This window comes from Rhinolophus ferrumequinum, chromosome 3, assembly GCF_004115265.2.
Source record: "Rhinolophus ferrumequinum isolate MPI-CBG mRhiFer1 chromosome 3, mRhiFer1_v1.p, whole genome shotgun sequence".
Taxonomy (NCBI): domain Eukaryota; kingdom Metazoa; phylum Chordata; class Mammalia; order Chiroptera; family Rhinolophidae; genus Rhinolophus; species Rhinolophus ferrumequinum.
The window spans coordinates 31,793,818-31,920,017 of NC_046286.1; the positions used below are offsets into that span (position 1 = coordinate 31,793,818).

A 126,200-nucleotide genomic window follows, 5' to 3' on the forward strand; every position below is an offset into this window, starting at 1 on the left:
CACATGGTCTGTTCTCTGATGTCTCTTTCTCTTCATATGAGGGTACCAGTCGTATCAGGCCCCACCTGATCGCCTCATATTACCTTAACTCTTTAACAGCCCTATCTCAAATGTAGTCATATTCTCCATTACTGGGGAGTTTGGACATCAACATAAGAATTCTGGGGGACACCATTTGGTCCATAACAAAGTGAGTGGCAGTAAGAATGGAGAAGAGGGGACAAACGGAAGGATAGTTCAGAAATAGAAATCAACCTGACCTGACCGGTGGATGAGTCAGGTATACACAGGACATAAGGAGGTCTGTTTGATTTTCGGTATAGGCAATCCAGTATGTGCTGGTGCCATTTGTCGAAAAACAAATACAGGAGGCCTAGTATGCCCAGAAAAATGAGAAGTTAAATTTTCAGCATGTTGGTAATTGAAGTAGTAATTTCTAGTTAATAGGTAAATCAAAGTTTGGAACTTAGGAAAGAATAATATAGATGAGAACCAAGGGTATATAAGATTGTCCAGAAAGAAAACTTAGAACAAAACAGAAGGGAAGGTAATCTTGGTAAATAACAGTAAAGGGCACACGGAGAAGCCAACATTGAAGGTTGTGAAGGTATATGTAGACAGACACAGAGGCAGAACAGAGCAATGTGGCACACAAATTAAGGGAGAGAAGAACGAAGTGGGACACGGTTGTCAATTCCTAAGTCTTTTTCAAAAACTTAATGATATTTTATTTCAAGGGTCACGACATGTGCTTTTTACGAGGTCTAAATTCTTATGTTAGTTAGTAAACTAGGATATCATTTGTGATATTTCTCACTATCCTGTTGATACTATACAGCTTTCCTTGTACCTTTTGCAAATTCTAAATCTTTAGAATACAAAAAATCTGTAAAGCCAATATATGATGGCATATACCTTAACCTGATTTTTTTCAAGATTAATTATCCTTGACAATACTCCTATTTATGGTGGAATACAAATTTTGAGGTTAGCTACCTATAATTACATATATGCCTTAAGTACTATAGAGGTAGTAAGATATCCATATTCAGATATAGATTAATATCTGAATAATATAACACATCTTGAAATGCCACGGTAGCTTGAAATCCGTCCATGAAATCTATTTGAATGGCACTAATGATTTAATGTGGACAACAGAAAATAAGTTGTATAGGGGAGTAACATTTATTCATCAGCTTTATTGAGAATGTTATTTTTATGCAATCAGATATAGACACTGTACAATTCCACATTACTCTAGAGATCCAAAGGCACAGATACAAGTGACTTATGTTTTTAAAAAGTGACAAAATGAAATATTAATTCTGGAAGATTTTTAATCAATTCAACACTAATATACACTAGAGAAGAAAATTTTCCACAAACATTCTCTCACAAAGCCGGTAGTTTTATATTTACATAGTATTACAGCAATTTTAAATATTAATCTGTGATACAATAATGTTACTTCAGAAAACATAAAAAATATATTTTTAATAGTCATGCTCCCATTTTTGATGAAAGCTACTCCATTCATCCTAATGTAGTTTAACACTTTAAAAATGCATGAGATATTTCAGTGAGCTTTATAAAACCTTTAAGGCAGAAGGCTGTCAAATGGAATAGACAGAGGGCTCATCATCACTTATGTCTGAATCATCTTCATCGATTCCTTCAATGACTGATTTCTTCCCTTTACAACAGGATACAATTAATCCAATCAAGAATACCTGTAAATTTAAATAATCTATATGTTATTTCTCAAATCTAAAATCTTTCAGAAAGCAATGAATTTAAAATCCAGTGGCATTTCTGTGATAAAAAACAGACCAAGAAGGGTCAAATCACCCCTGGGATTTACATACTTACCACAAGAAAGGCCCAGTTACCAAAATAGTACGCAGCACTAAAGAACCAGAACTTGTGAAGAAATAGGTATGTCCGGGTAACGGTACACTGATCTATTAAAGCAAAGAAAAAACTATTGTGAGATAATTTCTCTCTTGAAATGGACTATTAACTCTATACCTAAAAAGTTATCAAAACTAATGACCAAAGTCAGTCAGTAAGTGTTAGAAATTAGGACTGAAATCAAGCTCTGTCTTCAAAGGCCACTCTTTCAATCACTTAACTATAGTTTAGATCACCAACTAATATGACATATTTTTAAAAATGAATGCCACCAATTTAATCGTGACTCTTAAGTATAAAAAAATTTATACTGACTAGTTCAATTTATTTAAACTAGAAGAGCATTTTAACCAGGAGTGCCAGACATGTTTTAGAACAGATCAAGTTTTGCAGATGAACACTAAAAAGACCCAAAGTAATCAGATGTGGCTAATATTAAGCTGCATTTTCCTAAGAATCCAATTCTCAGGACAGCTCAAAGTTGAGAAGGTTTCTGAGCTTTTTTATCTTTGTAACAATGCTTTTGAAAAGATGGCTGCTGCTTCTTAAAAATATAAATATCATTATTTATTGATATGCTTACTATTTGAACTTGAGGTAGCATTGCAGCTTGAATTAAAAATAAATCATGTATTTTTCTCCTTCCAAAAAAATGTAGCAGGCTGGTTCTTTGATATTTGTGTCAGACCCCATACTAGTTTCATCCGAAGTACATTATTTCTATTAGGTTACAAAGTCCTCTTTATATCTTGACATATATCTTGTAAATGATGTCTAAGGACATACTTGCTTATTAAAACCATTCAGAAAGGTCTGGGCAGCACAATATAATTTGATTGAAAAATTATATATGCTGCAGCTAATATAGGATTCCAACCTCACACATTTCAAAGGGTCTTTATTCATTACAGAAGAAAATCAGTATCTTACAAAGCAACTTATTTTCAGTCTATTAATTACAAACGATTATGATTTCTGCATATTTTTATCCAAAATGGATAGTGGCAAAAAATTCTACACTCAATTAGGAGACCCATATCACATCCTATTACTGATTAAGAAAATGCACGCTTGATTTCTAATTTTATGAACTCTCTTGCAGCTTCAATAAATAAGTGTTATTTTCTCTTAAAACATAAAATGGAGCTGGAAATTTTGTAGTACAGTTTATTACACCAGGGATCTAAAATTATGTCACATGGTTTTCTGAAACGTGGGATTAGGTTTTATGTTATCCAAATATAAGACCTGTTATATAAAGCTTTAGGTATGTTATGTAAATATTTACGTAATCTAAATCTTATCTACTCTTACCCCTTCACTGTACTTCAACATTGACTTCTAATGCTCAATACCAAACTGTACAAACCAGTCTCTTTTCCTGGCAGGAAACCATGCAGTTAGTAGAGAAGAAACCTCTTCTAGTCATAACCAAGGAGCACAGAGAATATAGATCTAATGCTGATCTATATTCTTTGTTCTCTTTCTCAACAGAGAAGTCTACAAGGAATATTCAAAGCTCCCTAAGCAAAATCAAGAAGGCTCCAAGCAGCACCGGCTGACCAAATGCTTCCCTTCTGTCCTGTAGTTATTAGCACCCCAGATTATAGCTTTACACTAGGCACTGGGAGTTCAGCCTAGCACAGGAGACTCCTAGACAGGAAATTCATTAGTCCTTTACTCTGCTCCCACAACATTTTATTCTCACCTCTATTTTAGAACTTTCTTCATAGTAATATATTCAATGTGTCATTTTTCCAGTTAGATTGGCCTGAGTATTCCAAAGAACCTATCAGAGCACCTGGCATTCATATCCAATGATTGTTGAAGTAAACCAAATTTTTAAAAAAAGGTATTTTATTTTAAAATCATATTGCTAAATAATATATTTTCTAATTTCTTTTGACTAAAATCTGTCAAGATTTCAAGAATGTCAAAACAAGTCACATGAATGTGTTTTGAAAATTAAAGCATAATTAAAATGTCCACAACAGTAAATGAAGAGCGCAGACTCTGGTCTTTGACAGACTTGGTATCAAATATCATTTGACTACTTGTCTGCCATGTGAATGGGCAAATTGGAACTGTTGAAACTCTATTATTATAAAATAAGGATATTATCATTATTTCCTTACAGGGTCGTTCTAAAGACTAAATGAAGTACAGTCGTCCTGAACTTCAGTCGTTACTGAAGTACAGTAAACATGGAGGATTGGTTCCAGGACCCCTTTGATACCAAAATCTGGGATGCTCAAATCTGTTATAAAAAAATGGCACAATATTTGCATATCACCTACATTCGCATATAGGTTACAGCAGGGTATGCCTATATATCACTGCATTGGCATGGATTCAGTGTAGTGCTCACTGCCTGGCAAGTTCAAGCTTTGCTTTTTAGAACTTTCTGGAATTTTTTCTTTTCTCAAATATTTTCGATCCACGGTTGTTGAATCTGTAGATGTAAAACCCATGAATATGGAGGGCTGACTGTAAATCAAAATCCCCATGCAAAGTGACAGTTATTAATTTTCTTTTTCCATTTTCAAGGTATAACTGAACCAATGATAAAAAAATATACAGTTCTCAAGAGCTGCTCAAACGGTAGCAAGAAAAGCAACTAATCTTAAGATTTTTAGAAGTATATGTCCAATAAATAGTAGTATGGAAAATAAATGGTTAGGCATTAGCATCATGACTGCTCTGTTCATTATTTTTCTGTCTCTATAGTTAAAATGGATATAAATGGATTTGGTGAAATTCAAAAGTATATAATTTAGTAACAAGGCACCTGATAGTTATATACCTTTAAATAAAAATAACCAATGTGAATGTTCAAAAATGAAGAGATGGGCAGGCTTGGACTTATGCTAAAATGCCTGTTCACAATTATTTTAAAAACAAGAACAGCATTTTCCATGGCTTTAGTATTACATGAGATACACTATACAAATATAAATCTATCTGAAAGTCATTCAAACTTCTCAATGCTCTAAACTTTAAAAATAAAAAGTTTTATTACTCATTTCCATACTTAAAGATATTTTGGGAGTCAGAACTTGGCTGAATTAGCAATTTCAGGGCCAGAACAGGGATTACAAGACAGAGGCTGAGCTAGTAGAAGCATGTAAAATCAAATCATCTTCCCCAGAGGTCTAATAAACCACTCAGTGACATTTTAAATTGGCTTATACCCACTGATTCTTTTGCCTGACACACAAAACATATCTTAAATATTTTTCCTATCACACTGTTTTATATGTTTACCATTTTCAAAGGTTGCAGATTTGATACAAGCCTTCTAAAATAAGATAAAAAGGTAAAATTATTGTTAGTGTTTGGCTCTGTTGTTGAAAAATGACACTAGACCACAAATCCACACACCCAGTGAGTAAGTAACAGCCCTTTATAGTTATCTTTATATATACATCTATTTATATAAAGTGGCACATGTCCACAGAAGAATTTTGGTTCACAAGCCCCATGCATATTTTTATATTCCAGTGATAATTACACACTGAATACATGGAGGGGGGATCTTCTCCTCACCATCTGCCATCTTCCAGGTGCTCACCTGAATCACACGTATCCATGAGATCTATAGATATTTTTCTACAGTTAGCATAAAAATTATAAATAAGCATTTTAAACTTGGTTTGACCTTCAAAGTAAATTTAAGTTGCTGGATGTTTCATTTAGGGATTGTGTTTTAAAATCACAACTGTTCAGGAGGCTTCTGATTGCTGCTCCTCAAAAGGACATATAAAAGCTCCAATTAAACTAAAAAGTAATGTTAACAATGAAAAACCAAAAATAGGGACTCATACAAATTTTCTTTTCTGATGACAAGGTGGCCATACAAAAAAGATATAAATTTTAAGAGCTTACAAAGGGCATCTGGAGTACATGAATAAAATCAAAGACTTTTGAATCCTGCTCTCACCCTTCCTCCTCTCTTTCCATCTAAGTAGATAAATAATGGTAAGTGCAATTAGACCATTGTTTTTCGTGTAATAGCAGCCTTTATAAATATACCTGATAAATTTTATGTATTTCCTTTTTCATTTTAGACTACTTGTATGTCATGGTTGATGTACAATGACTGCCACTAAGATAATTTTGGTTATTGATATGATAAATAGCACCTTCTATTTTAAATATATTTTTTAAAAAATAACACAGTATTGATTTAAGCCACAATTAAGTCATCATCATGTTATATCTTCACTTGAAATCAATTTAGAATCACACTACATATTTGTGCTTTATTTATAAAAGGAATCCTTATATTGCATATGCATATACCAGAGAGGGCATTTGAGAAAACGCATGTACCATGGCGGATGAAGTTTAAAGCAAATATTTTGTTTGATTAGTGACAAACTGGCAGAAGATTGGACTATTTGCAATACCACTGCATTTCTCATGGTTTTTCATGATTATGCTAACTCTGCTTTCTGATTAGAGTCTTGCTACTACTGAATATTTATAATAGACATATAAATCTTAATTGTATACAGGCTAAAGAACTTGGACTTTATTGTGACATAATTAGAAATTATTTACTAAATGGTTTTAAGAAAGGAAATTACATGAGTTGAGTTTAGATTGGCAGTGGGAATTGAGAGCAGAAAGAGATTCACCAAGTCAGGAGACAATCCAAGTGAAAACATGAGCTGTCAAGATATAAAGGAAGATTGGATCTGACAGGTGTTTAGAAGTAAAATCTCAGTTAATCATTGTTTTACTGTCAGATGGATTTATAGCATATGAAATATATACACATAAAAGCTTAAGCAACTAGCAACATACATACATCCAAGTAAGAAAACGGAGGGCAGAAAAAAATTAAAATGTGTCATAAAAACCAAAGTTATATATTTATCTTAAAATTTAACAAATGGTATACAGTTAAATTGATGTTTTGTTAAATCTCAGTGGGGGAGCTGGGTAACGAATTGGTGAACATCAAAAACCATGGAAATTGTTTTATTATATTTTATGAATTCCCCAACTGTATGAGGCCAATAAATATGGCACTTGCCAGATTTTTCTGCACTGAAGAATGAGTTTTACAGTGACTATTTTTAAGAACCAGTATAATTTGTGTTGAGCTCTGATTACACTTAAGTAAATTCAAGGTGTCTCAAAGGTGCTAAAATATGTATTGCTCCTTTAAGAAAGAATGCTCCTAATTACATTTGTATTACATAAAACTGTTAAAAAGGAGTTACAAAGATAACTGTCCTCATAACATGTTTCTAGTGAACAACGGCTTCCCAAAGGGAAAATGGAGAAAAGAGAAAACTATAAGTTAGCTTCAAAAGCAGATACAGACTGGCATTAGATTTCTCAACAGTTAAAAATGGAAGACAGATGATGCAATACCGTTACAGTTCTAAAGGAAATTATTTCTTATGTAGAATCTAAGAACAATCAAACTACTCACCAACTGTATCAATTGTGAGAACAAAATACGTTACAGATAAAAGAGGACTTTTCAGATATGTATTTCATGCAAGCATTCCTTTGTTTTTGTTTTTTTTTTTTACTCTAGTAAAACTAGGGGCTTGGTGGAAGAAATCAAGAGTGAAGAAGATATGGTTTACAATGCATAAGAAACCCAACGAAGAGAAATTATAACATTATAGCTGAGCAGCAGAATTAGAAAGCAATCGATCCAAATAAGAAAAAGAAGCCAGTAGGTACTTAAAAGTAATTAAAATGGGCTTCATCCCACAAATAAAGTGAGCAAGACGCTACAAAATATTAGGTATATTAATAGCTTATGTTACCTTAATAAGTTTTTCAAAAGGAGAAAGAAAAAAAAGAACAAATTAAAAAACAAAACAAAACATGGTTTAATTTTACAAATGTTATTTGAGGGAGACAGATAAACAGACTTATATGTATTTTTTTACACTCAACGAGCTTATATCCCTATAAAAGAGTAGGATAAAGATATATAAATGACTATAAATTAAAACAGAGTAAGGTAAAATAAGAAGTATAAATGCTATGGGAATTCAAAGGAAAAAAGAGACTGTATATATGTTTGAAGGTTCAAAAGAGGGTCGGGTTTGAAATAAACTTAGTAGGATGGTCAGGATTCTGACTGATGAAAATAGGAGGAATGGGGTAGAAATGCTGTGCCATTTCAAGAACAAATAGTTGTAAAGCAAAGGTGGAAAAGATAGCCATGTTCAGAATGTGTATGAAAAAAAAGCTATAAATGTGTAGGATGGGTTAAATAGCAGTAATCCTCCAATCCTAGACGGAATTAATCAGATGATGGTGCGGGGTCACTTCAGGTTTCTGTTGGAGGAATGCCATTATCAGAGTACTTTAGAACCATGGTTTTCCATGGTGAGCCTCCCAGACGACAACCATCAGAAAATTCCAGAGTCATACTTCAGATCCACTGAATCAAAAATTCTGCAATCTGTTTAACAAGCCTTCCAAGTGATTCTGATGCATGCAACAGTTTGATAACCTTCAGACCAATTAATTGAATATCACTATGTAGTGTGGATTAAGAGTGGAGCACTAGGTAGAAGATACACCAATTCATGTGAGACGTAATTCAGATGAGGTGTGGGCGTCATTATGACAACAGACTCCGCATCCCTTAGCTGATTAGGTGTCGAGAAAGAGTGAATGAAGATATCTGTGCTTTGAACAGTAGTTAATAATATAAGAAAGAGTGAAGTCAGTAAATATAGTCCAAAGTCCTTATCTAATAGTTTGTGCTGTCCTCCCCAAGAATTACACATTTTAAACCCTTTTCTAAACACATTACCAAAATAAGGCAAGGCTCTATATATTATTTTCACAGGACTGATGAGTCTCAGAGCTACCCACAGATAGCTAACAGGCTATTTTGCTTTCATCCTTGACCATGAGGTAAAGTCCTAACCCTACATACCACATTATGACACACATGCCATAAGGGGAATTTACTGAGAAAATGTGCAAGGACCAATGGTGGGACTGAGAAGTTATTAGGTTATCTTATTAGTTCTCAATTTATGAAGGAATACCAAGAACAAAAAAAACAGGCTCAAAGTAAAAAAAAAAAAAAAAATTACATACACTATATAAAACCTTAATAGCTACAAATAGATTTTAAAGACAATTAGTCTAGATAAAAAAGTAGAATATAAAAAATTAAGGAACATTTTCTAATCAAAACTCTAAAACATAGATAGGCATCACCCCTGACTCCTTTCTCTCTCATTCTCTATTCTAGACTCCTCAGTACATCCTTTGGTTCGACCTTCAAACTATATCCAGAATCTGACCACCTCTTGCCACTTCCACCACTACTATAAGCTCTCCCCAGGATTACTGCAAAAGCCTCCTGTCAACTTGCCTTTGCCCCTGGTTTATTACGGTCTCTCTCAGGGGTTGTCAAGCTATAACCCAAAAGGGTAAACTGAACCCATCAATTGCTTTTGTAAGTTATACTGGAACAAGGCCACAGCCGTCTATAATGTGTTGGCTATTGCAGCTTTTGTGTGGCAATAGCAGGATGGAACAGTGTGAGAGACGACTGCATACCCCACAAAAAAATAAAATATTTATTATCTGGTCCTTTCAGAAAAAGTGTGCCAACCCCTGGTCTCTACGTAACATAGTAGTCAAAGTGATCCCCTGAGAACATTAAGTCAAATCACGTGATTCTGCTCAGGATCTTCCAGATGCTTGCAATCTGAAAGTAAAAGCTGAAGTCCTTAAACTTGACTGTTTACTATTCCTCTACCTCCTCCAGCAGACTCCCACTCCGCACTTGCTGTTACTTGGATCTGGAATGCTTTCCCACAGGTCTCTGCCTTCCCTCCTGAATTCCTTAAGGTCATTTTGCTCAAATGTCAGCTTCTCAGTAAGAATGTCCTTTCTACTCTCCTTAAAATTTCAAACTATCCCTCCTTCTGGGCAACATTTACCTTCCTTCGGCACTTTGTTTTTTTTCCACAACACTTACTAACTGACATACTTATCTTTCTCCTTCTACTATGTAAACTCCATGGGGAATGGAATATTGGACGGTTTTGTTCGCTGCTGTATCACTAGTACCTAGAATAGTGCCTGACAAATAGGAGACATCAAAAAACATTTGTTAAATGAGAAGGCACAGAAATAATAGGTAAGTAAAATTAAATGATCATGTGGATTACTGGAAATTAAGACATTTATTAAGTTTATCTTCGAATTGCAAGATTCTAAGGGCTGTGATTCTCAGTATTACTAAAAATGTATGTCAGTATCTTTTAAATGGCTATTACAATTCAAGCACTGTCAATGCAGCCATTACTTACTGTTGTATTACTCAAACAGGGTAACTTTCTAAATAAAATTATCACAATCTAATGCAGTTGATTTATCTTCATCTTATAGACTAAATCTAACTATCTTTAACTTTCCCATCCCCACCACCAAATTTGCAGACTATAAAACCAAAAGACCATACAGTATTTTTTAAAGGCCACTGCTCCATGTGCTTGAGTTTGAGGGGGAAAAAATGATGTATATTCTTCAGAACTGGATCTTCTTATTACAAAATTCCAGAAACCTAAAATTATTAGCTTCATTTAATATGGGGTAGGAGGTGTTAAAATGGTAGTCCATCTTCAAGCCTGTCTTTTAAACAAACACAGTATGAGTCTAGTACCATTTTCCTTTCAAATTATATTTATGGACCATCCACTTGGGCATATAGTACCACAAGAGACATCAACAAATACTGTCATCACAAAGCATCATTGTCCCTTTTTAACCTCATCCCTTCAGGCTTAGTTTCTAATTAAATCCCTTGACCAACTTAATTTTCAGCCTATTAAAGTTGGATTTCATTAAAACAAACATTTTATTTATAACTGTATAAATCAAACATCAAGTGTCAACTACTGCAATAAAACACTGGTTTTAAACAGAAGTAGGCTGCTCCTACAAAACACATTTTTTTTTCCTTACAGGTCAAAGTATGGGTGGGAAGGTTAAAAAAAAAACAAAAACCCTGAATTCATTGTTAGTGATAATGTAAGTGCTTGAGCAATATTGCTTAGTTCCCTACACTTCTAAATAAAATTTCCTGGAACCTCAGAATTTCAAGTAGAAACAAACAGTCCATATTCTAGGAAAAATGATACCAAGGATTTAAGAATTCAAATATTTTCAGTCTCGGTAACTATCCTCCACTCCCACTTTTCAACAAACTAGAAGGAAAAAAGTCCTCTCTAAAATCAGTATCTCCTTGGAAGATGCATGCTATTATCTTGTCTCTCATTGTTTTCATCCTTAAAAAGGCTTACCAGTATTTTTTAAAATTTAATTATGCAATAAAAGCTATTTATTAACAACAAAAGAGTAAATATTTATACTTGTCTTTACTCCAAATTTCATTTCCCTGATACAGCCAGACTTTCAGACTGTTTATGCACAAAGGCATAAAAAATGAGATATTACACTCTTTCACCTACCATCATATGATGTGTATATATATACATATGTATATATATACACATATATATATATACATATATGTGTGTATGTATGTTTATATATATACATATGTGTGTGTATATATATATACACATATATACATGTAACTAAGGTAATAGCCTATTACAAACTGTTAAAATGTCAGTTCTCCACATTTTATGGGATTATATACATATATATGTGTGTGTGTATATATATATATATATATATAAAATAAGAACAGAAATTTAAGATTCTGAATTTCTTGATTAAATTATTAAATCCCCCTTATTCAGCATGGTTAGGCTTATTTACTGTCAACTGTCAATTATCCAAAACACCACTAGGAAACCTCAATGACCTAGAAAGGTAAGTTTATTAGACTCACCACAGTAAGAAAGAACAAAAAGGGAAAAGATGGCATATTTACAAGGTTTATGGGGTTGGGGTGGGCTGGATCACTTTAATCAAGATCTTGCAAGGTGAGAAACTGGTTACAATTGGGCTTAATTTATGATACAAGTTTTGGATTGATGGACAATGAAATGAGAAGTCTTGAGCAAGTAATCCTGATAAGTAAGCTATTTCAGTTGTTTCATAGTCAGGAGTAAATATTTCCTCACATAAGTAGGTAATTTTTGTTTGTTCTCAGTTTACTTAACATAGGGACAGGGGATGTCTACATCTAGAATTGTTGAACATTAGCAGCATTATGTTGGTGTCAGTTCTCCACATTTTATGGGATTAAAACACTTCTAAAATGTATTGATCAGCCTTTGGGAACGGTTTAGACTTTAGAGAGCCTATTACAAACTGTTAAAAGGCAAGGCTGCTGACACCATCACAAGAAACTACTCTGATCAGAAAATCTGCCTGTTTCAGCTCATAGCTTTCAAAGCAAAAGTTTCACCTGAGAAAATGTACAAAGTGATCTATTATTAAAAACAGGTGAAAAATTTATAGAAAAATCATCAATTGTTTAAGAAAGTTGGATTATATCACCAAATATAAAATTCCATCTTTGCATTTAAATTGGTGGGTTCTTTATTTAAAAATATAAAATAAATTCTTCAGCAAGTTTTAAAGTACTGTGTGCTTTAAAGAGGCTTGAATTCTGAAAAGTTTTAAATATATTCTTTGTGGATATAAAGTGTCCTGCATAGGGTCTCAAAAGGAACAGATTCTGTAAATCTAGTCAAAGAATGACTCGTTTTACATGATTGAATATGTCTATAATTAAATCAAGATTTATCTGACGCTAGATATTTATACCAGAAGTGAAGGGAAAACATGAGATGAATTATTTTGTAGCAGATTTAAGATTAAAAATAAGATTAACACCCTTTCATAAAAAGTTATACCTTTTAATCCAAATTGCTTAGGGAATTAAGAAATAGCATTGTATTCACTAATTTTTATGTTCAAAATATGTTGTCATTTTGTAGGGCAAAATATATCATGTTAAACCACTGTGGATATAAATTTAAAGGTACAGAGCTTGGGGAAAAAGAACATATGTACATGTAAATTTTTAAAGTATATAAATAACGTATAATTATGCAAATCATACAATGTATAATACCCCGCAAATGATAATTAGAAATGGTTATCTTTAGTAGTTCCATATCTTGGCCTGTACTTCGTACTGTCCGTTTTTAAGGGTAGCCATTAGCCAAATAGTAGCCATTTGGTGGTATCCAATGCTTCTCATGTGTTTTGTTTTTTTTCTCTTTTAACATTCTCTCAATATATACATACACATTTATGTCTTCTGAACCACATAGTATATGACTTAACCTCTTAACATTGCTCTTACATAACTGGAATTTAAATGCAGGAATTTTAATATTGATAATACATTTTAAAAAATTTAATCCACAGTCCATATTCCAACTTTGTCATTCATCGCAGTATATTCTTTATAGTACTTTTATCCTCCAGTACAGGATCCAATCCAGGATCATGTATTCCATTTGGATATTAGTCTCTTTATATTTTTAATCTATAACAGTTCCTCAGCCCTTTTGTCTTTTATGACATTGACATTTTTTTTTTTTAAGTGTGTTTTTACCAGGACTCATCAGCTCCAAGTCAAGTAGTTTCAATCTAGTTGTGGAGGGTGCAGCTCACTGTGGCCCAAGTGGGAATTGAACCGGCAACCTTGTTAAGAGCATCGCACTCTAACCAACTGAGCTGACTGGCCGCCCCGACATTGACATTTTTGAAGTATACAAGGCAGTTACTTTAACCGTTTGTCAATTGTCAATTTGGATTTGTCTGATATTAATTCATGATTTGATTCATGTTATATATTTTTCTCAGGGTGTAGTATCTTGAGGCACCCGGTGCACTGCCCCTCAATGATGTTAATTTTGTTCACTGATGTTAATTTTGTTCACGTGGTGCAGATGTTGCCTTGTTTCCCTGATATGTAGCTAAGATACATACTACCTTTCCTCTTACAACGAATAATCTGTGGAGAGATGTCATTGTGGCTTTAATCTGTAGTTTCCTAAACTGAGGTTAATTTCAATTATTCTATGTTCATTTCTAAGTATTGTGTTTGGTTTATTTACAAATCTGCTAGAATTTCGTTCATTCATTCTTTAGTATTTTGTTGTTCCTTGTCAATATTGATCTGGTCATATTCTTTTTACCTTAGTTAGCTGTTCTAAAATCCATGCTGATAATTCCTATATCAGGTCTTTGCAAGTCTCTTTCTGATGTCGCTATTTCTGCTAGCTCTCTTTCATGGTGCTTTGTTTCCTTGTGTGCTTGAATATTTGACTCTGATGTCTTTATGCTCCTTTGTGGGAATTTGAAGCCTAGAAGTAAGGTACATTCCTCTACTGAGGATTTTTTATATTTACTTGGGCCATGTGCCTACAGCACTACCAGTCTGAAATCCCAATGAAACAAATTCACTCTGGTTATGTGTATTTGGAAGGCAAATCTGCGAAAAGCTAGTCTGTGGTTACAGTTTCTTGTGGATGTGATTGCTCCTGCCACAATTTACTGTTACTATAAAATGTCAAATATTTTTATGTCTTACTGATGCAGGTTTCTTCTCTGCTTGGAATATCCTCCAGTTTTGTTTGTTTGTTTGTTTAGATTTACCTTATGCTTTTGGCCCAGCTGAAATGTTACACTACCCCCTGGGCAGAATAAATCATTATCCCTTTTTGCCTTCCCACCACATTTTGTTTATAATTTCAACATTGTTTGCTATTTACTTTTCCTTGTATTACAACTATTTATTTTGATATCCAACTCCATTAGGCTGTATGCTTTTTGAATGTACGGACTGTATATGTGTTTCCTCTGACATTTTCTCTCTTTTCACAAAATCTGTCCCTGTACTCTAATACTATCCCAGTACAACATCTATCGTGTTTGTCCATTAAAGAATACTGATCTTCCCTCTTCCTATTTTGACTCAAATATTTATGTGTAGTTATGGTACTTTAATAATCCAGTATATTAAACTATTTTATTTACATTAATACACAAATTACGCATTGATGCTAATTAGATCAGGTGGCAATTAAAGAATATAAAACCAGGAATGTAAAGGTCCTTTTGCTACAATGCCATATAAATTTAAAACTTGATTTCTAATATTCTCAGTTGACTCACTTTGAATATATAAACTATGTATTGCCTGTCAAAATAATGTTGTGATTTTAAGAGAACATTAGCATAGTATGAAGCATTCTTTATAAATATGCTAAACTATTCTATTCTTTAATATTTTAAACACAAAGAACCTAAACTATTTTTAGATGAATGACTTTCTTTTGAATCTTAAACATTATGTACACTTAATATTAGAGCTTCAGTAATATTTTCTATGTTTAATAAATGTCATAGCACTCATATATAAACAATGTTACTTAATAAAGTCACTAAAATGTACTTAAAACCTATCATATATATATATATATATGTGTATATATATATATACATACATACATATATATAGAAATTGTTGCTTTAACATTTTCCAAAAATAATTTTAAATATAAAACTGTAAATTATAATTTTTGTTTCTAAATCTAAAAATCACTCTCCAAAGTTCTGTTACTTGCAATACACATGTAACAAAGGTGCTATCAAATGCCTTATAAGGTACATATACAAACATGTACTCTAGTCATCAAATGTTCCCACCTAAATGTCACAAATAATAGTGTTGATTTTTTTCTCTGTACGCTGAGATTTCCTACTTCGTGTCTAAATGATCCCTGCCATACCAATCCATCACCATACATTCCACCCCATCCCCACCCCACGTGTCAACTCTCATGCCCTAATTTGCTTTTTCATCTTTCGCTATCAATTTTATTTAAATATTCTCTTAAAAAATCTACCCTGCTACTCCAAATTCAATGATCATAATTCTACCATTCTCTTCCAAGTATGCACTATTAAATTTAACATTTGGAGATTAGCAAGAAAACAGAAAAAAGTGGGGAAAATAAACGAAATCCACAAAACTAAAGGGTATGTTTTTGTACTGCAAAGTAACATTTCAAAGGATAAGTCAACTAATACGTTAAGGAACAATATTCAGTAGCTCAGAGGGAGTCATTTTAACCACTATAAATTTGATTAGACTGATTCATAAAACAGTTATGGTCAAGTATATCATTTAACTAAAGCTCACTGATCTATAATAAACAAATTCACTCAGTTCAACAATATAGAGGCATTTTAAAGCCCTGTTTACTAGTCCAAATCTTGATTTGTTTCTATTTGTTTTGTTTTGTTTTCTAAAGTTTCAATACTACTATAAAAATTTAAGAAACAGAATCTATTTTACATTTTCAGGATCATTGCCTTCTTAAAAAAAAATTATAAATCAACTCAACAGTAATTTTTCAATCTATTTGCATTTAGCTAAAAAGGACAGCCAAAGCATTTCAACTATCACCCTTATTTGTGATGTGTGTATGTATACATTTTAAAGTAAAACATCTACTCATCAAAAAATAGAATTGAAAAATCTAGTCATATTTATTTATACTAGAAACATTTTACTGTTATTTCTCCAGGCAAAAAGAGGTATCCCTAACACATATGTTTTCCTATCTCATCTCGATTTTATTCTTTTCTCCCAGTTTTAGTTTCTTCCCTACTTCGCTATGCATCCCGGACTCTGTGATCAGTCATTTTATTCTCTCCCTCTCAACTTGTCCTTTGCTTTCTATCCTACCTCAATCCTTCAATCACCTTCCCCAAACAATCTAAGCACTGATGGAAAAGAATCATATCAGTTGTCCAGATTTATTTTACAAAAATACAAATTGATAACTTCACCTATGACCCTTGACATATTTATGTATCACTAATTTATGTGCAGTCAGATTCCTCTTCTATTCACCTTCTGCCACTTTCTTCAATTTTATGTCCTATGGCCCATTCAATTCTCAGCAGATAACCCAAACTTACAATTCACAGCAAACTGAGACTTAGAATCTCTCTCAATCTCCATTAAGAATTACATGAAGGCTAATGTAAACTCAGCCGCTGCTTTATATTCCTTTTTATTCCACGCAACTGGTTATTTCCATCAAGATTTCTCTCAATTCTTTTCAGTCCTTTCCTCTGTACCTTTTTTATCTGCTTTGCCTTTAGATAATGGTTTTCCTCAAAGTTCTAGTCTCCACGCTCTTCTTACTCTCTACCCTCTGAAGTCCTTATACATCCAACTACCTATGAAATCTCCACCTGAATCCCTGAGACATCTCAAGTCAACTAACCATTTCTTACATTTTCCCTAATGTTAGCCTGAATTTTTGCCTCAGCTTGGTGATACCAAAATTTACCAAATTACTGAGTAACTGGAGGGCCATTCTAGAATCTTCTACTTCCCTCGCCACACTGCTCTGGATCCAAGCAATAAGATTCTTTAAATTAACCCCCTATATTTCTTTCTTCATTTCATACCCTCATGACCACTGTTTAGTTCAGACTTTCAGTATCTCTCTTGGATTACTGTAAATAGCTCCTCCTGGCAACCCTTCCCAACTGACTGCTTTGCTCTGGTCTCAATTTCTCAAATCAATTCTCTATATAACTGTTATAATTAAGTTTCTGAAAATAAATCAGATCATAACTTTCACTTTACTGTTTAAAACTCTTTATTGGCCTTTTATTTACTTTCCAAGACCTTTTGTGATCAGACTCCTAATTCTACAATCTCATTTCCTTCCTCTCTCCAAAACCCTACCCCCATAATTAAAACAAACCAAAACAATAACAGTGTCTTAAATTCTCTTGAACACATACCCATATAATTTAAGGTCACTGTATTTGTGCATTCTGTCCCTCTGCCTAGCACAGCCTTCTACTGATGCACACACCTGACACATTCTTCTTTAACCTTGAAATACTGCTGTGGTATCCCTTTTCTAAAGCCTTTCCTTTTGACTATCACTCCACAATCACCTTTTCCAGGTATAGTTAATCACTTCTTGCTCTGGGCTATCCCTGTATTATGTACCTATTCCTGTTACTCCATCAAATTCTATAGTTGGCCCTGCTAAAAAAAAAAAAAATCAGAATTTATCTTTTTCATAATGATACCCATGAATGATTTATGAAGAAATGTACTATAGTTGACATTTACTTTACCCTGAAATAAAAGCATTTTGAAGGCAGGAATAGAAAAAAATTGCAAATTTTGAAAGAATGAATCTGGAATCCTTAATCAGGACAGAATAGTATAATATACTAAGAAAATAACTACCTTAATGCCCAGAAAACAGGGGAAACAGTGATTCTCTAAAAATACACAAATGTTAAGAGCACAGGATCACAGAGTTTTTGTCAGAATATGCATAAAGCACTTAGCATAGTGCCTGGAACACAATTATATGCTTTTAAAAGTTACTACTATCATTCACATTATTATTGTTATTAACTAAATTGACTAGATTTGGATGAATTAAAAGTAGTTCTACGTCACAGGTACTTTTTGGTCTTGGTCCTAAGAATTGTAGATTCCTCCAAAACTCTCTTGAAGTTTTCAAGAAAAAAAAAAGTCATTTAAGAGTGACTTTTAATTACACTAGTAAATATGATACATTTATTTCATGTTATTTCATAAGTAACTAATTTATAATGGTCCTTTCCCTCATGAAAATAATTATATCACGAAGAAATTCTACTGAATGGACTTATCAATTTCTTCTTGCTAAAAGTTCCTTTGCTACCACATATTAAAACAAATGCATTAAATGATTAACACAGCAAAATGCAAGATAATTCCTTTCTTATAGAGTTATAAATTCTAAAACAGTTAGTAAGAGTTGCTTTACCTTCAGGGGCATCTGCATCACATCTCTTTGGCACAGAAGGGGTTGAATTGCCTTTATGGTAATCATAAGTTATATTGCTCTGAAAGATGAAAATATGGTTAAAAAGTAAATATTAAAAAATTATATTTTGATTCAAAAGTAATCGCATTAAGAACTTTATAATCTGTTTTCTACTAAATTATATCTAACTAATATTCTAAGGGTCAATTTTAAGATAAATTTAACATGAGGGCTGTTTTGCAACAATCTTTAGGTCTTGTGTTGAACAATAGAGCTTCTTCCCAGAGAAAGAGTCGACTTATTTTTCCACAGTGGAACAAGAAAAGATTATCTTTTGTCCATGAAAAACATGATCTTCCTTCATTCACTCATAGAATGAATGGTTAATAAGCATGACCTAGTGAACTAGGCACAGGGGATGAGGCAAGAAGAGAATAAAAAGGTATAAGAAGTGAGAAATATGATTCAGGTGATATTCTGGTAGTGTTTTCCAAACCCAGGAGATTCATGTACCTTCATCATTGTTCCTGCCTTATCTTATCTTTGTTCTACTCACATAACAACGTTTTTCAGTGAATTCAGTGAACTAACTTTTCAACACTTAGCAACGTTATGGATAGTATTGATTGAGGGTTTGATGTGACAGTTAGATGAGTTTTGTTCCTAATTACATGATAAAGTTAAGAAAGAATGGAACAAGTACCAGATAAAAAAGAAGTGATCTGGGCAGACTAGGTTAATAATGAAGACTCTATTACAGGAAGGCTTGAACAGCTCATGAAACATGGATTTGATTGGAATTGTTAGGAAGTAGAGCAAAAGGTATTTTAGGAAAAGGAAACAAACTAAACAAAGGTTGAATCACATATGGTCAAAATATTTAAAAATTGTCAAAAAAAAACCCCAAATTAGCTGTCCAATTACAAGTTGGAACCACAGTTGGCTTTTCAAAGATCAACATTAAGAAATCAGTTACAGATAAGAAAATAGTCATCATGTTAAAAGAAAGACCACTTACTCACAAATAAAACATTTATAAAGTATCTCCTGTAGAATTCATAGTACTGATGAGCAGACATATTTTGCTGACCAAAACTTTTTGGGGAGCCATATTATTAAAATTACTTAAAGTATTACTTTAGAAGAAACACCATGTTTCCCCGAAAATAAGACCTAGCAGGACAATCAGCTCTAATGTGTCTTTTGGAGCAAAAATTAATATAAGACCCAGTCTTATATTATATTATATTATGTTATGCTATATTATATTATATTAGACCTGGTATTATTTTATATTAATAATATATATAAATAATTTATACTAATAAAATGATATATAATTATATTATATTATTATTTATATATTATTCATACTATATTATTTATGTTATATTACCCGGTCTTGTATTATATTATGGAAGACCCGTTCTTATAGTAAAATAAGAATGAGTCTTATATTAATTTTTGCTCCAAAAGACTCATTAGAGCTGATTGTCCAGCGAGGTCTTATTTTCAGGGAAACACGGTATTATGAGTTTTAATAAAGGGCTGAGATAAAGGTCAGTAGCTCAGCACCACAGGAACCATTTAAGGAACTATTATAAAGAAATTGTGTTATTTTAAAAAAGAACTTGTGTGTAACAAATATAAATATGCTCAAAAATGGAATGAAAAACCAGTTTTAGCAATATTAAATTTAATCTGATGAGCTAATATCTTATGCCAGTCTTCACAAATTAAAATTTGCTTTTAAATATCAGTATCTTTAAAATATTAAAATAATGAAGTTTTAAATTTTGCACTTACCTCTATTAAGTAATTTTGGCTTCCATACATAACGTACTGGGGAGCAAGACTATAAATCATGTAGCTAGTGTGAAGGACAATGAGCAGAAGTATCATACAGAGAAATAAGAGTGCCTGGGGCCTAGTTCTACCTCTTCTGATTTTATATAACTGGAAGAAAAAAAAAGACAGTAACAACATTTCAGCAATATGTTTTATTTGTGAGGCACTAAGTCCTGCTCATGTGTTAGGGGTAATGAACACAGTTCAATCAACCTCTTTTTTTTCCCCCAAAAAATGAATACTAAGTATTGATTTTTTCAAAATAAATACTAAGAATTCTTAATCATACCAAATAGTTATAAGAATGATAAAGACTATTTTCTCCCTGCAAAGCTTTTAAATTTAGATTTGTTTATTTTAAAATCATGGTAAAGTATCTATATCCAAAGGATCCTATAAATGATCCATTAAAAACTCAGGACCTAGAGCATATATCAGTATTCACATGATCTGTTTCCAGACAAACCTTCTAAATTTATTACATAATAACATCTGTTAAAAGTTCATACAGCTAAGAACTGTGAACTACTTCTAATTTTATCTAAAGACTATAGGAATTAGTTTAAACTACAAATTATTAGTAATATATCTGTGGTTTTATATTACTGCACAAGAACAGACACGTCACGTTTATACTAATTTCTATGCAATAGTCATGACATCCTCATATACTCTGCCATAAAATCTAGATTATAATAATTTATGATAATCTAACTATAGATATTTTTGTATGTATCTGTACTAGAGGGAAACTAAAACATATGCTAACAAATACAATGAACCAGGTGACTTGCTTCATTTCAATGGCAGAGCACACTTTTAGCAACTAAAATATCACCTACCTATTTCATTACTAGATTGTAGTACAATATAGAGTAACAGAACTCCAATTCTGGATGAGATGGTGATAGGATCACCTAAAAGTTCACATTTCCCAGCTTCCCTTACAACCTATTAGTGACTAGCAGTGATAAAATATTAAATTTCGAAAGGAAAGTTGAAATCTGCTGGGGATTTCTGGGACAGTCTTGCTTGATTGATATAGGTGGCACCCCTTCCTCCTATCCACTTTTGCCTTGTAGAACATGGACAGGATAACTGGAGGTGCAGCAGACAAATTACAATAACGAGGGAGAATCCAAAAGGATTTACAGAGATATTGTACTCGACATTTTTGAGCTAGTAAAGCAATGCTAGGTTTTGTCGGTTTTTTTTCATAGTGAAAAGTCATTCATTAGTTCAAGCCACTATTTAAATGAGTTTTCGTTTACTCACAGCTGGAAGTAATCTCTACCTATACAGCTCCATTTTAAAATTCTTACTTTATCTCACATTGAGTGTAAGAAGAAAATAACCCTTTCTTCAATCATATCAAGTGATCTTTTGACTCCTAGTAGGAAAGACCATCTTTTGAGCTACAGTGTACTCATTTGTGCTTCAATGTGTTTTCATGCAGCCAAACATTAAGAAAATAATACAACTTCTAGACCAGGGTTTCTCAACCTTGACAGTATTGGTTGGATAAGTCTTTGTTGTAGGAGGCTGCCTTGTGCACTGAAGCATGTTTAGCAGAAAACTGACCTCTACCCACTAGGTGCCAGTGGCACCCCCTAGTCGTAGCAACTGAAAATGTCTCCAGATATTGCCATATGTATCCAGGGTGGACAAAATCACTCACTCCTGTTTAATAACGATTACTTTAGACAAAAGCACTTTTAAGTTAACATGAAGTGAAAAACCTAATTTTCCATCTCTTTTAGTATCAACATATTTATAACTTCAATATTATCAAAGATAATTTGCAATAACAAACATTACACATAAACTGAAAAAAAATAAAAACAATACTGTAAAATATACTCACTCGAATCCAAAAGAACCATATACCAATATTTCGAATCCCCGCCATTGAAGTGAAAATAAAGTACATAATAATAATAGTTATAAGAATATAATCAAGAGGAAAAACCTGAAAAATAATAAAAGATAAAATTCAATTCAACTCAATACACAAACAGGGCTCTAGAAGTCAAACAAAATTAACTAAAATTTCATTATTCATATTTGGCAAATGTTTAAATAGCAACCAATTTAGATCAGTCTACTATGAAAATACAAAAACTAAGACTCTTCCAAAAAACAATTACGAAACTTTTACCAAATTGTTTAGTAACATTATCCTAAGAAAAATCTTATAACAAATTAAGCTAAAAATTACATTTAAATATGGAATAAAAAACTTCATCAAAAATTAGAAACAGGAATTGCTTGGGAAAGTTCAGTTTAAGTTTTATCCCAAATCAAATGATGCAAATTGAAGAGTTCAGCAATATATCAATATAATAATCTTTAAAGCAATAAATCAATGTAGAAGTTAGATATAATAAAAAGCCCCATCAGCAGAGGGCACAAGCATATACTGCCAAGTATTAGTAGGTTTTTCAACATAATAATTTGACAGAGTGTGAGAAAATTTGCTAGAGTATAAAATTACTTTTTACTTACTGTTTGTAGTAAAGGTAAAAGCATATTCAGGGGATTACTCAGGTTAGCTCCAAATATTATGAAGCCAGAATCGATTCCAGCTGAATGAAGAGCTTTATCCAAACTATAACAAAAAAAGTATGAAGGGTGATTTTTTTTTAATATTATATGACAACATTTTCAGTTAATTTATAACGTAAGCATGCAAATTGAACTGACTCAAAGAAAACCTCAGATAACAAATTAAAACCTCACTTGAATATCTTACAGACATTGTTCAATAAATAAAGTATAAAGAAATACTACTGTGTTTCCCCTAAAATAAGACCGGGTCTTATACTAATTTTTGCACCAAAAGACACATTAGGGCTTATGTTCAGGGGATGTCATCCTGAAAAATCATACTAGGGGTTATTTTCTGGTTAGGTCTTATTTTTGGGGAAACGCGGTATCTATTATTGGAACTTTTTAGTCATTCTTTGAGTTAATGCTGTAGAACACTTCAAGTAAAAGAGCTACTTAAGATGAATAGGCTACACTAATGGAATTCAGCATGGAAAATGTATAACATCACAGGAATTGTGTAAGTGCTTTAGAAAATGTGTGTAGTGTACTTACTTTGACAGGAAGAGAGAAATTACAAATAGCAATGCAACTAAGATGAAAAATATTCCCCAAATGATCTAAAAGCAAAACAAAACACAAAAAAGTATCAAAATATAGTTCTAAAAGTTGACATTAAAAGCATAAAACCATTATGTTTAATATGAGATGCTATTAATAGTATATGACAATGATCTAATTAAAATGATCCTCCAAGATATATTTTAATTTAGTATACAAGGTGTGATCAAAAGATACGGTGAATGTTTAAATACAAAAAAATTTATTACAGTAAAAATCACATTGCCATTAATCAATTCAAAACATTTACCCTTCATGGTCATTTTGACTTTCAGGAAGAGCCAGCCGGAAGTCGCACAGTGCCAGATCTGGTGAATAAGGTAGATGAGGAGTCTTTCTGTTGTGATCAACAAATATGGTGAATGCTGCTGCCAAGTGACATCCAATGTAAAGACAGGAATCTTCAATACGGGAAGCAACACACTGAACTTTAGTAACAGTGTGTGACAAGTTTCAACTTGTTTGGTACAGTCAGCAGGTGTGAGCTATGGTTGAGAGAAGGCGTGTTTTCAAGTGTGCTGTAAATCACCCTCCATCATGACAATGCTCCATGTCACACATCGCTTCTAGCATAGGGCAATTTCTGTCAGTAAAAACATTAAGGTTTGTTCTCACTCACCAGATCTGGCACCGTGCGACTTCTGGCTCTTCCTCCAAATCAAAATGACTCAGGACATCGAGAAAGCCATGACAGCACAACTAAAGACACTAATGAAAGAGGACTTCCAGAACTGCTTTAGGAAGTGGCAAGAACAATGGAATAAGTGTGTTCGAAGCAAGGGGGAGTATTTTGAGGAGGATTAAAGGCAATGTGTCTTTTACTGTAATCTACATATATTTTTAATTTAAACATTCACCATATTTTTTTATCACACCTCGTATCATCTTAGGCATTTGTCATCTAAATTTTCATTATGATTATTTGAGAAAACATACACAAAACAAAGAAAACATTTAAAAGTCTTCATTAGTAACTAAACAAATGAGGCTCTTGGCTAGGTCAAATAAAAGGTTTATATTCAGTTACACTCACATATAAACTTCAAAATTAACTGAAAAGTACACACACAAATCAAAACCAAGAAATTCATCAGGTTATATTAACATGTTGTTAAAATACAGAATTTTTAAATTTTCCCATAGAAGTAATGATGTGTGTATATATGTACGTGTGTGTATACATTATATACACCCATATATGGAATATACAGAGGATACCAAAAAATGTATACACATTTTAAGACAGGAAAAAACTGTATTAAAATTGTAATAATATATACCGATAACAAAAGATGAATACAAGTCATTTGTACACATATTTTTGGCACCTCCAGTATATACTATATATGTCAATTATATATATGCATATAAAACATTATATAACAGCCCAGAAAAGACTATATAACTGATAATATTCCTGAAATAGAGTATTAGCAGCATGAAAAGAACTGTCATGTAAAATAATATTTCTTGGAGAAATATGTTAAGCATTGTAATAAGTGGAACACATTTCCTTCTACTGTAAAACTTTGTATTAGAGATAGTAGATAAAAAGCAAAAGAAATTACTGGAACTGGGTCTCTTAAGGAATAAAATTTCAGAATAAAAAAGGGGTGAAACATGTTACCAATGACGTAGGCTCTTTATTCCCCTGACATCTTCCCTAAGATCAAGGGACAACTAGGCTGAAGAGGCCATATAGCCAACGCCACGATTACTGAGAAACTACATGTGTTAGGTAAGCTTTGTTCAGGCATGAGTTATACTGCCGTTGGGCATAAATTCAACGTTGATGAATCAACAGTATGTATTAAATAAGTTGTTCTTAAACACAAACACAAAAAAGAAGGTTACGTATTGATCAGCCACTGATTTCCAAGTCTGAATCCAAGCTTTTCTATGTACCTGAGCTTCACTGCTATACTAATGTAAAGATGGCTTAGATCACTTACGAGTGGATTTACTCTTATATAAACTTCAGTATCCATACCATAACGCTACTGGTAATCTACAAAAGACCCTGCAAGTTTCAGAAACTCTAATACTCAATTACTACCAACATAACACCCCAAAACACATCAATGTTAGCTTAAATTAAAAAGCACCTACACTAAAACCCCAAATGTACCTCTCAAATGAAGAGTGACCAAGTGAAAAATTGGAATGCACACTTACACTTCCAATAAAATATTTAATAAACCTACTTTAAAGTTAGAAAGAATTAGTCTTTGCCTTTAGGCATTTTCACATAGTGTGTCCTAAAACAAACGAAAACCATATGTGCTTTAAATATTACTGACGAAGGAAATCTGTTACATCTTTAAACATAACTCATACTCAGTTTCAGAGGATTCTACGATGACAAAAATATGGGTAAAGTAAAATTAAAATATGTCTGTAGACCTTCAAAACCACTAAGCACTGTCAGTGTGTAATAAAATTATATGTCACTGCTTGCTTACCTCATGAAATTTAGTTGTGTTTAGTTTGCTTATTTGATGAGGGGTTGGGAGTGAAATGAGACAATCAGAAACATAAATTTTCCTAGTTCTTTATTATGAGTCTGATTCAAATAAACATTTTCTTAAGTATGTGCACACTGACAATGAGTAATCTGAAGAGGAAATTAAGAAAACAATTACATTTATATAACATGAAAAAGAATAAAATATCTAGCAATAAATTTAAACAAGGAGGCGAATGACACACACTAATAACTACAAAATATTGTTTAAAGAAATTAAGACATAAATAAATGGAAAGGCATCCCATCTTCATGGACTGGAAAGCTTAATATCGTTAAATGACAATAGTACTGGAAGTGATCTACAGAGTCATTGCAATCCCTATCAAAATCCCAATGGTGTTTTTGCAGAAACATAAAAATCCATCATTACATGACTCACAGGTCCCGATTTCAAAACTCACCACATTACCACAGTAATCAAAACAATTTGGTACTGGCATATATTCAGAATTATAACTAAGGGAACAGACCCCAAAAGTAAACCTTTACACATATGGTCAAATGATTTTTGACAAGGGCGCTGAGCCCATTCAATGGGGAAAGCAAAGGACAGTCTTTTCAACAAGTGGTGCTGAGAACAGGACATCCACAGGCAAAATAATGAAGTTTGACGCTTATCCTTCACCATTCATAAAAATTAACTCCAAATATATCAAAGACCTAAATCTATTAAAGTCTTAGAAGAACATTCTTCATAGCATTGGATTCGGCAATGTGGAGGAGAGATTGTTCTGTGACCTCGCGCTGGACCTGGGCCAAAACGGAGGTTGCTTTCGACAAACTTCTAATTAAGAGACTGTTCATAATTGATGTTCACTCTGACATCCATCAGCACCCCTCCCCGTCCTCCCGCTATGTGCTGGTTCCTGTAACAGGCTGTTGTCCTAACCTGGTCATGCATGTAATTTCCCGTACCTGGTAGCGTTCACGTACTAGTACCGGTGACTAGTCCCCTCTTTTACCCTATGTAATAATTTTTTGGTGACTGCCAAGGGACACAGAGATCCATTTCATTTTGTAGCTGCCCAACACATGCCTCGTAGGTAAGTTTCCCTTAATAAACTCTATTAATTACCAGACTAGAGTGGCTAGCCTCTTCCTTCAGTCTTTTCCTGCTCTCTGCTTAAGAAAGTACATTTTTGGTCTCTGGGCTTTTCCCTGGATAGGCCTGTACTAATAAGTATTATTTTCTGGATATGACCAAAATCTCAGGCAACAACAACAGAAAAATAGATAAACTGGACTTCATCAAAATTAAAACCTTTTGTGCATCAAAGGATACTACCAACAAAATGAAAAGACAACCTAAGAATGGGAAAAATATTTGCGAATCATGTATCTAACAAGGGGTTAATATTCAGAGTATTAAAAAAATTACAACAGCAATAAAACAAACAATTTTAAAATGGGCAAAGGAAATGAATAAACATTTCTCTAAAGAAAATGTACAAATGATGAATAATTGAATGAAAACATGCTCAACATCACTAATCATCAGTGAAAATGGGAAGTGAAAATCAAAATCATGGGACATCACTTCACAAACCATAAGGTTGGCTATTATCAAAACAATGGAAAATAAGTGTTGGCAAGGATCTGGAGAAAACGGAACACTGGTGGGAATGTAAACCTGTGCTGCTGCTGTGAAAACATTTGTAGTTTCTTCAAAAAATTAAAACACAGAATTGCCATATGATCTAGCAATTCCATTTCTAGAGATATACTCAAAAGAACTGAAAGTGTGGACTCAAACAGATACCTGTACACCAATTATAGCAGCATTATTCACAATAGCCAAAAGTTGAAAACAACTCAAATTTCCACCAATAGATGAATAAACGAAATGTGTTATATACATACAGGGAACATTATTCAGCCTTAAAAAGGAGTGAAATTTTGATACATCTACAAATAGACAAACCTTGAAGACATTATGCAAAGTAAAATAAGCCAGACACAAAAGGACATATCCAGTATGATTCCAGTTATATGAGGTTCCTAGACTGAGCAAGTTCCAAGAGACTGAATGCAGAATAGAAATCATTAGAGGTTATGGGTATGGGTAGAGGGGAGAAATGAGGAGTTATTAATGAGTACAGTGTTTCTGTTTAGGATGACAAAAAAGTTCTGGAAATTGATAGTGGTGATGGTTGCACAATATTCTGAATATATTTAATGCCACTTAATGTACCTATAAATAGTTAAAATGATAAATAAATTTTGTGTTATGTATATTTTACCAAAATAAAAAAGTATGGAAAATTATGTGATGTAATTATGGATGTGAATTTATAAGTTTCTATGGAAATATAAGAGGTATGTATACTAAGAGGTGTATATATAGTAAAATCTCAAGTTATATTTAAAACCTAATGGATCTATAGGTTACCAGGGCCAATTAGTTATACAAGCTCAAAGTATGTCCTTCTGTGAGGGGAGAGTTTAATCAAGTATTTAATGAACATTAGACTGTATGCTTAGAAATGTGTTTAGTAGTACATATAAATGCTGTTTTAAGGAGCCATTAACGTATTCTAATTAGATATTTATTTTTACAAGAGTCTTCAATGCAAAACCAATTTTCTCCCTTGAGTTCATGGCACTGTTCTTAAGAAGTTGAAAAACCCTATATATAGAACTATAACAATAGCAGCTGTAATTTTCTGAGCTGTTTACATCAAAAGGCAACGCACTGCATACATTATTCATTTAATTCCTATAACAAAAATAAGATTAAGCTCATAACTCCATTTTAAGGATGAGAAAAGTGGGGTTTGGAAATGTGAAGTTAAAAGAGGTTATGTAGCTGGTGAGGATCAGAGTAAGGACTCAACACCAGATGTGTATGACAGCACAGTCCATGCTGTGAACCCTTCTGCTTCGGAAAGGAGAGAGCCCCATGCTAGGGAATGTGTGGCCCTGTGCATTCTCATGGCCACGTGCAATCACAAGACCAATAAGCATCTCATGGGAATCTACTCTTATGGGAAAAAGACTGCAGAACTTTGAACTTTTGCATTAGCAAAATTTTAAATTTAATACATTTTATAATAAAACAAACATGGATTACAGCACAGAGTAAAGGCAATAATACTACCACAAAATTTTGAGATAGAACATAACTTCAAAGAAATTTTGTATCAGGAGCCTCTCACCAGTCTTCAGTCCCTTCAGCACATAGTGCACACTGCCGAGAGCTGAGTGGACCTGTCTCTCCCTTCCTCTACTAGGACTACTTGGACGCTAATGTTTAGGAACCACTAACAGTCTTTGGCTTCCTATTTCTGAATTATATCAACTGTGGAAAAACACAGGAGTGATGAAAAATAATTTTCATATTTCATTTGAGCCAAACAAAAAAAAGCAGTGTTTATCCCGTGGCATTCATGTTGAACCTTCAAGTACATAACAGTAAGTTTGTATCCCCAGATGTCTCCTTCAGGCATGCCTATTACTGATTATTCCTAACTAATTATTACTAACTTAGGACTAGATAATGGGAAGATAGGTAAGAATTTAGATCAATATTGTGGAATAACACATTTATATAGTAAAAGGAATAAATAATAACCTGATTGTACTGGAGGTTACAGCCAGTACAGTAAGAAAAAGAAAACATTTGAAAATGTCGTACCTGAAAGGAAGAAGTAAAACTGTCTTTTAGCAGCTGACATGATCATGTACATAAAAATCTCTTAGGAATCTGTAATAAAAGCTACTAGAACTAATAATTTAGCCAGGTTTCATAATACAATGTCAATGTACAAAAACAAATTTCTACATACTGGCAACAAATACTTGAGAATTAAAATAAACAAAATCATTTCTAATAATATACTTACAGATAAATTTATTAAAATATTATCAAGACCTTGTCACTTAACACTACGAACGAGAGCTGAGAGAAATTTACGATAACATAAATAAACGGAAAGATATGTTCTTGGATTGGAAGATTCAATATAAAGATTATCAATTCTCCCCAAGTTTATCTTTAGATTCAAAGTGATTTCAATAGAAATCCCCATGGGTGTTTTGTGGAATTATGAGTTGATTCTAAAGTTTATATGGAAATGCAAAGGTTGTAGCACAGCTGAAATAATTTTGCAAAAGAAAACAAAACTGAAGAACCTACACTACTTGATTTCATGACTGATTTTAAAGCTCCAGTAATCACGTTTTAGCATAAGGACACATATATGTAGATCAATGATGCAGAAGAAAGAGTCCAAAAATGGAACCTCACACACATTATGCTCAATTGATTTGACAAAAGTGCCAAAGAATTTCAATGAGCAAAGGGTAGTCCTGACAAAAATCGGTGCTGACACCTACATGAAACATAAAATAAACCTTGACCCTTAAGTCATACCACCCCACAAAACTAACTTAAAATGGACCACAAACCTAAATACAAGACCTAAAACTATAAAACTTCTAGAAGAAAATATTTGCTATAAGAGCTCTTTGAATGACAGTGTTAAGAAAACATAAAAGCAAGCCATAAACTAGGCGGCAACATTCACAATACATATTATTTGACAAAGTACTTGATCCAGAATATATGAAGAATTCTTGTAACTCATTCATAAAAACAAAAACCTAATTTTAAAAATTGTCAAAAGATGGGGTAGCTGCTAGCTCAGTTGGTTAGAGCACCGTGCTCTTAACAACAAGGCTGCCGGTTTGATCCCCACATGGGCCACTGTGAGCTGTGCCCTCCACAACAAGATTGAATCAACTACTGGACTTGGAGCTGATGGGTCCTGGAAAACCACACTTAAAATAATCAATTTAAAAAATTAAAAAAAAAATGGTCAAAGATTTCAATAGGCATTTTAGAGAAGGCATACAAATGGCTAATAAAAATACAAGATGATGTTCAATATCATTAGCCACCAGGAAAATGCAAATCATAACCATAATGAGATTCTATTACACACCCAGTAGGATAACTATTACAAACAGTTATAACTTAAGAGTTGACAAGGATATGAAGAAATTGGAAATCTTATATTGCTGTGGAATGAAAAATGGCACAACCCCTTTGGAAAACACTTTGGAAGGTTCTTATAAATTTAAACGTATATTAAACATTAGACCCAGCTATTCTACTCCTGGAAGTATTCACCCAAGAAAAATGAATGAAAGAAAACACATATTTACACAAGGATTTATGCACAAATGTTCACACCAGTACTATTCATAATAGTCTCAAACTGGAAACAACTCAGATCTCCACCAACAGGTAATTGGATAAACAAACAGTGATATTGACACATTGGAATGCTACTTAGAAATAAAACTGAATGAACCACTGAAAAAGAATGTAACAACATGGATGAATCTCAAAAACATCGGGCTGGGCCAAAGAAGCCAGACAAAATATTATGCACTCTATGATTCCATTTATATAAAAGCATAGAACACATAAAACTAAAGTATAATGTACATTACATTATACTTTAATGTAATGTACATTAGTGGTTGTCTGGGGTCTGAGAACAAGGGGTCAAGGGGAGACATACAGTAGCTTTTCGGGGTAGCGTGGATATTCGATATTTAAACACCTATATTTGTCAACATCAATCTGCACACTTAATAGGTTGATTTAAAAATCCCTCTAAGTATATGTTCAGTGAAGTGGAACAGAACGTGTTTAAAACAAGGCAGTTAATGCTACAGACCAGGTTGTAAATACTTGTAAGAAGCTATAAACAATTTAGTATTAAGAAGATAAGCTTGGGAGGGTTTCATCGTAACTTTGGTGCTATGAAGAAAAATCACCTTGGGAAAAAGGACTAGGGTGAATGTCTAAAAAAATTTATTCTAACAAAAGATACATAAAACTAATCGATTATGGTATATTTTTGAAGAACTCTGCCAAAAGAGGAACTTTTGAGGTGAGCACTCAGTGCATTTCCTCATTTCCTTTCTAAGTATAAGAAGAAGACAAAGCAGCATTAGAACTCAACCTGGCTGATCTTTGTTGGGGTTCTATAAACACTTTTTTTTAATTTAGCCAAAACCCACTTCCTGCCTTCATCTTGCCTAACTTTCCCCAAACCAGTCTATTTACTGCACTTTCTGAATTACACTGTATACTTGTGGTATACAAAACTCTGGTGTTTGAAATGCCAGATATAGAAACGGCACATTTGGAAGTCTGTAGCCAGCAGTTCTAGACTCAGGGTCATATTATGGTGACCTTAATTCAACTCAGGGACTTAACATTTAGGTGCCACAGTACCAAGAATTCAAGGCTAGCAAATGATGGTTTCAAAAACAAAAAGTAATGATTTTTCCGTCTCAAAAATACCTTTTTACATACTTTTAGCCACATATCGCCTAACAATAAAATAAATCCTATTACTTTCAGTTAGGGCTCCTAAGTTCTATCATGAATCCCAAATCTATTTATAGAAAACTACAATTTAGCAAAATACGACATCAGCATATTACATTACTTACCTATATTTTAATTTAAACTTCCCACCTCTGTTCATATAATACTTACATTACACATGAGTAAATGAAATTCAGACAAGTTACATACCTTGCCCCAAACTACCAAACGACAGAGTTATGACTCAAAACCAGATTATTTTAATTCCAAAATCCATGCTCTGAAGTACCTCAAAACGAGAACTCAAACTCTCTAAGAGGTCCTTATAAACTTGGAAGGGGAATGACAGCATAATGTTTAAAACTCCATTTACCTTCAGGGGCCGCAGAGCGCCACAAAATTTTGTCCAACAGCTGTTTTCAATGAATTCTAAGTGCCTCTCTCTTTTCCTAAGTGTTCGTAACCTTTCTTCAAATTGTTTTAAGGCGCGTTTATCCCTTGCTGGCAAAGGTCGACCGTCTTTGCTCTGCAAATAACAGAACAAAATAAAAACAGTTTTTTACGATTAGGGTGTTAATAAAGTACCCATCAGATTTAGCAAATCAGGCAATGAAAATTTTTTTTGGTTGGATTTGACTCCTTAGGCAGATTTACAAATAGGCAATTTTAACATAATGTGTCTTAGAGAAGTTCTCTTCGCATTGAGATAATTAGGTGTTTTATTAGCTTCTTGTACTTGTATAAATACACATATAAGCCAGTTCTTTCCCCAAGTTTGGAAATTTCTAATATATATATATATATATATATATATATATATATTTTTTTTTTCAGGTAGAAAATGACTGTTTAATGACAGTTCTCCGTAAAAAAAAAAAAAAAAGAAGAAGAAAATGCTTTGTACACACTGTACACACATTTACATGGCTTTGGAGGGCCTCAGTGCTGGGATGAGGGCTGGAGAGGATTTGGCCCATGACAGGACTGAGGGATTTTTCTTTAAATAGTCTCTCTACCCCCTTCTCCCTCTCTTCTCCTTCTAGGATACCCATTTTCCTGATGTTGCCCTTTCTAATGGAGTTGGACAGTACTCGTAGTTTTTTTCGTTTGTTTGCTTGTTTTGTTTGTTTGTTTTTATCTTAGTTCTCTCTCCTCTTTCACCTGAATCATTTGTAGATTTCTATTTTGTACCTCGCTAATTCTCTCTTCTGTATGGTCTGCTCTATTTCCAATGCTTCCTAATGCGTTCTTCATCTCATTTAGCTCCAGAATTTGGTTGGTTCTTTTTTTGGTAAAGTACTTCAGCTCATTAATTTACTCCTGAGCTCACTGAACTGCCTTTCCGACTCTTCTTGTATCTCAAGTTTCTTCATGAAAGCTATTTTTATTTCTCTTATCACTTAGACTACAATTTTCCATGACTTTTAATTTTGGTTTCTGGAGAATTATCATTTTCTTTTCATGATACTGTGTTACCATGATGATTCACAGTCCTTGATGGATTTTTCCCCTGCCAGTGCATCTGAAACAGTGAACATGTTTTTTATTTAGGTACAACTATAATTTTAACAATTCAACAGCCTGGTTCAAGTCCATTCTCTTCTTTTCCAGTAGGTGGCAATACAGCACACACTTTTGGCTTCTCTTGACTGCTCTAGTTGTATCTGAGAGCCAGTCATTCTCACCTTCCACTGCATCTACCAGAGATGTCGCAAGTGCCCTCTTCATCACTGCTTGTGCCTCTGGGGTCACTGGTGATTTATGCTACAAGTATCACTGTGATTATGGGTTTTGCTACAGTCAGAAGCATCACCGTCGAGTCACCAGGATGGCCTGTGCCCCTGCTGCATCCAGAGCTGTCTGGGACTTGGGCACCACCACCTTGGTGAGCGGATAAAGTGGGGTGGGGAACTGGGGTAGCAAGCCCCACCACCACTACTGCCCAGTTCCCTGCGGCTGCTGGCACCACTGTGTCCAGGAGGCTGAGGTCGGACACATTGCTTCTGCAGCTGCTGCTACCGAGCTTTCTGATGGAGCCAGTACTGCAGTAGCCCAGGGGGAAGGGAGCAAAAGTCACAATGCAAACGCGTTGCTGCCCTTTTCCTTTGCTGGGACTGTGGTGAGGGGCCAGAGTTGCGGGCTCAGCTGCCATGGCAGGAGAACCAGGGTCTCAAGCACGGTCTCTGCCATTTCTCCAGTTCCGCCTCCCCTATGCATTCCAATCCACCTGCCTTCAGATGTACAGATATGTGGATCTCTCAGGCATCTTAGTGTGTTAAGCAGAGGAATTTTTCTTGAGTCATAGATGTCCCACTAGTTGCAGATTGAAGGGAAGAGCCAAAGGGGGCATCTCACTCCACCATGATGCTAACCTCAGTTTTCCTTTTTATGCGCTCTTATTGTCTGGTTTCAGGACTATGCTAGTTTCATAAAATTATTTACAAAAATTTCCATTTTTCTTATGTTCTATAACTAAGGTTTATCTGTTACTTAAAGGTGATGGAAGAAGAAAAACCTTTATTTTGTTTTTAGAAGTACAATTAATGGCAAATGGTTACACATAATCTTTAGCTTATTCGACTAGTACTTAAAGTGACACAATAGAATCTGATGTTACACATGGAATCATCATACCTGAAACTAGCAAAGTTTTGATCACACGTGGAATTTTTGTGTTTTAGAAATTAGAACACTAATAGGAATTCTCAAATGGACAGTTTCCTATATTTCACAGAAGACAATTTCTTTTTTAAATATGGGCATGGTTCTTGAAGGATATGTCACAAAAATTCAGTGTCAAAAATATGTGTTTCCCAATGTCTAAGTCACATCAGAAACCAGCTCAAAGACAAAGTAATTGTACACTTCCTCATTACAATAAAATAGCAACTCACTTTTGATTTAATTGTTTGAATGTGTTGTTCCACTTCTTCAATGTCTTCGGTGTTTTCTAAACGTTCATAAGCAGCGCTTCTAGTGCCTTTTATCAGATTTAAAGGTAATGCTGACATGCCATAGGCCTAAAAGAAACAAAATTAAACTGTGATTTAGAATGCTATTTTAAACATATTATACACAATTCTCAGGTAAAAATGTTTTTTAAAGTAATTACAAAAAGAGTAAGCAGTTGTAAAGGGGTATAATCACTGAAGAACATGGTACATGAGAGTGAATCATGATTATAATGTATCATAATTGTCCTGTTTACTTCACACTTACACTTGAATAGTTATATACATAATATTAACTATTCCCAGAATAGATAATATCTATTCCTCAAAGGGCAAACTACAAAATTAATATAAATATAATAATTTATTAAAGAAATAAATTGCAACTTCAGGATAACCAGAGATTAAGATAGTGTGCACTCCTAAAAACAATTTACAAAATTATTTCTATAGGAAAAAAAACAATTTTCTCCAAGAACACGTAGTAAATCTTTAGTAAAATGTAAGTATTTTAATATACATGTTATTTGATTAGCAGATCAATTATCTGTATATAGTTTATTTACAAGTTCTAAATATTTATAATCACTTTTCTTGCTAAGTTTTTAAAATATTCCCTACAAATAACTTTTGAACTATTCATCAACACTAAGAATATATTATTTTATATTACCCATTCTATATTAGCCAGTCCCAAATGATGACTTTTTATTGTACAAATTAAAAACATTAATGACAATTGCCATGCGACTATTATCCAAATCATTATTGACCTTAAATCCTTAGCAGCAAAATTGACAACTATCATCTCCTAGTTGTAGCAAAAGGCTCTAAAGCAAATACAACATTATGTAGTTAAATATTTTTCATTTTCCTCCTGAGCATAGAGCCAAAGTAGTTTAGCCAGTTTCATCTGCTGTTAGGGAGGGCCATGAGATTGAGTTCAGGACAATGAATGGGGACACAAGTGATAAATTCTATTGCTTGGGCTTTACCCCAAACTCCAAAATATCCTGGGTGATCCTGCATGTTTTCTCTAAAGCTCTCTGCTACCTGGTTGTCAACTCCCAGGATGACTTCAAATACTTTTAGTGTCCTTTTTAATTACTTTAATATTCTTCACTTAGACTCCTTTAAACATTGGTTAAAACACAACTCAAATCATAAAGCATAAATTCTGATATATCAGGGTTTTTTTGTTTTGTTTTGTTTTGAACTATGGGAGAATATGAACCAAGAACATGACTACAAAGAAATACCACAAATGAATTAATTCTTTCAAGTAATTCCAACTCTATAGTTTGTTGCATTTAGATAATTAACTAGTTGAAATTATTATCCAATATGCAAATCCTTGTATTTGCTAAAGGAAAAATACTTTAAAATTTTGCATTTTAAATAAATTTAAAATATAAATTAATGCTTTCCCAAATTCCCTATAATACAAACAGGAAAGATTCTGTTTGGATTAGAAGAAAATGTAATTTGGACAGACAGAGTGACTTTCTTCTAATTAACTCAATTCTTGTCAAATTTATACTTGTAATGACCTTGGTAAAATATAAGAAAAATATAATCAGGTTTAAATTTTATATTTTAACATTAAATTTTATATCCTGAAAGGTAAAGATAAAAAGCCTGTAGAAGCCAAAGTATCCCTCAGCTACTTTAACCTTTCAAGATTCTCTTATCCTTAATTATCATTTTTGACCTATTTGGTGGTTATAGTAGTTCTACATCGTTTAAACATTACTTTTTAAAAAAGGTAACACAAAACTTTAAAAGTCTGATGAATATGTAGTATTTTATAATGATTATTTACCAATTGTCCACTCACATATCATTTGAACACAAGTCCAATATATTGCTTTTTATAACCAAATGCCAAGGCAAAAATATCTTGCTAAACCCAGTTTATGCCCAAGTATATTATTTCCCTGTCCTCCCAAATGCCTCCAAACTAGGCTTATTTTACCCCACTACTTTTATTTCTGTTTTGGATGAATCGGGGTCCCCACGTATATTAACCTCAGTATTCCATACTGTTTCCCAAGGAATTTGTTGCTGTAGTCAGTATTAATAATGTGGCCCTATTTAGAGTCCATCATCAAATGCAAGGTCATCTAAATTCTCTACACTGGTCTGCTGGTCTCACTTTCTACAGGTCCATCTTCTACACTGTTTCCGAAGTGCTCTCTCTCAAACACCCAAGTCAGATTATGCCATTCCTCTAATTAACATCCTTTACGATTCTACAGGACTAATAAGAACAGTTTTCAAAGTGCTCTGGAAGAGTTCCTTGGATTCTGTGGAGGTGTGTTTGGGCCACTACAGGAGACAAGAAGGCAGGTAGTGATGCAGGCACCTGCTGTTACTTTTCCAGGGCAATTCTACTTTGTTCATCTACTTTTTTACATATCATCATTTCATGTAAGATTGTTTGAAAAGTTATTCGGTATTATTTTTCAATGAGAAGTAAAATTACTGACCTTGTGAATAGACCCCAATTATCTAATCCTCGCATACAAAGCTCTTCATGACCTCTTCCCTACCAACCTTATTCTATGCCCTATCGTTTCCTCTTCTTAAAACACTCCGATTTTATATGACTTCAGGCTTTGTCCAGCATCCACACTTTAGTACGTGCAGTGAACTCATTGAGAATGCCTACCTTCTCACCCTACTTCATTAGCAAATTTCAATGCCCTTCAGGTGTCAGCTTAATTACATGTCTGAGAAACCTCCCTTTGGCTTGTACGTGTGCCTTCCTTACAACTCAATTACAACACATAACATTTTACATTAACTTTATTGATCTGCACATTTGTTTTATCACTAGATCTGTCAAACTTGGCTAATCAGAATCACTTGGAAAGTTCTTAAAAACACAGGTTCCTTAGCCATGCTAGAAACAACTGCAGTAGACTATTTGGTATGTAAGGACTAGGTCTTTTTTCTCCTACTTTTATTCCAAGAATATTTGTTAAATAAAGTAGTTTCTCTAAGAAGATAATATTTAACCAAAAATCATTTAAAAAGAAAGCTCTTTATTCATATGAACTCATTTCCTTACATGAAATTTATATATTTATTAGAAGAGCTGAACTGAATTCCTAAATAAACGTAAAAGATTTTAGAAAATAAACATATGTCCTTAGTAATAACTTATGGTAACATGGACCAGAATACAATCTCTTTTTGTGAATTTTCAATTGTCTAAAGAGAGCAAATAATAGAAAGCAGTCATTATTTTGGTTATCTAGCTTTTAGCTTGTTTTAGTATTGCATGTTTAAGTTACAGTTTTCATCAGGAACTTTAATATTTAGATTATGATAAGCATGAAAAAACACATTATACAAAACATTTCATCACAACTTTAAGATCTTTAGACAACAATCTTTTGAAATTAACCTCACACTTCTTTGAAAAAGATGTATGAAGACTATCCTTTTCAGAAACATAACTTTTATTGCTTACTACTGCCCTCTAGTGAATTACTAGAGAATCAACAAGACTAAAGACTTAAAATGCTTTTAGGTCATCATAACTGCTTCCAATTTTATGTTTCAACATCCAGAAATAAATCACAATCTTTGTTTTAAAACCCAGAATGTTTTGAAAGAATGTATACAAACTACAAACCTTTGTAATACCTTCTTACACTGCCCAGTTTAAAACACCTTTTCCCTACATATCTCTCCTATGACTAGGATGACAGTTTCCAATCTGTGAGCCTTGGATTACTGCCAAAGATCGACACCAAGCACTGCCTTTAAACTGAATACACGTCTTGCATACATTTGTAACACCTATTATTCAAGGACATGTATGCTATTATGACTAATGAAACAATTCCTTGAACATGTACTCAATAAATATTTCCTTTTTAAATAATCATTGATTCTAAGATCCATGTATTTTCTCACATCTCACATCAGTGAAGTCTGGATGCATCTTATAATCATTGGCTAGACAGAAGTCACGACACAGTTGTCATTACCTGCACATTCACATATTTGGTCCTAGCTGGTAACAATGTAGTCACTTTTTTAGTTGAGTTACATGCATTCTTGGTATAGCTATTGAGTTTAATTGCCACTTAAAAGGTCTTATAAGATAGCACTATGATTTGACATTGAAACAGAAAGTTAATGTATATGGACAAATGGAAAAAAGGAGTAAATAATGAAGCAAATATTCACTGGAACAAACAAGCATAATTCTGTATTATTTTTGCAAAGCAATAGTCAAGTAAGTGGTTTATAAGCTTAAGAAAGGAATATACTCAAGGTGACGTCAGAAACATGATGGCATGAGGGGTCCCTCTTGATCTCTCCCCTGGAAGTTACAACAAGTTGAAAAGCTGTAATTCAACAAAGGATTCCCTACACAACACAGACAGATCCATGTATCAGAACACCTGAAGGTGGGTGAATTGAGGCGAACAGGGGAAGAGGGAAGGGAGAAGTGCAGAGACGGGGGCTGCAGGACGCAGCCTGGGGCTCACTGTGGTCCTGGGAGAGGGGAGGATTGAGACTGCAGGTACACTCTCTGTGGCCTCAGCAATCCTGCAATCCTGCCTGAGTGATCAGCATATGATCAGCTGAACCCATCAATTGGGCAGAGACCTCAGGGCAAAGACTGAATACAGAGGTGCTACAACTATGGTCTAACAGCCTTCATTGCCAGAAAACAGAGCCACAGAGCTGGCTGCCTCCCTCCACCATCCCAGTGTTACCAGCAGACCCAGAAAATATGTAGCAGTGTCAGATTAAAGAGCAGAATATGTACAGCCCTGAGAAATGGAGAGAAAGTTCCTGAGCGGCAGACACACACTGCAGCCAATAATGACAGAGGAGGAGATATAAGGATGAGGCACCTGTGGTCTGCCAGTTGCTATTACTCAGAGAACACAGCCACAAACACACCAGCCACCTCTCCCAGCCCAGCCCAAGCCCACCTTCCAAGGCTGATCCCAGTGGGAGCACCCAGGGTTGATGAGGCGCACAGCTCTGCACCTGGCTACAGGGATCTCAGGGGTTCAGAACCTCATCGCCCACCACATCCTCCCACAGGGGTGGTGCCCTGAGACTCAGGCAATTTGGTCACAGACGAGAAATACACCTCCCCAAGAAATCTTCCACCGGGACAACCAGGAACAGGGAAAGAAAAAATAAAACACTCCAGGGCTACCTAATGGAAAACAAAAGAAAGCCTTTTTCCTATCAACCTGCTGTAGAATTCACTCGCCTAAATGCCCAAAAAAAGAAATAATTCATCATTTACCATGAATAACCAAGGTTACACGACAGCTTGGAAAGAAAATTTTAAAATCTCCAGATAATAAACTTGAAGACATAAAAATATGTGACTTAAATGACAGAGAATTCAAGATTGCAGTTCTGAAAAAACTCAACGAGGTGCAAGAAAACTCAGATAGGCAGTTTAATGAACTCAGAAATAAAATCAAATAACAAAATGAATACCAAAGATGTTGAAATTTTAAAAGAGAATCAAATAGAAATTCTGGAGCTAAAGAATTCAATAAAATTTAGGTGAAGAATGAAATAGAGAGGTTAAGAAATAGAGCTGACCAAATGAAGGAAAGGATTAGTGATATTGAAGACAGAAATCCAGAAATGATGCAGACAGAAAAGGAAAGAGACTTGAGAGTTAAATAAATGAAAGAACTCTATAGGAACTATCTGACTCCATCAGAAAGAGCAATTAATAACAATGGGTATACCAGAAGAAGGTATACCAGAAGAAGAAAGGGAGAAGGGAACAGAGTCTATTCAAATAAATAGTCAATGAGAACTTACCAAACCTATGGAAAGAACTGGATCCTCGAATCCAAGAAGTAAATATAACACCTAATTACCTCAATCCTAGCAGGCCTTCTCCAAGGCACATTATATTGAAGCTTTCAAAAATTAATGACAAAGAAAGAATTCTCAAGGTAGCCAGGGAAAAGAAGACAGTAACCTACAAAGGAAAGCCTATTAGATTATTATCAGGTTTCTTGGCAGAAACTCTGTAAGTCAGGAGGGAGTGGAATTAAATATGCAAACTATTGAAACAGAGAAAGTACCAGCCAAAAGTAATATATCCAGCAAAGTTATCCTTTAGCTATGAAGGAGGAATAAAGACCTTTCCAGATATACAAAGCTTAGGGAATTTTCCACAACAAGGCCTTCATTGCAGGAAATACTGAAGGAGGTTACTCCACCTGAAATCAAAAGGCAAAAGGATACAAATCTATGAGTAAGATGACTAACAGGAACAGGAAATGGTAATTCCTACACAGAATAGGGCACTATACATTTAAACATAACATAAAAGGTAAAGGAGATAAAAACATAAAAAAAGAAAAAGAGAAGAAGACAATGTGCTACTGCAACTCAGAAATAAACTCACAGCATAAATAGGATAACTAGTGATAACAAAAACATAAAAAGGGAAAGAGAAGAAGACTATTTGCTATTGCAACTCAGAAATAAACTCATAGCATAAACAAGATAACTTGTGATAATGAGAACATAAAAGGGGAGGGGAAAAAGGTCTGAATTTGCAAAGGGAAATGGAAATGGACATTATTAACCAATGTCACCCCAATAAATTAAAAAAAAACTGTGTATATATAGAAAAAAGACAACTGTGTATATGAAACTTTCTTTTACAAATACTTAAAGGTAACTACTAAAAAAAAAAAGTTAAAAAAAAAATCCAGACACACTAAGTTACCAGAAAACAAAAGATAAAATGGCTATAGGAAATCCTCATATATCAATAATCACCCTAAATATAAATGGAATGAACTCACCAATAAAAAGGCACAGAGTAGCAGATTAGATCAGAAAACAACACCCAACTATATGATGCCTACGAGAGAGACATCTCAGCTCCAAGGACAAATAGTCAATGTAAAAGAGTGGAAAACAATACTCCAAGCCAATGGCATCCAGAGAAAAGCGGTGTAGCCATAAGTATGGCTACATGTAAGTACGGCTGACAAACCAGACTTCAGGATAAAATAACAAGAGACAAAGATGGACATTTTATAATGATAAGGGGACAATATAACAAGAAGACATAACAATTATCAATATATATGCTCCCAACCAGAGAACTCCAAAATATACAAAGCAACTACTAACAGAACTAATGAGAGAAACTGAAAAAAACACTGTTATAGCAGGGGACTTAAATGCTCATTGACAGCGATGGATAGATCATCCAAACAGAAAAATCAATAAAGAAATATCAGCCTTAAATAACATATCAGACCAAATGGACATAATTAATATTTACAGAGCCTTTCAACCTGGAACACTAGACTATACATTCTTTTTCTAGAGCACATAGAAAATTCTCAAGGATAGATCATATGTTGGGAAACAAAACTAGCCTCAGTAAGTTTAAGAAGACTGAATTCATACCAAGCATATTATCCAACCACAATGCTTAGAAATTGGAGATTTCCAAAAAGAAAGTGGGAAAAAACACAAATATGTGGACATTAAACAACATGCTATTAAAGAATGACTGGGTCAAATAAGAAATAAATTGAGAGATCAAAAAATACACAGAAACAAATGAGAAAGAAAATGCACTGCATCAAAACTATTAAAAGGGAAATAGTAATAACAAGCCTATCTCAACAAACAAGAAAAATCCCAAATAAATAACCTAACATTACATCTTAAGAACTAGAAAAAAACAAATGAAACCTAAAGTCAGTAGAAGGAAGGAAATAATAAAAAATTACAGCAGAATTAAATGAAATAGAGAACAAAAAGACAACAGAAAAATTAATGCAACAAAGAGCTGATTCTTTGAAAAGATTAATAAAATTGAGAAACCCCTGACCAGACTTACTAACAAAATCAGAAATGAAAGAGGAGAAGTAACAATGGACACCACAGAAATACAAAGGATCGTAAGAGAATACAGTGAAGGACTATATGCCACCAAATTCAATAACCTAGAAGAAATGGACAAGTTCTTAGAAATACATAACCCACCTAGACTGAATCACAAGGAACTGGAAAATCTAAACAGACCAATCAACAGAAAGGTAATTGAAACAATCATCCAAAACTTCCCCAAAAGCAAAAGCCCAGGACCAGATGGCTTCACTAGTGAATTCTACCAAACATTCAAAGATGATTTAAAACCTCTCCTCTTCAAATTCTTCCAAAAAACTGAAGAAGAGCCAATGCTTCCTAACTCATTTTATGAGGGCAAGATACCCTGATACCAAAACACAGTAAGGACAGCACAAGAAAAGAAAACTACCAACCAATATCTCTGATGAATACGGATGCAAAAATTCTAAATACAATACTAGCAAATTGAATACAACAATACATTAAAAAGTTTATACATCACAATCAAGTAGGGTTCATTCCAGGGGCATATATGGTTCAATATACACAAATCGATCTATATGATACACCACATAAACAAAATAAAGGATAAAAATTATATATCAATAGATGCAAATACTACATATCAATAGATGCATTTGACAAGATACAACATCCATTTATGATTAAAACACTTAATAAAATGGGTATAGAAGGAAAAGTACCTCAACATTAAAGGCCATATACTACAAACCCTCAACCAGTATTGAGTTCACACTTAATGGCGAAAAACTGAAAGCTTTTCCCCTACAATCAGGAGCAAAACAGGCATGCCCCCTGTCACCACTGCTATTCAACATAGTATTGGAAGTCCTAGGCAGAGCAATCAGGCAAGAGAAAGAAATAAAAGGCATCCAAATTGCAAATGAAGAAGTTCAATTGTCACAAGAGGAAAAACTGAGGGTTGCTAGATGGGCGGGAGGGGTGGGGGGTGGGGGGGAGGGTGAGGGGATTGGAGGGCAGTTGGTGACCACAGGATGGCCACGGGTTTGAAAATTAATCTGGGGAACGTAATTTGGTGGTTACCAGAGGGTAAGGAGGTTGGGGGGTGGGGGATGAGGGTGAGGGGGATCAAATGTATGGTGATGGAAGGGAAGCTGACTCTGGGTGGTGAACACACAGTGTGATTTATGGATGATGTGATACAGAATTGCACACCTGAAATCTATGTAATTTTACTAACAATTGTCACCCCAATAAATTAAAAAAAATAAAATAATAAAAAAAATAAATAAAATAATAAAAAAGAAGTTCAATTGTCACTTTCTGCAGATTTTTTATATAGAGAACCCTAAAGACTCTCCACCAAAAAAAAACAAGCAAAAAAAACTATTAGAAACAATACAGTAAAGTCGCAAGAATCAAAATCAATGTACAAAAATCCATTCCATTCTTATATATTAACAATGAAATTTCAGAAAAACAAAAAAAAAATTTTTGCAATTGCAACAAAAAGAATAAAATACTTAGGAATAAACTTAACAAAGGATGTGAAGGACCTCTGCACTGAAAATTATAAAACATTAAAAGAAATTGAAGAAGGAAATGGAAAGATTTTCCATGTTCATGGATTGGAGGAATCAATACAGTTAAAAAGGCTATACTACCGAAAGCGATATAGAGATTTAATGTAATCCCCATCAAAATCCCAATGACATTTTTTTTCAAGAAATAGAACAATAACTCAAAATGGATCAAAGACCTAAACATAAGACCTGAAACAATAAACTTCATAGAAGGACAACATAGGTACTAAACTTATGGACCTTGGGTTCAGGGGAGGATTTTATGAATTTGACCTCAAAGATAAGGGAAATAAAAGCAAAACTGTATCAAACTAAAAAGCTTCAGCACCACAGAGAAACCATCAACAAAACAAAGAGGCAACCAACCAAATGAAAGAAGATATTTGCAAACAACACCTGATAAAGGACTAATATCCAAAATATGTAAAAAACTCATACAACTCAACAACAACAAAAATAAACAATCCAATTTAAAAAGGGCAGAGGACATAGACACTTCTTCCAAGAAGACATAAAAACAGCAAACAGATATATGAAAAAATGCTCAACTTCACTGGCTATTAGGGAAATGCAACTCAAAACCACAATGAGGTACCACCTCACATCTGTTAAAATGGCTATTATCAACAAAACAAGTAATAACAAGTGTTAGAGAGGCTGTAGAGAAAAAGGCACCCTCATACACTGCTGGTGGGAATGTACTGGTACAGCCACTATGGAAAACAGTATAGAAGGTCTCAAAAATTTAAGAATGTAATTACCATATGACTCAGCAATCCCTCTTTTGGGTATTTACCCAAAAAAACCTGAAAACATTTATCCATAAGGATATATGTACTTCTATGTTTACTGCAGCATTATTCATGGTGGCTAAGAAATGAAAACAACCAAAGTGTCCTTTGATAGCTGATGGGATTAAGATGTGGTACATATATACAATGGAATGTTACTCGGCCATAAGAAACGATGAAATACTGCCATTTGCGACAACATGGATAGATCTTGAGATTATCATGCTCAGTGAAGTAAGTCAGACAGAAAAAGTCGAGAACCATATGACTTCACTCATATGTGGAATATAAAACTGAAATCAACAAATGAACAGGACAAACAAAGAAAAAAAATTCCTAACTCCAGACAACAGTTTCGTGGTTACCATAGAGTAAGGGTGGAAGAGGGAAGTAGAAGAGGGTAAAAAGTGTCAAATATATGACGATGGAAGGAGAACTGACTCTGGCGGGTAAATAAACAATGCAATATATCGATGATGTACTACAGATACATACGCTTGAAACCTATGTAATTTTATTAACCAATGTCAACCCAATAAATTAAAAAAAAAAGGAACATACTCAAAGTAGAAAGCCATTTTGCTACTTAAATAAATGCAAAACTATATAGCTTTTCACATGGCAAAATAAGAAACCACAGCAAAACAAACAACAACAAAACAACTTAAATTTACACAATGGGTGTGTTAGCAGCTTCAAAGAAAATCCAAAAGATAAGAGTGGAGCTCTCAAGGAAAGCTCTGTCATTAATTCTCTTAATATCATGCGAGTAAAAGACAATCTTGTATAGTAAAACATGTACATGAATAACCAATCAAAAACAGTGATTCAGAAGACTTACATCCCAAATGTGAAGTTTTAGGAATACCTTTCCAATTTATTTCACTTGTATTTTCCTTGTTTTGTATGCAGACGAGTGATATGATTTTTTGAAGTACTTATGTAAAAAAACTTCTTTCACTAATATAAAACAAAAATTATAAATGATATAAAAGCATGGGCAGGGATCTTTTCCTTATAGTGGTACATAAAATAGAGGTGCATCTTACAATCAGTGTCACAGACTCAACGAAACATGGAAAGCTGAGAAATTTTACTTTTAAAGAGGATGTCTGTCTTCAAAGATTACTGGGAACCACTGCTTGATTTATTTCTACTTTTGAATCCTTAATTTATTACTTAAATTTTCTTTAATCCATTAGTTTATATTTTATATCACATGTATATACATTAACATACACACACACACACACACACACACACACACACACACAAATAAAATGCATAAACATCCTGAAGGACATGTTCGATTTTTCACTATGAGTGCATATAATAAAAAGTCTAGTAGTCACTGCTTCTATAGGCACTTCAGTAGTCCATATAGTATTATTATATTTTTATGAAAATCTCATTATTCAACATTTCCCCACTTGATGGCACCAAAAAATTAAAATATCTACATAAATATCTCAGCCTAGAGGCTTCTTTTTTTCCTTTAACTTAAAAAGTATCAGATTCTCTTTCAATTTAAGCTGGAAACAAAAGGCAAGCTGATAATGTTGTTTGACATTGTTCTTCTCCTAAAATTGAGCGCCCAATTATTTGGCTATTCCTTAAGACGTGGTACAGTGGATATAATCTTGGTAAAATTTAAATAAGCAACTGGTTTCTAAAGTAAACAATAACGCATATCTAAGAAATTCATTGTATTAAAATATACATTACAAAACTTCTAGTTTCAATACTATCAGTTACAGATTCTATAACAGGCATGTTTTTACCTTTAATAATTCTTTGTACTCAGGGTCAAAGTACACTAAGTATTAACTTCCCACTTGGGGTACTCTAATTAAAGTTAAACCTCTTCTACTTCCCTTGAATATGTACTATACCCTCCCTCTCCCATGCTCCACCATGAAAAGCCCGTAACAAGTTAGGAGAAAAATTTGCATCTGCAAGCAAATATGATAAATAGTATTATTAACCACATATCTATAATAAAACCACCTATCTACAGTTGATTTTCAAGCACTTTTTAATAAAATTTGAGCATCATTGGCCCATTTTTACAGATGGGGAAGTTAGGGTTCAGATATTGTATTTTACATAAAGACTCACACTCATGACTACTCTCAGCTATACACACCATGCTGCCCCCTTAAACAAGGTCTCCTCTATCCTACCCTTCTTCCTCTCTTTATACATTCAGTAGCAAAACTGGCCAGACTGTGCTTTGGCAGCAAAAATTCGCCCACTGAGTTTTGAGCATATCTTGTAGTGCTATTTAAATGATGTTTATCTGTCTACACACATCCAAGTAACCACCAACCGTGAATGCCTTTTTGACTTACTTATCTTTTCACAATACACATTCTCATTGATGGTGATACAATTGCTGTTAGCATCTAATTTACTGTCCCTGCAAGAGGAAAGATTGGGAACTATAATTTGAACCACATGGAACAGTGAATATTTAACAATTTGAGCTATTAGTGACTATTGAGTGGCCAATAGATTCCAAGATTTGGTGAATGCTTTAATTAAATCTTCACAACCTTATAAAATATTATTCCCACTTTAGAGATGACTAAATTTAGATGGTAAAATAGTTCAAGGGACCCATGGACTTAAGAGGGATCACATTTAAGCATCTCCACCAAGGATCATAATTTTATTGCTTATGCTACTTAAAGAAAATAGGTACTATAACTCCTGGGTAGTTTGATCTTGATATCCTGTTACACTGGACCCTCTGCCTCGGTCTTACACCTTAAGTGGCACCTCTCTATTCAATATATCTTCTATATCTTTCTGCTTTCCAGTCTCATCCTCATCATAAGGTTCTTTGATTGTTTTCTCAATGTCCTTCAGCCCAGCCCAACCAGAGTTCTAGAAAAGTAAAGCTCTTCTAAGGATATCTTAACTAAGTCAGTTTGATTATTTGGTTTAATTGATTGCTTAAATGATAATTTTCAGTTTCAATTTGAATATAAAATATTATATTTTGAAATATGTATCTTTACAATACTATTGTTCCTACAGGAAGATCTCTTTCAAAGATTTTAAATAATGTCACACATTTTTCCCACTCCCACTTAACATCCCAGTTTTTTTCAGTGCCACCACAGTAATACTGTTAAAACGTTAGTCAGTCTCTATTATGTTTCCATTTAAAACTTTCCAGTGCTTTCTAATCTCAATCAAAGTAAAATTCAAAATCCCAACTATGGTCCATTAAGGCTCTAGGTAACATGGCCCCTGGCTATTTCTCGTCTAAACTTCGGCCATTCTTTCTGGTCAACTGGGCTCCAGCACACTGGCTTTGCCTCCTTGCTATTATCCGATACTGCATACAAGTGCTTATCTCAGGATTTTGCACTTACTCTTTCTTCCCTCATGTCTGGCTCTGTCAGTTCACTCAGCTCTCTGCTCAGATGTTAGAGAAGCCACTCTTGACCTTTACAGAAAAATCAGCCTCCATTATTGTCTATCCCCTTACACTGCCTTATTTTATTCATAGCATCTATCACTTGACCGTAGGGAGGTAATTTTCCATGAGTCTCATTTCTGTACATCTTGCAAGCCAAGCACTGATTGCCTCCTCTCCCCCTTTTTCTGTACTATCTTTTCAAGGATGTTTGCACAGCAAATTACCTTAGAAGACAAAAACACCATCTTCCTCTGGAGCAAAGGGCAGGCACGCTTACTGTCCATTACAAAAGACTCAGCTTCCCTAACTCAAGGTTCCTCTGCTATGTGAAAGTCTCATCTGGTGCTGTTCACGTTGCCCCATGGCAACTGGGATTCAGGGAACTGGCACACGAAAATGCTCATGCTATGGCTACTGCTATGGTTCTAAGTTATATAAAGTTCTTTGTTTCTAACCCAGAAGTCTTGCTTCGACATCCATGAAACTGCAGCAGGCTGCAAGTAGGGTAAAACCTTAGACCTTTCATAATTCTTGATATTGCCTTACTTACATATCAGTATCCTGTTTTCCATTTTTTTCTCATGCCTGATCTTTCATTGACTGGTACATATTTATTTCCCTTATAGTTTTCAAAGCAATTTTACAAACAATATTATTTGACCTTCAAAAATCCCTAAGAGGCATTTTCTATTACCATTTAATGGGGCAGACACTGACCCAGCGAGGCTAAAACACAAACCCAAGATCAGTATAACAAATGTGTCACAGAATAGCAATTAGAGTGCCGTTCTAACTCTTAATTCATTACTAACTGATGATTGCTTCTTAAAAGACAAATAACTCATATGCTATACATATGTTTTGTAAGATGGGAAGATAATTACCCACTGATATCAGATGGCAAATTGCTCGTGTAGTAATGCATGACAAAAACAAAAATGATAATAATAAAACTGAGTATCCAAATAAGCACCAGAAACATATCAAAATGCATGTATTTTAGATTTCTTTCATTATACATTATGACACAAATGATTATATAACAAAACTAGATTCTATCATACTAATAGCCCATTTCTTTTATGTCTTAGGGAAAACATATTGAAACAACAAAAAAGGTTTTCTTTATAACCAGCATTTTCCATCACTGCAAGAATCAAGAATGTTCTAAATATAAACTCCATTAATCTGAAAAGATTCCAGATAATTTAAAGCTTCATGCACAACTCTTTCGGAAAATAGGTAAAGAAGCATTTATTACTAGCTGTTTCTCTGTAATTTGAGTGAAAAACTCAAAAAGTACTCTGTACACAAGTTTGTCAGGTTATTATAATTCATAGCTTACCATTTCCAGAAAGATGGGAAAAAAATCAAAGTCTCTAAGATTGGATTACATATACTAGAGAATATCAAGTTACATAAAATATCTGATTTTAAAAGCCCTGTACCCCTAAGTAAGATAAATTTACTGAATCAGTAACTGATATTGACCTATGGTTTAGAGTTCTAGTATGCTTATAAATCACTAAATCTATTATTGCTTGGTTATAACCACCTTCAAGGTTAACAATGTTTGTTGTAATATTTGTTTCTGAATATTAAATTTCACAAATACAGATTAAAATGATTGTGACTAAGTAGTTAAAAATTAACCCTCTTCTAAGTAAAGAAAACTCAAGAAAAAAAATGAAAGCACTAAAATATTAAAGAGGAAAATAGAATAAAGTTGAATATATGACTAAGTATTTTTTAAAAAATTGCTTCATAAAGTGATTCTCTAATTTTAACTTAATGATCACCATTATACTTACTGTGTAAGTTATAGCTGCCAACATTCCAATCAAGGTCAAAGAACTAATGGAAAATGACAAGGCAGCTAAACCATCTGCAAAGGAAGAAAAACACTATTAAAAATGCACATATATACTATTCAAATGTATTCCTTCGTCCTTGAAGTGCTAACTCCAAGTGGAGCAAAGAGTTTTTAAATGGCTCTTTACAAATTGATTTGTAAAAAATCTTTCAGACTAAGATGTTCTTTCCTTCACCTCTTAAAATTAAAGAGGAAAATTACTGCCTCATTATTGAGCCTAAAACAATATCAGCAAAATACTAGATGCTCAAAAGGTAGCAAAAAATTTTCCTGGCCTTTCTCAATGGCAGACCTTGAGCAATAGCATTACATAGGAAAAGCCACTGACCTTGAGGCTTCCTTGCCTCTCTCCTCAATCTTGATACTCTTCGTTTATTCTTAATTTTCAAATAAATTTTTAATACACATCCTAAAACTAAAATCTTAAAGGGTTTATTTCACTCATTGAAAGGAGCTAGCTTACCCATTTGGCAGGAAAAAAAAGAAAAAAATACAGCAAACAGGAATAGATTCAAACATAACCAAAAGAGAAAAACTATGTTAACAAGTTAGATTTCAGAAATTATTTAAAAGACACCAATGAGCAAGGAGCACAGGTGACACTTTCAAATAAATATACCAGCTTATGCAATGAAATACTATGCAAATTATAATATTCTTAAATGAGAGTAATATTAATTTTTCTAGTTTTCATATAGGTCCTATTGGACCTGTAGTGATGTAGTTTAAATGCAGGTCCTGTGGAATTAAATATATTTTTTTCATTAACTTAATGTATCAATATTAATTTCTCATAAATAATAAAATTAGAATAATCAATCTTCTTAAAAACGACATCTCAGTTTTACTTAACATTTGAAGAGATCATATTATTAACAAATTCACAAATTAAACAAGGCAAATTTTATACTATTTTTATCAAAGACGTTGAAGCTATTACTAGAAGTATCAACATAAGGTGTACATATGACTGACTAGGAGAGGTCTGGCATTTAGCTGATACCAATTTTAAGGTACTATCACTTATAAAATACATCCCAAAATTAGAGATAATAAAAATATGAAAAAATATGCATCTTAGAATTGATAAAAATGGAGTATTATGCTAACATATGTAGCCAATTAAAAAAGTTAATATTACTAATAGTGATAAGCAAAATGTACTCTAGGATATAATGTTTAAGATTTGAAATTAAAAAAACATTAAGACTAAAGAGAATGAAATTACAGAAATTAGAATAATGCTACCTACACAATCAGTGATTCAAGTTACACTAATACTCAAAGACTAGCATGACTTATAGAATAGGCAGAAGAGTACCTACTCAAGAGACCTGGACGAGTTAACTGCAAGAGAAGAAGCAATTTATTTCTCGGCAATAGGATCAGGTGCATAAAACCTGACAATTCAGTATTAGTAGATGCCAGGCCTGCTATCTTTATTCTTGCTAGTATCAGCAAGATATTAATGGACCACAATTTACAAGATGAAAACTTAAGTGGAAAGCAAGAAAATTAAGAAGTTGTACAGCAAAGATTCCAAGACTTAATTTAATCATCGTTTAATATTGTATCTGGGTAAAGAGAAAAAACTGCTGATCAAAGGATGTATAGGACCTATTAAAAAGAATAAATACAAAAGCAATAAAAATTTTCAGCATAATGTTTATAAGTATGCTAGTTTTCTTTGAAAATAAAGTTACTATGCTCAAATTCACATAAAATTCTGAGTAATAAGAACACATTCTTATTTGATATCAATTTCTAATGCTAACTATATTTTTCAATGATTAAACAATTTTCTTAACCTAAGCTGCTAAGCCTGACTATTTTCTTTTCCTTCAAAAACCAAGGTCATGTTGATTAGGTTCAAGAAAGCTCTGAAAAAGTAATCCCAATATGTTTTGGTGAGATGAATTTATAATATTATTTCATCCACACAAAACCATTGCAATTTATATTTTCCACATAAAAGATTACATAACCACAATCAAACAGCAATATAAGATTCTCTCATTAGTTAAAATTTAAAAACCCAATATATCTAGCACATTTCATTAACATATTATTCTATATAATCCAAAGTGAATTAGAGGCCACATAGAAACAGTAAGACCTTCACTGCTAAAATACTTGGAAGATTTTCTTTTCAACAAAGTAATTTTATGAAGAAGTCAAAGGACTAGCTACATAATAACTAGATGACTAAAAGTGAGTCTTAACAGCACAAAGCTTCTAATTTGTGTAGCATATTTTTAACCACAAGTTAAAACAATTGTGCAGTTAAATTCTTAACAGCATAAAAACAGGCTACTCAAAAAAGTCCTGAGGATCATATGATATAATTATGGACTTTGATTTTTTTTTTCAAAGAATACTTACGACTACTTCCAAGTTCTTCAAACAGGAACTTCACTTTTTCCCACTCTGTAGAATTTTTATTATTGGGAACATTCAATGGAACAAAAGCACTATAAAGGAGAAAATAACTCTGTTAAATGGTTTTAAAGATAAAAAGTTGAATAGAAGAAGACGGTCTGAAACTCAATTTTTAGTAATTTTTTAAACAAAGATCATCTTCCCCCCCAAAAAAATTAGCAAATAAAATTTGCACCACGCACAGAGGGTATATAAGAAGTTTCCTACCTATGTGTTTATTATATCACAAATTTGTTTCAATACTTTTATTACTGCTTTCAGTATAATTAGTTTCCTTTGTAATCCTATTTATTTTTTGAATTCAAAAATGTTTTGAGGAGCCATAGGCTAAAAATGGTCAAAAAGGTCCACGGCATAGAAAAGGTTAAGAATCTCCTATGTTAATCAGGGGAACAGAATATAAATATATGTAATGATTTCATATATTTATATGCATAGAAAAAGATTGAAAGGGAATATGCCAGAATAAACTTTAGTAAATATCTCGTTGTAGGACTAGGGCTGATTTTTACTTTCTTCTTAGTATTTTTCTATATCTTGCAAGATTCTACCAAATACACATAATGAAAATAGTTTCTACTTTATTTTTCAATCCACAGTTGAAGGGGGACCCTGGAAGTAACAGTGATAGCTAAGCTTCCCAAGAGCTTAGGCTGGAAGAAAATGGAGGGAGGGAGAGAAGGAAGGAGGGGATAGCCATTTGTTATCTAGCTCAGAAACAAGGACACAATCAAGAGTTTAAGGTAAAGTGCTGAGTATTCCTTAGATTGTAAATGTAGAGAATCAAAATATATAGGAAGTAACTCTATCACTACCTTTTCCCCAACTGTATTTTAATTATAAGCAAAGCAGTAATATCTATCTTCTTTTGTAAAGAGAAAATACTGAATGAGTTTAACAATATGTTAAGGTATCTGCTCTGATAATGTTTGCATGTAAAACAAAGCAATTATTCAATTTTTTTTTTAATTTTAGAAACCTTTACTCTTTGGTACTACTGATCCTTTTTATTCTTATAAAAAGATGAATGCATCAAAGCATGTCAGGCGGTTATTTAAACTTCTATTTGCATTTATGTCAATTTACTACAACTCTTCTTAATCTTGGGGACTTGACTTATTTCTTACCAACTTTTAGAGAGAAAAGTGATTACCCAGAGGGATACAGCAATAAATGCAAAAAGTTGGTTATTTGTTGCCCTGACTATAAAATCAAAAACAATTCAACAAACGCAGTAGGGTGGAATCAAAAAATGCATATTACACTTCTATAATGATATTAACTATTTTATTAGCATTTGAACAAAAACATAAACCAAGCAAGAAAAAATTATCTACATAATGTCCCTCTATATTTTTTGAACAGAGATTTTTCCAGATATATTTATATTTTGAACTTGTGAGCTAGGAATAACCAATTTTGTGATACGGGAGAAAACTACGTTGTACAAAATATCACCTATAGTACTATTAAAACAGAAATAGATATTACAAATATCTAAAAATAGCATTCATACCTAGAATATTAAATATCTATGTCAGTTTTAAGTAATCAAAGTTTCTGTCCAGTGGTAGAAATAAATTTGTTAAGTCTTGCTCTTGATGATACTTTCGTGTTCAAAACTCCTGAGCTGGTTCTCTAGCAGTTCAAATATTTAACAGAGAATAACACCAGAGAAAACTTTATAGGAGTATTTAAAAAAAAAGTTAAATCCCCCACCACACACACAAAAAATCAGTTAAATGGTTCAAACTGCTGTCAGAATGACATCGGGAAAATGTTTATTTATAAGAGGTTCAGCAGAGAGTTAACATTTTAGTACTTATTGTTATTTTAGGTAGGAACTAGAGGGAGTAAAAAAAGCAGAAACCAAAGCAGATTCCTTAGCAACCTTGCCAATAGTTTTGTACAATCTAAGAAACAGACGTAAAGTATTTTCACATAAACTAAGACAAACATCCATAAGCAGAATTCACAAAAATTACAACTAAATGTCTAGATACCCTGAGCAGTAATACTTAAAACATTTAACAACCAATATGGCAAAGGCAGTGATGAATCAACCTTAATTCTGGAAGACCCTGTTGAATCAGGCTTTATTCTTCAAATGGGCCCAGGATGGGGAAAGAAGACTCAGGAAGGCAGAGCAGCAGCTGAAGGATACGGAAGCATTTCAACCTTCTAACAACCAGAAGGGGCAAACCAGTATTCACTGACAAAATACCAGCCCTACAGACAAAGGTCTATAAAACAAAAAGGAATACCTCCTAACAGATGCAAAGGCAATTGAGGTCAGATGAGTCTGGAATACATACATCAATTTTGATGAGAAGATAGCAGTTAAGATTATCAGGCATTTGCTAAATGGTGATGACATAAAAAAAATGGTGATCAACTTTTGGTTAAGGGTTCTTGCTATAATTAGATTTGTGTGGTGGAAAGGTATACTTTCCTAATCTCTGTCCCTCTCAAAAAAAAAAAAAAAACGACACATGGTATTAGATCAAGATAAGAACTCGAGCCTTGTAAGATCAAAAATTTCCCTCACACTCTTGAAAACAGTAAAACTGAAAAACTACTTAGTAAAAATATTTTATACCCAATCTGACTCACTGAATAAGATAAATACAGATGATTATCCCTTCAGGAAAAGACAAAGGAAAGGCTAATGAATTTCAATAGATTTAAAATTAATTTAGCAGATTTGAAAATAGAGAATTCATCTATGGAAGCCCTAACCACCAACATAAGGATATTTGGATACTGGGCCTTCAGGGAGGTAATTAAAGTTAAATGAGGTCCTAAGGGACCACCTTCCACCTTCCTGATGGAATTGGTGTCCTGATAAGAGGAAGAGATACCAGAGAGCACTCTCTCTCCCCCAGTGAGAACAAACAGGAAAAAGCATATGAGGACAAGTGAGAAGGTGGCTGTCCAAGAGCCAGGAAGAAAAACTTGCCAGCACCTTGATCATGGACTTCTAGCATCTAGAACTGTGAGAAAACACATGTCTGTTGTTTACGGCATTCTGATCAGACCAATGCACTATACATGTCATTCATCTTTTTTTTTTTTTAATTCTAGTCTGCTGACTAATTTCTACTCTTTCAAATTTCAATTCAAATATTACTTCCTCTTAGGTCTTCCCTGATTCTGCAAGGTAGAATTCCTACAGCAAGGGTAGACACTTACTATTCCACCATCGACACCTCTTATTAGAGCACTTAAATACTGCAATTCAAGTTATTTGCATCTCTAACCATTGTGAACACTGAGGACAGAGACCACGACCCTCCCTCTTTCTCTCTAGTATCCTGCACACTACCCAACATGCCAACGCTCCAAAAATGTTAGCTGCATTAATTAATCAAACCTAGATCACATTTGTGCCATAAAATTATCTCTTTGATCAAAAGTAAATCACTTAACAAAAACTAGTAATATGTCACTTTCAAGAAAATTTCAGGAAATTTAGTCGATCACTTAACCTAAATGTGTACCTCAATTCAAATATTTACATATGGTAATAAGAACACGATCCTGTATAACAAAAATACTACTAGTGTTTTATTCCCAAACTTCAGACTTGGGAAATATAAGAATGCACATACTCGCCTTTATGTCTATGCCCTCAGCTGACAGATGACTCTGTTTCAAACATCAATGAGAAAATGGAAACCAATCAGAGAGGAACTCTTTCAATTGCATACCAAACTTAGGAACCTACCTGAATCTCTTTTCATTTTTTTATCCCTCTTATAACAACAAAGGAAATATCATTCCACCTGAATCAAAGCCTTTCACCTATATCGGTGCGTTGGATGCCATTCCTTCTGGCCTGTTATCCACCTGATAGCCAACATTAGCAACTCAACTACAAAAGGATCCTAGTAATGAGAAAGGCAAAGGGAGGCACAGGGAGCAGTATTTAGCAATCAGTCTTCTCTCTCACATTTTACAAAGGATAAAACTCATTTTCTCATTGGAGTTAGGTATTGCTACTGGAAGACCAGCGACTAAAATCTGAGTTTCCTAATGCCTGATCTAGTGGCTTACTCAGTATCTCTTCCTGAATGCCTGTGAAACTTACCGTGAACCAAACTGAGCTTCTGATATTCCCCCACCAAACCTGCTCCTCCTTCAGATTTGCCTGTCTCAGTTGATGGCAACGTCACCCTTCCTGTGTAGTAAAGAATTTGGTCTTGCCCAAAAAGAGGTCTAAATTTTGCCAATGGCTCTGAGAGGGAATTATGTCACACCTGATAGGAGTGTCTTCGTTTAGGGAAGAGGCTGGCACTCCCAATCTTAGGTGGTGGGCCAGAGAGACCAACCCTGGGATTTAAGGTGGGGGCTTCTGATCATGTGGCATCAGTTAACCTGGAGGCTGAGATAACTACATGGGCAATCCACCAGGGATGCCTACATAAAAACTCAGCACCAAGGTTCTTGTGAGCTTCTCTGGTTAGCATTACTCTATGCACAATGTCAGAGGTCGATGCCAGAAAGGTAACATGTCCTGAGGACAACAGAAGCTTCATATTTGGAATCCTCCCAGACTGTCCCATGCATATTATTTTGGTTGATTTTACCCTGTATTTGTATCTGTAATAAATGGTAACCATGAATATAATTGCTTTTAGTGGGTTGTGTGATTCCTTCTAGAGAATTATCAAACCTGAGGGTGGATTCAGGAAGCCCCCAAAATTAGTTGGCATCAAAAGTGAGAGAAGCATTCCTCAGATGTTTTAGTCTAACTCTGACTACGTACATTCCCAATTCCTCTTTCTCTCATACCCCAACTATCTGACCTGTCAGAAAATCCCACTGGCTCCCTCTTCACATGATAGGCAGAAATAACTCACTACTGCTACCATCATACCTTGCATAGGTTATTTCAATAACTTCCCAACAGATCTCATGTTTCTACCTTTACATCCATAAAGTCAAATCTCAAAACACCATCCAGAGTTGCTTTTAAAGTGTCAGTTGTTCACTCAATGACAAAAAGCCCTCTGATAGCTTCTCATCTCCCTCAGAATAAATGTCCAAGTCCTTACATGGTCTATGATGCCCTACTAAATCAGGCCTCTCTAGTTACCTCTGACCGTATCTTCAGCTACTCCATGTTTCATTCACTCCACACCAGCCACACTAGTTTCCTCACTCTGTCTGGAACATGCAGACACTTTCCTGCCTCAGGGCTTGTCACTTGCTCTTGGCTCTGACTGTAATGCACTACCCCCACATATATTCATAGCTCCCTCTTCCTTCAAGTGCCTTCTCAGCATTGCCTTTGCTAAAATTTCACACCTCTAACACACCTATTTTTATTTTCTTTCCCTGTCCCCCTAACGCCTCCTAAATGTATGCTCCACGAGAAGGACAAGTTGTCTTTTCTATTAATTGCTGTTTTACCAGCATCTTGTACTGTATCTGGAACATAACAAGTACACAATAAATATTTGAAAAATAAGTGAATATTATATTGTTAAAGATGGCTAGTCAAACTGTTGCTTCTCGTTATTATTTTCAAGGAACCGTCTGCTTCATTTTTATATACTGCTTTTAAATAAATAAATATCATCTAGAGAATCAGCTAAAGCTTATTAAAATTGTGCAAAATGTAAACTCTCTAAATGAGGACTGAACGTGACTTTCCATGAAAAAAAAAAAGTATATTTTAGAATAAACTTCAGGATCCCTCTGCCTGGGACAGATGTTCTGGCAGTTACAAAGATTTGTGGTTTTATGGATGGTTCTCAATCATGCTCTAAATCAGGAGCTGGCAAACTACTGACTGCCTGTGTTTGCAAGTAACAACTACTTTAGAGCTAGTACAAGAGGAAAGGTGAGTAGTTGAGTACCCACCAGAGACCATATGGACCTCTAACTTAAAATACTTACGACCCACCCTTTAACAAATGTTTGCTAATCTGTTCTAGACAGTTTAGGTTTACAGATAAGGGACCTACACATTTACAAAGCAAATTCACGTAACTAGATTTATCTTTCTTTAAAAGGTCAAGAGACACTTTAGGAAATTTATTCAATAGCTAAAATAAGTAGCAAAACCATTAAAAAATGTCCTTTCAACAAGTATTATCTTTCATGACACATCAAGGCGGGCACACAAAGGAACTGGAAATATGCCTTGACTGTAGAACATTTGCGTTCTAACAACTCCTAGGACTACAAAAAGTTATTTATCAGTTTTATTCTCATCACAAATTGTATTCGATAAATGAAATTTTTCATTTATTTAAATTTCTGAGACCAAATTTTAAACAGAAACTTTAAAAAACGTATTAGCACCTCACATATTTCCTAAAAAAAAAAAAAAGCAAGACTTTAACAAGAATGCCTCCCATTAAGAAGGACAAATGTTTTCGAAAGAGAAAAATCAAATGTATAAAAACTGTGCAAAACTTTATTGATATTAGTATAAAAATTTAAGGAAGAATTAAAGAAGAACTCATTGGTAAAGATTAAATTCAAAGATTTAAAGATTGATGCATCAAATCTTAAAAGATACACCGACAAGGGTTTTCATTAAAGTATTATTTATAAGAATGGAAAAAAAATATCATAAATAGCCAAGTAGTCATCACTAGAAGATCAGTCAAATAAATTGTTGTATCTTAAGTGGAATGCAATACAGAATAATTGATGGATCTACATGTATTATACTGAAGAGATGCCTACAATGTCAGTAAGTAGATTTTGAAGAATTACATAAAACATAATCACATTTATGTAACGTTACCACATAGAGGGTATATGTGTAGAGGAGGCTGCATTCTGCATGTATTTGAGCACATAAAAAATGTCTAGATAGAACAACATAGTCAAAAAGGTTAACTGTGGTTATTACTTTGTGGTAATATAAAATCTGGTTTGTTCTTTATTTTTAAATTTCGTTTTATTCTTTCCTAGACTTTTCTGAATTATTATTATTAAAATAATGCTATTTCAATTTTCAGGGGAAAAAAATCAATACTTACCCAACTAAAAGCAGAAGTGCACAAATCACAGCAAATCCCAAAGTATACTTAAGTGCCGTTTTAATTTGCTAGATGTCAAAGGGGGAAAAGTATACCATTTAGTAATAACTTTAAACTATAAAATATTCTTGCTACAGTGTACCAGTATTTTCACATCAAATGTATGTTTATATTCAACTGTGTAAAGTTTCCCTTGTTGAAAAAAAATCTTAAAATTTAAAGAAAAACAATGTGTATGCCACATCTTAAATATCTTTGCAAACTACACTAGCTTTTAAAATCTTTTCAATGGTTAGACCTTGTGAAAAGGAGTACACTTAAAGCATAATTAATTCTCCAATGGGCATCTTTAGTAAAATTATCTTAATATTTAATAAAATATTACCCCAAACAGGGAGCAATCAGAATCTACAATGCCCCTACTCCAATTTACCAAAATGGGTTATAATTATAATATTTAATATACATACATCTGTATAAGTATATATGTATGTATGTATTATATATGAAACATGTAATATATATAAAATATATCTAAAACATATTTAAATAGACAAAACATATACCATACAAGGACTGTTCTATGAACCTTACATATGTTAACTCATTTCATTCTCACAACAACTCTGAAGTACGTGTTCTCATCCCTGCTTTAGAGATAAAGAAGATGAAGCCCAGAGAGGTTAAATAATTTGCTCTAAGTCTCTCAGGTGGTAAGTGATTAAACAGGAACCTGAAGCCAGGAACTCAGGTGTTTCAAGTCTGTGTTTTGCTTGGTGCCCACAATGTAATCCAAATATAAAAAAAAAAAACACAAAGCTGGATATTCTAAATATGGAAAGAAAAGTTCATCTCAAAGAAAAAGTTAAATTACTGAGAAAAAACATTATCTGTCTCTCAGTTTAATGAAGTCTCAAAATGACCTTCCAAAAGTTAAATTCATACTGCATATTAGTTCTTGTTTGCAAAGAAGTTAAGATAGTCTTTAGGGGGAAAAAAAACCTAAAGTAAAGGTAAAGACGATCTTCAGATCAACCGAAGTGCTAAAGAAGATGCACTTTAGAAAAGTGAATAAAGAAAGCTTATTTCTCATTCGGTTTTTAACATTAAAGTTGTAACCAGCCACTTTATCTTACATACCTTAGATTTTCAAATATAGAGTTATATAGTATCTGCAAATAGTAATTTTGACATTCTTTATAATATTTAAACATCTTATTTTATTCTCTAACAAACTATACTGATTGCCACTCTGGGAATCATTTAAAATACTTACTCCTTTGTTGATGTACTTACTCCTGATCTCAGTGCAAATGCTTTAAGGTTTTAATTAGCATGGTTAAGCATAGGCTGGACTTTTGAATCAATATATTTGTTTTTGTACTTAAATACAAAACATAAACAAAGCATAAAACAAATTTTCGTAACTCAATAAAAAGACAAAAGACGTATTCTTTTAAAGCTGTTTTTTCCCTTTAAATCAAAATGTTCAATTTTGACAAATACCTTTCCACAAATTCTTCTTCAACCTATTAAATTGTTATATATTAATAGATATGCTGATTCTAAACTAGTCATGCACTCTAGAGATAAGTCTAACTCAATTATTCTATATTAATGTATTTTTAAGATACCCCTGCATTCGATTTACTAATATTTTAATTAATATTTTTATACCAATACTTAAGTAACACTGGTCTGCAGTTTCAGACATGCATATGTGTTACATTTATCAGGTTTTTGTATCAATGTTATCCTGGATTAGTAAGAACAGTCTGCAAGTGTTCCCTTACGCCCTAGAACAGGGATCAGCAAATTATACCTTGTGGGCCACAGGTAGCCCACCTCCTATTCTATTGCATCATATCATGCTCATTGTCTGGCTGTATTCACACTACAACAGCAGAGTTGAGTAGTTGAGACAGAGACTATATGGCTCTTAAAGCCTAAAATACTTACTAATACTTACAGAAAAGTTTACTAATCCCCACTCTGCAATTGATCTGTCTAAAACAATAGTCACAAGTTACGTGTGGCTAATGAGCACCTGAAATCTGGCTAGTTTGAACTGAGATGGCTGTAAGTGTAAAATACACTCTAAATTTAAAATAGTGTGGAAAAAAAGACTATTTCACTAATAATATGATTTGACAATTTTGAAATGATAATACTTGAAACATATGACATTAAATGTAACATATTAAAATAATTTCAACTATTCCTTTTTACTTATTTTAATGTGGCAACTAGAAAATTTAAAATTTCACATGTGGCTCACGTTATGCTTCTATTAGAAAACACTGCTCGACAATAAATTCAGTCACACCATTCTTTGAAAAAGGAGGAAATAATCTTTCCCTCCCTAAAGTGAGACCTCTAAAATAAGGACACTTACAGTGCATTTACCAGTATCATCATCATCCTTTTCTTCGTAGTAGAAGTAGACAAAAGGGATCCAGAGGAACACACAGAATAATATAACGGAATATAAGGCTGTGGAAAGAAATAATAAACTGAGTTCTACTAAACACATATAAACTTAATAACTATTATATGTATATTTATGAATTTTATCTATATACATGTATATAATCACATACCAAATTCACTCCCCCATCTGGTCCTTATACTGATAACTCTATGTTTACATGTAAAAAATTAAATCAACCTTTGTTGACCTGTCCCAAGAAATCGGTAACACTATTAGATAACAAATCATAATTCAGGTAAACCACACAGCAATTTTTAACAATAATAATGATAACTATGCCAATAACACTTGTGGCAGCTAACATCTGAGCTCTTACTATGCACTCAACAACACAGTGCTAAGAATTTCTTGTGAACCATCTATCTCATTTAAATGAACATTAACTTTTATATTTCTTCCAACTTAAAATCCAGTCCAGTTGATACAACTGTTACAGTTGCCAGTAACTCAAGTTAAAGAAACAGCTATAATTATAATGTCCTTTTGATACCAATAATTTCCCAAATCTAAGTTTAAAATATGGAGTATTATGAAAAAGCTCCTATACAAATCAAGTTAGAGAAAAGGTAAGAACAGTAAAATAGTAAAATCAAAGTTAATTGACATGAATTACTATTTACCTGTTTTTAAAATAATGTTGGATTTGAGATACTGTCAACCAGCAGTAAATCAAAATATTTCTTTTAATTCATATGGAACTTAAAATTTGAACAGCCAAAAATAGAGTACAGTTAACAATAAAAACAGCATAAACAACTTTTCGAAGAGTTAAACCTACCTCAGAACTTTCTTTTCAAATCTTCCATGTATTTAAATTTATCTGCATACACATAAGTTCATGGAAATAATAGTAACAATATAATTATATAAAGCAATCACAGTATGATAATCATCATACTCCTTTGTAAAGCATCTGTTAATAATGTACAATAAAACCTCTATGACTTATTATATTGGAAGGAATGACTGTCTGAGTTATAGAATTTTTAAACATGATCTTAATACTTCCTAGCACTACCTCATTTATCTGGAGGCCTCTTATGATACGGCCCCCACTAAACCCAACATAGCTGAAAAATCTCAGCGTAAAAAGAGCCCTAAATAACCAACAGAAAGGTCAGAGTTAATTTATACTGAGCAATTACAAAATGACTGTCAGCATACTAAATTTTGGCACTACAGATATTTAGTGAAATTTATGCCGTCTTTAAATGTTATGAGAAACTAATAAAGACAGTACATTATTAAGCGTAATGAGTATTGTGTTTCTACTACAAACCAGGGAGTATTTAGTACTAACATGTCTATTACAAATCTAAGAGCCAGTGGAAATAAACATATTTTAAAAAGTAAACAAATAAGTACGTATTCTAAAAGCTTTAAAAAAATTAAACATAAAAGGGACAGGACTATAAATCAGCCTAAATACCGTAACATTATTATGATTTAAATAATCAAATAATTTCTATAGAACAGGAAAAAACCCTGAATTAGTATAATGAAGTTCAGTGGACTGATAGCCACATGCCAAAAACTGCTAACTGAACAGATGCAGTACGGTCTGGGTGCAACCTCAGTATGTCGCTTGTGTCTACTACCTGGTTGCCTTGGCCTTTACACCGGGGGTGCCAAAAAAGTTGTATACACATGACTTGTATTCATCTTTTCGTATCGGTATATATTGAGTATTACACTTTTAATACAGTGTTTTCCTTTCTTAAAATGTGTATATATATTTTTTGGCACCCTCTGTATAGCCAAAGAGCCTAATTTTTCATAAACATTCCTAGTATTCCTGGACTAGAGTGATAGATGATCTTATAATTATGTAAATTACCATTATATTCAATTAGCAAAATAAGATAAAATAATTCCTATAACTCAATAAAATACAAACTTTCTTTTAATGGACAAAAGACCAACAGATACTTCACCATAGAATATGAAAAAAATGGCCAATAAGCACATTTTAAAAGGTGCGCAGTGTCATTAGTCATCAGGAAGATGCAAACTAAACCCACAATGAGATACTGCAGACCCTTTAGAATGGCTAAAATTAAACTGATAATACCAAATGTTGACAAGAATGTAGAACAATTGACATTCCCACACTTTGCTGGAGAGACTATAAAACAGCACGACACTGTAGAAAACTGTTTAGTAGTTTTCTTACCAAGTTCAACATACACCTACCATATGACCCAACAATTCTATTCCTCTAGCACTGAAGTACAATAACAGACGCAAAGTGTTTCTGCCCAGAGAAGCCTGCCTGAGTTGCAGGGTCGAGGGCTTTTATTGGGGACTGTAATACAGGCACGTATGCCCAAGTGACAAGCTAGGATTTCCAAAACTACAGACCTTGCCAACAAGCAAAGCAAGTATTCACCATAGATCATGTTTTGCACAATCTAAGCAAGCTTCTACACATGGTTCGTATTCACTTGTATAAAACCACCTTATCAATTACTAACACAAGGAACATCCCAAGGGCTGGGTTCCCACGAGTTGGTCAAGGGTCAGCCATACAAGCAGGCCCTCCTGAAGATATGTGAGAGTTGAACATTGGGTAAGCGGCATTAACACTTTCACAAGAATGTGCACAGCAATATTATGCACAGTGACAAACACTGGAAATGATCCAAATGTCCATCAACAGATGAATGGATAAGCAAACTGAGTGTTACATTCATACAAAAGGCTATTATACAGCAATAAAATGAGAATTTACAGATACATGAGATAAGAATGAGTCTTACAGACCTTATGCAGAATAAAACAAGCCTAGACACCAGAATACATTTTTTATGATTGTATTTAAGGAAATTCTAAAACTAGCAAAACTATTATGACGCAAGTCAAAAGAGTGGCTGGGGCAGCTGCTGACGATACAGAGACATGAGGATGTACAATAAACAAAACTCTCATATGTTGCTGTTTGGCATATCCAAAAAAAGACAGTTTTTAGAAATCAACACCTAGAGGAAAGAGGTGGAAAAAACACACTATTATGGAGAGACTGACTATATTATCCCCTCAGCAGTCTGTGACCCAAAATAGGTGTAGAACAACTGCTCTCAATCTTTGTTTCCTGACACCGCATTCTAAGCTCCTGGTTCAGTGTTACTTACTACACTGTTCTTTCTCAGTGTCCTTCATATAGATTTCTTCCTTTAGCTCGTAAATGTTAAACTGTAAAGACAGAATTAAGTTAACATTTTTATGTGTTTCAGATCAATTCTAATGTCAAGTTGGGCTTATAGATCTGTAAATGAAAACTAAAATTGCAGCTACCACTATCATGAAACAGAGAAATTGCTTCTTTTCATGTTCTACTTTAAACTAATAGCTATTTTCAAAGGAAAATTATTCTTAACTCGAACAGTGACGACACTCTCATATCCTGACATCTTTATAAAGTAAGCTTTTACTTGTAAATGTTTTGTTCAAAGATTGCTAGTAGCAAGTAAAAGATAAACAGACTATTGGTTTAACAGTCCCACTAACATCAAAGAAAATATATTAAGAAAATATTTTAAAACCTCAAGTCCACAGAAATTGGCAAAAATTAAACTCATAAAACAAGTTCTCTTTTAAAATAACTTATCAAGAACTAGCATAAACAAGTTAACAGAGAACCATGAACAAAAAGGCCATGGACAAAATCTGTGGCAAAGATTGCATGACAATTCTTGTGATTTTTTTTAAATTACACAAAGCAAACAACCTATCTTTTAAAAACTGTTTGTCATTAAATTATAACTCCCATGAAAATTAATTTCGATACATTAGCCTTTCGAATTTTTAGACATTCTTTATTCCTCCCAGCTACCAATGAAAACACTAAGACAAAGAGTAATTTAGTCAATATTGTGATAGTACAATTAATCATTACACAGCTTTTTGTTTTAGATGGTCAAAGTATAAAGATATTTTGGGAACTCTAATAAAAGCCTTCTAAAATTATCCCATTTGCTCAGCTTAAGAAATCTGGGGGTAAGACTGGTAGAAACATATCCAGTACCCATTTTCCTTTCAGCTGGCATTCCCTTTTGTCTTTCCCTTTTCCTCCTGCTTCCTGCCTGAAATGAATGTGTGACACCTTAAACCCCAACAACCATTTTGGATTCTGTGGTAACCTTCAGATGGAAGTCATGTACTAAGGGTAGAAGGCAGAGAAGAAACAAGCATAGGACCCTCATGATGCCATGACGCTGCCATAGCAGTCCCAGAGAGCCCATCTCCAAACTTATTTGAAGTGACACTGAAAAACCACTGTACTAGTTAAGCAATGTATTTCCAACCTGTTAATAGCAGCCAAGTGTAATTCCTGAAACAGAATCTGGTACAAGAAATGGAGGAGCCCAAACATTCACTCCTGAGCTATCCTGAGCCCTTGGTGATCCTGCCTGTGAGGGTAAGTGTAATAGATCTCAGTTAACTTTTGCCATTGAACATGGTAGCATGTTCCACAGAAGTGCCACAGCATCCTCTGGTTTCAAGATATACTTGTCTTCACTGTGCAGCAGCAACCCTACTAGTGATTCAATAATCAGCATGAATCACTCCAACTGATCTGATAACTAGTATTGCCCTGTTCATTCAATGAGGTAAGGAGACAAAAATGGTCAAGTAGAAATCTCACCTCCTAATTCAGTGAAACTACTGTTTCACCCTTGCTGGAAGTACTCCCAGATGGCTATTAAAGAATTCTAAACTAGCAGAGCTCAGCTGCAAGGTAAGAAGCAAAACGTTTGTGAGTAGTTCACTAGGAATAATAGTACAAACTGCCATGCTCACTAAGTTATCGGTAACACGTACACAAAGTATGGGAGAAAGAGAACCATATAGTGCCCTCTGGTCCACAGCATTCTCTAAGAGAGAGCAATTCTCAATTCACTGTATGAAGCTTAGCAGAGCTTTGATACTCCAACCTGACAAGAAAAAGATGAAAGAAAATTACAGACCAGTCTCACCTATGAATCAATTTTTAAAAGAATCCTAAACAAGACAGCAAATCAACTCCACCAGATTTAAAACCAAACCAAAAAAGGCACCCTTAAGACCAATCTAGGATCTTCCGAGGAATGCAAAGTTAAAGAATAATCTACCCATGTAAACATATCAGTTGAATTTTGAAAACAAATCTCACGATTATCTCCTCTGATAATATGTATTCAATTCAACAAATAGCCACTGAGTATGTTCTCGGCATCATTCTAAGGGTCATGTATACAGCTAAATCAAAATTCAGAAGATCCTATCGTGTTTCCCTTTAAATAAGACCTAGCCAGACAATCAATTTTAATGCGACTTTTGGAGCAAAAATTAATATAAGACCTGGTATTTATTATGTTATATATAACACTCATATTATTATTATTTATATATTATATCATTTATATTATATTGTTATATATTATATTGTATATTATACCCGGTCTTCTAAAACAGTAAAATAAGACCGGGTCTTATATTAATTTTTGCTCCAAAACACGCATTAGAGATGTTTGTCCGGCTAGGTCTTATTTTCGGGGAAACACGGTTGTACCTCCCAGTCTCCAGAACTGTGAGAAATAAATGTTTGTTGCTTAAGTCACCTAGTGTATGGTATAGTGTTGTAGCAGCATGAACTAAAACATAGCCAGTCTCATGGATGCGCAGTAGCATCTCATTGGGGATTTCATTTGCATTTCCCTAATGATTAACAACGTTGAACACCTTTTTATGTGCTTATAAGCAATTTATATATTCTTATTGGTGAAATGTCTATTCAAATATTTTGCCCATTTTTTAAAGTTGTTTGTGTAATTAAATTGTCTGTGGTTTACCTTCATTCTTTAAATTGTTTTTTAAAGGCAAGATTTTTCATTTTTATAAAATAGAATTCACCAGGTTTCTCATGCACAAAGCTGCTGGTGTCGCATCGGAGAACTGTGTCCATGTGAACAGCATGAAGTTATGTCTTTTGACTTCTCAAAGTTTTATACTTTAGTTTAGCTCTATGATTGATTTTAAGTTAATTTTTGTGTATTTCTTTTAAATGAATTGAATGGCTACAGCTGTTGAAAATCAACTGACCATTTAATGTAAGGGTCTGCTTTTAGTCTCTGAATACTATGGCTCTATATACTTATATCCATCTGCAGTATTATAATGCCTTGTTTGTTGTGTTTTATAGTACGTTTTAAAATTCAGGATGTAATTCTGTTATTCTTTTACAAAATTGTTTATGGCTACTCTAGATCCTTTGCATTTCTACATAAATTTTAGGATCCACTTGTCAATTTCTTTAAAAAAATAAATGACAAGGCTGTGGGTCAATTTGAACGAACACAGCCACAATTACCACTTTTACAATATTATGTCATCTAATCAATTAACATGAAATATTGCTTTATTTATTTTGATATTCTTTAATTTCTAACAACAATTTCTTGTAGTTTTCAGTGTCTTACATTTCTTTCGTTAACTGTATTCTCAGGTTTTTTTTTTCCTTTTGATGCTTTGTGAGTGGAATCATTTTATTCATTTCATTTGCACTGTCAGTTTCTAGTTTTCATATTAATCTTGCATCCTATGACCCGGCTAAAGTTGTTTATCGGTTCTATTTGTCTTTATATATAATTCCTTGAGATTTTCTACAAATAGGATCACATGTCAGCTGAGAAAATAAGTATTAATTCTTCCTCTCCAGTTTGAATGCCTGCCTGATGCCTTCCTCCTTCCCTCCCTCCTGTTCTTCCTTTTGATTTATTGCACTAGTTAGAACCCCCCTTACAATGTTCAACAGCAATTTTGAACAAGACATTCTTGCCTTGTTCTTAATCTTAGAGAAAAAGCGTGCAGTCTGTCACCACTATTAGTGGTAGGTTACTCAGAGATGATCTTTCTCAGACTGAGGAATTTCCCTTCTGCAACTAATTAGCCGAGTTTCTATTAGCAATGGATACTGGATTTTGTAAAAATAGATGTTTTTTTTCATGTCTTTTGAAATGATCATGTGGTTTTTGTCCTTTATTTTATAAATATGGTATGTTACATGAATTGATATTTGGATATCAAACCAACCTTGCATTCTTAGGATGAATCTCACTTTGTAGTGGCATTGCACATAATATGTAATGCTGAATTTAGTTACCTAAAATTTTGTTACGGATTTTGTATCTATATTCATGAGGAATATTAGCCCATAGTCTCCTTTTCTTGTAATATCTTTGTTTGACTTTGGGATCTAAGTAATAATGGCCTCCAGAAGGGATTGGAAAGTGTTCCCCCCTCTATATGTAAAGGATTTGTATTTGTAAAGGGTTTGTGAAGGATTGGTATAATTTGTTTAAATATATGATAAAATTCATCAGTGAAAAAATCTGGATATGGGGTTATCTTTGTGGGAATTAGTTTAAATAACTAATTCAATTTCTTTACTCACTATAGGGCTATTTTTTCATGAGTAACTTTTGGTAATTTATGTCTTTCTAGGAATTTGCCCACTTCATCTAACTGTCTGATTAACTGATACAAAATTCTTCATAATATTCCTTTATAATTCTTTTAATTTCTGTAATGTTGGCAGTAATGTCCCCCTTTCATTCCTTATTTTGATAACTTGTATCTTCCCTCTCTCACTCCCTGTTCCCATTTTCCCCTCTCGCCCTGGCTCTTTTCCCCCTCTCTTCCCTCTCTTTTCTCTCTCTCCCTTCCTCCTCCCTCTCCATCTCTCTCCTCCCTCTCCCTTCTCCCCTCCTTCCTCTCCCGTCTTCTCCCTTATCTTTGTCCCTGCCCTCTCTCTCTCCCTTTTTCCTTTCCCTTTCCATCAAGCAAAAGAATTAACCAATTTTATTATTTTTCAGAGAACCTACTTTTCATTAAAATGGTTTTTTTCTCTATTGTTTTCCTGTTTTCTATTTCATTGATTTCTACTCTAACCATTACTGTCTTTCTTCTGCTTCCTCAGAATTCATTTTGCTTTGCTTTTTCTATTTTCCTGATATAGAAGTTTAGGCACTTGAAACTTAGTTTCTAATGGGGGAATTTGAAGCCAAAAAATATCCTCTAAGCACTACTTTAGCAGCATCTCAGAAATTTCCAGATGTTGCATTTTAATTTTTATTCAGGTCAAAACATAACCATGCTGGGGAGGTAGGGGTAAGGAGAGAGGTAATAGACCTAGTCTAAAATACTACCAACTATCACTGTCCTTACCAGTTTTCACATATAAATACTTCTCAGGCTGTTGTATACTTTTGGTTGATTTCTAAAACACTAAGTTGTTCTTTGTGAATTTTCTTATGCTTTTGGAGAAGATGATCTAGCAACTTTCTTATTTGGCCATGTATAAAATCACACCATCAGATCATTCCATTTTAACAACATGGAAGTAATATTTATAAGAAGAGACATGAGAGATCTTGTTTTCTCTCTCTCTGATCTCTGCCATGTAAAAACAGAACAAGAAGGCAACCATCTCCAAACAGGAAACAGGTCCTCATCAGGCACTAGATCTATCAGCACCTTGCTCTTAGACTTCCCAGCCACCAGAACTGAGAGAAACTGACTAAGACAGCAGTGAGAAGTGGTCAGATTCTGGAAAGATTGTGAAAAATCAAACAAGAAAATGTTCTGCCATATTTGATACAAAATGTGAAAAAATAGACTCAAGGATGACTCCAAGGTTTTTGGCCTCAGCAACTCTATCCTTCTAGATGCTATTTACTGAAACAAAGAAATTTATGCAGTATAACAGAATGTGGGTCACTTGTTGAAACGTTAAATTTCAGATGTCTTTAACTTCTTGGTAGAAATTGTCATCGACAATTGGCCACAGGAATATCATGCTCAAGAGAGCTCTGCACAAAGATTTGAATCCACGAGTTTGGCATAAAGATGGTATTTAGAATCAAGCAACAGTATAAGATCACCAAGGGATTAACTGAGACGGAGAATAGGTGTAAAGGTTGAAGCCTGGGGCACGTACACATTAAAGAGGCCAGGAAGAAGAGAAAGAACCAGCAAAGGCACTCAAAAAGCACGAGTAATGTAAAAAGGAAAATCAAGAACCTGTATCTCTCTTTCTCTCCTGGAGTGCTAAGGATATTAATTTGACAAATTAATTGACATTAATTTGACAAATTAGTAGTTTGTTTAGAGACAGAATGTGTAAGTCACACTAGCTGTAAGTCCAAGAAAGCACTTGTTTTAATATTTCCTCTTGGAAACAAATTTTTAGGCCACTAAATCTCAAGGAGTCATTATCTAGCGACTCTCTGGAGCAAACCTAAACAGAAAACACTTGGAAAACTCCCCTGTGATTAAGCACATTCTTTTAAAAAGGGAAAGCAGGAGATAGGATATAACTGTTATCTCATCAAAAACAACTTTTCAGACCCAAACCAAAAAACAACCCCAAAATTAGCCCCGATCTTTCTATCTTGTCTGGGAAAGCAATGAAATATATCAGAGATGTTTTCAAGACAATGGCGTCAAAAGCTGTAAATCTAATGAGATGCGAGGTCAATTCTTTCAATATTAATTTTCCCATATCATTGCACTGAGGTTTATTTCTCATGTTCTTTTAGCTGATTTGAAATTAAAATAGCAGATAACACCTATTTAGCACTAACCACATGTTTCACATTCTGAATACTGTGAAGTAGGTACAACTATTATATTGCCATTTCACAGGTGGAGAAATCATAGAAAAGATAAGTGACTTCAAAGTCCCATGGTACTCTCTCAAATTAGACACTAGAAGGTTGTAAACTTTAAGTTCAAAATACAAAGTAAAGACTTCAGGTATATTTTTTCAGCAATTAGCCAATAGGGAGTGTGGAGAAACTTCCTAAAGACTCTTTTAGGTCCTCTAAAAGGCTAGCATAGAAATAAACATGCATACACTTTGACACACTTCTATTTTCACAGTAGAATTGCTTCATAGAAAAAAGTAAAAATTATTAAACACATAATAATCTGGGATTGTTTCAATAAGTGCATCCATACAATAGAAAACAATGCAGTAAAGCTTTTTTTTTTAACTGTCTTTGTACAAGATCCTCATAGCAGCAGTATTTGAAATAGCCAAAAACTGAACAACCCAACTGATCATCAGTATTAGAATGGATAAACAAACTATGCTATGTTATTACAATGGAATGTTATACAGCAATGAGAATCAACATTGTACTGTTACCTGCAACAATATTAAAGAAGCCTAACAGAAAACCATACATACTATATGATTCAATTTATATCTACACAAAAATAGCAGCCTGAGAACTGATGTCAAGAGGAGAAAGTGTCCCAGAGAAGGTGACAGGACAACTGCAGATGGCTTTATGCGACAGCCTTAAATAATTTCTGCTTATGGTTTGGGCTCTCCCCATTTCTACAACCCCTGCATTCAAGAAAACTCAAAATATGAAGTTAGGAAAAATATTAGGTAAAAGAAAAATTCACTTAAAAGAAATTAAAGTAGATGGCCAAAGAACTAAAACTAAAAATGTCGAGAACGGTTAGAAAAAACATTAGACTGAAGTAAACACTTATAATAAATTATAATAAATAAAAGGTAAGAATTAAGGCAAAAATAATTTTGAAACGAAAATAGAATTCAGATAAAAGGTTAAACATACATAAAAGATAAGAGCTAGCATAAGAGGCTCAAACATGAGATTAAAACAGAACTGAAAATGAAAGAGTCAGACAAAAGCAGTTTTTTACAAGAAAATATCAGAGAAGTTTGAAGACACAGATGATTAGGGAGTCTCCTTCTGAGAACAGTGTCCCCATGAGTATAGGGCAAAGGGACAGAAATAAACAACTTTACCCTCTCTTCCTTCAACAAGTTCCAGGAAACTATCTCCTTTGCAGGCAGCTTCAGTTAACTGAGAACTGTTAAGCAATCAACAGCTGGGACGTACCCAGTGGGTACAAGCAGCCATCCGCCTAATTTCTGAGAACTTTCCAGAAAACAGCACCCAAAATTCCATTATTGAAACATCAGGTTCTCAAAAATGTAGCTTCCAGAACTTAGGATTAACAGAGACCCTTTCAGCATGTCCACAGCATGAAAATTATTTTCATACTAATATTAAGACATTGTTTGCCCTTCCACTAGCAGTTATTGTATTCTTCACCACCAAGCACTCACCAGCGGGGGCAGTTTGATTCAGGGTTTTAATATTTTGTGTGAAGGAAAGTACATATAAAGCATATTTCTGAGAAGCATTTCTGCTATTTCAGTTGTGAGCTACACTAGTCACTTTTCCCCCCAAAGAACTCCATTTTTACTTGAAAAAACAACTGAGAGACCAGCAATAGTTCCCGGACTTGAGTATTAGGCAGACTTTCTCAAAAATGAATAAAGTGAACCTGCCACTTCAAAGAAAGGGAGAGTATTTTTTGCCAATGATAAAACTTGAACTTTCAAGAAAAAATTAGAAGTTTTGGAAAACTTGAATCCACCAAACTTAGAGCCTTACATCTTTCCAATATACAACATTTTCCTGATGAGAACAGTGGTGATGTTAACAGGATGCCACAGGAAATCAGAAGCCCTCAGGGTGCAGTCTAGTATTAATACTAAAGGTTCCCAGATGATTTTTGAAGCGGCCCTGGGGCTTCAGCCCTGCTAAGCGTTCCCACAGATAACATCCTCAGAATTATTTATCAAAAGGCGCTCATTAAACGGCAAGCAGCTCCAGCCTAGGAAATAACATCCAAGTTGGACTATGTCACTCGTTAATGAGGTGATCTTTAACATCTCTTAAATATCAATATCCTCATCTGCAAAATGTAAGAAAATACATCCAAAAACTGACACTAATGAAAATCAAACAAAATGTTCAATGTGAGAGTCTTGCACAGTGCCTGGCAAGGTTAGACAATGCCAATGCGTTGGTGTATTAGGAGAGATTAGATGAACCATAGCATCTCACAGAGGGGATGGATTAAAACCGCATTTTACATTGTTTGAATTTTGTGTAGTCTTCAGGATCCAGGAGAAAACGTCTAATAAGTAGTCAGATACTAACTAGCATTTCTGGAGCAACAGCTAAGCTTCAAGATAGTGGCTGTCTTAGAAGCTATACAATCCTTTCAGGCTCCTAGCTGTAGGCCACCATCTGAGTCAAAGTCAAAAGCCTATTAGCAATGGCGAAAATAAATATGACCAATTTTATGACAACAACCATCAATATTATCAAATTAAATCTTCTTGCTTTGGTTCCATGGTCATCAAGAAATCTATTCATAATTTGGCTTATGCAAATTTCTTCCCTAGCTCAATGTCTCAACTATTCCATCACAAGGTAGTTATACCTCCCACTACAACCAAAGTTCTACAGGGAATCAAACCCAAAATCCCTAAGTCATCTACTGTTTATAATGATTAACTCAGCTCCCATGCATTTAAAACAATACTGGGGACACACTATCCTGGGACAATTGAGAAAGACACTCACTAAAATCATTTCCTGTAGGCTTAACTCTCTTCAGGAAACCAACTGAAAAGGCTGCATGAATTAACATTCCAGCTTAGAAGTTTCTGTAACCTTGGTTATAATAGATTAATCCACTAGCCTCTAGGTTCAATAATAAGATATGCTCTATACACCTGGACTGCACTAATGTAAAATTTGACTTATCTTGTCACATGTCCTACAGCATAAATACACTTTAATGTCACATAGGAGACAAACCCCTTACCCCAAAATTGTTTTTGAAGATGTGATTTATATCCTTCCAATAAATTTATATTGAAAACACAACATTCTACTTAATACAGCACTATTTCAAAAGTTTTAACCTAACTGGTCAAATTTAAATTTTATAATATATATTTAATTTATTCATCAGAAACAAACATTCTGTATTAAAATACCATAAAAACATTTCTAAAATCTACACCAAAGGGATAGAATTTTATGGGTCTTACAGATTTTAGATCAAGAGAAAAGGCAAAGGTTAGCACCAAAAAAAATCCAATAAAACCCTTTAAGAATTATCCCATCAATAGAAATTTCTGCAGGCGCTTTTTCAGTTTTCAATTTAGTGTCCTGAAATCTTATTCAACATCTTGATTTAATGCGGGGAAAAAAAAAATGACAGCCATTTCCTAACACATTTTTATAAAAACTCAAGTCATATGTTTATTCAAAGAAAAAATTTTGGAAACATTTAGGTGGTTATTATAAAGCTTTTATAATCCAACATTAGGGAAGGAAAAGGAAGAGAAGGAGTGAAGGACCAATCAACCATAATCCCCTGAATTAAACTAACTCTGTATAGTACAGTAAACTTGATGTTACATACTCCCCAGAGGGAACACTCTACATGTCAATAATTAGAAAAAATTTCTAGGAATCTGAGATTTTTTTTTTTTAATCAAGAGCACAAGTGGGAAATTGGTAAGGATAACAAAGGAAGAGACCTGAGATTTAAAGTAACTTGATTGAAACTCTACAAAGAAGTGCTAAAAGTGAACCTAAATGAAGCAAAGTAGGTAAAAGAAATTTCAGGATTATGAGAATGAATGCTATATTATTTCTGATGTTGAACAGTAATCTCAAATGAGACATCAAAATTAAAAATGTTGATGTAGCTTTATTCTACATTTTGATTAGCAGCCCAGATAGGAAATGAAACTGAAAGATACTTACTGTAGTAACCATATAACACAGTGTCCTCAATCTGTCTGCTGACATTAGCATTAGCCCAGTCCTAGAACAAAAAGCAAACAATAGCAAATTAGTAAAACATTCATTTGTTTAACGATTATAATTAAGTATTAATATGACTGAGTATCACTTATAAATTCGTCAACTCAAGCAGGTCTATGCCTTCAAGAAGTGACAGACAAGTAAACACACAAAATTCAACAGGCAAATGCTGAGATAAGATGATAACATAATTGTGGGGAAACACATATCAACAGGAGGCACCTAACTCAGATTTGAGATCAAGGACTGCTTCCCAAAACAACTGTAAACATGAAACCTAAAGGAAGACAGGTTGTTCTCAGGAAAAAAGAGGAAAAAAAATAGTAGGAAGGAGGGAAGAAAGGAACATACATGGAGAGTTTGAAAAATTGCAAAACACTGAACAGGTCACTAGAACATCTGGAAAGGTAAGAGAAAGCAGGGGAGTGAGGGAGGGGAAAGACATAGGTTTGGGGGACATGCTAAGTATTTTGGACTTTCTCCTAAGGGCACTGGAAAACAGCGATGACTTTTTATGCAGAGTGACAAATAATGATTTGTATTCTAGAAAGAAGATATTTGAGCACAATACATATTTTTTAAAAAATACCTAAAAGAACAATCAATGTAAGTTCCTTTTAATTCATTTCTCACAATGTTCTTCAAATTAGTTTAAATTGAGCAATTTAACTTAGAAAATTCATTCAAATTAATCTTTTCAAATAAAAAAATCTCTACATTAATGAATTAGAATTGAGGTATAATGGCAAGTCTTCTGAATATCTTCAATTTTATGTATATAGAAAATTAAACCTGGAGAGTCTAAGTGACTTGGTCACTGCTATTAAGTAGCAAGACTCAAATCGGTATCTAGGTCAATTTTTTTCTATATATTTTAAGAGCTCAAGTCAGTATCAACATCCCACTACAAGCACTCTTAAGGAAGGGTATCAATATTTAATTCTAAAATAATTTATTATTTTTTTTTTTTTACTGATAAACACCTGAAAGAACAAAAAATGTAGAAAATACACATTTAGCACTACCAATACAAAACCATGACACACAATGCATAATAAAAGACAGGATTTTTCCAGTAACAATTAAGACTATAAAAAATTTAATAAGCTAAATAAAAATTTATGTTAACAATATAAAGAAAACTAGCAATTATGGACTACAAAAAATATCAAAATAAATAGAAAGTCACATGTTCCCACGTGAAAAGATTGTAAATATCAAATCCCTCCTAATTAGTCTATAAAAACTATAATATTGTCACCGAAAAATCCAGTATACTAGGGGATATTTTGACATGCTGATTCTGAAAATCATCTGAAAAACACAGGCAAGAGCTAGGAAATTTTCTGAATAAGACCAACAATGAGGAATTTACTCAATTACTAAACTTTATTAAGAAAACATAAAAATCTATTACTATAGTAAACTTTCATTTACCTAAGTGACAAAAATTTAACTATGAATAATATCCCGTAGTGGCAAATGTGGAGGAAAAGCCATCTACTACACAGTGACAGTAAGAAAGCGAGTCTATGACCTAGACATTCTGGGATGGAATCTATCCTAGCAACAAGCAGCCCAAGGGGGCCTCCCCTTCCCACACAGGAGGAGGAGCTGCACCCCATCACAGTCATCACATACTCATGGGACCCCGGGGCCCAAAGTTTCCAGGTGTTCAGCAACTGGAGGGTCCTGTGCCCGTGAACAGCGTGTATCTGAGCTCACACTACTTGGTACCCAGGTCCACAGTGTTTATCTACCTGTAAGGCCACTCTTCTGCTTGCACTGTAAGAAGAGAGAACAAAAGGAGGTAGAGGTACCTCTGCTGAAAAGCTCACCTCTTCGCAGAATGTCAAACATACAAGAGCTTGTGTACTTACTGATCCTTATCCCCATAAATTCCAACCTGCACCAAGTAATGTTTATTGATTTTTTTTACCCAAGAACCCTATATCCAAAACTATTCAGGGTAACATTGTTTAAAATATTTTAAAAAATAATAATAAAATAACCACAACGGAAAAAAAAAAAAAAAACTGAAGACAATTTAAATGCCTGGAGAGAAACCGTGAAATGTATTGCTATACATTGATAACATGTATACCATACAGACATTAAAAACAGTGAAATCTATAGAAACTGGCATAGATGGATATCCATGAAGCACTTTTGAGTAGGGGGAAACAGAACAAGTTGCAACCAACAGTTTTAATACATGCAGTCTTTGTCTAAAATATGTACTGGAAGAAACACCCATACATATACAGAAAAATGGAAAGAAAGTGTAAATATTAGTAGTACTCACCACATGGGAATGGAAAAACACTGCGGAGAATTCTATGCAATGATTAGAAATTTTTTCATGGATGACTCAAGTACCCAAATGAATACGTACATGATCAAAGCTTCAGCTCCTAATAGCTGTATTTCTTTAGTGATTGTTTATACATCAAACAGAAGTTTAAAAAGATTTTTGAAAGTTGAACATTTTTTGAAATAGGATAATTACATCTATCCCTATGCAAGCTCCTTACCAATTTCCAAGACAACCCCATGAGGTATTTATTACTGTACCCATTGAGAATCTGTTAAAAGTTAAACTTTGAAACTGAACAAGACCCCAACCTCAGGGAAAAAAAAATAGAAAGTCTGAGGGTAACTTAAAGCCAAAGATTCACTGAAATTTAGTGTATTTTACTCTGCAGGGTTCTTTTGTTTAAACAAATCTTGTGGCAATAAGAGAGTATTACTGTTACTATTTTAAAGCTAAAAATATGTATAAAATATACAACATCACTCAAGTACTATTAGTGTATTTGGCTTTTATACACTGTCTTGCCTCCAAAGTATCTGATGTACTGTCAAAAGAGGTTTATGAAACCTTCTGTCTTCTACATTTTGAGAACCACTATGCCCTTGATACATTTTATAAACTACTGCCTCCCACAGTAGAGAGCAAAAAGAACTTCAATCATTTAAGACCCAAAGCCATGCAAGACAATCAAGAACTAATACTAAATGGAGGATATTAGAGAACATTTCAGAAGAAAGGAAAAGGATATAAATTCCACAGAACAAAGATGTCATGAGTCACAAAATAAAATTCTCTTCCCCATTCGTCAAGATGACTTTTTGAAACACCCAGCCCAACCCAAAACTACTGTTGACTCTCTTCAATTTTACCTGATAACCTCTCTTAGATGAGTGCTCTTACTCGGGGGTGATTTTGTCCCCCATGGGCCATTTGGCAATGTCTGGAGACACGGGGTGCGAGGGAGATCAGGATGCTACCAGCATCTAGTGGGTAGAGACAAGGGTCTGCTAAAGATCTACACTGCACAGGACAGTCCCTCACAACAAAGGATTAACCAGCACAAAATGTCAATGGTTGAAAAACACTGACTTAAAGGTATCTAAAATAATTTGAAGCCAAAAGATGAGCTCACTCAATTTACTAATCTAAAATCTAGAATCTAGATTCCATCTGTATTCAAATGTTAGTTCTTCCTTCTGCTAAGTGCCCATACTATTTACAGCCAACCCTTTCCCGGTGAGACTCCCCCACCCCCCAAATCCCATAGCCTTCTCAAGGACATTGAACCTGCAATAATAACCTCTCTTCCCTCTCAAAAATTCCTCTGACTCTAAGGAATGCTTAAGTATACAAACTCCAGTAATTTCCATTAAACAACAAAGGGATCCACAAACTACCACCACAAATAAAAACACCTCCTCCACCTGGAGGACAACTCTCACTGACAAACTGTCAGCATTCCTAGCACTACTTCCTCACCTCACTGTCAACATTTAACCCAGTCCAACTTGACCCACCGCACTGCCCCCACTGAAATTACTCTCCATGCCCTTTAGTTACCACCCACCAAAGCCAACACTCACTTTCCTACCTCTCTCACTACACCTCTCAACATACTGGAAAAAGTTATTATTCTCTCTTCTTGAAACACATTCTTCTCCAGGTTTTCATCAGCCTCCCTCTTCTGTTTTTCTTCCTACCTCTCAGGTTGCAGTCTCTCCCCTTCACTGGTCTTTACATGATGGAGCACCCTAATCATGCTCCAATGCCAACCCTTCTCTGACTACTCAGTCTCCAAGCTACTAGGCAGCCCATAGCTCTACACACCATCCATGTGCTGAAGACCTCCAAATACTTCACCCCAACCCTGAAGCTTCAACTCCCCACTTGACACCTCCACTTGAATATATACAATAGGTACTTTGAAGGGAACTTACCCAAAATACAGCTCTTCCTTCTACATTCTCTCACCCGCCCATGTGCATGCATATGCCCTATTAGTCTTCTAGGCTATTTCTCTAAGGGGTACATCAGTGCTCCAATTTTGTTTTCCCTTCGCAGTCTCACATTTAATCCATCAGCAAATACAAGCAACTCTATCTCTAAAATACATACCACTTGTACTCATTGTCCTCTACTAGCATGACTCTAATCCAATTCACCTTTCTGTTTTACCTTCATTAACTTCACATTGCAGTTAGAAGAAAATCTAAACTCATTAACATGACTTAATAGTCATAAACAATCTGGTCCCCACCTTCTTCTTGATCTCAGCTAGTATCAAAGCACAAGGCCAAACACTGCCCCACAGCCAACACGCCGAACTCATCCCTACGCAAGGGCCTCTCCATCTGCTGCTCCTTTCTCCCTAAAGGCTCTCCCTCCCGCTCTTCACCCGCTGGCTCCTCCTCATTCAGGTCTTAAGTAACCTCAGCAATCTGGCCTTCCCATCCTCCTTTCTAAATTACCCACAACTAATTACACTCTTACATCAATCTATTTCCTCATAGAATTTATCACCATGAAGTTAGCTTCTTTTGTTGTTTACAGAATGTAAGCTCCATGAGAACAGCAGCCTCATTTGTTTAAATAGCTCATCTCCAGCACCTACATTTGTCAGATACATATTACGAGCTTAATAGATATTAAGCAAATGAATATATTTTTAAGGTGCAATGACAAGTACAAAGTTCTAAGATATAATTACCACCATTTGAGAGTACAATTGAACCAGTAGCACGAAGTTCAATGCTGACATCTAGTAACAGGCCATAAAGAGATTCATCATTGGGGGGAAAAAGATATGAACATTTTAGCTATCAAAACATTAAATGTTTTGATGCCATATCTTAACTACTAATTTTAATTTTACATTGTATAAAATAAAGAGTATTTGTTCAGGTGTCAATTTGATTTTCTCTGATTAGTACACTGTGTATATATATCACTATATATATATGTGTGTGTATATATATATATCACTAAGTTACTGACCAACTATACAAGACATTGTGATAGACTACTTCTAGCTATTCTTTAAAGTTGTTTTTTTTAATAAAGTTAATTATTTCGTACATAAAAAAGAACTAGAAACAAAGAAATTCTCTTTGTATGGAAAAAATATATACATAGTGCCATAGTTGAAAAAAAGTCAAAGGAAACAGTTCAAACAATATTACAACATAACGCTGCCAAAAGAAGGCAGAGATGGCTAGGAAGATAACTAAGACAAAATGGAGAAAACATTGTTGAGTGCCTGCTGACAGAAAAGCCCGGGCACCCTCAGTCCCTCAGCCAAACATTAGCCATCATTGATACCTGGAGTTTTCAAATAATTATACCTTATAAGCAAGTCCTTAGTCAGTCTAGAGGCTTCAATATTTGTGGGGAAATGGAGAAAGTTAGAGAATACATACACTCATTTAGGATTAAGAAATGCACATTGTAAAAATTAGGATACAACATAATTCATCATGGAAAACAACATCAATTTGTACATTTATCCTAAAGGTGAGACACATTAAAGCCACGGTGGCATACTTTTTACTCTAACATGGTTACATTTACAATTGTGGCATAAAGTCTGAAAAACTAATTCTTAAATACTTGTATTTGTCTTTCACTAAGTACCTCAAGTGAATTCATCAATAACTTTTTGGAGAAAATAACGTTCTACAGTTTATTGGGAAAAAGTTCTTCAAAAATCTTCCCAGTTCTACTTTTGAGCACTAGTATAGTATAGGCCAGCTTCAAATGAATAATACTCTCGTGAATGTCACTAGCCCCACATCCCCCCAAAAAAAGAAAAACACAAAGAGAAACGGAAACACAGCGTGTCTTAAATATCAAAAAGAAAGATACCAAAGTATTAGGGGAAAGAGCCAAGACTACAACTTAGTCCTTGTAATTCCCAGCCTAGTGGTCTTTTCACTGTATCATACTGACTCAAAGACTCAATGTGAAATACAGATCAAGATTCTGATCTGCCACTAACAAAAGCCCTTCTAAATTATTTATTTCGTGCATTAATGCAAGTCAAGTCAAATAAATCTCAAGCTATGAGAGGCACAAAAATAAAACCTACAATTACTTAATATAATTTTCAGATTAACAAAAGGCATTCTTCACATTTGGTGGGTTGTCAAGTTAATCGTTCTTATGTCAGTTACAGTCTGTTTCTACTCTTCATGTTAGTTGCCACATTCTCAGCCCCTATGCTGCATTTCCATTCTCATTTATTCCCAGAGACAACAATAAAGCACAATATATTGGACTGGACTGCTACGCTTAAACACTTAATTGCCAAGAATTTTAAAGGAATAACATCATATAGTATGATAACAGTTACCTTAAAAGTACCATTTTGATTTTTCATGTAAGAAACCAAAAATATATCCACTGGTAGAAGTGCTGATGTGATAAGTGCAATTGCCAGAGAAAAAATTGCTGTTATAGTGGAGACAACTTCACTTTCCCGCTGACTTTGGTATTTACGAACATATATCCAGCAGAATGCCAAAATAGCCTGAAATAGAACAAAAAGAAATGTTTTGTTATTGCCCTATGTATTCTCTAAAACTGATTTTAGCATGTTTTTGAAATTTTCCAATGGGAAACTCTGTGTCAAGTAAAGATTCTTTTAGATGTGTACAGTAGGTCCACTACCCCTTATAAACTTGTTCAAGATCGATAATTTCAAAGCCTACTTCATAAATGCAGTACAACCTCACTTAGATGCAAGGACACAAAACCAAGTAAAAGTTATTCTTAACAAAGTTCAGTTACATATATCCTCACCGAACACGGTGCAACCATTAATGGTTTCACAAAATGTCAGTTATAACAAGCTTTGAATACTTATCCCCTTTAGATCTCTCCACCCTAAAGGAGACATAACTAGATGTTCTATCCTAAGCTTACTACTGAAACATCATAGAATACAACGTGAACTGAACTTAACTTCTGCCCCATTATGACGGTTTAAGAGTACCATTCAGCTAGATTAACTGCCAATAATCACTATGCAATTGACACATTATACTATCATTCAAATTTTAAAGGGCATTAAACAAAGAAAAGTGAACTCTAAAAATGGATAAATGTACATTGCAAGGAACTTTCCGGTGAAAAAGTACACTCAGGTACTAAGGTTGACATCTCTAACCCACCTGGTACTCTTAAAAGTTACCAATTCCTTTCTAGTGATTAACACACAGTATCGGACTTCAGTCTAGAGATTCCTTAACTTGAGGTGACATCAGAATCACCAGGGATAACTTATTAAAGCACAGACTGCTGGGCCCCAGTCCCAGAGTTTCAGATTCAAGAGGTCTGGAATGGAGCCAGAAAATCTGCATTTGGAACAATTGCCCAGGTCAAGGCTACTGCTGGTCCAAGGATCACATTTTGAGAACTTCTGTTCTACCCAACAATAGGGGATTGTAGAAAGACTAACTCAGTGATTTGCAACCTTGGCTGTGTGTTAGAATCACCTGCGCTGTTTCTAAATACCCTTATGCCCTCCCCACAAATAAATTAAATCAGAGAGTGAGGCTCCTCCAGGCATTAGCGCTCTAAATGCCTGAGGAGTCCAGTCTGAGCCAAACTTAAGAAGTCCTGTTTTACTAGTAAGTAAACTTTGTAAGAGCTCTGGAACAAAAGCATTCTTTTGTTATTTCACTCTTTTCAACAGATTTAACTGTTACTTCCTTTCTGGGTATCCTACTTCAGGAGCCTGAACTGAACCAATACCACCACCTAACTAGTTTCACAGCTTCCAAATTCCCCCACCACAATCAAGATATACGAACACTTCCATCACCACAGCAAAATCCCGTTTGTCATTAACCCCTCTTCATTCCCCATCCCTTGACAACCATTGTTTGTTATCTGTTCCTACAGCTCTAGCTTTTTCTAGAATGTCATAAAGTACTACATGCAATATGTCATCTTTTGAGCCTGGTTTCTTTCACTTAGCATAATGCACACGAAATCCATCCAAGTTATTGCATGTAAATTCCTTCATATTAATAACATTTCAGTTGGTGTCAGAACAGCAGGAAAAAATAAAATGAGAAGAGAATATAGACTTTGGAAGCTGGATGTTGGAGGAAAAAAAAAAACCTAGGCTCAAATTCTGTCTTAACTATTTAGTAGTTTTTGTTTTTGGAAAACTATTTTTCATAAAATGCTATTTATATTAATATTTTAATGACTGGTTTTTAAAAACATTCACACGTTTATTTTATTATTTATTTTAAAGTCATTGGAAACTGAGCCTTATCTTTCTATACTTTGCGGTACCTGACACAAAGTATTCAATAAATTTTTTGTTGGATTTCAGGGTCTGCACTTTTACAGCATTCAAAGTGATAGACATTACTGCAGAGGAGGGAGTTTGCCTGCCAATAGCAGAGAGACATGACAAGGAAAGAGAAACACCAGCAAAATAGTTAAGCCAGAGATTCCTAAATTTTTTGGTCTCAGGATCCCTTTAGTTTTAAACTGAGAACCACAAAGAGCTTTTGGTTTATGTGGGTTAAGTCTATCAGTAGTTACTATGTTATAAAATAAACCAAAGTTCTCCTCTATAGAATAGGAATAAGAATACTTCTTTCACAGCAGGTTAAAAGAATTAAATGAGATGTAAAGAGTTCAGCACCCGTGCCTGGCCATTCTAACTTGTTAACAAATAGCAACAATTATTATTAAATGTCATATAAAATAACATCTTAGAACCGTTCGTGAAAGGGAATAATATATAATTTGCTAACAATTACAAGGAAAGGTTAAGAGCAGGCCCTAACCCCTCTCAAGAGATTCTGATTTAACTGGTCTGGGCTTTAGGATTTTTAAAAACTCCCAAGGTGGTTTTAATGAGCAGTAAAGGTTGAGAACCTCTGGGGCAGAGGTAGGAATGAGAATAGATAAACGTTTGTTAAACTAATAAGCACACATACTGCCTGGAATCTTGTTAAACTGCAGCTTTTCATTCAGTAGGTGTGGGCTCTTACCATTTGTAATTCTAACAAGTTCCCAGGTGATACCCTCACTTTTGAGTGACAAGAGTAAACTTGCTTTACAGAAACGGAGACTATCTTGTAGAGTAACAGGAAATGCAATTTGAAAGGTGGTGCAAGCCAAATTATTGAGTACCTTGGGAGGGGAGAGGGAAAGACAGACTAGGTTTACATTTACAGTCTTGGAGTAACCAGATCTAACCATTCCTTGTGTGGCAGAAGAAACTGAAGTCCATTCTGTTTGCCCAAGATCACAAAAGTCATTAATCTTAGTGTTCTGACTCTTTGTAGATGACTGGCAGCTGTTCTCAAAGTATGAAGTCCCCAGACCCCTGGCAGTCCCAAAACAATTCCTGAAGATTTGCAATTTGAAAATTATTCTCATAATACTAAAATGTCATTTGTCTTTTTCACTACGCTGGTATCTGCATTGGTAAAACTGCTAGCAAATTAAGCATGAATCAAGACAATGGCACCAAACTGTGCCAGTAGTTACTGTATTCTTCACCATCACACACACACACACACACACACACACACACACACACGGAAGAAAAAATTTTTTAAAAATACAATTTAACTTAAGACTGTGCTTGATGAAGCAATAAAAATTAACTTTATTAAACTTCAACGCTTGAGTCTTTTTAATACTCTGTGGAGGGAAATATGAAGTATGCATTTAAGTTCTGCTGCAAATCAAGGTGTGATGGCCGTCTCCAGGAAAGGCAGTACCTCAATACTTGAGCTGGAAACCAAACGAGACAGTGTTTGCAAGGAACATCACTGTTACTTGAAAGCACAGCTCACTGTGGTTATTCAGACTTAGATATTTGGCAGATTTTGTCGAAATTAACAAAGGGAACCTATCACTTCAAGGAAAACAACTGAGTATTTGTTACCAATGATAAACTTCAAGCTTTATAATGAAAAATTAGAATTCTGGAAAACATATCCAAAACTATGAGCTTGACGGTTTCTCAATACTTATTTCTAAGATTTCTTCTGATAAGGTCAGTGGTGATATTAATGAATGTGGAATTGTGATATCATGTAATGAAATATATACGTATTTGGAAGATTTGCATAACTCAATGAAGCAATATTTTCTAAATGACCAAATGCGTGTTATAAAACCATGCACGATGAAAAGATCCATTAAAAGTACAACATGGATCTTAATGAAACAGAATGAAAAGTTCATTGATAGGATTTCTGATTCCATATTGCAACTAACCTTTAAGAAGTTTCTACTTATTGAGTTTTGGTGTAGTATTAAAGAACAACATCCACAATTATCTAAAACACCCCTCTGTTTCCCACTACATATCACTAAAACTGGATTTTCTTCATATACTTTAACCAAAATAACATATCTCAAAAGACTGAATGCAGCAGACATGAGAATCCAGATCTGTCCTAGTAAGTCAGGAATTAAAGAGATTTGCAGAAAATTAAATAATGGCCCTTATTACTAGTTTTTTTCTATTCCAACATTCAGTTTCAAACTCCTTAATTCCCCTCTCATTTCATGTTTTTCCTTCTGTAACACCACCAACTCAAATGCCTTCCCTTCCTTCTTCATCTTTCCAAAGTCTACCTCAATTCCACTTTCTTCCAATATAGTTCTCTATTCTCTGAAGTCCTATTTCCTTATAAAACCATACTTTGTGATTTTCAGTACTTAAAATACCTGTTTCAATAATGTTTGGTTCCCCACCTATATTCAGATACTCTTAAAGGCCCCATTTTGTTTTGTTTGCATTTTCCTATTATTTAAAGCACAACTGCTGTACCTGAAATAGTTATTAATTGACAACTGCCCAGACAGTCCCACTAGACTTTGATACTGGTTACATGCTTGCTTGTTCTCTTCTAAACCAAATGAATATGAGTCTGGAAAAAGCCAATGAACTCTCCAAGTACAGGGCTGCATGGGGCTGTAGAGACCACAGCCTATCTTTAGGGTTTCCATTTTCTCCCTCCACAGGAGTAACGCATGTTCCCGTGTAAAGGCAGTATTATCTTCTGGGAAAGTGAAGGTATCATAGCAAGAGATGCCTTTTCTTAAGTTTTCACATTTTATTTTCTTGGTAGAGTTTCTACTGTAACATTTACTAGCAAAACATACTACATAAGTTGCAGACACGTAGTGGCATCTAGTAAGTAAAATTAAACAAGTCTTGATTTCCAGAACTAAAGTTAAAGGTTTTTTTTTGGTTTGATTTTTGTTTTTGTAATACAAAGTGGTCAAAATAATTTGGGAAACGAAGCAACAACAGGACCGAATGAAGACAAAGAGAAAAGAGTGGAAATAGGGAAGGGTATGACGAGAAACAAATTGACTCCCCCACCAAAAAAAAAAAAAATCCAACCCAAGAGTTTTAACATAAGGTAGGGAAGTAAAAACTAGGCCATCCGGGCCATCACTGGGTAAGCAGAAACAAGAAGGCACCTACATATAGATGGTAGTATACACGCCTTGATACGGGCAGTGAAGAGGGCTGCAGCTGGCCCTACACAGGGTTCTACACCTGTCAAGACTGGAAAGGAATGTGGAACTTCTAAGTCGGAACGAACTCACGTCATCAAGACAATCACAAAATGGACAGAGAGAGGGTTGGAGATAACCACCCTAAGGATAAGGGCTGGGGGGCAGGGAGCGGACAGGCAGCGCTGGGAGAAGCAGAGTGGCCCTCTCCCTAGTCAACTACGCCAGCACCCACTGAACTTGCAAAGATCAGGCGCTGCTGCCCCACCACCGTGCGCTCCCCGCTGACAAGGTGCCAGAGGCCATTACACCCTTCTCTCAACCCCGAGGGTCTCCCCCGTCCCCAAACTCCACCCGCCCCAGGGCTCAAGTCAGGGATGAAGGTGAGTTTCGAGAAAGGAAACCTGCGATGTTAAACGTCATCAGGCAAAAGACTGCAAAGGCAGCCGGAAATCAGCGTCTCCTCCACCCACCCCCCAGCGCCGCCCCCTTTCCGGCGCCGAGGAGACCCCGAGTCCGAGCTAAGAGCGGGGCGGGGCGCGGAGGGTCTCCCCGGCCCGGAGAGGCCAGCTGCAGGGCAGGCCCCTCCCTCTCTCCCACCGGTCTAAACATTGGGTAAACTCCAAGCGCCTCCCCTACCAGTAGTAAGAGGCCGAAAATGCACCAGCCGATCACCAGCTCCGCGGAAGCAGCGCCAGCTCCCACCGCCGCCATCTTCGCTTCCGGCCCGGCCGGCCCACAGCCGAGGGGGTGGGGAAAGGGGAGGGGGAAAGGGGAGAGAGTGCTAGGGCCGCGGCGCCCGCTCACCCTAAAGGTTAAGAGGACGAAATGGGTGGAGCAAGTGGTTGCCAAGGAAACCCAGCCCACGAGCGTCCCCTGGCGATGGGCTGGGCGAGGGGTGGGTCGGCCAGGAACGCGCAGGGCTGGCGCGCGCCGGGAACGCCGTGACGTCACCCCGCTGACAGCTACAGAGATGATGCTATGGTCTAAGTGAGTGTGTTGTCTCAAAGCCACACAGCCTCTTTGAAATGCTATTTGATTCGGCTAAGCTGATGGGACTGGATCGCCACGGGGCTGGGCTAGGTGTTTATGGAGATCCAAGCCAACTTTATCCACTTCCTCCCGGAAAGGAAGTTTGCCCCTAGTGTCCCAGTCTGAATGGGCAGTGTGATATGCAGAACTCCTCACCAGGTTGCAGAAGAAAAAGTTTACAGCTGCCCAAGTGACTTTCTAATTTGCTGGCGTTGGGGCCCGGCCTTAGAAACTGCTCAGCTGGACACTGCGTTATCATGTGACGTGATGTTACGACCTTTCTGTTTTGATCTATACATGTCTGAATTTCCATGATGACATTATATCCCAAAGGTGTTTGAGTTTGTAAACATATATAATGAAATCGCAGATTTCTGTAATGTTCATAAGTGAACAAAACAGATACTGCCAGAGGTCCATAGTGAAGCAAAGGGAAATAGTTTCTGGGATGGCTTGCCTGGGTGGGTCCACTGGAGTGTGGATACATACTTAACCACTGAACTGAATGTAATTTATAATATAATCAAAACACAACTTTATGAGTGAATGCCACCATCTCTTTACAATGTACTATTTGGTGATAAGTATATACCTAGGACCTATTTAAGGCTGGACTTTTCCAGTAGGGAAGAAATGAAGTGATCTCCCTGCAAGGACAAAATAAGGAGGCAAGAAACAAATAGAAAAGACAGTTTTAATATGAATTGGTACCGTTATAGGTTGGCTTCATGCTCTTTGGACCTGCAAATGTTTGAACCTGGTTCTTTTGCAGAGTAGTCACTTTTCTGTAGACCTCTCTCCTATAGCTGCCATAAAGTGAATAGAGACATCTGTTCCAGGTCATTTTAGAATTCCTTCACCAGCTGCAGGGCATACTGTGGTACACGTCTGCCTCTTCCTGCCAAGGTCTTCTGATCCTCTTCTAGAGGCCCACTTGGCTTGGAGGAGAGGTCTAAGACAACCCCAGTCCAGTTTTCCCGTTCCCCCACACAACCCAAATTCCCTCTATAGGAAATGATCGTCATACCTTGCACCAACAACCTTGGGAGTACAGGCCAATCTCAATATATCTGCACTCTCCTAGATCTACCATCAAAGCAAGCAGCCCTTCTTCCCAAAAGGAGTCAGCTTGCCCTTCCCATCCTGCTGTAGTACTTCCAGGCCTGAGTTGGACACCAATCCTCTGTATTTCTCAATTGCAAGGAGCATATTTCAGAAAAATTCTCCAAGTAGCTGCCTTGAGGCTACCTCTACTAGGCTGAGGGGGTTAGATGGTAACATCCCACCCCAACACATTCCTTGGGGTTAGACGTGGGGATCCACAGACCAGCAACAATTCTGAAAGAAACCTCTTCAATTTGTATTCTCCTATTCCAATCCATTTATTGATAATTTATTTGGTTGAAGTGTTCAAGAGTTACAGAATAAATTCCTCTTACATCCATTTTTCATTCTGTATATAAAGGAGAATTCATGGTTGGGGGGGGAGACAAAGAACTAGACCATAATCTTCCCCACCATTTTAAATTTTATATGAAATTGGAGCTTTTACCAAAACTAAACTGAACCCTTTCCATATCTGATGTACTCTTCATTGAAGTAAGTCCATTTCATAAACTGAGTTCACCCTTTTGCTGTCTCTGAACACCTACCTATTGGAGTAATATTGGGCAGTTGCTTGATTATCGGCTTGGAAAAGCCTTATAAACCTGAGTTGTTGATAAGCGTGACGAGTTACAAGGATAGTGGGAGTTTGAATCAGGAAATGTGGGAAAGAGGGAAAAGACAAAGTGACGCACCTGAGCAGGTAGAGATGTGCATATCAATCATGTTTCCATCTAGTCGGGATGTACTATTCTTTCAACATACAACAGACCAGTAAGGACTGGATAAAGTCTCTGTCTTTTTTATTTTTTTAATTTTATTGGGGAACAGTGTGTTCCAGAACCCATCAGCTCCAAGTCAAGTCATTGTTTTCAATCTAGTTGTGGAGGGCGCAGCTCACTGGCCCACATGGGAATAGAACTGGCAACCTTGGTGTTAACGAACACTGTGCTCTAAACCACTGAGCCTACCGGCGACCCTGGATACAATCTCTTGAATGAAGTTCTTAAATGGAAGAAGCCTCCAATTACAGACCAAAGTTATTTAAAAATGATAATCTTTATTTATTGTTTATGATTACAAAACATGACTAATTTAGAAACTGAAAAGGTCCTAATAAGTTGACACAATTTTCCTCACCCCAAGATACTTTAAGAGCTTCACGGTTTGTGTGTGTGTGTGTTTGTGTGTGCATGAGGATGTGTCCCATGAGGATGTAGGAAACCAAAAAATACATAGCCCTTTCCTGCTCCCCTGATGCTATAGACTATATGTATTTTATGTGACCCCTCCCAACCACCACCAAATTCATATATATAAAATTCTAAAGACCACAGGATGGTATTTGGAGGTAGGGCCTTTGGGAGGTGCTTAGTTCACAAGGGTAGAACCCTCATGAATAGTTAGTGCCCTTATAGAAAAGACCCAAAAGACCTCCCTAGCCCCTTCCCCTATGAGAATTTACAATGAGAAGACAGCCAACTATCAACCAAGTAGCGGGCCTTAACCAAACACCAAATCTTTCGGCGCTTTGATCTTGAAATCCCTAGCCTCCAGAACTTTTAGAAACAAACTTGTGCTGATTAAAAGCCACCTAGTTTATGATGTTTTTCTTAGAGCAGCCCAAACAGACTAAGACACCAAGAGTTACTGTAAGGTGCCCTTGCCCTGCCCCCTACCCTACAATTCATGGGAAGGTACAAGGATTTCTATGGACTCTGTTCCATTTTAAGTTCAAAGAAATGGCTATGAATAGCCCATAATTCCCAAGGGGTTAAATAAAGGAGACATTGCAGAAAAACCCCATCAAAACATAGACCCCTTTGAGGATATTAAGAAGGCTAGAAGCCTTTGGAGGAAAGCAAAGTTTATAAAGGAGCAACTATCCTCCCTTCATTCCTCTGTCCCTCAGCTTTTCAATAGAGCTCTGTAAGCCAGTGGGGGGAGCACAAGAGAGGGGGGAGCACCCATAATGTCGGAGTATATGACCTGAATTTGGGGAGAGGCTCAGCATTTTGCTGCAAGTGTTGCAGATGGCAGACTCACAGAGGTGCCTGGTTCTGAGCTCGCATAAAGACATATGCTGAGGAGTATCTTGTTACAAAAAGGGTATGGATTAGCTCCTCCCCATCCTGCCTCCCTACCCCCCAACTAACCCATAAACTCACCCTAGAGGCTTTAGTGGACTGCCCGTGAGAACCGCCCTATCCTTATGCTTGTTCCTGTGAAGGGTGAAGGAGAGATGCAACAACCTCTACTGGAGGAGGGCTTCCTGAGAATTCGCTTGGCCTAGACCAGGAACGCACAGACAGCAGGAAGTTGGGGAAGCAGCCCTAAATGGGAAACAGATCAGGCAGTGATAACCTACAGCAAGGTCATCTTGACACCAAAACCAGACAAAGAACAAAAAAAGAAAAAAGAAAGCTACAATTAACATAGATGCCAAAACTCTCAACAAAGAATTCATGAATCAAGGACAATCACTCCTCTCACTACAATCCTAGTGGCACTCAAGAGGTGACTCTCCATGACCTTGGGCCTGGGAGCGGGTTTGGGGAATTGGAGAGGTGTGAGAATGGTTTCTCACTTCTGGTATGAGGTGATTTGGAAAAACCAAAGGTAGGATTATGATCAAATAACATAAGCTGGGAGGTAACATTTTTAAAAATAGTCTTACATAGGAACTGGTAGGAAGAATAAAAAGAAAACTAAGTTTTAATGAAGAGAAAAGAACAGGCTGGAAAAAAATTTTCTGTCAATGGGACATTAAGGAGGTAAAGAGAATAAAGAAAGGAAGTAGGACATAGAGGCCTAACTAGCCCTAGAACTAGAGAGTAGAAGGGTGGATGAGTCAGGAACAGCTAAATGTCAGGGCACAGTGGAGGGGTCAGAAATCTAAAAGAGCCCCACAGAAATGACTTCAGAATTTAGTCCCAGAAAGCAGTCAAACTAACCACAGAATGGGAACCATACTGGTAAATATGACTTATACCCTGACATTGCATTTATATCATAGCAAAGTATAGTTGATGCATGCAAATGAACTGTGTATATTGCTGCTAGATGTTAATTTTTTTTTTAAGTAGCTGATTTTTATACATCATTTTTTTTCTTTTTTATTTTACCTTGTTGAAATTTTAAAATATTGGACTGTCCGTCCAATTAAGATATTTGAAAATCCTCAAAATTTCTCTGTCATTTTGTCTGTGCTTCTATTGCTAACCCATAATCCTCCTTTTGATCAACAAATTCTTTCTTTAGCTATTTTAATACCTCAGGTTACAGTTAAGCCTTGCTGGCCTCAGATCCTAGTGACGTTGCACATGTCTGTCCTGATCCATTATGTGTTGATTTAGAATTTAGCTCTCTGTTGTGCTCCGTATACCACCTACATCTTCTGTCAAAAGGATTTAACAGTGATCTGGGTGAAAATAACTATGGGCCTGAGGAAGTTGGAGCATGCCTTTTTCCCCCAATACTACATTATCTCCTTCTCTCCTCTAATCCTTCTGCTGTCATCCAACTAAATTGTTCATCACAACCCTAAGAGGTTTCTTCTTTTCTTTATAACAGGACTTAAAGTGTATTTATAAGGTAATTGACACATATGGTTTGAGAGGCGTATTTGGTTCTGCTAGAACATTTGCTCATTTGTATATAACCCAGGAGGGAGCCAGAGGTGTTTGTATAAAAGCCAATCCATGAAAAATGAAATGTTTATGGTCTACGTTTTTCATTTAAAATCAAAATAGCTTTTTGGGATGCCCCAAAGTATAAGGTATATTTTTTAAATGTACTTCATCGATTTTGTTGTAGAAAAATGCATGTTTTTGATTTGTGGACACAGAGGCAACTTTCTAATTTCTGATCCTAAAATTAGATTCCACACAGTATCATAATGTGAATTGTCAAATTCACATTTCCATATTTTTGCAATTATAAACTCTTAATGGATATTGTTTGTGTACTTCTCCTAATGGAACAAACATTTCCACATGAACTGGTGATATATGTTAGTTTTCTTTCCTTAATATTTTCTTCTGGCTATAAGAGATGATTTATTCATAGTCTAGACGTGTTTAAATATCATTTGATACCTCCAAGTGTTTTTCATTGTGTCAATTCCTAAACTTGGTGTTTATGTACTTTAAGGTATAAAAAATATTTTTTTTTATACAACTTCAACACCGGAAGTAATTACTGGTTATCTCCATGTGCTGTTTCCTGTTGGTACCACCGACGAGGCATGAGTCTGGGATCAGGAGGTAAAGCTGGAGGGGATGCTAAGTGCCCTCCGCCCAGGGTGCGAACCGCTGTGCCCAAGGGGCTGGCCTGGGTGCCAGCATGCTGCTCTTCCTGAACGCTGCAGAGGGCCAGGGCCGCCATCACCACGCCCTGACCACTGATTTATTTCATGCAATGCACGGAAGCATCTCTTAACGCTTTCAGTCACAGCCTCAACACTCTGTCACATTGAACCTGTGGGAAGATGGTTTAAAGTTTTTAAGAGAAGAAACAGAAATGCTTCTGCCTCTTTTCAGGAACTAGAGGAGAAGACAGAGTTATCAGAGGAATCAGAAGATGAAGAATTGCAGTTACAAGAATTTCCCATGCTGAAAACACTTGATCCCAAGGACTGGAAGACCCAAGATCATTATGCAGTACTTGGACTTGGTAATGTAAGATACAAAGCTACACAGAGACAGATCAAAGCAGCTCGTTCTACATTTGCAGATTCAACCAATCTGGGGATCAAAAATGTTCAGGAAAAAATTATGTTATTGCTGAAGTGTACAATGTAGTTAGACCTACAATGGTTGTGTCTGCGCTGAACATGTACAGACATTTTTTCTTGTCATTATTTCCTGAACAATACAGTATGACAGATATTTACATAGCATTTGCTTTGTATTAGTATTGTAAGTAATCTAGAGATGATTTAAGTATAGGGGAGGATGTGTGTAGATTATATGCAAATGCACCATTTTATATAAGAAACTTGAGCATCCTCAGATTTTTGTATGGGGGTGGTGGTCCTGGAACCAATTCCCTGCAGGTATCAAGGGATGACTATACTTAAAACCTGAGCATTTTGTTCTATGTAAATTTTATCTCAGTTCAGTAAGATACGTATGATTAAACCAAAAAAACAATCACTTGGGAAATTGAATATATATTGTTTTGAGCCTAGACATATATAAAAATTGTATTAGTGGATTCTTTTTGCAAAAGTAAGATCATTACCTATCAAAACTTAAAGGATAGTAATTAGAACTGTACCATAAGTAAGTTCATTGCTTTAAACTATTATGTTACTTTTTTAAAACGGGAAAATAAAGTAGGCATTTGATTCAAATGTTTAAAAAAATAGCACTAAGGAACATGGACGAAAAAACTGAAGAGACAAAACAGTATCCCAAAATCAATTTATAAGGCAAAAAAACAAATAGTGAAATATAGACAGAAAACCACTATAGAAGAGATTTTTAATTGACAACACTATTAAATGCAATGAATTTGAAAATTGTAATACAATTAACTTTTTTTTTCATAGAGGAAGAAAATTTAATAGTTACAAAAGAATTACCTCCTGAAAAAACGTTTTTAGGCCCAGGTCATAATCTCAGGTGAATTATTTCAAAAGTTAAAGGGATTGAAAATTCTCATGCTAAATATAAACTGTTTTGAAACAGTTCATTTTATGAAGTTAATATAAACCTAGTATGAAAACCTGGCATAGTCAGAGAAAACTATGGGTCAATAAGAAGATCATGATTGCCAGGGGTTGGGGGATGTGGGTCAGAAGGGGTGAATAGGCATGGAGCACAGAAGATTTTTAGGAAAATGAATATATTCTGTATATTATAATGATGGATACATGTCATTATACCTTTCCCCAAACGCATACAATGCACTGTACCAAGAGTGAACCATAATGTAAACTATGGACTTTGAGTGATTATAATGGGGGAGGGGTGCTGCACGTGTATGTGGACAGAGATTATATTGGAAATCTCTCTACTGTCCTCTCAATTTTGCTGTAAAACTATTTTTTTTAAAAAAATTGTCTTAATAATGATTGTTTAAAACCTGAAAAATTAAATAATGTCAAGCTCAGTTTATAATATGAGTAGAAATTACAATTAAAACTAATTTTACATTTATAATATTTAAAAATGATCCATAGCAAACTCAATAATTTTAACAAAGGATGCATTTTTTAAAACTTTGTAACGTATGTTGCTCCTTTCTCCAACAACAGGCGTCCTCTCCTGACTCCATCTTTCTTTTTTTCATAGTGCTGGTCCATTTGCCTCATTTCTGGACAGTTTCTCAACTTATATTTGAAATCAAAGTGTAGCTTTTAGTGTTCAATTCCCACATGTTAATGAGTTATTGGTCATAAAATTTTGTAAAATAAACTAGTCTTAGAATTTATAGGGATAAAGTACCTCAGGTCTAGATAGCTGTATCTGTTGCACAATGTGAAAGAATCTAAAACTGATCTTTAAGTTTTTAAACAATTGATAGACTGAAAATATTTATCCTTATGTTTTCATCTGTAGCCAAATATATACTGCAAAATTTTGTGTTGATTTTTAATGATATGAAGTAGGGAATTTTGACTATTATATCCAAATTCTATTTTTTTTAAATATTTTAATTAACTACATGAAATATATTCATTGAGGTTTAGAAATGACTCCAAGAGGACATAACATTGGGCTAGGTTTTAAAGGATGAAAAAGTTTATCAAGCTAAACTTTTTTAGGAGAAAAAAGTAAGCAAACTACTAGGAGAAAAGTAAGCAAACACTCTATCAAGGAGATAGTACGCGTAAAGACATAGAGCATGAGATACCATGTTCAGTATTGATTAAGCAATGTGTGAGAGTGGGAGGAATTAGCGAACTAAGAGACTAACTAGGTCATGAATGGATGTATATTCCCCACTAAGAAATTGGACTTTATCCTGTAGGTAATGAGTACCAGGGAAGTGTAAGTAAGGGAGAGCTATAATAGGACTTGCATTTTTACAAAGGTTGGAGATGAGGAAAATTTGAAGCAGGGATTTATTTCAGATAAGATGTTGCTACAGTCAAGGCAAGAGATGATAAAAGCTAAACTGAGTCTGCCAACATGAAAAGAGGAGATACATTTCTGAGATATTAATATTCATTTTGACGACATGGTGACTACATGTAGAGGGGAGAGATAGGCAAGTCTGAAATCCAAAGAGCAGGCCATCAGAAGAGCAGTCTGGAAACTCTCAGGCAGGAACTGACATTTATAGACCACAGGCAGAATTTAATTTTTCTCAAGGAACCTCAACTCTGCTCTTAGGGCCTTTCAGCTGATTGATCAGACTCATATAGATTATCTAAAATAATGTCTTATGACTTAGTCAACTGATTGTAGATATTAATCACATCTACAAAATACTTTCACAGCAAAACCTAGTTAGTGCTTGATTGAATAATTAAGTATTCTAGCCCAGCCTGTTGCCACAGAAAAATGATGGTTACAGATTCTTTTTAAGATTCTGAGTTGAGAAATGTGGAGAGTGTGCCACTAATTAAGATAGGGAATACATGAGGAAGAGTAGATTGGAAGTGAGGCATGACAGAGAAATCTACTGTTTCAGAGATTCTAATATGTGCCTTTTTTTTCTTTACATTTTAACATCTCTGAAGTTAGGATGCACCTTATAATGGATGAGCTCTTGACTAAGTGGAGGGAATAAGGTCAAAGGCGGTTTTGTTAGCAGTGATTCTGATTTGAACTTATTTCTAAGACAAATACAAAAGTCGCGGACCACGGTTAGCAAATCCGTCTAAGTGTAGTTATTAGGTTGTCGTATTCACAACTTGAACTCTGAAGAAATGAGGTAATCAAATGAGAAGGAGGAGATGAGTCAATCAGCCAGGATTCTGGCAGAAAACAGAGTATACCCAAAAGGAGTGATTCAAGACAGTTTAATGACTGGACTATTTACAAGGTGTGAGCAGGATCAAGGGACACTAATCCTAGGGCTCTCAACAGCAGGAAGCCACTACCGCTCCTAAAAGGACAAGGACAAGAAGTTACTGGAATCTGGAAAGACCAAAAGCTTAGGAAAGAGCTGCCTAGCAGGCATTGTTAAACCACAGTCCCCATGGAGAGAGCCATGGGAATATATACGCTGACCTCTCTCTCATTCCACCCTTTTATTCCCTGCAGTGCTCCTTTTACATGAACTTAACAGGAAGCCAAAGAGCAAGGGAGTCAATTTGATACAAAGCATAATATCAGCCTCCTGGGGTGCAGAGCAGTGGCGAAATGGAGAATGGATCTGAAGGAGCAAATGAAGACATTCAGTAGAAGAGGAAAGATGTGTTCAAATGGGAGTCAGATCCGGGACAATGGTAGCCGAAGAAAAAGACGGCATTTTCCACAGGTTCTATGATGTATTCTAGCAGTAATGACAAAATATACTATTCTAATTTTTGCCTAGATGATGAGAAACCAATATTTTTAAATAAGAAAATGCTGAATAGCCTTTTCTTAGTTAAGTTTCATTGTTCATTTGTATTGTATATGATGAAAACAATCACTAATATCTATGGTTTTAAAAAAGATTCTAATTCTCTGCAGAATAACTAAACTACTCACATAATATTTCATCTTTGTATTAAGATACAGCTTTCCATTAAGAGGACGATTCTCATTTTGAAAATCTGAACAAATTGATGTTTTTTAAAAAAATAACTGCCTATTAGATTTAGCCCTGAAAAAAATGAACAATGTTAAGCCTTTCTATATGTCTTACAGACCAATGACTTCTTTATGGTTAATTACATATCTATTTTATTTTTTATCATCAATTATAGATACTTTTTAGATAGCAGACAGCTTAAAGATTGTATCAAATAAAAAGTCAATGCTATTTCTACAAATATGAGACCTTAGAGAAAAAGAACCTAAAACCAAAAGATATCAAATTTTGATTTTTAAAATTGCTCTCAGCAATGCATGAACATGTGTCCACGCGCACACTTTTTGGATTGATAGCTCATTGTCCTTCAGAGAAGCCCCTGATATTAAAGCAGAAGGCAGCTTTGGTAATAAATTTGATAGAAAATGCTCAAAACGTTTCCTTTTCTTAACTCTTAACAAACTCAAAAATACACACTACTTTTTTTTTTGTGCTAAGTCATTATACCAATTAGTGTCTGACCAATTCTAGAATATGCTTAATTTTGAAGGGAAGATGGAAGTTTATAGAAGATAAGGAATTGTCCCATACCTTCTGTTTACAACTCATTTTTTCCTCAGGCCAGATTTGTTTTCTGATAAACATCTGCAAATGCAAGTTTCCACAACTTTTTTTTTAAAAACCATTTTGTTTTCACCTTTACTTATCTACCCAAGTCAATTATCTGTTTGCTATTATCTAATTATCTTGTAACCTGTACGATTCTTGGGCTACGCATAACCCAGACTCATGGACTCACATCAAAGTATTACCAGTTGGGTATAAAATATAATTAGAAGCACGTGAAATCTTTACTCAGTCTCTAGAGAAATCACCAATGTATAGTTAGGATAATTAAACTTCTTTAAAGTCCTCTTTAGACCCTACTCTCATTTTCTCTTACATGTCTGCAGGGGCAGATTTACAATGATGCTAATAAGCTTAAATTTCAATGACCCACTTGCACAGGCATTTTCCATGGTCCCTGAAAGAGTCCCTAGCAATGTGTTCACACAATCTCTTGTTTTTGTTTTTAATTTTTGAAAGTAATGTATTTTCATTTCAGTCTTTTGACAGCAGTGTCTCTTTCCATTTATCACTTCAGCTACAGACAAAAAAAAATGTTGTGAGTGGAAAGTCAGTTATGGGAGGTTTACAGGAAAAGAACAGGATAAATGATACGATTGTTATGCAGATTTAAGTATAGGCCTTCTCCTTTGATAGTGAACTCAGGCCTGGTACAGTGAAGGAAACACCCCTAAAATGGAGATTTCCCTTACAAATATAAGTGTTCTTTACAAAGTATAATTTCTACATGGTTTTCTAAACTTCCCCCATGTCTTCTGTTTCTTAAAAGTAACCAGCCTAAAATAATCAATATCCCAAAGAGGTGTATTTTGGGATGGCAAACTCTGCTCCTCTTCCGGTGTCTTTTGAGTGGCCACAGCCATTCTGAGGATCTAGTTCTGGGTAAGTAGGGTTACGGTTCCATTTAGTTTGGGTTATATGGAATATGTTTTTGTGGATCATACTTATTTTCATGTGTAGTTAATTTATTGCTAGGTATCTAGGTGTAGGAATAGCTTCCAGGAATACTATTATTGCCCACTATAGAGTTTTTATAGAACTTAATCTCCAGAGCGCCCCCCTCCCCCCAGTCCATCTTCTCAAGGTCAGTGAGTGGAGCTGAAATTTCCAACCCTTTAATCACTGGGTCTTTCTAGTGACTGTGCTATCCTGAGGCTATCTAGGCGCCCCACTCTAAGTTACCTCATTAACATGAACTTTTGAACAAGGTTTGATGAGCTTCCAGGTAGGTGATCACCTTGAGGTGCTGAAAAGGTGGTGTGCTCAGAGACAGCATGATGCCCCTCCCCCATACTTTGTTCTACGCTCCTCTTCCATTTAGCGGCTCCTGAGTTGTGTCCTTTATAATAGACGGGTAACCGTAAATAAAGTGCCTTTATGAGTTCTGTGAACCATTCTATCAAATTATCAAGGGAGTTGTAGGAAATCCTGGTTTATAGCCAGTTTATCAGAAGTATGGTGACCCAGTACTTGAGACTGGTGCTGTGGGGGAGGGAGAAACTGTTCTGTACCCTCAAGTTTCTTTTGGCTGACATAATAATCTGTTGACATAAGAAATGTTCAAACCTATAGAGAATTTTCATAAGAGTTTATTTGTACCAAAGCGGACAATTGCCAGGAAGCAAGATCTATCTTCTGGAAGGAAAGTAAATGAATCCCCAAGCCCTGTTCCCTGAGACATGACATTGGGAAACTCAGCTGTGTGAAACAGCATATTGGTTTCCATTAGGTCTCAGGGTTCAAGGAAAAGCAAGAAGCCTTTCAAAGAAAACCATCTGGGGAAAATTTGGTCCCTGAAGTAACATCGCCAAAGTTGGTTTGTAAGCTGTATGTGAGAATTTATGCTGACTAGGTCTGAAAGGTGCCTCCTGACCCTGGTATAATGGTTAGGCTTTGGAGAATAGGAGCTGATCAAGGGAAAGTTAATTAAAAAGACAGGCCACTTTGGCTCCCAGTGTGGGGCACCACCGTGACCTTGTGCATAGCCCTGAACCAGCAAGAGCATTTTTGAGGCAATGGACAAGGCCCTGCAGCTAAACCAAACCAGTCTCCAAAGACAACACTACACGACAGGAATAAGCAGTGGAGTGGTGTGTGGCACTAGCTCTCTGGGCCTGGCTCTCCATGATTAGAAGTAGTATTGAACCCTCTCAGAATGAGTGTGCCTCTCGGGTTATTGGATGATTGGTGTATGGGATAGATGGGGAATGCCTCATGAGGGTGAGATTAAGCTTCTTTCAAATAATTACATTGGAGATTTAATTACTCATTTTAACAATAAAATAAACACGAGTATATTGTACCCCAGTATCATGGAGCAGTTTATTTAGATAGATTTCTATGTACAGTTTTTGCCTATTTATGACTGTTTGTTTTTTTCATTACCCCATAGTCTCTTCTCTTTTTGCTCTTTTCTTTCTGAACCTATGTGTAAAAAGGAATGTTATCTCTCTTGCTTGTGATATGCTCTACAGATTGTTACTCTCACACATCCTGGACCTGGGCCTGCAGCCTTGCTGCCCATTTTCCATTATTCCTTCCTACTTCTGTCACATGCCCATCTGCTCCATTTTGCCTTTTCTGGGGGTACCCCAGTTGCTACTTTGTTTATTCTCTGAGCCATATGCTGTCTTCCAATCACCCTTGCCTGGCCTCCCTGCTTTATCCAGTGGCCATAAAGGACAGGATGTAAGTCTCCAAATTCCAAACTCCAAGGCATTTCAATCACCGACTTTTATTCGGAGCTATGTCTATCCATACCATTATTCCACCTTTGACCATGGCACAAGTGATGTTTGCCTCCGACCATGTCAAAAGGTTATAGTCTCCATTTCATATGTACAGGTTTTCCTTCATAGTACATCTTAGATGTATTAATATTCTATAGTTCAACCCTGTAAACAAACCATTTTGCTAAATGAAAAGCACTTACTACTTTATGACAACATAAGTTTACTACTGACCCTTAACTGTTGATATTAATGTTAACACATACTTCAAATATCTATTTCATTTATTTTGGAGATGGTTAGCTTCATGTTACTACTTTACAATGAACTGGGTGCATACTTTGCAGGACCCAGGGAAAAATAAAAATGAGGGACCCCTTGTTCTAAAAGCAGGGAAAAAAATACTACTAAAGTTATTAAAATATAAAGCTTTTTCGTTTCTTTCACTTACCACCTTTGCTCTTGCATACGCTTCTTTTCCCCACTGGGCCTCACTTACAAAATTCAAAAATACGATTTTTGAATTCAAACACAAACAGGTTAAAAATACAATTATTGAGAATTTCAAGACAATGACAGTAGAGCATTAAACCAAGCATGGGGTCTTTCTGAATGTGGGCCTATGTGATCACGTTCTCAGAAAGCTGACCCTGACTATACCCTTTAGTAGCATTTGTCTGTCTATTCATCTGCCTTTGCTAAAGTGTTCATTTCCCAAACAATTACAAGTCTTTCTATATCAAAGCAGATTAACAGATAAAATATGTTGTCATCTGGAAACCCTGTCCATCCAAATACTGAAGAACAAGTAGTTAACTCCATGAGTGGCTTCCCTGTGCCAACAATGTTTGGGGATCATTTCACTATATGCCTGCTATGATCTGAAGGTTTGTGTCCCCACAAACTGCACATGTTGGAGCCCTAAAGCCCAATGTGATAGTGTTAGGAGGCGGGGCTTTGGGGGGGTCATCAGGTCATGACGGTGGAGCTCTCAAGAATGGGATAAGTGTTCTTATAAAAAAGCTCCCAGAGAGCTCTCTAGCTTCTTCTGCCATGTAAGGACACAACCAAAAGACTGTGGAATAGATCCCTCTCCTAACCATGATGGTCCATAATCTTGGACTTCCAGGCTCCAGAATAGTGAGAAATAAATTTATATAATTTAGTAAGCTACCCAGTCTGTGGTATTTTGTGATAGTGGCCCAAACAGACTAAAACAGTATTTCACCTTTATATCTCAATGGTGGCTCCAGGAACAAAGAGCAAAATGGCACCAAGTTTCCCTCCTGTTTGAGCAGCAATTAGCTTCCCAGCATTCTAATGGGCAGCATTTCCAACCACATATGTCATCTATTTTGCTAAGTGTCTAGCTACATGAATGGCATGGAATCACAAGCAATATATGCATTTTATGTGTGTGCGTGACTGTACACAGAGAAAGTGTACAATCCTCCATTTACAGGTCTTTTTCCCCCCAACCATATAGAGCCGGTCCTGGGTAAAAATTCGTGTGTAATGTGCGGGAAAGGACACCAGCTGTAGAATCAAATAGCATACAGCCCACTTGCAGTGACCAACTAAAACCTTCAGAGTTGCAAACCTTTAGTTGCATAACCAACTAAAACCCTCAGAGGCTCAGTTTACCATCTTGGGTTGACTATGTTAGACTGGAATTACATCTCCTGGAATCCCCTAACCTTTATAGTTCCAAGTTAGTGTCGGCCACAAAAGAAATTTTGCATAAGATTTGGAAGGCAGAAGTAAAGTAGCAGCCATATTTGTTACTCTCAGAAGTTCAGTGCCAGGCACCAAGCATTGTGGCAGTTGATTTCAATCTTCTCAAGAGTTTCCATGGCCTTCTAGACATATACAATGGATATTCTATTTGGATCATTTCAAGATTACATATTTGAATCTGAACTCATAATTTTCTCTCAGAAATCTGCTTCTTAATTCTCAATGAGTTAATGGCATTGCTAATCACTCATTCACAAATAATGCTATGATATATATATATATATATATATATATATATATATATAGTTTTATGTTTGTAGGAGTTAATTAATCTTCATAATAGGTTCCAAAAACAAGACTTTGTGTTCAAAAAATAATTTCTTATGCATTTTTCATTAAATAGTAACAAATTCTCCTCCAGAAGGAATGTACCCTTTTGCACTCCCACCAGCAATTAATGGGTTCTTCATTTAAAAAATAAGTAATCAAGTTTTGAATGGTTTCCAGTCTCATATATAAGAAATACATATATCAATACAATTTTTTTAAGCATTTCTCTTAATATGACTGAGGTTGAGCCTTCTTTTCCTATATTCAGAGCCATTGTAATTTTTTTCTGAGATCTGAGTTTCGTTTTGCTTTGTTTAGTACCTATTTTCTATTGAGTTTTATCTTTTCTACCCCAGTGATTTTTTTTATATGTAATTGACATCTAATATTGTATTCGCTTTGGTTGTACAACAGAATGATTTGATATATGGATATAATGTGAAATGGTTACCACAATATATTTAATTAACACTCGTTGATTTTTAAAAGCTCCTTATATATTTAGGAAATTAACCAAACTGTAAATATGTGCAATAATTTTCTCCCAGTCTGTTGTCTTTTGACCTTGTTTGTTGTCCTTTTTGGCCAAGTATATTTTATAAAGTGTTATGTAGTTGAATTAATCAGTGTTTTCTTTTTTTTTTCCTTTTTTTAAATTTAAAGTTAAGTCAATTAGGCATTCCCCCTACCCTGGTTATGAAAGAATTCACCCAGGTTTTCCTCTAGTATTTGTATGTTTTTTTTGTTTTTTATTTGTTTTTTTTTTACGTTTAGATCTTAGATCTTTTTGTAGTTTATTCTGATATATGGTGTAAGATACAAGTCCAATTTTATCAGCTGTTCCAGCATCATTTATTAAAAAGACCATTTTTCCTTTGTAATTTGAGTTGCCATATTTTATTATTCACTAAATTTTCTTATGTAGTTGAGTCTATTTCTGTAGTTACTATTCTGTTGCATAGGTCTTTCTATTCATATTAGTGTTACACCGACTTTCAGGTATATTTTAATAACATGCAATGGTAGTTCCCACTAGTTATGGATTGAATTGTGTCTCCCCCAAAATTCGTATGTTGAAATCCTAACCCCCAGGACCTCATAACATGGCCCTATTTAGAGAGAGGGTCTTTATAGAGGTGTTAAGCTAAAATGAAATCATTAGCGTGGGTCCTACTCCACTATGACTGGTGTCCATAGAGAAACAGGAAATTGGCCACAGGGGCATGCATAGAAGGAAGGCAGTGTGTACAGACATAGGAATAAGAGCCATTTACAACCCAAGGAGAAATGCCTGGAACAGATGTTTCCCTCATAGGCCTCAGGAAGAACTAACTGTGCTGACACCTTGATTTTGGACTTCTAACCTCCACAACTGTATGCCAATAAATTTCTATCATTTAAGCTACCCAATTTGTGCTACTTTGTTATGGCTGTTTTAGCAAATTATACAGCCTCTATTGACCATCTTTTGCAGGATTATTCTAGATATTCTTGCATGTTTTGTTTTTTATGTAAATTTTAAAATTGATGACTTAAAATTAACTTCAGAAAATAAAATTTGCTGGTAATTATATAGACATGTTTCTATGTGTTCAAGTTTCAAATCTACTTTTACATATTTTAAAGATGTTTTAAGTTTTACTCATATGGAGTTTTGTATATTTCTTGTTGAGTTTACTCCTAAATATTTATTACAATACATATAATATAATTACTAACATATATTCAAATAAAACATAGACTAATATAGACTTTATTTCCAAAATATTTACTAAGGATAAAGAGAGACACTTTATACAGGTAAATGTTCAATTTCTAAACGAGATATCAAATATTGTTTGTATATACTTAATAATAGAATTTAAAATTTATAAAGAATTGGCAGAATCACAGTGGTATAATCAGTATCTACAATCATCAAATCTAAGAAATTGGTATAAAATGCAGGCGACAACTCAATAGGAGTACAGAATGTTTAAAGAATATAATTGGCACACTTGACCTAATGAACATGTGCAAAACATGATAACCAACCAATGCAAAATACGCTTTCTAAGCACACAGGAAAAGTTTACAAAATTATCTCTTCCAAGAACTTCTAGCTTTCCATTCATCTCAAGAGTGTTCAGCTTTACCTCAGTGAGTATGCTTATAGTTGCTACTGTAAAGCTTTGCTTGATAATTTGAACATCTAGATCACCTTGGAATTTCTTTGTATTGATTGTCTTTTCCCTTGAAAATTTATCATATTTTTCACATGTCAATTAATTTTGCTTTATATCCTGGACGTTTTGAACCTTGTGTCTTAAAACTCTGAATCCTGTTAAATTCCTCTGGAGAATGCTGATTTTTGTTGTTATTATTATTTTTCACTGGAGATCAAAGCACTGACTCATCATCTTCTATAGACAATGTCAATTCAGTTGTAAAGTTTTCTGCCATGCTCTTTGTGTCTGCCACACGTATGAACCACTCAAATGTTAGTCTGGGATGTGGGTGGTGGTTTATCTCATAATTTAGTTGTCAAAGATTTTGCTATTCTTTCAGCTGTGTCTTATGCATACTCAGTTTGGAAGTGAGCCTGCAACTTGTGTCATTTTCACTCTCTTCTCTGGAATTTGTCTCATATTCTCTGGCTTCCAGAGATCCCTGCTTCCTCTAGCCAAAAAGTTTGGATTCACTCAGAGTTTTAGTATCCCACGTTGTTGTACAACAGTGTGTGAAGTTTCAAGAGAATAGGGAGAGAAAAAAATAATTGGGATTTTCACCATCTATTCTTCACACAGCAAGTGCGTTTTTTGCCCTTCTAGTTTCTCTATTCATATTCTAAGGGTTTTAGGTATTTGCCACAGACATATCACTTCATAGTGATATGAAGTTCTTCATTATCATACATTCCACAGAAATGGCAATTCACTTCTTCAAGTAGTGCTGGTCTCAGGAGGGCTGGAGAAAAATAAAAAAGAGAATGAGAGAGAGAGAAGGAGAAAAAAGGGAGAGCGAGAAAGAAAAAAAAAAAGCAAGAAAGAAAACCAGGAAACTCAACTTCACTATACTAACCATTCTTCAAATCTTGACTTTGTTCTCCAGTCTGCTATTATTCACTTTTCAGAGTCCCCATGTAGTTCTTTGTCCAAAGTTTCTCGTTTTAATCAGTGAGAGAGATAAGCATAGGGGGCTACTCCATCTTGGCTAGCGCTGGAGGATCTGAAAGTGTCCCTCCCACAATACGCTGCAGAACTGCCATACCCCCAAGGATGCTGTAGAACACTACAACCATCAGCTATTTGGAGCTGATGGAGGTATATAGATTTAAGGAATCCCCAAGAGCCAGAGCCTTGACTGATGAGAGATAAAACTGAATGGTCCGAAGAGGCTTATTTCCTGCCTGTTTGGTGGCTGATCAGACAGCAGTTTTTGCAGGTCAGAGTTAATGCAACTGAAGGACATGCTGATACCAGCCACTGGGTTTTGGAAGTACCCTTCTCTAACAAGGCCATTGCTTAAACAGGTGCATCCACTGTTACACGGTCCTATAGGTGTTCCCTGAGTATCTAGCCTATAAATGTGTGACATTTTGATGAGGAAAGTCTTGTCTGGACTGGAAGGCATGGTGCATACACACTATGCCTGGAGTAAGCATGGAATGATTATTTCCCAGTGGTTTGTGTGCTCTACACTATTTCTTCATCCATAAAATTTCTCCTAATAACCCTTATTTTATATCTGTACAAATGGCACAGGAGGTGTGTGTTTGTGTCCCCTTTGCATAAACCAAACTGAAAAGATAGCAATCTTTTCATCTTCTATGATGAGCCTACATACTTCCTTTTTCAAATATTATTTCTAAGACTATAAATTAGACTCCATAGTGCTATCCAGTTCCTCCTGATATCTAACCAACATTCTTCCTGGTGCCGTTTATTTAATTAATTCTTTCTTGAATTACTCCAGTGGAAATCTTTACTCATTCTCAGAGAATATACCTGCATATATCTGCAAATACCCAGAATAGTCAAATCTCTTGACAGCCTCCTAATCTGCAGGCTAAATTTCAGGCACATTTCTTAAAATACTTAAATATAAATCATAATCTCTTTTGGCAGATATGCATTTCAGAACTCAATATAATTAACTTATATGTATTGACTTATTTCAAATAATGTTGACACTTGCATAACACAGCTTGAACTACACAGGTCCACTTAGGTGCGGATTTTTAAAACTAAATACCTGTACTGTTTTTGATCTGTGGTTGGGATGAGTCCACAGATGCAGACGGCCGACTATATGCATTGATATGCTATTTTGGACAGGGGACTTCTGCAGGGAGTCCTGGAACCAATCTCCCATACATTCCGAGGGACAACTTAAGTTTTTTTGGGGTCAAACGTTATATGCGAATTTTCCACTGTGCGGGATGGGTGCCCCTAACCTGTCCCACCCACTGTCGTTCAAGGGTCAACTGTAAAGTTTTTCTTTGATAACATTGCATTGCAGTTGATTTGTTATGCATATTATGGAAGCACTAGTATCATAAACACATTGAACTACTTATCAAAACGCTTCTAAAGGCAACGTAAAAATGTCACTTCTTCTAATGGAATATTGATTTCCATATCTCACATTTCACTTTTTTTTATTATTGCAACAATAAATGCCATCAACACTGTAGTATTTAATTAAAAAACACTTAATACTTTAATTTTTTAGAAGGAATCTCATATTAATTCTTAGTATAAATCAAGTGCTTATGCCTAACTTATTATAGTCAAGACAGGAAAACCCAGGATGTAACAGCATAGTAAAAGTTTAAATATCTGTTTACCTCTGTTAAGTCAATTCAATGAATCAGTTATTTATTGAATACCACTTGTGTGGCAAGCATGTTGCAAAACAGTGCAGGGCATAGATCGGAACACTAATCTATATATAGTTTGTATTCCTAAGGTCCTTATAGTATAAAGGTGAAAACACAAAGTATAAAAATAACATTAGGCAGATTGTGATAAACATCAAAAGAGACATAAAAATAATAATTAACAATTTAGAAGGTAAACATCACTTTAGTGATCATTTAGTTCAAAATAATCTTTTTGATGTTGAAGAAATTGTGACTCAGAGAAGTTGAGGAACTTGCCAAGAAAGAGTCATTTACTTATTGGGACACCTACAGTGAGACTGCCCTGTGATATACGTGTTTCTCAAACAATGGGTTGGATTTAAATAGGTAGAGGTTGGAAGGAAGAGGGCATTCCAGAAAGAGGGAGGAGCATGAAGAAATGAAAAGAGGCAATAATGCATAGCACATATTTGACGACCAGCAAATAGTCAATTTAGTCTGAATGTTGGACAATGATCCTAAAAGTTCAGAGTGTATAAGAAGGTTTTTAAACCTGAAAATGTCAAACCTACTCTCCTAGAGATTTTGCTTCGGTAGGAATACGAGGCCCCAGAAATATAAATTTTAACAAATGCCCAGGGATTTGGGAGTAGTGATCCAGAGACACCCCTACTCATCTCTGGTGTGAATGACGGAAGATAAAGTCAAAAGATGGAGTACGGGGGTGCTGTCAAGACATCAGACAAGGATTTTATATTCAAGTAGATACACTATTGGAAGCCATTCAGATTATAAGCAGAAAGTAACATGATTAGCCCTAAACTTTAAGCAGAGAAGCAAGATTTCTTTTCTTTTTTTTTAATTTCTGAGAATTGAGAGTATGAGAGTAAATAATTTCTAGAAATGTTAGGTTGGATGTTCTGTCAACCTCCCCAGCCAAATTAAACTGTACATTTGGAGATTAGAAAAGAAATCAGGGCTAAAAATAGGAGTTTGGACTCATTCTCATAGAGGAGATGGTAGGAGACATGAGATTAGATAAAATCATCAAAACAGAAGATTGGTCAGTAGGAATAAAGGAGACCAAAAGACAGCTCCTTGGGGGCAGGCCCACCTTTCACAAAATTGGAAAGCAAAAGTAACAAATAAATAAGTACAAAAATAGTCACATAGAGCAAATAGAAAACTGGAAACCTAAGAAAAGAGCTGCACATTTAAAGTTGCATCCATCCTGGGAGCCCAGAGTTGCAAAAATACAAATCAACATGACTCACAGAGACTTGTTAAACTTTATGACCTCATGATTCCCCCCAGCAGGCGCAAGCCTAGGACCTAAACCTAAAATTAGCTAAATCTCTGTCACACAATATCTTCTCCAGCTCCATTCCAATTTGGGCTCCCATCCAAAATTTCCTGATAAACAGGTAGGTTCTTATCTACTATAAACACAAGGGCAACTTTTGGAGTCCCATTCAATATTTGTGACTTTTACTTGTCTGCACAAACTATCATTAACCGGTTCAAGTTTCAAAATGCCCCATGAACCAAAGATTCTGCATTGCAAGTGCACTACTCAAGATGAATGTCCACACCTCGAAGCAAGAGGAGCAACTGGGTCACAAAAACCATCCACAGAAATAGAAACAGTGTCATTAAAGTTCATTCTTATCAGAATGATAAAAAGAGAAAGCATATGTCCTCCAGGTGGTCCCGTTTTCAGAGGAGAAATTTCAGGATGATGGAAAAAGTGTTATCTATTATAACACATTTAACAAAGAGAATACAGGGTGCCATGAAATGCAGGCCAAGGCAAGATAAAAATCTCAATTCTGTCTGATTCTCTCCCATCAAAACCTACTTAACAGAAATAACTGTGATGAAGATGTGAAAATTGTGGGAAAATATGAGTCATTTGAGGATTCGATCTATCTATCTATCTATCTATCTATCTATCTATCTATCTATCTATCTATCTGTTTATCATCTATCTATCTACTTTTAAATTCATTGCATTAACTTCTTTGATCTCCTGGACTAAGTTATATTTCTAGAAAAAAAATAACATCTTTAATATTTGAGGACCTTTGTAGTCAGGAAAAAAAAGATTTCAACTTCATATACAATGTGTAACATCTTTCCAAACAACTTACACTGTTAATATTTACACTATTACTCAATTAATATTTCATTATATTTGCTATGGTACTATCATGAAAGGTTTGAATCAAATGTTTTGACTCAATTCAAGATACACTTTTTGGTTTTTACTTCATCTATCACCACTCTAGAAATCCAATTATTTTAAAAAGAAAATATTATCTTGGTATATCTTACCTAAGGGGCTCATTAATTCATCTAGTATTTACTATATTATTTTCCCAAAGTTAACAATTCCTCTATTTACTGATCCAAATGGACTTTTTTTCCCCAGGAAGCAAAGTCTACCTCTATTTTTCTTCAAGATTTACTTTTTAAAAACTTTTTATTAGACTTCTTTTTGGAGCAGTTTTAGGTTCACAGAGATTCCCCATATACTTCCTGTCCCCACCCAAACATAGCTTATCCCATGATCAACTTTCCCCTAACAGAGGGATGTATTTGTTGTATTTGATGAACTTATATTGACACATCATTGTCATCCAAAATCCATAGTTTACGGTAGAGTTCACTCTTGGTGTTGTATGTTCTATGGGTTTAAACAAATGTATAATGCCATGGACCCATCATTATGGTACCATATAGACTATTTCTACAGTTCTCTGTGCCCCATTTATTTATCCCTCTGCTCACCCCCAGCTCCTGATCTTTTGACCGTTTCTATAGTTTGGTCTTTTGCAGAATGTCACATAGTTAGGATCACACAATATGTAGCCTTTTCAGATTGGCTTCTTTCACCTAGCAGTAAACATTTAAGGTGCGTCCATGTCTTTTCATGTTTGATAGCTCATTTCGTTTTTAGGGCTGGATGATATTCCATTGTCTGGATGTACCACAGTTTATCCATTTACCTTCTGAAGCACATCTTGGTTGCTTCCAAGTTTTGACAATTATGAATAAAGCAGATTTCTTTGTGGACAAAAGTTTTCAGCTCTTGTGGGTAAATATCAAGGAGCAAAATTCCTGGAAAATACGGTAGGAGTATATTTAGTTTTATAAAAATCTGCCAGACTGTCTTCCAAAGTGGCTGTGCCATTGGTATTCCCACCAGCAATGAATGAGAGTCCCTGTTGCCCATATCTTTGTCAGCATTTAGTGTTGTCAGTGTTTTGGATTTTAGCCATTCTAATAAGTGTGCTGTAGTATCTCATAGTTGTTTTAATTTGCATTTCCCTGATGACATATGATGGAAAGTGTGTTTTCATGTTTATTTGCTATCTGCATATCTTCTTTGGTGAGGTGTTGTTAAGGACTTTGGCCCGTTTTTTAAATTAGGTTGTTTTCTTTTTGATGAGTTTTAAGAGTTCTTTGCATATTTTGAATACCAGCCCTTTATCAGATCTGTCCTTTGCAAATATTTTCTCCCAATCTGTGGCTTCTCTTTTCATTCTCTTGATATCTCTATTTTTTAATCTACATTTTAATTTTTTAATAATTTACTTATTTTTCTTTTTTGAAAAGCAAGGCTATATTCACTCATATTTGTTCTTCTGCAGCATTTCCATTTTCTCTAATCTCTAAAATATTATGACAAAATCTTCAAGATTTATCTCTGAGGTGGCTTTTCAATTTTTGTCTTGTCATTTGATGCCACATAATTTTTAAAATTAATATCAATCAGTATCAGTGAGAGGTAGTTTTCATAGTTGAGGCAAGGAATTTTGTTATCTGGGGCTTTAGAAATAGCCTTGTTTCCTGTATTAAGAATCAGATTGCTCTGCCCTAACTCCTGTGCTGCTCGGAGACTACCATGCTATCACGTACCTATGGTAATATTAAATCCTATATTTCCTACTTAGCTTCTGTATAGGTCTGGATTATCAGGCTGGGTTCCCACCTTCATATATTAATCTTAGTTATCTTAGTTCTCTTGTCACCTTAACTAACGCAGGCTCTTGAGACATCAACTTAATCCCAAGCCCCCTTCAAGTGGTTGAGGCTTCTCTGAATAGGCTAACTTACTGTAAGTTCTCCTTCCTGAGGAACTGTCAAAAGGTGGGGATTCTGCTAACTTCTTAATTGGACAACTAATTAGATTCCCTTGCTACTTACCCTGCATTTGAAATTAAATTGTCTGGTGTGAATGCTTGCTTGTGTCTTGCTTGAGCTTTCTTTCACCACTTGCTCCTCTCATTGGGGCTAAGCTTTGCAGTCAGGCTGGTTTCCTTCAGTCTTCAAACCCTGTATGCTTGTATTCACCTTTCTACTCCCTCATGGTTCCTAACTTCTCTACCCGACCCCACATTTTTAAGGACTGATCCCTGCCTTAATACCTTAACCTGCCTAACTAATCATGTAATCATGTAATGCTCTTATCTGGACCTGGATATTTAAACACTCTTAAGGTTTAGATGTTTTCCTATTTCCTCACCTACATTGGATTTCATTATCATTTAATGGTATCTGTTTGATTCTTTCCAATGTAAAGGGAAATAATGCAAAATTCAAGTTGAACATTTTGTAAAGAGTTGACTTCAGTCAATATTAGTGCTCCATCAGGCACCACATCACACTGTGAATTTCCTTGAGGAAAATATATATTCAGGGAACACAATCAGGCAAATGCATAAAATTGTTCCAGAAGTGCAGAGCAGAACTATCTTTGGCCATCTGTTTGACCTTGTCATTCTCTTTTGCACAAACTTTATGGTGCTGTTAGAAATAACCATCCCTCCCCATAGTCCTTTAATTCTTCATGCCCTTCATATTGCTCCAGGGGATTGGCTACATAATCCCCAAAGCCTTGTCTTCAATGTAACCTAGTAAATAATTTGATGCTGTGAGATCCTGAAGTTCTATCAGTTAATGTAAGTTGGCTTTTCACTGTTCTCAATTCCAACAAGGCCCTCCTTTCCCATAATGAATTATGGTCTGCAAGCATGCCTCTCCATTTACTCTGTCATTCAGCAAATGAAACTAATTCTGTTTGATTTAAGCAGAAAATGATTTTATTGAACAAACACTGGGAAACTCACCCAACTTCTTCAAGGCTATACAATAAACAATAGTGACTAAATCACACCACAGAAATAGTCTGGTGAAAACATTACTGCTACCTGCTTTATGCACTTAGCTGGGAAAGAGAGTATCTCAATTTTCTTTTACAGTGGGAGAAGGGTTTAGCCTCATGTGGTGAGAATTCCCCAAACATGGAAAAGGAATTCATGTGTTGGAAAGCGAAAGAAAATAAAAATGTCCACTACACTATCTTCAGCTTATACTACTACGGCAGACAAAAATACTGTAATACGTGTTCTACATTCTTTAATGGTGTATATTAGTGCATATGAGTATATTAATTCAAATGATTTATATCTTATCCAATAATTGACAGAAAACTCCATCTGTTGTATAAATTTATAATAGAACAAAATGAGAAAATGTGCATGCTAATTATCCTTAAAATGATGGAGGAATGGATTGAAAATATCATAAAGATGATATGGAAAATTGACCAATCTTTTTTGTCGCAGTAGGTAAGACTAAATTCTGGAACCTTTGAACATTCCAATAGATACAAGGGAAATATATACTAAAGAAGAATCAAATTTCACTTGATAGATTTGACTTTTTCCATTAACTGCACTATTTTGGGTTTAATCTCCACGTTCCATGAAATTTATTTTCATGGCAAATATAAACATAATAGACAAAATGTTTGATCAAACACTACAGCTCAGTGTTGTGTTACAAATTCTAGGTGATGGGAAGAAATGGAAACTAAGGGGAAACTGATACAACAACAGTGGGACTGTCGTATTTCTCTAGAGATGTGAGATGATCTGTTTCATCCCGCTATGCCCGCATTCTACCCATTCTGTCAGCCATGTTTTGCTACTCACATTGGCCTCTGCATCTTATAGCTCTGTACTTTAGCCAGTTTTTCCTTCCTGTTTTCATCTCTTCTTTTCACTGCCTGGTGACCTTCTGATAGCAAATCAACACTAAATGACAAGATTCCATATCATTCAAAACTTGGTTATGTCATTGTAAAACTCACACAATTATCATGAAACACCTTGAATTTCAAGATATCATTAGCAACTAATTGACACTTTTACCAATAGAAATGAAAGTTGCTGTCCCAGGAGAAATTTAAGATTAGAGAAAAACTCCTTCCAGCAATAACCAGGAATATGATCCAACTTGCAAAATACAAAGCAAAAGGAAGAAGTTCTCAGAACATACTACTTGTTTTAGGAATGTTTCTGGTCAGATGTTGTAAACTTATTCATCATGATCCCAAGAGAATCAATTTTAGATAACTGATCAAAGTGCCATGTGCTTGTGCATTTCTCTCTCTCGATGCAGCAGCACCTTATTGCTAACTGCTGAAGTTGTTCCATAGAGATTAGATTTTTTTCTTTCTAAATATCTTATAGAATACTTTTTTCTTTAATTGTTGTATTTCTACTGATTCTAAGAAACATACTCTTGGAACATTCATTACAGAGTTGTACTATAGTTCATGTATGATTTTTTTTATTTACTATGTGCAGAAATAAAAATTTAAAATAATGATCTTTAGGCAATTATATATTCAAAGATAGTTCCTGATTGTAGAAAAACTTGATAAAAGCAATTCTATTTCTGAGAAAAGAATATTTACAAATTAAATTATATTTTCAAACATATTATATTGGAAAATTCTTTGCCAATGAAGATATATGTGTATATTCATAAATTGTTCAACAAGTAGTCATTGACATTTCAAATATTTGCTTGAGTACCAAAACTAATTTGAAAATAACTATATTGGCCAATGTTATTCTAATTTAATTTTGACAAATTTGATCATTCCACATTTTGTCCCCACCAAAATTGAGAGCTTTGTCTTATCAGAAATCCAGTAATTTGGCTATTTTCCTCTTACTTACACCCTTGAATTTGCTTCCTGATTGTCTGATATGTGTACTTTTTTTTTAATCAAAAACTGACTTAATAATACTAGTTTGAATTAGAACCCTAGCAATACTATGGAGAAGATTGGAAATATGATTTCTAAGGAAACGAACAATGTGATATGACCTTGAAGGGTTGGCACCCGAATAAAGGTGATTGTTTAAGAATAACTGATGAACATGTTGAATCCTTTTCAGAGCAGTGTGTGGTTGGGTCAGAAAGTCATGAGAGTGTGGTAGAAGTGACCACACTGAAGGGTGGTTTATTTTGCCTCTATCAGGATCAATTTTACCTGATTATGTTTCAGCTTCTGAGAAGCTTCAAAACTGCCTAACTTGAACACTAAGACTTTACTTCTCCCAATATCCACTGAACCCTGGCATCAGGCAGTTAAATATTTTTCTGGAGTAACAAACACATTTTTAACTACAGTAACAAAAAATGATATCCCACAAGTTTAAATCACACGTAGAATAACTGAAGAATAGAAACAATAGAGGTTAAAGTGGTCTTGCACATAAAGCATATTGTTCTGTCAGAGAAATTATCCTTTCTTTTTAAATGAGTGACTTATTAGAGTTTTGAGATACCAGAATGCTACATAAATTCAAAGTATTATGATTTTGAAGCATTTATGACTTGTCATATTTTTTCTTTCTATATGAACCTTTTGAAAGATTTTTGTCAGATTACAGGTGATTATCCTCATTGTAGCTAATGGATATTTTAAAAGCTTATGTAGATATAGCATGAAAGTCATGGTGAGTTGCCAAGCACAAAAGGTATCTTTTTAATAAATGGACTGCATATTAACTAAATCAATCTGTATTCTTATTCTTTAAAAAATCTTTCTTGTAAAAATTTTATTCCATTTCTTTTAATTTTTTCTAACTAGTTACAATAAACCCAACTGGAGAAGTTTTTAAGTTAACCTAAAAAGGTAGTATATATGATTAGCTGAAATGTATAAAATAATCTCTAAGGGAAGGAAAAGTAAAGACACCAAGAACAGTCTGTTTTAAAATATTTTCAGAGACAATAACTTAATTTTTAGTTCAAGATTAAAATATACTTTTAAAACTAAAATTGTAAGGTTAAGAGAAATCTAGTTCTTTTTATAAAGTACTGATTTTATTATAAATTTATTTCGAAAATACATATGAGTTCATTATACACCAAGATGCCAAGATGACACTTATTGTAAATTTATGCAACTGATCCATAAGCCCTGGAAAAAAATGAAGTTTATAATGGAAGTGCTTACATTGACTTAAATATACATAAATCTTTCATATTATGATCTGTTTTATATTCATATTTACCTATGGGTCATTTATTTTTCATAAGAAACTCTAATATGTCAAATGAACATCAGCTTTTGAAAAGCATGCTTATTTTTCTGAGGGAATAGGGATTCAATTTCTGTAAGTTACCATTTTAATAATTAAAAATTTTTAAACATTAAGAAGTGTGTTTTCAATGTCTATCTTCACCCCTCAGAGAATTTATTATACACCTTAGGGAATCAATAAACTCAGTTGCAGTTCTAGAGGCTAAAACTAGATGGTGCTCTATAGTTGTCAGTGCATCAAGTCAATTTCCAGAGGTTTAGTGTAGTTGGAACTAGGGCTTAACTGTGTTTTCCCAAAAAATAAGACCTAACCGGACAATCAGCTCTAATGCATCTTTTGGAGCAAAAATCAATATAAGACCCGGTATTATATTATATTATATTAATTATATTATATTATATTTTACTTATTTTATAGTAAAATAAGACCAGGACTTACATTAAGTTTTGCTCCAAAAGACACATTAGAACTGATTGTCCAGCTAGGTCTTATTTTCAGGGAAACACAGAATTAAGGATGGATTTTATGATTTAATTAAGGATGGGTTTCAGATTTGACCCCTCTCCTTTTCTTCTTCCATGGACATTATTAGGCAGAAGAAGGCATGCATTCCCCTCTGTTTCTGGCCTTAGTTATTCCTTGTCTGACTTCTTAGCCCTTATTTAACACCTGTAAAATGATCAGACTTAGTGCTAGATAAGGAAATTAAATCCTAGAGTAATAGTTAAGGGAAATATTCAGTGTTACACAGCTAGTCAAACTTTTGACTGGAAATAGCACCCTGGTTTTTGCCCTATCAAGACTAGCCACCTCACCTATCAAGAGAAAAAGAGTATAGATAAGAAGACTTAAATTCACTTTTGGGAAGGAGTTAGAAGAGCCAGGAATGAAACGTGGTTGTTGCTGTTCCTTCCATCATCATGGTAGTTTTGGCTCTCTTCCCTGAATAGCATAATTATCCTCTGTCCTCTACTCTGAGGATCTGTTGATAGAAGAGTAGAAGGAAGAATAGGAAGGGAGAGGACTAGAAAAATTCACAGATAAGCGTATTCCACGTACCCAGCCCTGATGTAAGCACTTGACGTGTTTTCTTTTTTTTTTAATGAAGTAATCAAAGGAGGTCTGAATGAATTCTCTCTCTTTTACATATGAGGAATCTGGCACTCAGGTGAACAACTCCCCAAGGTCAGTAAGTGGCAGATTAAGGATTTGGCCACAACTCTGTCTAATTCCATAATCAGTGGGGTTTCCTACAACTGTCTTTAAGGTGTCCAGGAAAACTGGTCATTGTCTCTTTCCCAGTGTCTGTCTACAGTGAGAGCTCCATACATCCAGGTTAATACTGTACAATGTACAACCCTATGTATTTTCTCATTTAATGTAAAAGCCAACTATATTGTACTATGTATAGAAAATGAAATTTCCAAGAGCAAATTGCCAGTCAGTGGCAATGCCACATAAGAATATAAGTGTCTATTTTAAGATAAAACTTAAACACAGGAAAATGGTCAACTCATATATTTTTGCTGTTTGCTTTATTTCTTATAAGCGTTACAAACTATGTTGTTTCACAATTTTGCTAGTCAATGTGCGATCAATAATATGTTATGATGACAAAGTAATTTCTCAAGAATACAAATAAAACTCTTCCAATTAAATTTTAACAATTGTCTACAATTATGTTTATTATGCATACACACCATAAAGAATATTTAAAAAGTGAAAAAATTGACTTTTTCCTTAATAAGTTACTGGGTAAGACATGTATAAAGATTTATTCATTACCAATTTATTTACTGATCACTATATACAAATAAGCCTGGGCACTACAAGGGATCAAAGGATGACTGAGTCAGAGCACCTAACCAAAAGGACTGTGGAACAAAGACCTGCCTACAGACTGCCACACCCAATCATGGATGTGTTTATCTGGACCAATCCTGAGGAAATCACTTACCACGTGGAAGAAATGCCATTGGCCTTGGGCTAAGACTTTCATTTCCTGCTTGCTTTGTAAGAAAACCATATCTACATAGAAACACATAAAATTGCCCCTTACCAGATGTGAGGCTGTGTTCCTTTCCTCCTCAACTTTTCACCCACTTCTGTCTAGCTTGTCACTATTGTTACGTATTTAGAGACTTGAAAGTGTTTATGTCAAAGCATAATCCATTGTTGGTTATGTTGCCTGGCTGAAAGTCTTTAGTTTCTCCACTGATTTTTGAATACTATTCACTCTCTGATTCAAGAAAATTCAGAACCTCAGTAGTTGACCTCTATGTGACCTCAGTTATGCTCAGTGAGACATTTTCTGATAGCTAATTGTTAGGATGGCCTTACTCCCAACCAACCTCCCTTTTCTACTTCTTGAATTTGTCCCACTAAAATTAATTTTACAGTTGACATTTTGTAGCGTTTCATTAGTTTTCCTCAACATTTGATTACAGTATTATCACATAAGTGGGAATGAGGCTTATACTGAAACGAAAAGCTATTGTCAATGTGGAACTTCTGTCAGAGGTATAATTTTTAACACTTTCGTTTTTCATGGTAGGGGCAGCTTTGTTAGCCTGATAGGTTAGGATCAGTTTTACACTCACTTATTACCAGACCAGTCTGGAATGTACTCCCAGAGTCAGAGTCAGTGAGTACAGTGTGTAGGCAGGTTAGTATGATATATGTACATTTAATTTATGACACCAAAACTTCTCAACCACCTTGGTCAATCTTTAGTCCTTAGATTACAAAGAGCCATCACATATTTTATCCCATTAAATCTTCACAACACCTCTGTGATATTTCTTTTTTCATTTTTCTTTTAATCTCCAAATTACTCATGAGAAAACCAGGGATTGGATAAGGGAAGGGATTTTTCCCAGGGCACACAGCTAGTAAGTCCCATGGAACTGGGATCCAAAATTAGGTCTAACTCCAAATTGAGTACAAATAGCTCATATTTATTTAGCATCTATTATGTACCAGGCACAGCTCTAAGTGCTTTACATATATTAATGAATTTAAACCTCACAACAATGATTTAAGGGAGGTACTAATTTTGTCACTATTTTACATATGAGTAAACGGAGGCACAAATAGGGTAAGTGACTTCTCAAACTCCCACAGTCATCAAGTGGCAGAACCTGCCTGTTAACTTGGGCTAAGCTCTGCTCTGCTGACTCTCTGTGTGGGACATGATAGGCCAAATAACCACTTTGGCATCTCACAGAGGTGTTCAGATTTAATACGATATAATGTATCTTGGCGCTTTGTAATCTTTAAAGAATCAAAGGTGACCAGAATGGCTGAGAAGTTTGAGGTCAGAAATGAAGTGTGCATATATTACATTGGTGAGGCACATTCCAGCCAGGTAAATGTGTAAATATAAGATGGTGGAATTATCAGATAGAATATGTGCTGATAGCAGATTTCCCTTCATTTACCATCTTCCTCTTTGAAATTTCCTTTAGGTGGTTAAGAAATCAAGATCAGAAATTTAAGGGCAGAAATACAAATAATTACAGGTCATTGGTATATTCCATATTACTATTACTTTACTCTAATTCTGCTCCTATCTTTGTTTTTAGATTATCACCTTCTCATTAAGACTGGCTTTACATTTTGCCTACATGGAAATTCAAGAGGTTTATAGTGAGACATTTTAAAAAACGTATTTTCTATTCAGATTCCAAATATCTTAAAATTTCACAAGAGACTCATTTTTCTCTTTATGTTAGAAGATTTTGGTATCATTTCCAGTCATGGTTCACTGCAACTGTGACAATACTTTTATATCAAGATTTTTTTTAGGACTTTTCGTTCTGATCAACTCCTAGGTTGTTTTCACAGTGGACAACTCATTTATTTTTGTCCCAGGTAAATAGCTTATATCCATTTATAACTCAAAGCTGCCTGTGGAATTGGGTGATTAGCCATTGAATTTGATCAATATGAACAACCAAAATAGATAATAAAAGGTAAAATAATTTGTAGAAACAAAAATTTTAACCCATCTGTCTAGATCATTGTCTCTCTTCAGCACTTATTTTGTTCATGGATGGAGACTAAGGTCTCTTAATAGCTGACCTCAAAGAAAATATCCCTTTTTATCATCGTGTTCTTGGAATACTGTGAGACTTTGTGTGTATATAACCTGCCTACACAGAGGTTACTTGGCTATGGTGTTTTATGAACGCGGTGCCTCTCAGCAGAACCCACCAGTCTCACCAGGCTGATGAAATACCTCACCAACCCGCATTCACAGATGACTGCATTTTCTTTCACTTTCTGTGGCTATTTGCTCTGAAATACTTAGAGTTTGGATTCAAATTTTTTTCAGAAGCCGTATTTTGATAGTATGTATTAATAAGGAATATTTGTTACTGAGACACTGAACATAGATCATGTCAGATGGTGTATTTCCACTATAGAATGTACCCTCCAAATACCACAGTGGCGTTGGGCAAAGCAGGTGTAAGGAATGAGAAGAAAAGAAAGACCCTTAGATATCTCAGAATGATTAAAAGTATAAATCACAAGTAAATTTATTCCTAATTTCAGAAATATAATTTTTTTTTATCTTAAAGGACAAAAATTTATAGTCCTTGTAATTTTATCTTGGGTACTGCTAGATCTATTTTTAGTGATATAAATGTGTTAACCATATTTTCACTCTCACAAAACTGTTTGCTTCAGTATCTCCTAGCCAGAGAATTCCACTTGTGTTTCAAGTTTTAAGAGGCAAAAGAGATTTTTAAAGTTAGTTGCTTTTGCTGACTTTAGGATTTTTTTTCATCATAGTCATTTAATGTTTATTTTTGTTTTTCTTTATGAATTTATTTTACATTAAAATTTTCTAGAACTTTGATTATTTCTTTTGCTGTGTAGAAGTTTTCAGTTTATGTCTGTGGTGTCATATACAAATAAGCATTGCCAAATGTCAAGGCAATGTCAAGGAGCTTCTTTCCTATGTTTTCTTCTAGGAGTTTTATGGCATCAGGTCTTATGTTTAAGTCTTTAATCCATTTTAAGTTAATTTTTGTGAGTAGAATAAGATAAGGGTCCAATTTCATTTTCCGCATACGCTTATCCAGTTTTCCCAGAACCATTTGTTGAAGAGACTATCCTTTCCCCATTGAGTTTCCTTGGCTCCCTAGTCAAATATTAGTTGACCGTATATGCAAGGATTTATTTCTCGGTTCCTTATTCTGTTTCATCCGTCTATGTGTCTATTTTTATGCCAGTACCAGATTGTTTTAATCACTATACCTTTGTAATATAATTTAAAATAAAAAAGGGTGATGTTTTTGAGATGAATAGTTAGATCAGATTACATATGTTGTGAAAAATTTTGTAGTTGCAGTCAGTTACCAAAAGAATAAAGCATGGCATTTCTTGTAAGGCTTGACCTCTAACAACTTTCCAGAATCATCTGCACCACTCCCTATGCTTGGTTTGACATCAGCCTGCACAGTAGCCCCTGAAACAACTGTGCACTTTGTTATTTCTCAGCCTTTGTTTATGCCATACTTTAAGTCAGTGTAGAACACTTCTCTTCTGCTCCCCAAAAGGAAAAACTAATTGTTTCTCCATGCAAGACTCAGAGTGTACTAGTTAACATTCATATCTTTCTATTCTGAACCAGAAAGCTCTTGTCACATTTGTCTATTCCTTTAGAATCTAAGCTATCTGAGGACAAATTCAGACCTCATTCATCACTGTGGCTGGCCCCTTTCTCATCTCTCCCACACCTATTTGTGCCTGGCTCAGAACTGAGTAAATGCAATCTGAAATGTATGTCACTGAATGATGGTAGACAGCAAATAGCTTGCCTGTGGTCGCTCAGTTATTTTGGTGTTGAGCTGAGACTCTCAGAACCAGGTCCTGTAAATTCCCGTCAGACCTAAGATCTTTCCACGAGATCATTTTGGTGACTCTTGTGCTCTAAAATTATCATTGTGTTGCCACCTGTGTTTACTAGGATAAATTATTTCTCATTTCTTCTCTGTGTTTGTATCTATTGTGATGATATAAGCAGGCTGCCACATCCAATCTGTTGTTAATACATTGGGGTCTTCCACATATTCTCTCTCTTACCTTTTCTAGCACCAACCAGGCTCTGAATCACTTATACTTTAGCCTGCTATTCACAGAAGTACCTCCTCTCCAATCTCAGTTTTTTAATATGTCCAGACATTATTGTTCTTTTACAACCCTGACTTTGTGGTCATGTGCTTTAAACTTCTCCATATACCCTGAAAGTTTATGTTTCTCTTAAACTTCTATCTCATTCTTTTCTGTTGGTAGTTCCATGAATGGCACATCCTAATATATTTTTTTCCATCTATTTAAGCACCAATGTTTAAAGGCATTACCAAATCGTTGTTTACTAATTACTCCAAAACATTTTCACTTTCTGTTATTGCCTTGTTACGTGAAAAGAAATATGAGGAAAAATTGGGCTAAGATAGCGATTTCCAATAGATGTATTTGCCTAGATTTTTAGGGTTGGACCTGAGAAATGTTTTTTTTTTTTCATATTCTTTCTCACAGAGCCATTTTTTTCCTGTAATATCATTTTCTTTCCACTATATGTGTGTTTTATGCCTTTCAGTCTTAAAAGAAAATTGCCAGTGTTGTCTTAATTCTCTTGCTTGAATTTCTCCTCAGATTGTTTTTTTAAATTTCCTTACACTTATTTTTAATAATTTTCTATAATTTCTTCTGTGACTAGCAGATGTATGTAGGCTCAGTTATGCTAAAGCAAGAATTAAGCATCAAAATATAATTATTCACCCTACGTTTGTATGCTTGATTTAGGAAAGTAGATGATGATTATTTGCAAGGCTCATGAGTCAATAATTATCTGCATTTAAACTTTAAATTTTTATATTAAATAGAGATGGATTCAGCATGTAGGAGCCCTGTATATTCGGAACTGACAATATAAATTGAAAAAATAAAATGTAAAGAAGTTAAAACATTATAAAATAGGTTAAGAAAAAAGGTTAAAGATGAGCATTCTTTAACCACTTACTTAATAACAGTTAGTGAATCCATATTATCTACAATCATAACAGAGATATGAACGATATAGAAACCTGAATGGAATCTGCCTTGCCAGAGCTCACAAACATATTAAATTCATTTATTACTGACAACACATAGAAAAAAATATATATTATAGAGGATATTACTGGATTTTAAACAGGGTAGAAAAGAGATGTTAAATTCAGGGAGTTTTATTTTCATAGAGTTATGAAACATTAGAATAGGGTCTATGTTTTAGGATTATTTGCCCCAAAACTGTCTGTTTGGCTGTAGCCCTCTCAGGGACTTTAGGTCTGGGAAAGCTTAAATATTATTTAATCCAACTCTATCACTTTACAGTTTAGGAAACTGAGACCCAGAGAACTTAGATGGTTTATCCAATGTTGGTGACATATAAGTGACAGAGCCAAGAGCGTAAACCTGAGCTCTTGATTTTTGTTCACCTTTCTGTGAACCTTTTCATTCCTTTAATAAATATTCAAATAGACCTGGGAATATAAAATATTAGGAATGCAAAATAAATAAATTGTTCAATCTGAAGTTGGTTTTTGTACAACAAACTAAAAAGGATGAGATAACATTACAAAAGAGATTAAACAGAAAGAGGTAGTTATGTTGGTGTGGCGTGGATTCCCAGACCTGTGCTCCTTATGCATTGTTAGGTAGCTTCCTATAAGTCAAAGAGGCTTGGGTCACATCAGAAAAATTTCAGTGGACTAAAAAATATGCTGTCAACAACATTTAAGACAAGCAGATAAAGATTTTCACTTTTCATTTATGCTAGAAGTGTGGGCAAAGAAACAAATTTTACTTGAAATGTTTTGTTTTATTTAACATTTTGACTTGCATGAAAACCAGTCGAGTGGATTTATTTTTATTAAAAGTTTCAGGATAGTGTTTAACCCCCACACACAAAACCCATAACAATAAGAATGCTTTATTCTATTATATTTTCTAAATTTTTTTTTCTTTTAAAGAAATCTTACAATTTGAAGTAGTATTAGTTTTGCTGCTCCAATGGAATATAACTTGTAAGTCACGAAAGGTTGTTTATATCAATTATTCACAAAAGGA

At 34.9% G+C, this 126,200-nt stretch overlaps 1 protein-coding gene across 1 annotated transcript; it reads right to left on the reverse strand.

Moving 5' to 3' along the window:
* Positions 1-1,182: 1,182 nt before the first annotated feature.
* LMBRD1 (LMBR1 domain containing 1) lies at positions 1,183-89,468 on the reverse strand. Its single transcript, XM_033103010.1, has 16 exons — positions 89,212-89,468; positions 83,414-83,590; positions 76,692-76,752; positions 62,938-63,035; positions 60,543-60,610; positions 53,485-53,573; positions 51,041-51,114; positions 35,497-35,622; positions 32,976-33,128; positions 23,664-23,728; positions 23,067-23,169; positions 22,426-22,530; positions 20,520-20,669; positions 18,714-18,792; positions 1,873-1,964; positions 1,183-1,733 (listed from the first exon to the last, which is right to left on the reverse strand). Exons 1-16 carry the CDS (start codon positions 89,284-89,286, stop codon positions 1,617-1,619), a joined length of 1,632 nt encoding a protein of 543 aa, XP_032958901.1. The 5' UTR covers positions 89,287-89,468; the 3' UTR covers positions 1,183-1,616.
* Between the last annotated feature and the right edge of the window lie 36,732 nt (positions 89,469-126,200).

Excerpts from the sequence above, each read along its gene's own strand:
- LMBRD1 (XM_033103010.1), bottom strand. The coding sequence starts at position 89,286 with ATGGCGGCGGTGGGAGCTGGCGCTGCTTCCGCGGAGCTGGTGATCGGC. Across the intron at positions 53,574-60,542 it reads GCACTTCTGCTTTTAGTTGG|TGCTTTTGTTCCATTGAATG; the intron begins GTAAGTATTGAT and ends TCTCCTTTATAG. Across the intron at positions 20,670-22,425 it reads TATGGTTCTTTTGGATTCGA|TTATATAAAATCAGAAGAGG; the intron begins GTGAGTATATTT and ends TTTTTCTTCCAG.